The 125671-nt window shown below is 42.6% G+C and overlaps 2 protein-coding genes across 3 annotated transcripts; both read left to right on the top strand.

The window, feature by feature from the left end:
• The first annotated feature begins 5593 nt into the window (after positions 1 to 5593).
• Positions 5594 to 50584, top strand: Tmod2 (tropomodulin 2). 2 transcript variants are annotated; one of them, XM_057766753.1, is made up of 10 exons: positions 5594 to 5744; positions 17837 to 18029; positions 20777 to 20933; positions 23253 to 23375; positions 27789 to 27875; positions 29510 to 29640; positions 32463 to 32570; positions 36950 to 37093; positions 39172 to 39316; positions 42393 to 50584. In XM_057766753.1, exons 2-10 carry the CDS (start codon positions 17904 to 17906, stop codon positions 42425 to 42427), a joined length of 1056 nt encoding a protein of 351 aa, XP_057622736.1. In that variant the 5' UTR covers positions 5594 to 5744; positions 17837 to 17903; the 3' UTR covers positions 42428 to 50584. The 2 variants fall into 2 exon arrangements, with proteins under 2 accessions (XP_057622736.1, XP_057622737.1); XM_057766754.1 differs by lacking the exon at positions 5594 to 5744 and adding an exon at positions 5990 to 6332.
• A 7677-nt stretch (positions 50585 to 58261) lies between these two features.
• On the top strand, positions 58262 to 119168 carry Tmod3 (tropomodulin 3). The gene is made up of 10 exons (XM_057768701.1): positions 58262 to 58419; positions 85395 to 85564; positions 89609 to 89765; positions 103235 to 103357; positions 104559 to 104648; positions 106335 to 106465; positions 107483 to 107590; positions 110729 to 110872; positions 113395 to 113539; positions 118766 to 119168. Exons 2-10 carry the CDS (start codon positions 85439 to 85441, stop codon positions 118798 to 118800), a joined length of 1059 nt encoding a protein of 352 aa, XP_057624684.1. The 5' UTR covers positions 58262 to 58419; positions 85395 to 85438; the 3' UTR covers positions 118801 to 119168.
• Positions 119169 to 125671: the final 6503 nt, after the last annotated feature.

Genomic DNA, 125671 nt, shown 5'->3' with positions numbered 1-125671 from the left:
CATCTGATCTTCCTAGCAACAACCCCATATGGTTCATATTATGATCTCCAATCTAGAGGTGAAGAACACAAAGCTTAAAGAGGTTAAGGAATTTTGACTATGGTTAATTCACCAGTAAATACCTGGACTCAAACGCATGTCTGTCTGCTGTTAAAATTCCATATTGTTATCCATTGTGTGACAATATCCCCTCACATTCCTTTGCCTGAGGCTTGTAGTAGTTGGTTGCTTTAAGACTCTAGGAAGTAGTCTTTTAGTCTATCTAAAGAACTTTCACATTTCACATCCTAAGAAACACTTAGGATGCTTTCAGCTCCAAGTAATAGAAAAGTCACTAGCCTGCTCCCAAATAACCACACAGAAACATATTAGTAATTATAAATGCTTGGCCAATAGCTTAGGCTTGTTACTAACTATCTCTTACAACTTAAACCCATACTTTTATCTACGTACTACCACGTAGCTCAGTACCTTTTCTCAGCGCAGCAAGTCCATCTTCTTCTCCCCATGCTTTTCCTGTTCACAAGTCCTGCCTAACCTCTTTCTGCCTAGCTGTTGTCCATTTAGCTCTTTATTAAACCAATAAGAGCAACACATCTTTACAGCATACGAAAAGACTATTCCATAACACTCAAGAATAAGGATATTTATTATCTCATACAACAAGAAAGCTAGAAGTAGGATAACACCAGGACCAGTTGGTTTACTGACTCAACAACAGCACTGCAGATTCCAGTCCATTTTATCTCTTCACTTGGACATCATCAGTGTGGCTTTGTCCTTCAACTGGAACCTTGATGATTATAAAATGGCCATTCCAATTTCAAGCCACACCGCCCCATGGAACAACTTCCATCGTGAGTGATGTTATGTTTCTCTGCGCATCTCTGTTTAAGGGCATGAAGTTCCTTGACACAGGAGAAGAGACAGGAGCAATGTTTAGAGTCAGAGCAGGGGAAGAGTGTTGTAAAGTACCGTCTTCTGGGCATGGCTGTTGCTCTCATGAGCCCACTCTATAGTTGTTATTTCCTGCGAGGTCAAGCCAACAAAATCAGTGGATATTTCAGCACGTGGCACTAATTGTATCCAATGGGGAGTATTTGGGAGGAGAAGAAGGGAGTCAGAAATGGATAAACTCGTATAAAATTATCAGATAATAAATTAAAGGACAAAAAAAGAGATTTCTTCAGAACACCTTGCCTCCGGTGTCACTGGCCAGAATAAGCCATGTGTCCACTCCTAATGCCATATAATCTTGGGAGAGGGTCCGGTTTCCCTAGTCATAATAGGGTTAGGTGCGTACCTGAGATGGTATTAGGGCACCCTTCCCTGATGGGTGGATTCTACTGTAAAGAACATCAGAGAGCCAGATGGGGGAGGCACAACTTTAATCCCAGCACTTGGGGGACAGAGGCAGGTAGATCTCTGAGTTTAAGACCAACATGGTCAACAGAGTGAGTTCCAGGACAGGGGGGCTTCACAGAGAAATACTTTCAAGAAAAAAAAAAAAAGGAGGAGGAGGAATGAGAAGGAAAAGAAAAAAAATAGGAAAATAGAATGGATGTGATGGATGTGGACCAGGCAATCAACAATACTGCTACCTGCTCCCACTGGGGTATGCTGCATGTTCCTCCACAAACCATTAAAAGACTTCCTTGTAGCTACCACATTTTTATTTTCTGCTATCTGACATTTTCCACTGTGTGTCAGCTTCTCTGCATGAAGAGGCTGCACCAGAGGAGTTGCCGTCTAGCACTTCTGCTTTCATTTTCCCTCTTCACAGTGCAAACAGCAATTGAGGTCCTGGAGAACTAGCTCCATTGGTAAAGTGTTGGCTGCACAGGCATGGGGACCTGAGCTTGACCCTCAGCACCCACGTAAAATGACAGCTGTGGCAGTGAGTAACTGCAAGCCCAGGGGTGATGGCAGAAACAGGGGCTCACTGGCCAGCCCCGGCCCCTAAAGAGAGAACTGGTTCAACATCAAAAACAAAAAATGAGATAAATGGCACCTAAAGAATGACACCCAAAGTGGACCTCTGGCCTCCACATACACATTCAGATATGTGCAAGAGTACCTGCACACATGCACACACACGCGCACACACACACACACAGAGCAAGTTAAAGTTAAAAGACAAAACTAACATGGTGGTGCAGGCCTGTGCTACCAGAACATGGAAGATAGAGGCGAAATCAGGAGTTCAAGGTCACCTTCAGCTAGACGCCAAGTTGGAGGTCATTCTGAGCTATGTAAAACTTTATCTCAAAAAGAAATAATTTTTAACTATGGTCTAGAAATGCTGGCAGGTTCAAATTAAGTCATAGGTATGGCTGTTGTCCTTTCTTCTTAAAAATATATAGAACAAGGACATTACCTTTGAAGAACTACATAGACTGGAGCTGGTACTATCCTGCCATTAATTTAGTTTGTTTGTTTGCTTGCTTGGTTTTTGGTTTTGCCTCTCCCATATATAAGACTGGCCCTGAATACCTGACCCTCCTCCACCTCCCAAACACTCAAACTAAAGGTATGCTCCATCATACCCGCTGTTTGTTTTGTTTTTGTATGTTTGTTTTGTGGTTGATTTTATTTGGTTTTTTTTTGTTGTTGCTGTTGTTGTTGTTGTTGTTGTTGTTGTTGTTTGAGACAGGGTCTTATTATGTAGCCCTGAATTTCTGGGAACTCACTACGTAGATTAGGCTGGCCTTCAACTCACAGATTTTCTCCTGCCTCTGCCTCCCAAGAACTGGGATTGAAGTTGTGCACCACCACACCAGGCTGGTATTTTGCTTTTTGAAATAGCATCTCACCCAGGCTGTCTTGTAGTTTACTGTGTAGCCCAAGTCAGCTTAATTTCTCAGCAATCCGCCTACATCAGCTACCAAGTGCTAGCATTATAGAAGTGCACTACTCATCCCAGCTTCTTATTAATGTTTGCTTGTTTATTCTGAGACAGGGTCTCTGCAGCCCAGATTACCGTAAATTTACTAAGTAGCTGAGGATGACCTTGAACTTGTGATCCTCCTGCTTCTATCTCCCAAACATTGGGATTATAAGTGCTAGGTGTGCATGACCATGCCTAGCTTATTGACTGCCAATCTTAAAAGTAGGAAAGTTAAGCAAGTATCCTGCCTTCCTCATGTGTATATCCACCAACATCTACTTGCTTCTAACCCCCCTGGGACAGGCAGAGGTTGACTAGATGTTCTTTTTTCCTCAGACATCTCCAGTGTGATTGCAACATCTTCCCAGAGCTCACATATGGCTCTCTCTCGGCTTGGGCTGCCAACTATGACTACCGTGTAAGAAATCACTTCTATGACTGCTTCATTTCACAGCCTGCTTCTGAAGTAACGATCCATTCGCTTTATCGCGTGCATCCTTTTCTTTATGGGGGGACACGAGACAGCCACAGAGGAAGGCAGTCTTCGACCAGGTACCTTTGCTACTCCGACCTCCAATCTGAGCAAAGGTGCTTCATTGCCTTTAGTCTATGCCTACGTCACCTTTCTCTAGTAAAATTGTTGAGTTGATCTCTGCAGTCCCATTTTTATTTAGCAGAAGGCGATGGTTTGTAATGAATGCACAACACAGATAGGTCAAACATCCTGTCTGCTATACATTTGGCATAATAAATGCAAAAGAAAATTTGAGAACATTATTTAAGCTCATTTGGTCACACCTTCCATCTCATTTTATTCTTTTCAGCCCAGTCTTTTCATTCTGACAAGGGGTGCAGGGTTGGAACTGAGCGTGAGAACACTGGCGTCTCTCAGCAGCCATGCATACCTGTGTTCACCACCCTAGTTCCCAGGACCTTAAAAGACCAGCTCTAGTATCTGACTTGGTCCCATTGGCCTGTTTGTTTGCTTGCTTGTTTGTTTATAGTGTGTATATTACAAGTGTGAGGATGTTCTAGGAGATCAGAAAATGGCACGGGATACCCTAAAACATGCTGTGGTTGTCTCTTGTAGGTGCTGGAAACTGAACTTGTGTCCTTTGGAAGAGTAGCAATTCTGTTAAGGACTGAGCCATATCTCTAGTCACCCCTGTTTTGAAATGTACAAATGGAAATGCTGCTGTGGCCAGGGGAGATGGCGAGAAGACGTCCCTAATGACCAGCTAAGCTGGACAAGCCTGCGTCAGTTCTCCACTCTCTCCGCCGTGAATGACTCCTCTGGCTATTTCACAGGGCTGTTACAAAGCTAAGGCCAACACGGGAATCGGGAAGTGTGTTTCCACACAAATGTGAGGTTGCTGTTATTATTTTCAGCTGTAGACTTTCCTCTGCAGCCCGTTTCTTTAACCACATGGCTATTGCATACCTCATTCCAGACAGCATTCATTGGCGTTTACTCTCATCCGTCCTTTGTCTGCTGTGGATTCCATCAGCCCTGCTGCATTCATCTCTTTAGTTCATGTTCCTACACTATGTTTCTAAACACAAATTCCACCATACAGTGAAATACTGCATGGAGCAACTTGAAAAGAAAAAAAAACTCAACACGGCTGTAAAGGTCAAGTACCCTGGCAAAGGTCATGCTCAAAGTACCCAACAAGAAGTCAAAAAGAGAGAAAACAAATCTAATTAGAAAATGCCTCTATTGTGTGCGTAGTGGTACATCCCGAGCCTCAGGAAACAAAATCAGGAGGATTATGAGTTCAAGACCAGCTTAGGCTACATAATAAGACCCTGCCCACCCTGAAAAATAAATCTTTGGAAGGAACTCATATACTATGTACTTCATAATGAGGGATTCATCCCACCCCTTTCATGCTTCGGAAACAAGAAAATACTCTATGGCTCCTAAGAACCAGGTAGAGAGAAAAGGACATTCCAGCACATCTTCAGGGGAGAAAGTGAGACAAATGTGAGATCCACAGTAATAAACTCAGGGAGTTTTTAACGTCTACCCAGTGAGCCACAGGCCAATGAGACGCAGCTATCTCTTGCATTGCACTTTTTGTAGGGCTTTCCGTCCAAAAACCCTCTCTTGCAACTACGATAAAAGAATCCTCATTTGTGTATGCTCTTAGCACAGACAGACACGGATGTAGTCATTGACTCCAACATCGTATCTTTAAGCTGTAAACATTTTACAGATGAGGACCTTGAGTCTTGTGAAGCCAGCATGTAAGCATCTCCAACACTCTCAAACCAAAACTTTTATCAAGCTCCCTAAACCTCAGCTAGCTTTCCCCTCCTCTTCCCTAAGCAATTAACCCATTTAGTCCTTTCCACACCCACGCCCAGCCAGTAAATTCTAGGTCAGGCCTGCTCTGTTCCTGAGTCTGGCCCGAAGGCTGCACAGAAAGATGCTCACTTGTCCACAGTCTTGCCAAGCCTCTGCCACCCACCGCGTCAGTGATCCTGAGCATCTCCACACAGCCTACTCAGCTTCCCCAAGCCCAGGCTCCACCTGCCCCGTTGAGCGCTAGCACATATTGCTCCAGACTCTAGGGCAGGACCCTGCGAGGCCAGCGCGTTGTCGAGAGACTCAGCTGCGGCCAGGGCAGGTGTCCTGCCTCCGCGTGGCCACCGCGCACCGCAGAAACTACGCTTCCCAGGCTGCCCCGGTGCAGCCGCGCACCCCGCGCTGCGCCCGGCCCCCCGAGCCGCCTGTTGATCGCAATTCTAGCCCGGGGCCAAGGCGCCGCCCCTGCGGATCCGACCCTCGAGCTCGGGGCTCTAAGGCTGCTGCTGGGCAGCACCTTCCGCTTCGGGATGGGCGCAAGAAAGGGTGAGAAACTGGGGCGAGAGGGGCAGCCTGTCTGCAGCGCCCAAGTGCAGCTCAGGGGCTGCCGCACCCTGCGTGTCCGCGGGAGGATGCTCCATGGCGTGGCACGCAGCCAAGCGCAGCCCGCAGCAGCTTGCACCCGGGTGGCGGGTGCGTGGGGAGGCGGGGATGGCGCGGGGTGGCCCGGGACGCGTCTGGGTACCGGCTGCACCATGCCCCGCAGCCCCCTCAACACCGCACTCCACACGCAGATGCAGAGAGGGCGCGGTCTCTGGTCGCCCGGGGCTGCGGAGCTGGGGTTTTCCACGTTGGGCTTTGTTTCCCATTTTCTCCTCTCCGGTGAACGTGTAATAAGCTCCTGGAGTCTGGAGCATCTCGCGGCCTCATTTGTGCAGGAGCCTGGGAAGGGAGGACTCGGGTTAGCTTCTTTCCTGAGGTTCCCGGAGCTGTCACAGGACGCTTCAGCCATCAAAAAGCCGCCCTTTGCAGGTCCCAGAGAATATTTTTCTTATTTTTTCTGGTCAAAATCATGCTGGTTCGTGCCTTCCCGGGACTTCCTTGCCTTAACCTGTTGACCTGCAAAAAATGAAGGTCGGTTTCAAATAATAATGATAATAATAATAATAGGTTTGGGAATTTTTACTTTAAAATGTCAGAAGGTGGGAGGGGGGAGTGATGCGGCTAAAATGCAAATTACAGTGAAGAAGCCGAGAACGCCACCGCTTCTTCGGCTCCTTTTAAATATCTGATTCATCATGCGCTTAGGAAAGGAGAAAAAAAAGAACATCAGAGGAGGTATTTAAAAGCATGGTTTCTGTAGCAGCTCCACCACTGAGGAACTAAGAGACCTGGGCCAGGATCTTCGCCGCTGAGCTGTGTTCTCCATGTAAAATGGGGTATTTGGTGAAATGGTTTCTGCACCGCTTTTCTTCTTAGGCATTTGTATCAAGGGACTGAAATGACAAGAGTATTTACAGAAAGCGTGATGGAGACAGAACAGTTTTCATCAAGGAAGCCGGAAGGTTTTCAGGACTTAGTTAATCGAGGTGGTTTTGGTTTTTGTTTGTTGTTACCCGATTTACTCTATTCTTGTCAATAAATATCACAAAGGTTTCGGGGTTTATGTTCAGATAAATTGGGAAGCCACAGTGTGGTGGTTTTGTTTGCTGAAGGCAGTGGGATCAGCTGATATAGGTCGGTGGCTCCCTAGGGCTGGGCCTGAGACGTCAAATGTGCTCTGCAAGAAGGTGCGGGCAGAGACTCCAGAAAGAATATAGGGTGAGGAAAGAGAGAGTGGTACTGATGGGTTATTGTGTGAAAAATGAATGCACAATAGGAAGGCTGAGAGAGGCACTGTGCAAACACTGACCCAACTATCAACCAGTACAAAACTTTTGCGGGAAAGAAGGGTCAGAGCAGGGTTTCATATTCTTTCAGAGTGTCTTACTCAGGGAGAGCGTGTCTTTACAATGCTGGAATTAGAAAGTTTCCATCATCCCCGCGAAGGCAGTACCCCTGGTGAGTCTCCTGCACAGTTTCACCCCATGGAGTATTCATGGGTGAATGATGCAAGGGTACAGCTATCACAGATGGCTATACCAGTCACTGTGGATTGGTGTGTGTGGACTTTGACTCCTAGATGAGGAAACGGTCGCTGTCAAAGATCATTTGGGGGTCAGGACATGGCGGTGCCTTCCTTAATGCCAGCAGGTAGATGTCTGTGACTTTGAGACCAGATTGGCCTACATAGTGAGTTTCAGGCCAGCTTGGGCATCATATAGTGAGACCATGTCTCAATCTTGCATCCAAAATAAAGAAATAAGTACAGATATTTTGTAGATGTTCAAGATACCTGAATACGGACTGTATATTAGACACCATGGAATTACTGTTCTTAAGTGCAGTAATAGTTTTGTAGTATATAGGAGATTGTTCTGGTATTTTTTTATTTAAATCTTTTAAAAAATACCTTTACTTATTATTTGGCACAATATCCTTGATCCTACCCATCCGTCCTTAACCCCCAATACATCCCCTTCCCACCCTCATGCCTTTGGCAGTGGTTATGGTAATGGCAATAATGGTGGTCACCTACTAAATCCAAAGTTGAATGCTCTTGTTGGCTCATTCCGAAGGTCCTGCATTAGTGATTACAGCTGCTGTGAACTCATGAGCCCAACAGCTGGGTCATGTCTAGAAGACAGTATTTCCCTGCCCTCCTCCCCATCCACTGGTTCTCACATTCTTTCCACTCCCTCCTAAGTGATGCTCCCTGCGCTTTGAGGTGGTTGATAAAGATGTCCCATTTAGGGATGAGCACTCGATAGCCACTTCTCAATACTTTGGTCATTTAAGAGTCTCTGCATCAACTGCTGCCCACCGCTGCAGAATCTTCTCTGGCCGGAGTTGAGAGCAGCACTAAAATATGAGCATAGACATAATATATGGGCGTAGAATACAGTGTGACGGCATGTCCATTTAGCAAAGCATCAATGGGACTCTAACCTCCCAAGCCATGGCCTTTAGACCAGGCATGCATTCCCTCTCCTGTGTAGCAGGCCTCCAATTTAGTCAGAAACTGTTGGTTACCCCCATCACCTTCCTGTCACCGTTGAGCCAGTAAGCACATCTTGCCTGGCTGGTCGGTATTCAGGGTTCACTGTTTGGGTATCCATTGATGACTCTTCTCCCCCAGCAGCATCCAAAGCGCCTTCTGATGGATGCTATGAAAGTTTGGGAGTTTGGAGGTGGAGCACTGTTACATCTATCCACAGTACACACTGCAGGATGAGAGAAGGGCCTTCCGTGGCGGTAGAGCACATTCAGGAGCCTGGCCACAAGTGGTGAGAGCTAGGGAGGCAAGAAGAGCGGGGTGCAGCTGGATTTTGCTGCACTCTTTTGTAGGATTGAACTTTTTAAATAAGAAATTGGAGGGGAATTTTAAAAAATAAGCAAACACACAGAAAGGGCTGTAGAGGGCTGCATGGCTGTTGGCCGCTGTGGTGAGTCGGAGAGAAAGCTCTTAACTTCACATTCCCAAGCAAGACACAGATCCTCCCAGAGATGTTGATGGAGTCAAGGAAGAGTCACTTCTTTTGGATCTTCTTAACTACTATTGACCATTTATGCTTAAGAGAAGAATCCCCTCGCTGTAACATAAAGTGTCATCATGTCCTTGGTACCCACAGGAAATTTGTCATTGAAAACCATCCCCCCCATCAGAAGATTTGAAGTCCTTTTTATAAAATATCATAGCATTCTCATGCAACCAAATGTATGCTCCCCAGGTATTTAAAGCCTCTTTAAATTACGTATACCTAACACAGTGTAACTGTATAACTTTCCCTGCTGTTTTTATGGCGTGACCAGAAGAAGGTATACACAGTAGAGATTGCGCTAGTCATAAGCTCAGAGTCTTCCTCAGAAAGCAACCTACCACTGGCCCCTATATTCAGCCCCAATATTATTTTTTAGATAATTTGACATGCAATTGATTAAAGTAGCAGGTGTGGAACTCACCGTTATTAGTGGGGTAACTGTGCTAATAATTCCCAACCCTCAATAATTCTTACCCTAACTAGGAACTACCCTGAAAGACCTCTCCACCCTGGTCATATTGGGGATTAAAGATGCGGCCCACAAGTGCTAGGCAAGCACTCTACCACTGAGCCTTGTTTGTTTTTGTTTTCCATTTGTGGTGGTGGTGATGTTTTTTGTTTGTTTGAGATGGGGTTTGTCTGGGTAGCCCTGACTGTCCTGGAACTCACTCTGTAGACCAGGCTGGCCTCAAACTTAGAGATCTGCCTGCCTCCGCCTCCCAGTGCTGGGATTAAAGGCGTGCGCCACCACATTCAGCCTCAGTCTTCCTTAACTCATGCTTTTTTTTTTTTAATTCAGCCTTTAACTCACGCTCCCTCCAAAACCAGTTTGAATTCTTTGATATCCTGTATTTCAGTACATCCATCCTGAGAGCTATGATTGGTTATTATTTTTGCTCTTATATTTTCAGCCTTCCTGCCTGAGTATCAAGACTACCCTATCTGTCAGGTATGGTGGTACATGTGTGTAATCTCAGCACTCAGGAAACTGGTACAGGAGGATCACAGTGTCAAGGTCTGCCTGGGCTAAATAGCAAGTTCCAGGCCAGCCTCTACATAGTGAGAGCCTATTTTAACTCTGCCCCTTTCTTTACTGAGAAAAAGACAGAGAGACAGGTGGGGGGTGGGGGAGGAAGGAAGGAGGGAAGAAAAGGAAAGGAAAGGAAAGGAAAGGAAAGGAAAGGAAAGGAAAGGAAAGGAAAGGAAAGGAGGGAGGAAAGAAGGAAGGAAGGAAGGAAGGAAGGAAGGAAGGAAGGAAGGAAGGAAGGAAGGAAGGAAGGGAAAGGAAGGAGGGAAGACTAGAAGACTATCCTATTAATTATTTCTTTCATGTGTATTACCAGTTTCCCTGATTCCCTTAGTGGCAACTATGTTGGCAGAAGGTTGGTTCTAGGACTGTGAGTGGCAGGAGTTCCTGGACAAGCTCTACCAAGCCTGGACATGACAATGCCACACAATTGGGGCACAGAACTGAGGAAGAACCAAGAGGCCCCTCATCAGAGTTCTAGGAGGACTCTGGAGTCTCATGAGCATGGCTATCATGTGGGCAATGTGGATGTGAGCAGACAGCGCCCTTGTTTATAGACAGCCATTCTGAATTGCAAGGCCATTGCACACCACCTGCTTTATGGCTTACCTATCATCCTGAGTCGGTTTGTAAGCAATCCTGAATCAAGTTGCCCATACCACCCGCAGCTCATAACAAGGCATAAATCAAAACTTAGCTGACCAGTGCCAAAGAAAAGGAGACAGGTAGATCAAAGACCACAAGAGCAGGCAGAAGCCAGGAAAGCAGATGAATCAAAGGATGAAAACAGGAAACCCATGGTGTCAGGAAGTTAGAAGTCTTTCAATTCCCAATGGCAGGATGAGGGACGTACTAAAGCGGCACGAATCCAGGACTGGTGCACACACCTATACTCTAAGCACTTTGGAGATGAGGCAAGAGTTTCAGACACTTAAGGCCAGCAAGAGCTACATGAGACACTCTCCTCTCCTCTCCCCCCGATGATGATAATAATGGTGATGATGATGATGATGATGGTGATGATGATGAAGATGGTGATGATGATGAAGATGGTGATGATGATGGTAATGATGGTGATGATGATGAAGATGGTGATGATGATGATGATGATGGTGGTGGTGGTGATAATGGTGGTGATGATGATGAAGATGGTGATGATGATAATGGTGATGAAGATGATGACGATGATGATGATAATGGTGATGATGATGGTGGTGGTGATGATGACAGGACTGGAGAAATGGCTCAGCTCTACATTCTGCCCTGTGGTGATGCACTGTGTGGCTGCACTGTTCCTTGCCTGTTTTGCAGAGGTCAGGTCATCAGTTTCATGTGTGCCTGCATCATGAGGCCCTGGCCTGGCTACCTCCAAGGCTTGCTTTTAGTCTTCTGTGCTTTCAAGTCCATTGCTTTAACGTCTAAGACAATGCTACCAGGCCTTCTGTGCTTTCCAAGCTAGGAAAGAACCTTTTTCTGTGGTTTATTGTTATAAAGGGGAACTACTTGTAGGCTGAAAACATCTGACAGTTTCTGTGCTATAAGATTTGAATAGTCTCAGCTGGAAACACTGTGTGAATCTGGTCGGATCAGGCCCTTGCTTTTCTTTCAGCCTGCTCAGTCTCTGCCTGTTGAAGGAGCTGCTGGCTGCTTTCCTGCCACCCAGCTCCCGGCCGCCTGGCTAGCTTATGTCCCAAAATAACAACACACAAACTGTATTCTTTTAAACACTGCCTGGCCCATTTCTATTAATGTGTGTAGCACCTTGAGGTGCGCTTACCAGGAAGATTCTAGCCTACGTCCATCCTGGGTCGGAGCTTCACCCATCTGCCCCAGAGAAGAGGAAATGGCGTCTAAGCTCACTTCTTCTTCCTCCCAGCATTCTGTTCTGTTTACTCCACCTACCTATGTTCTAACCTATGAGGGCCAAGCAGTTTCTTTATTAATTAACCAATGACCTTCCTCCATCATCTGCCCTGCTGTAATTTTTTTTAATTATTTATTCATTTATTATGTAGACAGTGTTCTGTCTGCATGTGCATCTGCAGGCCAGAAGAGGGCACCAGATCTCATTACAGATGGTTGTGAGCCACCATGTGGTTGCTGGGGATTGAACTCAGGACCTCTGGAAGAACAGCCAGTGCTCTTAACCGCTGAGCCATCTCTCCACCCCCCCCCCTTTGCTGTAATTTTTTGCCAGTAAATTTCCCTCTCTTGTATTCTGTGTATTTCATCCTCTAATGGATATTATTTCTCAGAGAAAGATAGAGTCTCACGTAGCTCAGGTTGTTCTTCAACTCACTGTGTATATGAGTCTAGCCTCGAACTCCTGATCTTCCCGCATCCATCTCAGAATGCTGGGATTTCAGGCCTGCACCTCCATGCCTGGCTTCTTGACAGTTTAAAACAAAGGAAAAGATTTTGCTGGCCCGTCTTCAAATAGCTAGGCTTCATAATTCAGGCTACAATTACCACATCTTTATATTTGCCCAGCATTGAGAAATGAATTAAAGACAGGTGTGGTGGCCCTTGCCTTTAATCCCAGCACTCTGGAGGCAGAGGCAGGAGGATTTCTATGAGTTTGAGGATGGCCTGGTCTACAGAGTGTGTTCCAAAGGCCGGCCAAGGCTTTATGGTGAGAGCCTATCTCATCCCAACCCAGAAAAAAAAAAAGTAGAGATGAATTAAGTATGCAGGGCCAGTGTGTGCTTTGTTTGAGGGGCTTTGATGAACTGATGTTCTGTTTATTAGTTTTAGAAAATATGGTTTGAAGGTTGGAAAGATGGCTCGGTGGATAAGAAAATGTGGTTTGACTCTTGTGTAAATCTCAACTATGGTGAAATAATGAAGGTATACTAAACAAAAGAAGATTAATATCATTTACTGACTCAGGAATAAGTCAGTAGCATCAGTCTGGGGTTTGGTTTGTCTTTGTGTAGCGACGTAAAAGGCTGATTTTCCTCTTTTGCAGCATAGTTATTTTAACAAGATAGTGAAAAAAGAAACACAGAAAACCACACTCTGAACCTTCCTTCCCAAGGCTTATGTTTCTGGGTAACAGGAAGAGACACTTCCTTCGGCTCACGGCCACGCCTATTTTCCATTTTGCCGACAGACTGTGTTTGCCCACCTGAGCTCCTGGAAGCTTCAGAGGCACATGCTCCCTTCCGGTGTGTGCATTGGTATCCTGTTGCGTGTTGACTGTTTGCCATGGGACAGACACCCTGCTGGAGGCGAGTCTGTGGCAGGACTTTGTAAACTTTCCACTGCCTCATCACTCCTGGGGAGGGAAACAAATGCGAACCCAGCAGGGCCTGGGTGGGGTACAGAAGGCCAGCCGAGCCCTGGGAAATCAGGATTTGACTTCAGAAGCTATGAGAAGGCTGTGTTCTTCCCTACAGCCCACCTGGATTTGTTTTAGGGGTTTGGTTTTGTCTTGAGGTGGAACTCTTGCTATGTAGACCAGGCTGGCCTCAAACCTGTGTCAATCCTCCTGCCTCTGTCTCAAAAATAAAATAATAATAATAATAATAATAATAAATAGCTGGGTTTGGTTATATATGCCTAGTCACAACATTTAGGAGGCTGAAGAAGGATTGCAACAAGTTTGAGGCCAGCCCTAGGCTAAACAGCAAATTCCAGGCTAGCCTAGGCTATAGAGTGAGACCCTGCCTCAAACAGAAGAACAAAAACAAAAACTCAACCATAATAACAGTAACAACTAGGTTCTCCTTGAATCTTCAGGTCACTGTTACACTTTAAACAAATACAACTTTCCTGTTTTTTCCTCTGGCTCTGAGACCCCCTGGCACCTTGCTATAGAATGTGAAAATTGCTGTCAGGCACTATTGGTGGTTAAATTATTATTGGATGCTCTTTTTCCCTTGTGAATTATAGACTCAGTTAGGACTGTCTGTTTTGTCCACTGCCGTATCTCAGCAGTTTTGGGGAAGGTAGGCTTTCAGTGCATCGAGAATAAGAATGTGGTCCCTGTTTTCTGGGGGCAGGGTGATACCTGGAGAGAGAACTGTAGAGTAGCATACTTGTATGTATAATAACATACATGAAAGACAACAGATGATGAATGTTAAATGGCTGAGTCAGAGCCCACGCCTCACTGACTCTACCAGACTCATCTTCCAGTCTCAATGTAGACAAAGCAAACTGAGGGAGAAAAGCGATTCTGTGGGCTTAGGTGATCTCAGCAGGCTCCAGGAGGGGTGGGGGGGGGTGGGAAAATAACTGCAGTGGAAAGATCTCTGGACCCATGGCCACCTCACTCCTCTGAGCTCATTTCCTCCATTTGACATCAGTATTTATTGGATGTCTACTGTGGGTCAGGATCTGTGCTGGGAGCCAAGATTTTATTGGTAAATAAAAGTTAGATAGTCCCTGCCCTCACTGAGATTAGCAAGTCATTGGTGCCGGAGCCAGACTGCAGTCGAAGGAGCACGTAGGGGGAGCACAGGACCCAGATTTTGATTCAGGGTCTGATGCATTGGAAGAGGTGAAGCTCACATTGAGACTCGGGACGAGTCTGGCAGAGTCAGCGAGGGTGGACTTTGAGTTACCCATTTAACCTTCATCACTCGTTACCTTCTGAGTGCTTTGAGCAAAGGGAACATAAGTGAGCCAGGAATTGGAAGTGGTCCTGGAGGACATGAGGAAGGCAGTGAGGAAGAGGAGGATGGAACTACAGAGGCCAGAGTGTGAATTTGAACTTTATCTCGGGGCAATGAGAAGCCACTGGGGGATTTTAAAAGACTAAAAAGTTAGTTTAAAAAAACATCACTTTGACTACTGTGTCTAGAATGATCAGAAGGTCAAGGGCGATGTGGATGGAGAAGTGGACATGTTCTCCTCGTCGTCCAGTAAGGATAGGATTTGGTGATTAGTGAGTAGAAAGGAGGCAAAGGAAAACCATCAAGAATGACACCCTGAGCCGGGCGATGGTGGCGCACGCCTTTAATCCCAGCACTCGGGAGGCAGAGGCAGGCGGATCTCTGTGAGTTCGAGACCAGCCTGGTCTACAGAGCTAGTTCCAGGACAGGCTCCAAAGCCACAGAGAAACCCTGTCTCGAAACCCCCCCCCCAAAAAAAAAAAGAATGACACCCTGGTTTCTAAACAACTTCTTGAAATCCTAGAGGAGTAGCAGGTAAGAGCTATTCTGACATTTTAAGGGTCTGAAGGAAGGTTTTAAGATTCTAGTCAAGGGAGGATTTTGGTTAGATAATTCAGATCTGGTCCTCAGGAATAAAATTTAGGATACTGATACAGATTTTTATAGTTAACAGAATATAGATAACAATTAAATTTTCAAATTTAATAAAGGAAAAAATAAAATATTAAAATTTCAAAGTAAGTAAGCGCCCTTGGTAAGGGATGAGAAAATCATTTCTAAGATAAGACTTTGAAGGACAGCAGTATTTAAGGCAGAGGAAGAGGAACTGTGAAAAGAAAGCAAAGAGTGAGGGGAGAAACACAAGAGCCGGGCTGAGTGGCCAAAGGCCGCCCTCACGCTGAAGGCCTGAGGTCCTGCAGAGCTTGGGATCTTTGCCAGGCCTCAGGAACAGAGCACAAAGAGAAAGGAGCATTCCAAGCAATGGTGCCACATCTGCCAGCTTCCCGACAAGAAACAGAGGGTGGTCTCAGACGAAATTACTTGAGACTGATTCAATAAAAAGGCCCTTTGCAAGGATGTAGGAAGCTTTGGAGAAACAACAAGGGAGAAATCTGGCAAGCGTCATAACAGAGACCCTTTACCACCCCAATGGCCTGTGGGGTGGCATGGGCTTCTGAAACACCCTCTCCACACCCGCCCTCCTCCCATGCCTCTGTGTCCTCTGCTTTGCCTCTGGTTGCCTCCTGTTGGCCAAACAAAAGCCAGAAAGGACAGGAACCCAGGTGCAGCCTAAGGAGACAGTTCTCCTAGGGCACAGAGCAGAGTGGAGAGCAGAAATGGAAGGATGAACGGACTATTCTAGAACAGTTATCCTGGAGATGAGAGTGTTTGGGGAGAGTAAGTATTAGTGTCTGTATTGTTGCTGTGACAAAGAGCAAATTCAGTTGCTTAGAAATTAATGTGTTGCCGCTACAGAAGTTAGAGACCCAAATGATCTCATTGGTGTCAACTGGACGTTGCTGCTCTCTAAAGGCTGCAGGGGGAAAGTCCTAACCTTTTCCAGCTTTCAGAGGCCCAAGATTCCTCTTCTCATGGCCTTTCCTGCATCTTCAAAGTCAGAAATCACGATGTTCTGACCTTCTGTCCCTGCCATGGCCACTTGCCTTCGTCTTCCGTCGCCTTAGTACTTTGAAGTAATCTGTGCCTGCTCAGAAAGTTCAGAATGCTTTCCCTATGCTAGGTCCTTAATTCAGGGGTCAGGGACGTAGCTCGGTTGGTAAGATCCAGGTCCCTTAGCGTAGCCCGTAAAGAAGCCCCTTCACAGATGTCCCATTCTTGCCACTCCACACACAAATCCTCCTCCTAACCACCCCAACCCTGCATGAACTATCCTCTCCCATATCTCTGCTTATGCTTTCTCTATCCTAGATGGCCCTTGCGCATCCATGTCCTCCTCAGGACCTCTTCCTTCAAGGGTCAATAACATCTCTTTTTAAGGTGACTCTCAAACCTCCCCTTCCCCTACCTAGTATTTTTTTGACCTACTTCAGACATTATCGTAACACTTACCACATTCTGGCTGTTTGTGTGGCTGTCTAGCTGAGCTGTGATCTTCCTGGGGTACTTCTCTAGCCCTGCCCTCAGCAATAGCAGGTACATAGCTACACCCACTGTCTTGGAGGGGCTGACTGGGATGGAATGCAGCATTGTCTCACTAGGGAAGAGCTGAAGAATTTTCTGCAAGGGACTGAGTAAAATTTGCTTTTGATGTGAAAGTTTAAGGATGAGGCATTTCAGAGGGCTGGGGGGGCTAAGAGAGAATGTTTGGGGGATATAAAGAAAGAAAAATTAGGGAGAATGACTACAGAAACTATAACAACCAAGATAAAAAGAGAGCATGAAGCTGGGAGGAAATTGGGGTACCGGGCACTAGAAAGTGCTGGAGGGCTGTAGTAGTGGACAGATGCGATCAAAAGACATCATTTCAAGGGGGGAACTTTCAAATAATAAAAAATACTATTAAAGTACTCTCAAAGATATCATTTTATAAAAAAATAAGTTAATGAAGAAGGAAAAAGAGGAGAGAGAGAGAGAGAACTACTCTCAACTGTGGCCAGGGCTTGAGAACGTCTCTTGGTTTCATTGCACGGGACAATGTGTCCTCACACCGGTCCTCTGAACTCTTCCCTGAATGGATCCCATTCTGTGTCCTTCACAGCACTCTCTACCCTGAAAGGGCACAAGTGTGCTGCTTACAACCACCATACAATTAGTCATTGTTCTTCCCTGGTTTTCGATGGAAAGCCGGGAGAGGCCTTGTAGTAGGATGGAAAAGCACTCACTACCCTGGGAGCCAGAAGCCAGCACAAATCCCATTGCTGTCGCCTCCAGCTCAGTCACAGTCTGTAAAATCCATCGAATAGTGGTGTCTTTTTTTTTAAAAAGATGTATTTATTTATTATGTAAAGTGTTCTGCCTGCATGTATGCCTGTTGGCCAGAAGAGGGCACCAGATCTCATTACAGATGGTTGTGAGCCACCATATGGTTACTGGGAATTGAACTCAGGACCTCTGAAAGAGCAGTCAGAGCTGTTAACCTCTGAGCCACCTCCCAGCCCCCGAATGGTGGTATCTTGCAGGCTTCCTTACAGGGCTACCCTAAAGGGGAAAACATAGTTGAAATAATGCTGTATGTGAAAATACCGCGGGCTGTGCCCTGCTCTGCAATTGAAGGCAATGCTGCCTTCCAGATGAATTGTCTTTGCAGTAGAATCCATGGCCAGTGTAGCACAATCCATTACCAATCTTGCAGTTTACAGCAAGGAGATGACAGTGTTGCTCTTTTAACAGTGGTAGTGTGAAGTCCCGGGAAGCTGGCCCACTTCCAAGTGCATGAGAAAGGTGTACCTGCGAAACCATGGCGCTCCCCTTTCAGAAGGAGCTGGAGAAATACAAGAACATCGATGAGGATGAGCTTCTTGGCAAGCTCTCAGAGGAGGAGCTGAAACAGTTGGAAAATGTTCTGGACGACCTAGATCCCGAGGTTGGTGGCATGGAACTGGAGTGGTTGCTTAGTGAGAGCGTGGGAGAAAGGGGGCAGGCTCTCCTTCAGCCATCTCCAAAGTGTCTGCAGCCCCTCTGTAGAATTCTGGGCTCTTCTTTCTCCATTGCTGCTTATGCTCTTTTACAGGTTCAGGGCCAGGGTCACTACAGTGAGAAATGACAGGTGTGTTTCTCAAAAACTAGTTCATAGAGGATGAAAAGTGTTTCCCATTGGGAAAGAGCAGTCTGATTTAGTGTAGGACTAAACTGAGTATTTTCCAAGTGTCAGATCCTTTGCTGGGCCCAAGAGTCCTTGGGGAAAATGGTATTAACTCCTTTTCATAATTGGAAGGCACACGTACAAGGGTGAGTCACACAGATCCCACACTGGTAAATGTCCCAGGTGTTGTTGAAAACACCTCTGTAGTGTAGTTTCCTTTGGTTTTATTTTTTTAATCATTGTTTCAGTTTTGTGAGATAGGGTCTCATGTATTCCAGGCTGTCCTGGAATATCATATATTATAATACCTGAGGATGACCTTACACTTCTGATCTTCCTGTCTCCACCTCCCATGTGCTGGGTTACAGACATTTCAGCCTGTTAGGGCTTTAACCCAGACATTTATGAAAGTGAAGCAAATTCCCCACCAACTAAACTATAGCCCCAGACTCTTTGTTTGTTGACACTGGATCTTGTAGCCTAGGTGGGCTGCAAACTCACTGCTTAGCTGAGGATGACCTGAATCCCCCGCTGTCTTTATCTCCCAACCTCGCAAGTGTTAGAATTACAGGCATGAGCCACCACACTAGTCAAACTTGGTTTTTTGTTTGTTTGTTTGTTTTATTTATTTTGGTTTTTTGAAACAGGGTTTCTCTGTAGCTTTGGGGCCCGTCCTGGGACTAGCTCTTGTAGACCGGGTTAGCCTCGAACTCACAGAGATCCGCCTGCCTCTGCCTCCCTAGTGCTGGGATTAAAGGCGAGCACCACCACCACCCAGCCCAGACTTTTGTTTTTAAAGGCAGGTCTCACTATGTGGCCTTGTCTGGCCTGAAACTCACTGTGTAGCCCAGGTTAGTCTCAAACTCATAGAGATTTAGCCTCCTCTGCCTCTAAAGTGATGGGATTAAATATTTGTAATACTACAGCCAGCCCAGAATTAATCTTTATTTCATTTATTTATTTATTTATTCGTTCGTTCGTTCGTTCGTTCGTGTGTGTGTGTGTGTGTGTGTGTGTGTGTGTGTGTGTGTGTGTAAGATGGAGTCTCACTGTGTAGCTAAGGCTGGCCTGGAACATGGTATGTAGCCTAAACTGCCCTTCTATGTGTTGACTGTAAGCCTGCAATACCATGCCTGACTTTATATCATATTTTTCTCTTCTTGTTTTTTTGAGACAGGGTCTCCAATAGCAGGGACAGGCCTCATAATCATTATGTATGCAAGAATAATCTTGAATTTCTGATTATTCTGCCTCCACCTCCAAAGTATTGGGATTGCATGTGCTACCACAACTGGTATTATTTTGTTCAAATACACAAATAACTTGAAATTCTTTCACAGTGTGTAGATGATTATCCTCATAACACCAAGTGAATTTGGGGAGGTTTTCAAAATTTTTATCAGTTCTTAAAAAGCTCAATATCTCATTATAGTGTTTCTTTAGCAAGTATTTTCCTCAGCCCTGATGACATTATCTTAAACTTAAAATTGGAGGCATCCAAAATAGTGACTTAACTCTAAAGATGTAAGTAAATAAAGCTATTTATCTGACATCCTGCTATACCAGGTACTTTGAACATTTAATTTTTTTATTTAAGTATATTTTTATACATATAAGGAAAGAACTTGAGGCGTAATCAGAGCAGGTGGTCATAATGCCACATGTCTGTCATTCCAGCACTTGGGAGGCTGAGGAAGAATGTGCGTTTGGGTCAAGCCTGAGCAACATAGTGAGTTCTAAGTCAGCATGGGCTACAAAGTGAGATCTTGACTTAAAAATCAAAAGTAAAGCCAGGTATAGTGACATACTCCTTTAATCCCAATACTTGGGAGGTAGAGGCACATGTATTTCTGAGCATTCAAAGCTAGCCTGGTCTACATAGTGAGTTCCAGGACAGCCAGTGCTATGTGGTGAGACTTTATCGGGCAAAAAAAGAAAAAAGAGAAACAGAAAACCTAGAACAAAAGCTGAGCATGTTGATACATGTTCTTCATCCCAGCACTCAGGAAGCAGAGGCAGGAGGATCAGGAGTCAAGGCCAGCCTCAGTTCCATAGTGAGTTTGAGGCCAACCAAGGCTACATGAGACTGTGTCTCAAAAAGACAAGTAAATGAATCTTACTCGGGCAAATATCGACATACACCATAGTATTTCCTTACCTCTCAGCTACGTCTGGAGGAAACAGTTTAGAAGTGAGTGTAGTCATCAGCAGCCCTTGTGTGCATACCTGACCAAACCTAATCGTGATGGACACAGAGAGAACTTTTCCCTCCACATTCTAGAAGGCAGCTGCAGAAGGTCCAGAGGCTGCTGCTCCTGTCACTATGTCCCTTGAGCTGGTTGGGTTTCCTCCATTAGCAAAGGAGGTTGAATAACATGTCCCTAGAAACATCCTAGAGACCCCATTCCTCAGCCAGTATAAGTGCCCACCACCACCACTTTTCCACTTACAAAAAGTCCAAAAGAGTAAAGAAATAACAAACTCGGTCCAGCACGTGTCTTCCCTTCCTCTCGTATCTGTCTTGTCAGAGTGCGATGCTACCGGCCGGATTCCGACAGAAAGACCAGACCCAGAAAGCAGCCACTGGCCCATTTGACCGAGAGCACCTCCTCATGTACTTGGAGAAGGAGGCATTGGAACAGAAGGACAGGGAGGACTTTGTGCCCTTCACAGGAGAAAAGAAAGGTAAGGGCCGCAGACTGCACCTCTTGGGACAAGGTGCCCTTGACATATTATAGGGCATCAACCGAAGGAGCTGACCTGGGAAGAGGAAATAAGCCTACGGACTACACATGAGATTGCAGAACACTGTGACTGTTAGATGCAGCACCCAGAGTGAACCCTAAGGTAGATTACAGCTCATGGGTAATGACGGTGGAGCTTTATGGGTTCATTGGTTGTCACACATGCCCCCACTATAGTGTGGGATGTTAGTGGGGAGGTCAGTGGGGGGGGGGGGAGTGATATATGAGAATTTTCTGATTAATTTGGATATGAACCTAAAGCTCTTCTCAAAATTAAAGTTTATTAGTTTAAAAGAAAAAAAAAGCATGGCCGGATATGTGATGAATTAAATGACTACATGGGATGATATAATGGTTCTGAAATTAATTTTGTCAAAAAAAATTTTTCAAAGTCTCAAGACAAAGCTTTGAAAATGAGATGCATAGGCAATGGTGTGTTTCGCTCAGCTTTTTGGGTCTCAGCTGCAGGCATCTCGGCAAGGCCTTTCTGCTTTGTCTAGAGTGCTTGTAGCCCGACTCCCTAACCTCATGCTATGATGAAAAGCCCGTCTGTCATTCATTCAGCTTGCATTTGCTATCCCCAGTACAGAACTCTATAGCAGACCTTGTTCTGCCCTCAAATGCTTGTCATCTAGCATGTGACTGGGAAAGCTGTAAGGAGCAAGCCCGTGCTAGAGCCTCTCCCTCTCTTTCCTCTTCGCTCCTCTTCTCTTTCCCTCCCCTTCCCTCCATTCCCTTACTTTCCCTTCCCTGTTCACCCTTGTCCCTTCCCTCCCCACCTCTCCTGCCTAAACAGATTGTTAATTTATTCTGTTCCTGACTTCATCTCTCTCCAATGCTGGAACTTCAGGCATGCTTCCTACATAATGTCCCAACTTCCTGCTGCAACCCCAGCATGGGTCTAGCCTCCACTGCCTCTTGGCTACAGTTCTTTCCTTGCTAAGTCTCAGCCTGTGTCATTGCTCATGTTCCCAGATTTGTCCAACTCAAGGTAATTTTCTCATCAGCTCTTTTCTCTGACCCATATCCCCATTAATTTTTTAAAAACCATGAAGCTCTCAGCTTAAATGCTAGGGTCTCAGATTCCCCTGGCCCCTCTCTGTATTCACCCCTCTTGCTGACCATGGCCCCTGGGCATTGCTGTCGCAGCTCTGTGATCATGTTAATTAGTTTGCTGTGTACTTTGGCGGTTGTGTGGTCTCGGTATCAGTTTGAGAACCCGCAGTAGAGCCGGGTGACCTGGTGGAGGTACTCCTTCCTCTGAGCTCCAGTAAAGGGAGGTGGTCTTTAAGCCTGTACTCAGTGGCAAGGAAAACAGAGCACTGAGCATGCACCATCCCTGTCGCCCCTCTGTGCTGTACACGTCTGATGATACTGAGAAGGAAATTAAGAACGTAGAGCTGATCAGTGATGAATCAGGTAAACAGCCGTGGGTTGCTGTGGAGTATGAGATGTTTCTATGGTAACACATGTTGCTGTTGGACTTACCAGATGGTGACAAGCTTAAACTAAATTAAAAAAAAAAATCTTCAATAAAATCCCAGCATGTGTTAGATAATGACAGAATACTATGGGGAATGCTTTTGTCATTTCTTCTCTGAGGAGAGGAGTGGCTTTGGCTAATTACCCCCGGATCCAGGTTCATATGGAGGAGGCTTGTGACGAAGGAAGACTAGAGCTTTCTGAGTTTAAAAGGTACAACAAGGCCGCACCCTGTTGCTTGGGAGATGGCTGGTGGAGCAGTGACTCTGTCCTGCTCTGACAAAAGCACGTAAGGAATGATGGGTCTGTTTAGGCTCACTGCTCCAGAGTGCAGCCCACTGTGGCAGGGAGGGCGGGACAGCAGAAGCCCAAGACGGAGGCTCGCTTTACATCCACGGGTCGGAGTCCGAGAGATTGGACCCATCACCAATTCTCCTTTTCCAGGATCCCAGCCTATGGACTGGAGTCACCCACATTTAGGGTGGGTCTTCCCAATTAGCCCAGTCTAGAAACTCCCTCGTAAACATGCCTAGAGCCTTGCCTTCCCTAGACCCTGTCAAGTTGACGATACTATCGCCATTAGAAAGAAGCTTGATTGCTGAAACGAGTGTAGGCCCGGGGAGCGCTGTGAGGTAAGAAGCAGGACCAGGGACCTCAAATGATAAAACAGCTCAGCGATACGTGTCTTTCACGCCAACGGTGCATCTTCTGTTCAGTCTGGCGCCTTACCCATAAGGCAGCGTAGCACGGTCATCTTTGTTTTCATTCTGATTTAAAGGGAGAGTGTTTATCCCCAAAGAAAAGCCTGTAGAAGCTCCAAAAGAAGAAAAAGTGACTCTGGACCCAGAGCTGGAAGAAGCCTTGGCCAGCGCCTCTGACACTGAACTCTACGATCTTGCAGGTTAGTTCTTGGGCCGGCTGGTGATCTTCAGGCTTGCACTCACTCCCCTGGTGCAAACCTCAGAGCTGGTAGCTGGTGGGCGCTGCCCGGGTGGCAGCACCTGGTTTTATCGAGACTGGATCCTGTGTCTGAGCAAGCCATGTTTTAACCCATTCTGTTGTTCAGATGGTGCCCATCCTACAAAACTCCTGTGATAAATAGAAAGAGAACAGATATGGAATAATATTGAGAGCTTAAAAGAAATAAAATTGCAAGCTAGGTGTGGCGACCCATGCCTGAAATGGTAGCACTAGCGCTCTAAAGGCTGAGACAGGAGGATTATTGTGAGTTTGAGCCCAGCCTGGCTGACATAGAAATTAAAAATGAATGAAATAATATCCCCATATGCTTTCCCAGAAACTTCCACATTAAAATGAACTTGTGGGATTCACACATTTTATGGTCACTTTTCTTTTTGTTCAGTGTTTTTGTTTTTATGAAATAGTGTTGCTCTGTGTAGTCCTGACTGTCCTGGAACTTGCTCTATAGACCAAATTGGCCTCAAACTCAGGGATCTGCCTGCCTCTGCCTCCTGAGTGCCAGGATTAAAGGTGTGCACCACCACCTTTTGTAGCCTTTTGGTCACATTTCTGTGGTGTTCTTGGTCTCCCTCACAATTGCCATTATAAGCTGATTTGTGCCAGGAGGTCATCTAGCCTTCTAGTTTCCTTAACAAACCGAAACAAGACGATGATAACAGGGTTGTTATTTTAACTGATTTTACATGTGGATTGCCTCAGTTTACTTTCCTGTTGCTGTGGAAACATCATGACCAAGGCAACTTCTAAAGGAAAGTGTTTCCTTGAGCTTTTGGTTTCAGAAGGTGAGAGTCTGTAGTGGGGAAGCAAAGACATGTTCAGCAGGAGCAACTGAATACTCACATCTGGACCCAAAAACAGGAAGCAGAGAGTCTGCACACTGGGAATGCGTCTTTTGAAACCTCAAAGCCTACCCCAGTACACACGTTTTCTGACAAGGCCACACCTCCTAATCCTTCCTGAACAGTTCCACCAACTCAGGACCAAGTATTCAAACATAGGAGTCAGTGGTGACCGTTAGCATTCAGACTACCATGTAGACATAATAAGCTCAAATAATACAAAAAGAAATGAAAAGCAAGTCTTTCCCCAAGATTAAGTCCTTTCTCAAAACAGAACAAAAATCCAGTGTGGTGTGGATGGGTGAGCAGCATAGTTCCTTTCTAGAGTAGCATGGGCTACGGAGTGAGATTATGACTTTAAGAGAAAATGAAAAAAAAAAATAAAATAAAAAAATAAAATAAAATAAAATAAAAAAATAAAAAATAAAAAATGAAAAAAAATTAAAAAAATGAAAAAAAAAAGAGAAAATGAGAGCTAGGTGTATATTCTTAATCCCAAGGCTCAGGAAGTAGAGGCAGGAGGATGAAGAGTCAGTATGTGTGTTGCTGTTCAGAGGATGGCTTTATGGAGCAGGTTCCCTCTTTCTCCCTTATGTGGGTTCAAACTCAGGCCATCAGCTGCATTGTAGGGTGGCAAGTGCCTTAACTTGTTGAGCCCAAAGCCCTGCCTGACTCTATGTCCCCAGCATGGGGATCACAGGTGCACGCCCCACATCTGATATGCACCTGTTTCTTACAGAAGTTCTGGGCTTTTAACCCAAGTCCTTGTGCTTTCAAGTGAAGTTGCTTATCAGCTTAGCTGCTCCCCAACCCCAGAATGCTGACTCTTATTCCCCTAGAAGATGTATGTAGAAATCTCTTTCCTGTTCTGCCTTATTCTAATACGGCTGCTGTCTCCACACATTTCCATCCATCTCTGATGATATCAGTAGGTGACATCAGGTTTACGTGTCCATACATCTGTCGGAGGTCTCTGGAGCGTGTGAGTCACCCACTGAGGAAGGCATTTTGCAGTGACTGGGCATCTTGGGCCTGTGGTAACTGTGGAGAGACCCTTCCATAGTTACTGCTTTTCCCAAGGGTTGTCTCACAGGCTTTACTGGAATTGCCCAAAGAAAGAATGCAGGGTGGGACTTGAATCTCAGGAAACACCTGAGAAAGGAGAAAGAAAAAGCCATCATTCTGAAGATGCCTGAGCCTGGAATCCACGTCATAAATCCAGGGAGATAATGCAAATAGAAACAGCTTTGTTTCTCCTGACTCAGACCCGCCCCCATCAGACACTCCCTAAGAACTCAGTGGCAAGCCTTCTCTGGGGATGGAAAACATGCAGCCTCTTCTCTCGGGTGGATCTTTCTAGAAGACTGAAAACAGCCTGTGAGTGGAAGGAAGGCCCTGTGGGAGAGATAAGCAGGGAGGAAGCATTGCTTGTGCTGCTGTGGAAGGGCGATGGCTCTTCTTTTTCTCCTTTCTCCCCCTCACGGGGTGGAGCCGGGCACATTCAGAGCAAGGATTCTCCCCTTGGTGAATCCTCTCAGGAAACATGCTCACAGAAAGCCACGAGTGTGCTTTGCTCACCTACCCATTAATCAACTTAACAATCAGTTAATTTGGGGTTAATGAGGAGGCAGACTCCGTGGGCATTCAGGGACTTCCCCATCACACAGTTAGGGTGTGGCAGTCAGGATTCAAACTCTTTGTGCTCCAGCCTCCCCCCACACGTACACACACTAATTCCATGATCGTTGTTGTTCTATTCTGTTTGCAGTGCAGAGGATTGAACCCACCCAAGGCCTTGGGCATGCGAGACAGGTGCTCTACCACTGAGCTATAGCCCCAGCCCTTGTTTTTTCAGAACAGGGTCTCACTGTGTAGTTTAGGCTTTCCAGGCTGGCCTCGAATCTTGAACTCTCTATATAGCCCCACAATGACCTCCTGGAATCCTTTCGCGTCTCAAGTGTGATGTGTGTTATCACACTCCTGCCTCTAACCCCGCCCTTGCTGGCTTAACCACTGGCCCTTCTTTCTACCATGTTAACTGCCTCCGTTCGAAAGTGTAGTTTATAGTGGGTCCAGTCAGGATCTCAGGCTTGTGCCTGTGATTTCACTAGAAGGGAAATCAGTTTCAACCTGCCCAGCACCACCCTGCCCATAGTGTGGCTGCCTGAATGCCAGCCTCCCTCCCGGTGTCAGTTCCAGTGTAACACCCGGGACTGAGGACCTTCTTATGATCAGCTGACCTTTTGTTCCTGATAACCCTCCTCTTCTTTCCCGAAGGCAGAGAAAGGACAACTCCTTTTCTACTGAAAGAGGACCACAATCTTTCTGCTTTTGCATCTGGGGTCAGGGGAAGGGGCAGCATAAATCTGCACACGTTAGATCTTTAAAATCCTTAAACTTAGTCAGGCTTGTTGGTACAGTGTTGATCTCAACACTCAACACTCAGGAGGCAGAAGCAGGAGGACTACTGCCAGGGCAAGGCCAGCCTGGTCTATGTGATGAGTTCCAGGCTAGACTGGGTTACATAGTGAGACTTCAAACAAAACAGAATCTTTAGTTGAATCCCACCTTGTTTTAATTTACAGATAAGAAAACTAAATGGAGGTGGGTATGGTGGTACCTACCCATAATCCCAGCATTTGGGAACGGAGGCAGGAATATCACATTGGGTTTGAGGACAGCCTAGCCTACACGTGAGTTCCAGGTTATCCAAGGCAATAAGGCAAGAGCCTGGAAACAAAATAACAACAAAAACCAAAATTGGCAAAATATTGAGTCTTCTTAACTAAGGGAATGTTCTAATTTTATTTTGATACAACAAAACGCCCAGATCAAAAGCAGTTCAGTGAGGGGAGAAAGGATTTATTTGACTTACTTTTCCAGGGTACAGTTCATCACTGAGGGGAAGGTGAGCCCCTAGTCACACGACATCCACAGTCAGGAGCAGAGAGAACTAAACACATAGACTCCGCTGCTTCTGTGCAGCTGGCTTTCTTCTCTCTTACACGATTCAGGGCCCAGCCTGTGAAGTGGTACTGCTCACAGTGGGCTAGATCTTTCTACATCACTCATGGTCAGGACAGCCCCCGTAGACTTGACCAGCGCCAGCGTAACCGCGATAATTCCCCATTAAGACTCTTTCCAGATGACTCTAGGTTGTGTCAGATTGACAGTTAAGACTAGCCAGAATAGGAACCTAGCAATGTTTCAGTGGTTGGAAGATGTGGCTGCAGAGTGGGTTCTCGGATCCCAGAGGATCCTGCACCTTTAAACATACAGAGGCATGTAAGATGCTGATGGTCTTGGGAGATTTTAGCAGTAAGTTTATTGAAGTTATTGAATGAAGTTTATTGAATGACACACTGTGCCAGGAAAGGGAACCTGGGAGACTTTGTGCTTTATCAAGAATTGTTCCTTAAGGTGCAAGTTAACGTGTGGCCATCCTGATGTGTATTCCAAAACTTAGTGCTTGTTTTTGTTGCCTGTGTTTTCAGCTGTCCTTGGAGTCCACAATTTACTCAACAATCCGAAGTTTGATGAAGAAACGACCAATGGCAAAGGCCACAAGGGGCCTGTAAGGAGTAAGTTGATGAGGAATCTGGGAACTTTGGAAGCTTCAGCACCTCTGTCTGGTGCCTATAGGTTGTCCAGGACAGGGGGAAGGGATCCCAGTAAGTTTGAAGAGTCGACTTGGAATGCAAATAGAGTTTCATGTTCCAAAGGATATTTTAATCAGTGAGAGAAACTTGACTGCATTCCCTTTTTTATTCCAATGTATTTTTGTCTTGGTAATGGATGCTGGCCGTTGGACTCCAAATACCTACTTTCCCCAGAAAGCATGAAGGATACTCTGGCCTTTAATCCCAGTACTCAGTAGGAAGGGACAGGCAGATCTCTGAGTTTGAGGCCAGCCTGGACTACAGATTGAGTGCCAGGATAGTCAGGGCTACACACAGAGAAGCCCTGTCTTAGGGTAAGATGGGGGAGCTCTCTGTACATTAGAATATTAATCCTTTGTATGTTATATGCACTCTAAATATTTTCTGATAAATTGGTGTGTGTCCTTGTTTGGTTTTTGTTTGTTTTGCGACAGGCCTGAAATTCACTGTGCAGGCTGGCCTCAAATTCCTGATCCTGCCTCAGTTTCCCAAATTCTAGTATTACAAGCATGTCCTGGCTATATTTGGCTCAAGTAATTTATTTATTTGTCATTTATTTTTATGAATATAGGTGTTTTGTTTACACACACATACATACATACACATGCACACGTATATCCGTTGCCCAGGGAAGTCAGAAGAGGGTTTCAGATCCCTGGAACTGGACTTGCTGAAGTCTGTGAACCACCGTGCGGGTGATGGGAACTGAACTCTAGCCCTCGGCAAGAACAGCAAGTGCTCTTAACTGCTGAGCCATCTCCAGCCCCCAACAATTGCTTTTTACGTGTTTCTCGTCCTTCTTTTCCGTTCCTTGGTCTTTCCATGCCTTTCCCAAAGCTAAAGCTGCACAGTGGAGATTGGAGGAGAGCGGTGATGAGGAAGCAGAGGGGAACTAACATTTGGGAGCTGGGGATAGAGGTGTAGTTCAGTAGTAGAACATTTGCTTTGAGCTGGTCCTGGGTTCAAGTCTCAGCATCGCACAGAATTTTGAAAAAGGATTTGGGGAATGAAGAGACTCATCGTGGTGCACATTTTTGCATCTCAGAGCCCGTGGTCTGGTGAAGATGGTGTGGGGAGGTCCATGTGGTGCATCAGTAACTGCAGCGGATGCCTTGAGGGTTGAGTTTGCTCCAGGGCCTTCTGTAATGTGTCAGCCACTGAGTCCCCTCAGGGGGCTGAAAAGCATCTTCCTTGTAGACTTGCCCAGAGAAGTACCACTGTTCCTGCTCAGTAAGAATCAGCCTTCTCTCATTGATCTTGGCGTCTTAGACTCCACGTGAAAGAATGGCGCTTTCTGGCAAAGTCATTGCTAGTTTGATAGAGGGCCTTTTCCACTATCTTTTTTTTTTTTTATTTATTTATTATGTATACAACAGTCTCTCTCCACGTATACCCACACGCCAGAGGAGGGCGCCAGATCTCATTACAGATGGTTGTGAGTCATATGGTTGCTGGAATTGAACTCAGGACCTCTGGAAGAGCAGCCAGTGCTCTTAACCACTGAGCCATCTCTCCAGCCCTCCACTATCGTTTATAAATTAAAATTTGTGTTGTAGATGTCGTCAAAGGTGAAAAAGCCAAACCAGTATTTGAGGAGCCACCGAATCCCACAAATGTGGAAGCAAGTCTGCAGCAGATGAAGGCCAACGACCCCAACCTGCAAGAGGTCAACCTCAACAACATCAAGGTACATCACTGCCATTACCTCTTGGCTTCTCCTGGCATCACAGGGCTGGGGATCATCGAGTGCTCTTACAGTGCCTTTCAGTCCTTCCGAGTCACTGACTTCAGACCCCAGTCAAAAGACATGGGACTACAAGAATGATTTCTAGAACCTGCTCAAAAGAATCATAGTTCCTGGACCGATCAGCACATCGTGTCTGCTGCTGAGCAAGAACTTCAACTTTTTATTTTCAGTGCTAGGAGTCAAACCCAAGGCTTCATATGTGTGCTACAGCCACTTAGGTATCCCCAGCCCCTTTCCATAGTTTCAAATGTCAGGCATGCAAGAATCATTTAGAAGGGTCGTTGGCACAGACACTCACATGAGACCACAGTGAAGCTGCCAGTCCAGGCTAAAGTTGTCAAAGGATTCATTTGTAAGATGGCACACCCATGTGGCTGTGGGCAAGGGACCTCACTTTCCCACCACGTGGGCCTCTCCTTAGGGCTACTTGAGTGTCCTCACACAACCACATCTGATTTTCCTCAAAGAAAGTGACCCCAGAGTGAAAGAGAGCAAGAGGCTAGACTACGCTAAAGGCTCAGTAGCTAGAATCAATTGCATCTCTGTGAGTACCTACTTTCAGCTCCCTGCATATACATCAAGTGCCTTACAACCACCATAACTCCAGATGCAGGGAATCCAACACTGCTGGTTTCTGTGGGTCCGTATACTTACATGTACACACACACACACACGACTAAAATAAACATTTTTTTTTTTAAATAGCAAGAAACATGTAACAGTGTTTTCCATGACCTGGTGTCTGAAGTCACAGACAGTCTTTTCGGTAATAAGCCTTGCTGTTGCCACTCTAGATGGCAGTGTGAACCTGGGAGGGTGGGACCTAAACATGAGCCTGACTGAAGTCTCATGCAATAGCCAACTTTATTCAGAGTGTCAGACAATTTATACTCTGAGAGTTAGGAAGAGTCACCTGAGTAAAATGTACAATCTCAAGGACAAGCCACATACGGCATAAACATTAGCTTTTTCTACAGGGGCATGTAAACAAATCACAGTAGCCAGTTGTGATGAGTCACCTGGAGTAAACTCACTCCTATGCCCTCCACCTGGGAGGGGCGCAAAAGCACATTCCGAGAACCCCCCACGTTATGGAGGAGCAGAGATTACAAGGCTCTTGTCTTGTTTGCTTAGCGTTTTCTCACAGTCTAATTAGAAACCTAGTCACACAGCTGCGTTCATGGACCATGTTTGAGAGCAGCTGCTATTGAAGGGAAGGAGAGATGGGAGCGGGGAGGAGCCTGAACAAATACAGATTGCCTAAGGCTTGTTCTATTCATTCTCTTCTGTTGATTGGTTGGCTGGTTGGCTAGTTTGAGACAAGGTTTCACTGTGATGCCAAGACTAGCCTTAAACTCTTTAAACTTACTGTGTAACCCAGGCTGATCTCAAATTCTCCATCCTCCTGTCTCTACCTCCCTAAAGATGGTATTCCAGACATGTGCCACCAACCTGGCTTGTTTTGTTCATTCTTATTGGGCTGATCCCTATCATCTAATATTACTTCTAAGGATTTAGTTTTAACTGTGTATAGATGTCTGTATGTGGGTGTGTGCACGTAGTGAAGTCACCTGTGAAGGCCAGAAGGGAGCATTGGATCCCCTGGAGCTAGGATTACAGGCAGTTGTGAGCCACCCAACATGGATTCTGGGAACTGAACTCAGGTCCTCTGCAAGAACAGCAAGTGCTCTTCTTCCCCACTGACCCATCTCTCCAGCCCCAGTAATACTGTTTTTATGGAGTGTGCCTGTGTTATATCCTTGGCTATCCATCATCTCAGTAATCTTCAGTGAGACTTGGAGAGATTAAGTTGCCACAGTCACTCAGCTTGTCCATAATGCAGCCAGGTGCGTGTCTGTTGCAGCCCCTTGCTGCCTGCTGCGTACTTCCTGTGCTCTGTGATCTGTGTGCAGGCACACATCCGTATATGCGTGCGGAACACTCATAAAGTACGGTTAATAAATCTAAAAAAGGGAAAGGAAATGGATTACAAACAAATGTGGTTGCTCACAGCGTTTATCCACAGGATCCACTTCCAACATAGCATGCCCATGTTGTAGGCAAGAGGCCTCACTTTGTAGAGATGCCACCTTGTCGGAGTAGAAGCAGGGGAATTACCATGAGTTCAAGGGAGCTTTGACCACATAGTGAAATTGAGGACAGACTGAAGCCAGCCTGGGTTCCAGGAGACCCAGTTAGGATCCGTTCTGTCTTTACTGACAGAAGTTACAGTAGGAGAAAAATACTAACCAGATGTTGGCAGCATGATGTGGTAAGCCCCAAAGTGTTACGGAATTGTAGGACAGGAAAAGTTTTGAGTTGCCTAGGAGAATTCACAAACAAAAGAGGAAGTAATTCAGCCGTGTCTTCAGAGATGAGTAGACAATTAGAGGGAAAGGCAGCAGGAATTTTCGGGCCAAGGAGAAAAGCATATCTAAGGGTATGTATGCGAGAGACCTCAGTTGTTAACCTATCCTAGATGAAAAGAAAAATTCTTTTGAGTTACATTCCTGTACTGAACACTAGGAGGCGCTATTCACCCAGAATAGCTTAGCACACCTGGGTGAACGTTGAGAGAGGATATGAAATCAGCCATCTAAATAGAGGTGATAGTTAAAGTTACAGGGGTCTTGCTGACAGTGGAGCCCAGAGCACATGCTTAGCACATGTGAGACTCTGGGTCCAATCAAAAATGGAAAAACTTTTCCACTGGATGAGTGGCCGTGAGTGGTCTGTAACTAGCCCTGTCTTGTGTGCTGTAGAACATTCCAATCCCAACCCTGAAGGAATTTGCCAAGACTCTGGAGACCAACACTCATGTGAAGAAGTTCAGCCTGGCTGCAACCCGCAGCAATGACCCCGTAGCCCTTGTAAGTAAGACTTGAAACACAATGTGAAGTCATTTGCTGGAGACTCTATTTTTAGTTTTTTTTTTTTTCTTATTGTTTAAAATTAGCCAGCTTTGTGTTTAGTTGTCCTGAGAGAGGGCCTGCTATGTGGCCTGGGTTTCAACTCATTATGTATCTTGGACTGGCGTTGAATTCCCAGGAATCCTTCTGCCTCCGCTTGCCTATGCTGAGATTTTAGGCATGAAATCGCCATCTCTGGCTCTCAGAGAGTCTTTTGAACTTATTTTATCAATTGAAAGTCTTAGATCTGGTCAACTAAGTCTAACGAACTTCCAGTTCTGAGGCCCAGGCTCAGGGCCTGTGCACTGCAAGCATATTGAATTAACTGGATTCTTGTCAGCGCCGCACATTCCAAAAAAGAAACGAGACAAGCATCTTGGCATTTGGCTAAATAAATATTTAGAGTTTTTCTGTGTTGAGAAAAACCATTCTGCGACTTTTGCTTCTACAGTAGCTTTCTGTAGCAGTCATTGGATGTTATGGCCCCCAAAGCCCACTTGAGCTTGGCACCTATGAAAAAAATGTTGGAGTGTCTCTTATCTTAATCTTTATTGCATTAATTTTCCAAGCATACTATAAACATCCAAAATACTGAACCATTTTGTTTGACATTCGGTTAATTAAAATATGGGAAGGAACATAACCAAACTCCTAGCCCTTTTATGCATTCTATGCCCTTTTATGCATTTTGTGCATTCATCCAAACAGGGAAGCTTTTGCCCAAATAAATGCTGGTGTTGCCATCCCCTCACTGCTGTTCCTCTTCTCTGCTTTCCTGATCACTCAGTTGTGCATGCATTGCCTCACCCAGTCATACTGTAGAGCTCAAATATGTGCTGTTGTTAGTTCCCACTGTAACAAAAGAGAGGGTAGATTTTCCCAGGTGTAGCAAGGAATGACAGCTAAGAGTCACCGCCAGGTCTTCCTGGCTCCACTCTGCTACATTTACACAAACAGTCCTGTTGTGACGTATCGGTGACAATTTGTTATTGATAGGGATTCTGGGGGTCAGCCTGAGAGTCTATGACATCAGTCACTCAGCTCTTAAGTCAAACTAGAAAAACGAAGTTGTCCCGGCGTGGTGATGGCTCAGCAGTTACGAGTGCTTGCGGCTTTTCCAGAGGACCTGCATTGATTCAAAGTACCCACTTCAGACAACTCACAAGCCCTTGCGACTCCAGGGTATCTGGCATCCTCGGGTACCTCATGTACATGGTGCACAGACATGCTTCCAGGCCAAACACTCATGTGCATAAAATAAAAATAAATGCTAAAAAAATATATATATATATATAGAGAGAGAGAGATGTGTAGGTGTATAGATATAATTTAGAACTATACTGAGGGCTTCCATATTCATTTATTCATATTTCATCTTTAAAATCCACAGTGTAAAACATTCATAGCACATCCGTTCAAGCTAGCAATTTTTCAAAGGGTTAGTAGCTGTACTTCTTGTGGCTACATTTGCTCAGCAGAGAAGCTATGTATTCTGGTTTTTGTTAGATTTAAAAGACTTATTTTAATTTTTAATTAAATTGCGCGCGCGCGCGCGCGCGCGCGCGAGAGAGAGAGAGAGAGAGAGAGAGAGAGAGAGAGAGAAGTCCAGAGGAGGGTATCTGAACTCTTGAGCTAGAGTCAGTGGTGGCTGTAAGCAGCCTGCTGTGGGTGCTGGGAACTGAACTTGGGTCCTCACCAAGAGAAGCATGTCCTCTGAACTGCTGAGCCATCTTTCCAGCCCCAGGAAAGTATGTTTTTGTATAATCCCGTAAAGTACAGAAAGCAAATCTTTTTTTGTGACATTCACTTCTACTCTATTTATATAACATTTAAGAAATTATGTCTATGTGTTTCCTGACATTGTTATCCCATCGCATGAAATAGATGCTCATATATTTGCTGAACTGAATTGAACTTGGGTATAATAACTCCAAGTTATGTTTGGCTGTGTGTGCTCCATTTGGTTCAGTTGGAGAAAAAGTATTTTCTCAAGTTTAAGATAAAGGATAAAACAGCATGATCTTGGCTGCCTGACAGGAGGTTCTGCAAGTTTTTGTAAAGAACTAATTGCTCTGGCATTTTATTATTCTGGAACTGAAAGTTAATGCCAAAACTTGGTGTGTCCCATAAGGAAAGACTTGCCAAACTCCCCTCTCATGCTCTGATTAAAATGCACACATTTAATTTTAAGACCAAATAGTAGGCTGGGTGTGGTGGTGCAAGCCTCTAATCCAGTCATTTGGGAAGGAGAGGCAGGCAGATCTCTGAGTTCAAGGCCACCCAGGTCTACAGAATAAGTTCTAGAACAGCCAGAGCTACGCAGGGAAACCCTGTCTAGATAAATCAAAATCAAAACACACACATACACACACAAACACACACAGAGAGAGAGAGAGAGAGAGAGAGAGAGAGAGAGAGAGAGAGAGAGAGAGAGAGAGAAAGGGAGAGAGAGAGAAAGAGAGAGAGAGAGAGAGAAAGAGAGAGAGAATTGAATAAGTGTACCTTGCATTGCATAGTATATACCACACCATTCCATTAGCTCATATCCCTGGACTTCCAGTTCAAACAACTGTCAGTCCACAGGATTTTGTTCTGTCCTGGTGATTCTCAGCTCAGGAGCTGCCGTTCTCCCAGGGCACACTGGCAGCAGTGGCAGGAGATGGTTGGGGTTGTGTTGAGGACAGTACTACTGGTGTTAGGTCTCAGAACCCGGAGAGGCTGTTAACCAGCCTGCAGCTCACAGGACACCAGCCCGGATCTTAGCCTTGCCAAGGTTGAGAAACTCCATGTGGCATTCCGTCTCCGTTCTTCCCGTCCTAGCTGCCATTAAGATAATTAAAAGAGTTCAGAACTCCCTTAGTCTACTCCCTAGAAGCAATCACTGTTAGCAATTTGTTTTTCATCCTTCTACTTGTTGCCTTTATGACTTTAATTAAGTGGCTGCCAACCAGCTCTTTACTCACTGGAGGAGCAGCAGAGCAGCCCACAGCCTTAGAGGTCCTGACTCAGTTCATCTGGGTGCGGCCAAAAAGACTTCAGTGTATATTATATTTCAGTTCGTTTAGATGTTATCTATATATGCGCGTGTCTCTGCGCATCTCGTGTAAACACACATGAGTGTGGGTACCCATGGAGGGCAGAAGAGGGCATTGGATGCCTTGGAGCTGGGCTTAGAGGTGATTGTGAGCCTCTCGATGCTGGGATCTGGACACTTGTTGTCATGATTGAGTAGCAAGTGCTCTGCACCGTCTCTCCATATACATAAATTATATGTATATCTTAAATTTTTTCTTTGTACTGAAACACTTTAAACAAGTATTAAAATGTATTCATTTAGGGGCTGGAGAGATGGCTCAGAGCTTAAGAGCACTGGCTGCTCTTCCAGAGGTCCTGCGTTCAGTTCCCAGCAACCACATGGTGGTTCACAACATGTATAATGAGATCTGGTGTGCAGGCATACATGCAGGCAAAACACTGTAAGATAGATAGATAGATAGATAGATAGATAGATAGATAGATAGATAGATAGATAGATAGATAGATAGATAGATAATAAACAAATAAATAAATGTGTTCCTTTAGTGAGTATGTAGTCTCAGCTCTTGAGAGATGGACACAGGAAGATCAGCACTTTATGTCCAACCTCAATTATACAACAAGATCAAGGCCAGCCCAGACTACCTGAGTGTCTGTCTTCACACACACAGAGAGAGAGAGAGAGACAGACAGACAGACAGACAGACAGGGGAGAGCTCGGTGTTTAAGAGAATTGGCTGCTCTTCCAGAGGTTTTGTTCCCAGCACCTACATGGTGCTCTCAGCTGTCTGTAACTCCAATTTCAGGAGATGCAACACCCTCTTCTGGTCTCCACTGACTCAAGCACACACATGGTACACAGACTTACATGTACACAAAACACCCATACATACAAAAATAAACAATTAAAAATGAGAGAAAACATAGACTCACACACACCATGTGGGTGCTGGGAATCAAATCCAGGTCCTCTAGAAGAGCAGCCAGCTCCTGTAACCACTGAGGCAGGGTTTCCCTGAGTAGTCATGGCTGTCCTGGAATTTACTCTGTAGACCAGACTGGTCTCAAACTCACAGAGTTCTTTGTCTTTGCCTTCAGAGTGTGGGATTAAAGGTGTGCGCCACCACCACCTGGAGTTATGTTAATTTTTAGTTGTAGCTCTAAATTCTATTTTTTCTTGGAGATAAAAGTATGACTTAACAAAGGTTTTCTTTAAGTGCTATGAAACTAATTATGTTTATTCAGGAGAGAGATATTCATAGAGCCATCATTAGAAACCCTAACAACTGTTTCTGGATACTCAGGCTTTTGCAGATATGCTGAAAGTCAACAAGACCTTAAAAAGTCTAAACGTAGAATCCAATTTCATCACTGGAACTGGGATCCTGGCCCTGGTGGAAGCCCTGCGGGAGAATGACACCTTGACAGAGATCAAGATTGACAACCAGGTACAGAAGAGGGAGGGGGGCAAAGCTAGCTTACATCTTAGATGGGGGGGGGGCAAGGCAGGAATGAGCAAGCCCATAGGGAATGGGCTGAAGCTCAAAGCTCTGTGTGGACTTGATGGGGTCTTTGGGCTATCCAACAAATCTTAACAGCTTCTGGCCCATGGAGGGAACATATAGAGCATATATTCTCTCTCTCTCTCTCTCTCTCTCTCTCTCTCTCTCTCTCTCTCTCTCTCTCTCTCTCTGTGTGTGTGTGTGTGTGTGTGTGTGTGTGTGTATCCATCCAGAGGATAGCCTCAGCTACCTTTTCTTCAGGTGCTGACCAACATTTTTTTTTAAATATTTATTTATTATGTATACAGAGCATTCCTTCCATGTATGCCTGCAGGCCAGAAGAGGGCATCAGACCCCATTACAGATGGTTGTGAGCCACCATGTGGTTGCTGGGAATTGAACTCAGGACCTTTGGAAGAGCAGGCAATGCTCTTAACCTCTGAGCCATCTCTCCAGCCCCGCCAACATTTTTTTTTTTTTTAAAGAGAAGCTAGTATGGCTGCCTGGGAGCCCCAGGGATCCCCTTGTCTCTGCCTCCCCAGTGGTGGGATTACACATGCACACCAACACACCAGCTTCTTTAATGTACATCCTGGGGATTGAACTTGGGTCTTCATGCTGTTATGACAAACACTTTACTGACTAAGCATTCTCCCCAGCCCCAGAGCATGATCTTAAGTAAACTTCTCAGCAGCTCAGCAGACCACAGAAAGCCAGCTACCCTTGCCCTAAACTGGCCAGGCAGCAGGGGTATGCCAGCTGTCTTGTTTATTCTCTTACCCTGTGGTCTGAGCCAAAGCCCAGTGGTGCCCCAGCCTTGACGTTGCCTCTTACAGAGACTGTGCTCAGGAAGGAAGTGGGGGAGCCCTGCCCAGACACTGAGGCTTGCTCTTGTTTAGAGGCCACTGATTTCAATGATCTTTAACTTATTTTATTATTATTTTTAATGGTGTGTGTGCCAGAGACCAGAGGTCAAAGACATCTGACTCTAGGATTACAGGAGATCGAGAGTTGCCCAATGTTGGTGCTGGGGATTGAACAGCAGGTCTCCCAATGGCTGAGCCATCTCTCCAGCCTAGAACTTTAATTGATTTTGGATATGGATTCCAGGATAGTATATTCAGTATTTGAGTTGATGGCTGTCAGACTTTCCTACTACTTAAGAAACATCCCTGCTTTAATTCCATTAGTATTGAGTGACTTGGAAGCCCAAATATTAGTTTTTGCTTAGACTCACTCAGGAATTGCCTTCTCTTTATTTTTGTTTGTTTTGTATCATGTATTTGTTTTAGAGACAGTCCCGTTGGTTAGCACAGGCTAGACTTGAACTTCATGCCTCAGTCTCCTGAGTACTGTAATATAGTCTTGCACCCAGTTTATCTTCAGAATGGATTTCTTGTTTGCTGTTGGGATTTTTGTTGCTGTTGTTTTAGTTTGGGTTTTGTTCGATTGTTTTTGCTTATGTGTATGTTCATGTGCATGTGAGTGTGTAAATACATGTGTGTACACGTGAAGGCCAGAGGTTGATGTCAGGTGTCTTCTTCTTGTCACATTCCACCGTAGATTTAGTTTGTGTGACAGGGTCTCCCACTGAACCTGGAGCTCGCTGATTGGCTGGATTGGTTGACCAGTGACCTCTAGGATTTACCTATCTCTGCACCCCCAGCTATGGAATTACAGGTTCATGCCATCATGTCTGACTTTATAACATGGGTCTGGGGATCCAAATTCAGGTCCCCATGCTTGCACGGAAGCACGTTTCCCACTAAGCCAACTCCCCAGCCTGATTTCTTGTTTTTGTTGCCTTTGTTTGATTGGTTGGTTAGTTTCCTTTTTCATTTTCAAGTATCAGCCGATTGGGCTGTCTGCATTTTGTTTCTACATGGAAACTACATGGAAGGGATGTCCCTGGTGTCTTTCTCCCTTTGAACCTTTTTGTGGAGGTGGCCATGTAGTTTTCCCCTGTAACTATTTCCTTTCCCTTCCTGTTTATCCCATGTTTATGTCTGTGCATCCACATCCAGAGGCAGCAGTTGGGAACTGCTGTGGAGATGGAGATAGCCCAGATGCTGGAGGAGAACTCAAGGATCCTCAAGTTCGGGTACCAGTTTACCAAGCAAGGGCCACGGACAAGAGTGGCAGCTGCCATCACAAAAAATAATGACCTGGGTAAGGCAGATGTGATCAGTAGGAAGAGCTCTGGTAGCATCTCAGACGCCATGTCGCTGGGCTCGGTGGTCATGGTCATCCTCTGGTCTGTGGGGTGTTTAAACTTCAACACAACATTCTTTTAGAAGAGCTGTTTCTCTAGCTTAGCTCTTACCTGGTTTCTTTGTCTCTCCTCTCCTCCCTTTCCCTCCTCTTTTCTCCTCTCTCTTCCCCTCCCCTCCCCTCCTCTCCCTTCTCCTTCCTTCCCCTAGCCTCCTCTATACTCTTCTCCTCCTTCCAAGCTGATGGTACTGTGTAACTGGAGGGTTCTTTCCTGGCCCGCCAGTTCCCAAATAACCATTCAGAGGCATACATTAATTATAAAACTTTGACCAATGGCTCAGGCTTCTTACTAGATAGCTCTTACATTTAAATTTACCCATTTCTATTAATCTGTGTATTGCCACATGGCCGTGGCATCACCAGTTTGTTGGCATCTTGCTTCTCCAGTGGCTACCCTGCCTGGTTCTATTATGCCTGGCCATTGGCCAAATCAACTTTATTAACCAATGATAATAAAACATACTCACAGAAGCCACCCCACGTCAGTACTCTCTCTGTTTCAACACAGGGCATGGCAGTCCCAGGTTCTGATGGAGGAGAGTCATTTGTCTATGTGTTACTTTCATTGGTTAATAAAAAAACTGCCTTGGCCTTTGATAGGACAGAAAATTAGGTAGGTGGAGTAGACTGAACAGAATGCTGGGAGAAAGAAGCCGAGTCAGTCAGTCGCCATGATTTTCCTCTCCGAGACAGATGCAGGTTAAGCTCTTTCCTGGTAAGCTACCACCTCGTGGTGCTACACAGATCATTAGAAATGGGTTAATCGAGATGTGAGAGTTAGCCAATAAGAGGCTAGAACTAATGGGCCAGGCAGTGTTTAAAAGAATACAGTTTCTGTGTAATTATTTTGGGGTATAAGCTAGCCATGTGGGCAGCCAGAACACAGCCTGCCGCTCCATACAACAAGGTTCCTTGTGTCTGACTTCTGATGGCACGTTTTTCAATACTCGGGCTTAAATGTGGGGACATGAATACCTCTGAATTTTACATGTGAAGTACTGTCACAGATCCACAGTATGCAGGTTAAACTCTCACAGAGCTTTTCAGCAAGGCTCCTCTTTGCCTTCCTATGCCATTACACTTTGCTGGGGAGTCCACACCCTTCCTTCTGATGGAAGGAAATGGGACATTTCCTGGTCAGTCACGGTGTAGAAAATTGTGGCAGATTAGGAAGGTTTGTCTAGGGGCATCTTAACTACCTGAAGCAACATAGCAGAGGGACATCAAAGACTGGACAAGCAGACTTGAGTCCTTGTTTGAGGTTTGGGCACAGTGTACCAGACCTTGGCCAAAGGAGAAAGAAAGATGCTGACAGGACATAGGGTCATACTTACCCATGGGGTGCAGAGAGCGAGACCCATGACCCAGCAGACTTAGGAAAAGGATGGAGACAATCAGAAGACACCTAGGAAAGAAAGCATGTTAGGTCTTTATCTGAGCAATCCAGAAAACAAAAGAAAAATAGGCAAAGCGAGGCTCTGGAAGTATTGACATCAGATCCCGTGCCCAGGAACAGCCATTGTGGGTGGCAGCTTTCCTACAGCTTGGGCTACTGAACATAGAGAGTGAGAGGGAATCTCAAATAGCGTACCGGTTGGCTAAATCCAGGAAGCTTCCAGAAGCCCCTTCTATGAATGAAAAGAGTCTGCAGCTCAGGAAGTGAAAAGAGAAGGGTTGTGCAAACCAGGCATATGTCAGGTATGGTGGTGTGTGCCTGTAATTCCAGCATTCGGGAGGCTAATGAAGGAAAATCCTGGTTGAAGACCAACCTGGGCTACATGGTAAGACCATATCAGAGGAGGGAAGAAAAGGATAGAATCAGGAATTTTTTAAAAGATGTATTATTTTATGCGTATGAATGTTTAGTTTGCATGTATGTCTGTGTACCATGTATGTGTCTAGTATCCTTGGAGGTCACAAGGAGCTCCATTCTCCTGGAGCTGGGGTTTGGGCCAGTTGTGAGGAGCTATGTGGGCATTAAGAATTGAACTCAGGTCATCCAAGTAAACAAATGCCCTTAACCACCTAGTCGACTCTCCAGCCATCAAATCAGGCCATCTTGACAAAGTATCTTTGATCCCAAGTACTAGTTTAAAGGAACCTCAATCTCTAATTTTTCCTGTTGTCTAAACCATACATTTTTTGAAGACCAATATTTAGGAATTTTTTGTTTATTTGTTTATTTGAAGACAGAATCATGCTGTATAGCCCAGACTGTCCTGGAACTCCTATGTAGCCCAGGCTGGCCTCCAATTCTTGATTCTCCTGCCTCAGCCTCAATATTGTAACTGCAGGTGCACTCCACCACATCGGAGACTTAAGAGCTCTTAAACAAGAAGAGATTTAAGGAATCTCAGTTTCTCTTTACAGAAGCCTGGTCTCCCAGTCATAGTCAGAGGTCATGGGTGAGTCTATGTTCACCTGAGAACTTTGCAAGGGCCAGACAGAACTGCACAGAAGTCAAGGAGATGCCCTGTGTGTAAATCCCCATGAAAATACTTAGCAGTTCACTGCTCTGTGGTCTCTCCTGGACTGACTGCTCCATAGACAGAGACATTCCCAGCTACCACACAGACATAGCTTTATTAAAATTTAAATTCTTCCTTATACTAGATTGCTTTGCCATTCCCATTTATCTCTGTAGTTCATTCAGTATTGAAGTTTAAGATGGTTCATCCCCTTGGGTGTGTGGCATAGAGTTTTGCGGGGTAAATATCTTCTTGATCAGTGGTTCTCAACCTGGGGGTCAGAGATCCTGCATATCAGGTCCTTACATATTTGCATATTCATAAGAGTAGCAAAATCACAGTTAGGAAGTAACAGTGACATAATTTTATTGTGTTCCACAACACAGGAAACTGTATTAAAGGGTCGCAGCATTAGGAAGGTTGAGAACCACCGCTCTAGAATGATTTCACACAATATCCTTTTCTTCTATTTGTCTTTTTTAATTTTTTCTTTCTCTCTTACCTAGTTCGCAAGAAGAGAGTCGAAGGAGACCGGAGGTAAACCTCTCACATCACACAGCCATCTGAAACACGGACAAAAACTCGTCCTCTTCTTCATGGGACCACTTTATCTAAGGCTGTTCGTTTCCGTTAACCGTCTAAGTCATAATCCTAACTGTTACTCTTTCTTAGCACTACTTATTTATGTGAAAATGTGTGTAGAGGTTTGACTTACTCCTGGACACACCTGGAAGCTTGCACAAACAGGAGGACACGGATCTCAGACAGTGACAGCGCTGGAGATGATTTTAACCACTTTCACATTGTCTTGCTTTCTTACATGAACGTGTTTTTAATCATGGAAAGGGGCTTAGCATGTGTTTGTAGCTGATTGCAGTAGAGGCCTATCTCTGTTTACACACATCACTTTGAGTTAGGCTGAGTACATGGGAAGTGTGCTGCTGACCACATCAGAAGTTAGTATTGCCAATCTTTCACAAACTCTCCGTTAATTCCAGAAAACTGTCTCTGCGTGCACATGCCTGACTGATTAGGCAGCACTTTAACCTAGCATTATCAAATTAACTGTTTATTTTCCCATGAGTATGTTGATAATTCACACACTTTACCATGATTAAACATGAATTAAACATTTGTGTAGGTGGGTGGCACTAGGAATTGTACCCAGGGCCTTGTGTATGTTAGGCAAGCACTCTACCCCTGAGCTGTATCTCCAACCCAAATTATATTTAATAGAAAATTACTTATAAAGCCATTGAAAGGCTTTCCAGGTATAAAAGAAAATTTCAAAATAGCACATTCCTAAATAAAACAATATTAATGGCATCTTATGGGCTAGAGTGACAAGCTCAGCAATTAAGAGTCCTTGCTACTTTCCCAGGGGACCAGAGTACAGTTCCCAGTACCTATGTCAACTACCTAACAGTGGCCATCCATCTTCAGGGGAGTTTGATGCCTCCAGCCTCTGAGGGCATACACAAACATATGTGCATAACCCCCATATATATATACATGTGGTTAAAATAAATTTAATAGATCATGGCACCTCAATCAAAGTTTCCAATACATAAGATTGAATGAATTTGACAAAATTTAAAAGTAATTGATGCTTCATCTTCAGCATGACAAGCTCACAGGATAAATTGTGGGCATTGTGGTTAGTTATATAGATTTTGTTTCACATGAAGTTGCTTCTCTGCCTTTTGATAAAATCGGGTGCCACTTTTATCACATGACATCACTGATCCAGACATCTGCAAACATTAGGTAAAAATGAATTGTTGGCTACTCAGATTCTTTGTCTCCTCGAAGACAAAGCCTGTGCAAGCAGAAGTGAAATGTTTGCATTAATTTTTTAGTGTGATAGTTGGGCAGTGCAGTGCAAAATTAAGGTAACAATGACAGAAGTCTTTGGCCCAAATTAATCATTTCTCTTTCCTGTCGTAGATAACAGCTTGTGGCACCTCTGTGAGGTAACTGTGCTCGCTCCTCTGCTCCCTGCTGTGACCAAGTAGCTGGCAAAAGGAACGTAAGGAAGAAAGGGTTCATTGTGGTCACAGTTTTAGGGTACCATCCACCATGACAGAGAAGAATGACAGCAGGGGCATGAGGCAGCTGGTCACATCGTTTTCACAGACAGGAAGCAGAGAGAGATGCATGCTGGGACTCAGCCCACTTTCTCCTTTCTCCCAGTTTGAGACCCCAGTCTATGGGATGGCGCTGCCCACATTCAGGGTGAGTCCTCCCTCTTGGGTTAAACTTCTCTGGTCACACCCTCTGTGATTCCATGAAGATAAACTGTCACAGTGTCTCCTTTCCCTGTCCTCTACCTCCCACACAGAGCATCTCTCTTGTTTCCCTTCTCTTTATGACTCTGAGTCTTACAAAGGTGTTATCTCTTATGCTATTGACAGAGCAAAAGAAGCTGCTGTCCCTGGCAGATCTTGGGCCCATTCCTGTATCGTTTTAGTTACTGGGGGTTCCTGGGTTACTTGGTAGCAGTAAGGCAAGTTAATGGGTTAATAGCTTGAAAAGCTCTTGGAATCTATTTTGAGAAGCCTTTTAAAAACTGGACACTTAGAGGGAGAAACTGGACACTTATTTGTTCTATAAATACCCAGAGCTGAAAGCAAAAAGCCTTTGAAACATCTCATTTTTTTTACTCGTTTTTACATTTTTCAGGACACAGTAAGGAGGGTTTGCTGATATTTTTTGAGTTTATATTCCTGTCAATCTTGAAACATATTAGTGCATTCCATTTGATGGTTCTCAGTCTGATTTTTCTTTTCTGCTCACCCATTTATATAGGTTTATATAAGCTTGCTGGTTGCTCAGTTTTCAAGAAGTCTGTGAGTTATTGCTCACCATAGCACTACTGAGAATTGAGGGAAGCCAGGTGTGGCAGCACACACCACTTTTCCTAGCCCTCGGAGGATCAGTGTTGGCTACCTGCTACATGAGATCCCCAGCCCACCCTCCCCCAACCAAAGCATATTAAGTGACTTGCACTTACGGTTCAGTTGGTATGGTAAAGGCAAAACTATGTTCTTGAGATTATTTATGCGTGTCGTGCCTACATGTCATAAATACTACCCAACTCTCAGCATTAACTTCTTGGCCATGGTGAGAAGAGTCTTTGGGAATTAACAATGCGTAAGAAGCCGTCTCCTTTCTTCTCTCTAGATTGTTGACTGATAAGCAGTCATCAGTTCTACCTGGGTGAAATGTGCACAATGTATTTCAATCAGAATTTTTGCTTACCATGTTGTCAAAGGGAGGATGCTATGTTTTGGTCACAGACTTTTACAAGTAATCCTTTTCCTCTCCTTATTCACTCTCATGCCTCCATCTCGTAAGAAACTCTGACCCTGCAGAATGTTATCTGAAGCTCCACAGTTTGGAGAATGGGTTGCAGTTGTTAACACAGCCTGGCAAAAAACAAGAGAAATAAATCAGATCTGGATCACGGCTAATCCTTTTTATAAGGAGCTGTTAATATTAGTAAAGCAAGATGGTAGAACATTGTTTTTAAAATCATACTGTTTTAGCTTATAAGTTTATGAGATTTATTACTAATAACTGTTTTATCATTGTGGATTTTTAAATGGCTTGTAAAGTAACATTTCCATAAGTATTTCCATACTGAAGGTAACTACTAGAGGATAAAACATACATTTGGGGGGTATGTATCAAATCATATAATTAGTCTGAGACTTCACCTCCTAGAGTAGACATTAGTTTCATCATGATGAGATGTAATATGTGTAAATTATTTTTATATGTATATATTTTGCTAGCTAGCGTGTTGAGTATTTGCTAATGCCTGACTGACTGTTTGGAGCAAGCTCCAGTTTCCCTAAGCCTGCTCTCTTCCCTTTACAGTTATGCAGGCCCATAGTAAGTGAAAACTTGCTTGCCTGGACTTGAAGGTTCCTGTCACTGCTGTCTTGTCATGGCACATGCAGATAGATGGCTTTTAGGAGATACATTTCTCAAGTCTAGAAATAGTGACTCATTTAGTAGCACAAGTGCGTTTCTCCATCTGCCTTATGTGCGCAGCGGAAGCTCCTTCGTCCTTTTCAGCATGATCAAATTCCTTGCTTTCATCTTTGAGGGAAGTTAGTCTTCCTCCCTCCCTCTATCCCCCCCCCCGTGTGTGTGTGTTTGTGCCGTGCATGTGTGTGTCTGTGTGTGTGTGTGCATCGTCAGATATCTAACTAGGTATTTGGCTACATCTGGACAACGGATTGAAGGGGAGGCTCTCTCCCCAGCTCCACTTCCCTTCCCCTTTTAGAGCTTCTGCAGACCCAGGTTCCGTGGAGAATTCCTCTGGAGTCTGTAGCTTCTGTCACCCACCACATTTCACAGTTGTGTGGAGGATGATTCTTAGAATGTTCACTGGATTACCACCCCTTGAGATCTTCCTATATGCCTAAAGTGTGTATCATTTCATACTCATGGACATCAATTAGCCCCCTCCTTCCATCTCTGTAGGACACACTGTATATAAATAATTTTGTACATAAGGACCACCAAATACTGTAGTGAGATATTTGGCCACATGTGGACCATGGATTGATGGGACCACGCTTTCTTGCCCCTCTTAGGGTGGTGGTGGGCCCAGGTTAGAGAATCCCATGCCTGGAGGGGCAGGTGTTGCTCATCCATCTTTCAGCGCATAGCTCATCTTCCAGTAGAAGAAACCCATCTCCATGTTCAAGCTCAGAAGCTGTCACAGTGCCTGTACCCTGGAGCCAGTTTTCCTAAAGGAAGACTGGCATGCCAGATCATGAACCGCTGCTTTTCTTCCACACAGAGATGTGACCCCTGGTGGGCACCAGCATTATGGAAGCCACTGCCTTCGGAATAACTGCCACAAGACATTTCTGGTGTACAAGCTTGGACCTGGCGTGACAGTGTCAGTATGCTCAGCCAGATAGAGCCCATCAGAGTGTTTGAGCGTACCTCTTTTTTCATGGCTGAGACTGACTCTGCCCTCTCCGAAATGCTGTGCAGGAGACAGGAAGCCGAAGAATTCTGGTCTGAGAGAAGTTTACATATGCTTTAGAGTTGGGATGATAGACCTAGTGCCTTTTCAAAAAGTAGAGACTGAGTTTGCTGACTTCACAGTTCCCACGCCCCCACCCCCTCACCCCCCCACGTTCCCACCCCCCGCTGCTCGCTCCATTCTCACACATAAAGGAAGGGAATGAAAACTCTAAGTAGCAGGCTGATCCCACTGGGTAAACCACAGAGCAGCCGTTTGGAACTAACTGAACAGAGAAAAGTACCCGGAACCTCGATGTTCATGGTCCCCAATTCTAGATCCGACTGTATCTTATACTCTGGCTCAAGATCCTTACAAAGTAAAAGGGCTGAGAATGTAATATTTAAGTTAATTTAATGGCAGAACTCAATTCTGCTCACTCCTCTTAATCTCTCTCCCATTAGCTTAACAGCAATGACCAAACAATCAGTAGATAGGTGAAGGACAGGTTGCAAATTTTAAGTCTATATCCTGGGCACTAATCTAGAACAGCACATGAGTCAGAGGTTAAGCTTATTTCAGACACATTGTTGCCTTGGAGAGGGTGAAGGAGAAGGCTTGGAGTCATGGGTGGAAAAGAGCCACCTATTAACCGGGCTTGGTTGGCAGTGTCTTGTGGCAGTCATTTGGAGCACGTTGGCTCAGCTAGTTGGTATGGTGAATGGGTACCATACTAACAGATTAGGAGGCTAAATCCCAATCCCGTTACCCACACTTAGCAGGTGTATGATCATGGGCAATTCATTTAATTGCCTGCCTATTATACATTATATGGGGGATATGCACCGGAAATGGAGTCAAGTGACCTGAACACTTGACTCTACACTTTCATAGCTGGGTGACTTTGGGGAAACCACTTGGTCTCTCAAGGCTGAAGCTCCCCAGCTATTAAATGGGAATTAATATCTTCACTAACTACCTCACAGAATTGTAGTGAGAAAATATAATCAGATCATTGGATGGAAACACCATAGAAACCAGAAAGCACTGTACAAAAGTAGATCACTTTTATCAATTCACTAGTGTTTTCCACTGCCTCTGAGTCTGTTTTATTCTGACCAGTGGTTCATCTTTTGGAGTAGGGCAGATTGGGGCACGGGAATGATGTAAAGAGCTAGAATTGTTTTACTTTAAACATAGAGGTGAGAAACGTGGTTGGTGGTAGCAGTGGGGGTTACATTTCAGTGATACAAAACGATAGATCATTTTGCTGGGTCATTTGAAAGTACTTTGAAAAGGGCTGGGGAGTAACTCAGTAAGGTAATGTGCTTGCCTTGCCTTGTGTGCACCGAGTCCCAATCCGATCCCCAACACCACATAAGCTGGGCAGGGTGCCATGAGTCTGTAATCCCAGCACTCAAAAGTCAGAGGCAGGAAGATCAAAAGTTCAGATTCGTCTTTGGCTACATAGAATCTGAGACCAGCCAGGGCCACGTGAGATCCTGTCTCAAAAAAGAAAGGGCCCCTGCGGAAGTGGACACAATCCTTGGAAATACTGGCTCCCAAAGGGGAGCTCAAACAGTGACTAAGAATTTAGGCAAGAGCACTGCTGTCTTTTCTGTCATCACTAGAAGTGACAGAAGCCAAGACTCAAGGTATTGCTGGCCACCTTGAAGAGCATCTCCTTGGGCTCCAGGAATTTTCATGTCTGGCATCCGGGTGCCAGCTCTGACACGGAAGGGGAGAAAGCTCTCCAGGGCAGCAACTACCTATCACCAGCAGCTCAGCCCTGGCCAGTTATTTCTGCCAAGAAAAACCTTGAAGCCTGGCCTTATATGGATGGTGTCCCTTCAGTCCTTTTATATTTGGTACCGTCTAATAAGGTGCCTTGTACATAGTAGGTGCTTTATAAATGTCTCTTGTCTGTCATTGTCCTCCAGCCCTACAAGAGTTATATTCTGTTTACAACCATGTGATGTATATACATACATATATATCTAATCATACTGATTTGGATGCCAGCTGTATGTGACCTTAGGTAAGATTTTTCCATCTATCTTATCTTCATTTCATCTGTAAAGCGGTGTGTCCCTTTCAGATTCCAAGCATTACAACCCTGTGTTTCTGAGCCGGGCCGTGGTGGCGCTTGCCTTTAATCCCAGCACTTGAGAGGTAGAAGCAGGCGGATCTCTGTGAGTTCAAGGCCAATCTGGTCTACAAGAGCTAGTTCCAGGACAGCTAGGACTGTAACACATAGAAACCCTGTCTCGAAAAACCTATCCTGTGATTCCGAAATGAGTGGGTAATCTATCCACTGCAGCTCCTGCTTTCTCGGGGAATCTTCCACAGACAGTTGCTTGCTCCTGTTCAGCTGTGTTTGATAACTTCAGAGTCGTTCTAGAAGAGCAGCCTTGTCAGAAAGGCTACTTCAGGGCTGGGAAGTTAGCTGGGTGAGAGAGCATTTCCTGACACTACAAAATTAAAAAAAAAAAATTTAAAGTTTTGGGATGCTTCCCTCAAAAACAGAATATCTTTATATATAATATTTTTCTCCTCAGAATCAGAGAGAAAGGAGGGGAGGAAAATGTAAAGAAAGAAACTGACCAGTATGTTTTAGTAGGCTTTTATTTGATACCTGTGTATTTGCATTTCCAAGCACATATTGATTGCATACCAAGAGACAATCAAAAGTGCACTGTGTATTGAAAGAAACTGGCCCAGGATTTGAAACTTCTGTGGACATAGTCTGGATGTGAGTAGACAGAAATGGGCCAAATGGGAAAAGGAGAAGGATGGAAAGTACACTTCCTGAGTAACTTTACTTTAGTACCAAATGTTAGTCATGACAATCTTTATTCAAATTATTCTAAGCCAGATATGGTAGTGAACCTGTAATCCCAGCACTTAGAAGGTGGAGGCGGGAGGATCAGAAGTTCAAGGTCATTCTCAGCACCATAGCAAGTTCAAGACCAGCCTGGGACCCATGAGACTTTGTCTTTAAAATAAATAGGTAAATGGAATAAAAGTAATTTGTATCTTTGCTTTCTTCTTAAGAACAAAACTATGTACATGATAAAGCATATTTATATTTTAAGTAAGCCTTTATGTTAATCTTATTTCGTGGTTTTTTTTCTATAAAACAAGCAGCATTTTTCATTGCACACAAAAATGTAAAATACTTGCATGCCACCAGTCATGACTTAACAGTTCTATGCCTGTCAAGTGTGACCTTATGTGTATCGTTGCCTATATTGTGTTGAAGAGACTAAGGGACATAATACACTTGTAAACTTGTATACTATTGGTAAAACTTGTTTAGCTAAGCAAATTCTGAAAAGCCACATGGCTTTATTTTTCATTTGATGCTTTTTAATCAAATGCTAGATGATCGGTTAGTTCACTAGAAAACTAAAGACTAACTTTCTTTTTAAATGTGAAGTTAAACATCTTGTGAAAAGTGTGAGATAAAGGAAAATGTACAAATTTTAAACTACTTTTATCGTTACAAGGAACCCCATTGGCCCCCCAAAAAAGGTGTAATTTGGGGCCTTTTGGAATTAGCCACTAAGAGGTAATGTTGAGCTAAATATAAACTTTCAATTAATCAAGAGCTTTGTGCTTTCAAGGATGTCATGTATTCATTTGTGTCTGGAATGATAGTTGTAAATGGAAATGTAAAAAATAAAAGGGGGGTCAATAAACTTAACTTTAAATGTCAAAGCCTGACTCCTGGCTGCTCTTAAGAGTATCTCCTCAAAATAAATGCCTGACACTTACTTTACATTCTTACTTTACTTAAGAACATTTGCAGAAAGAACAATGGCGCCTTAATATAAGGAAGATAAAGTACACAGCCACAGTAGCCAGAGGAGAAATGGAAACATGTTGAAACCAAAAGGCACACATGTGGCTACACAGCTGAAGTTTGTTAGCATAATGGGCAGCAGGAATACAGGCAATAGCAGGTAGCTGTGCATACGTTCTGCCAGCAAGCATTAAAAATAACCAAATTTCTGAGTGAAGATTTGACCTCAAGTAGCAAAAAAAAGCCCACACTCCCTGCTTCCCTGCTGAGTTCTGGCTCAGCTTGGTGACCCCCAAATTTCATCATTTAGGCTGATGACAGTCTGAGAAGCAGAGAAGGCCTACATCTAGTTTATATTTGCTGCCGCACACCTCCATGAGGAAATGCATTGCTCTATTGTTTTGCTTTAGAATTCTCCTTTTCAGGGGCTGGGGTGTAGTTTGGTTGGTAGAGCAGAGGAAGCCTTGGGTTCCATCCCTAGAAGCCATAAAACCCCATGTAGTGGTGTGTACCTGTAAGCCTGGCATTTAGTGTAATGGCGTAAATAAAGGCAGACAGAAATTATAAGAATATATTCAGCTTTAATTCGGGAAAGACTCACAGAACCCATGGTTCCAGCGGAGAACAGGAAAGCAGAAGGGGTGGGGGAGAGCACACTAGCAATATTTATTAGTAAAAAATATATTGGCTGGGGCTACCCCTACAATTTAGGAGGTAGAGACAGAAGGATAAAGAGTTCAAGGTCATTCTTAGCTACACAGTGAGTTTGAGGTCAGTCTGAGCCACAAAGCCCTGTCCTTTTCAGTCTGTGGCATGTGAGTAGTAGAGATTACAAGCATCATACTGAGGTTACCATTGTCTAGTTTAAATTTCATGACCATTAGTATACATAGATGATAGATATAAATAATTTGTATATATAAATGTATTTATAGTACATATATTTATATGTAAATATATGTATATTTTATGTAAGTTTTTATTTTATAAAATCTATTTTATATAATAAAGTACTCAATGGTAGGATACACAGCTCTAGGGAGGCAGAGGCAAAAGAATGGTTTTAAGTTCAAGGCTACACTGATCTATATAACAAGTTCCAGGTCAACCAGCACTACATAGTGAGGCCTTGTCTTTTAAAAGGAGAGAGAGGGAGCTGCAGAGATAAGTCAATGATTAAGAGCACTGCTATTCTTCCAAAGAACCAGGGTTCTGTTCCTAGCACTTATATGGTAGCTCACAGTAATCATCTGTAACACTAGTTCCAGGAAATCTCATGCCTTCTTACTAACTTCTGCAGGGAACAAGCATGCACATGGTAGACAGAAATTTCTTTCTTGGCCACCAGTCCCAAGTAACCACACAGAGGCTTAATTACAAATGCTTAACTGATAGCTCAGGCTTATTACTAACTAGCTCTTACAACTTAACCCGTTTCTATCAATCTACTGTCAATTCTGCCACATGGCTTTTACCTCTGTCCCATTTTGTGTGTCTGACTCACTCTGCATCTAGCTGGCCACTCTGACTCCATCTTTCTTCCTCCCAGCATTCTCAGTTTGGCTGTCCTGCCTATACTTCTTGCCTGGCTACCAGCCAGTCAGTTCTTTACTAAACCAACCACAGCAACAAATCTTTACAGTATACAAAAGGATCATTCCACAGCATAGAAAGATGGCTCAGTGATTAAGACTGCTTACTGCAGATGACCCAGGTGTGGTTCCATGTGACCGCTCACAGCAGCCTTTAACTCCAATTCCAGGGGATCCAATACCTTCTTCTGGCCTCAGCATGTTCTTGTATGCATGTGGCACATACATTCATGCATTCACACACACATTACACCTAAATAAATCTGTTCTTAAAAGTTAAAAAGGACCAAAACAGTCTTGTTTTTCTTTCTTTTCTTCTTTCATTCACTTGTTCTATTTCTTTTTGCTTTCTTGAGACAAGGTCTTGATGTAGCCCAGGTTTCCTCATACTCACTATGTAGCCAAGGCTAGCCTTGAACTCCTGGTTTTCCGGCATTTACCTACCAAGTGTTCTGATACGTATGGCTTTTTATTTCTTAAAAAGATATTCATTTTGGTTGTACTATTCATTCCCTAAGAAAAGAGGCCCTCCCCCATATCTCCAAGAGTTGCATACAAGCAAGATGGAGCTGGCTCAAAAGTTGCTCTCACCTGATTGGTTCCTGCTCATTCCCCTATGCTGGGCCTGTGTTTAATTGATGTTTCTAGACAAGAGCTTTCAGATTTGACAGTTATCTCTCGTTTTTAATTGTGCTATACATTTTTCTGCTCCCCTCCCTTCTTCCCCTTTCCCCTTCTACACTCTCCAGTGGCCCCCACGCTCCCAATTTACTCAGAAGACATTGTCTTTTTCTTCTTCCTATTTATATCCATGTATGTCTCTCTTAGGGGCCCCTGTGTTGTCTAGGTTCTCTGGGGTTAACTCTTGATTGAATCCTTGACTTGGAGTTATTTGGACTCTGTAAAGGAATAATTCCATAAAGAATGCCCCCCTCCTTTCCTTTTAATTTTTGGTCTATAGTTCCAAGTTTTCACAACTATCTTGCAAACTATGTTCTTAAAAACTGATTAAACAATTGAGGGAAGCTCAAAATTCCTAAAGGAATCTTTTGATAAGGAGCAAATTGCCGCTGGTATTAGTTTGCTTATGGTGACTCAGTGTGACACAGGCCTTGTGGGTTGCTCTGGCTGGAGGCATAAAGATAACACTAATGAGGACTCACAAGGCACTGAGTAGCATTGGAGTATTATCTTATCAATCACTTTCACTTTGACCAAGCCCTGAAAGCTAGTAAGAGCTATACTCTGCCCTTCTTCAAGTGTGTGTGTGTGTGTGTGTGTGTGTGTACGTATGTGGAAGCCAAAGGACAATGTACATCACATATGTGCAAGTGCCTGTGGAGGCCAGATGAGGGTACTGAGTCCTCTGGAAGAGCAGCAAGTGTTCTTAACCACTTCTCCACTTCTCCAGGCCTCCAGCCCCATTGGTGCCTGCCCTGGGACTCACTGAGTAGGCTAGGCTGGCTGGCCAGAGAGCCCCAAGGCTGATGACTTGAGTTAAATCCCTAAAATAGTGGCAGGAGAGAGCAGCTTCTTTTCTCAGACCAGAATAAACCAGGATACTAATGTGGAAAGAATACGGAAGTGTTGTCAAGTCAGCCAGATGTGTGGTGTGTGCCGGTAATTCCAGGATCTGGGAAGTGCAAGCAGAAGGATAAAGAGTTTGAGGCCAGACTCAGCTGCATAATGAATTTGAGGCCAGCCTGAGCTACATGACACGTTCTTTCAAAAAAAATAAAAAGACACGCAAAATGGGCTAGAGGGATGGTTTCAACAGTTAAGAGTATGTATTACTCTTGCAGAGCATGGGTCATTTCCCAGCACCCACATTTGGCTGCTCCCAAGTGCCTGTATCTCTAGTTCTAGGGGATCCAAATTCTTCACCTGGCTTTACTGAGGCACCTGTACACACATGGTGAACATAAAGGCATGCATGCACACATACATATACGTCAATTAAATCAGGTTTTGTTTTGGAGGTTTTTTTTAATATTACACAAACAAACTGTCAAAGAATCCAAATTATTTACTTATTCAAAATACTGTCTCTTCTGGAATGTCTTGGAAAAGTTTCTTCATATTCTTTGAGCCAGGCCACAGTTTATCATATTTTAAAGAACTTGATGAGATCTAGAAGACGTGTCGGTCTGATCAGCAGTTAGAAGGCAGGCTAGTAATTGAGTGAGTATATGCTTCATTTCTGGATTTACATACAGCCTGTTGTTGTGGGATATTTGTACACTGTATGAAGATGTATTGCTGTGGTTGGTGTAATAAGAAGCTGACCGGCCAATAGCTAGGTAGGAAAGTATAGGCGGGACTTCCACATACACAGAGAACTCTGGGAAGAAGAAAGGCGGAGTCACCAGGCAGACATGGAGGACACAGGATGGGCAGTATGGAAATGAGGTAATGAACCTTGTGGAAGAAAGTAGATTAAAAATATGGGCTAATTTAGGCTATAAGAACTAGTTAGGAATGTAGGACCCAGCCATGATAAACTTAAAGGAGGCCTGAGTCTCAGTAGTTTACCCTGAAGCAATATCTGGTTGCAAGAAGAACTACAAACTGAGATTACCCAGGCACCACTCAGGACCGGACCATCCAAAGGAAATTCCTAACATTCCAACTATTGTAGATCGGATCACCTGCCAGCACACACTCACCAGGACACCCCTAGACAAATGTCAGCCAGATGTCAGCCAATCAGGGGTCCGAATCCTTAGAAATTCCTCATTCCCACCATTACTACTATAAAAACCCAACTCTAACTGAGCTCGGAGCTCTCCAATCATTCCAATGTGTTGGACACAGGGAGAGTCAGAATTTGCAAACTTGTGTAGAATAAAGGCTCTTTGCTTTTACATACAGGACTCGGTTTCCTTGTTGGTTCTTGGGGGACTTCGGGGATCTGGGCATAGCAAGGAAGAAGCCTAAGCTAGGCGGAGCTTTTATACTTCATAATAAGTCTCCCATGTCGTTATTTGCATGCTGGTGTCTTGACAAGAAAGTAGTCTTGACGAGAGAAACCATTTGACGTTATGCAAATTAAATTTCTGAATTCTTTGTTTTTATTTTCATGTTTAAAACGTGAGGATATTAATTTCCTCTTTGTAGAGTTGTTGCAAAGTTCAACAAGATATTACAAATAATGGCACAATTCTTGTTATGTATTAGATATTCAATAATCGAACCTGAGCACTGTAGGAAATGTCTTTCAGAAACCAGCTCCTGGATATTTTAATTTACAGATTTCCCTTAGCCAGGTACGGTGGTGCAGGCCTGTGTTCCTGGTAGAAAAGATTGCTTTAAGTCTGAGGCCAGCCTGATCAAATAGTAAGTTTCAGGGCAGCCAGATTACATAGCAAGGCCTTGTCTCAAATGAACAAACAAAGGAAAAAAAGAAAGGGAGAGAGGGAGGAAGAGAGGGGGGAGGGAGGAAAGAAGGGGGGAGGGCAGGAGAGACAGAGAGGTTTTCCAAATCATCAGTGATGTTCAGTGGGTGCCTGTTGCACAAAATTCCAGAGTGTTTACTTAACCAAGGGTACTCCCCACCCTGAGAGGAAGAAGTAGGTGCCAGGAGAAGGTTAACCATTGGGTGAGTCCCTGTTCTGGGTGTAGTTGGAATGTACCTCAAGCACGCACTCCAGTCCTCTTCCGGGCTGCGTTTTTGTTTTTTTGTTGGGGGGGGGTGGGTGGGGTTTCGAGACAGGGTTCCTCCTTGTAGCCTTAGCTATCCTGGAACTCACTCTGTAGATCAGGCTGGTCTCAAACTTGTAAAGATCCATCTGCCTCTGTTTCCCAAGTGTTGAGATTAAAGGTGAGTATCCACTGCCTGGTTCCAGGCTGCATTTTTAGAAGGTTATCAAGACAGAACATTATTCCTGTCTATGCTGTTAAACTCACTAGGGATCTTCTCCTCAGAGCCCAGCACAAGAGACAGCCATTACACAGGACATCAAAAAGTCCTCTGAGGTGTTTCCACTTTCTTCATCTTCCCCTCCCTAAACTGCCTACTTTATTTCCCTCCTTTGACCAGCTGCTTCTGTCATTTGCTCTCACATCAGCCCAGTCTCACTGACTGATGTAGAACATGAAGTTGGGATGGGAGGATGAGATGGAGCAAAGATTGACCAGGACAATGAGGCAATTGCTACCTAACAGGCAGTTAGAAACAGCGTTTGTTTAAAAGCACTGACTCCTCACTTGGACCCATAAGGTAACTAAATGTAGGATAAAGCCTAGCATCTCTGCTTTCATTTTGTGGCTACCTTCCTGGTTTGGGGTTGCCTAGTTACCTCTGCATGTAGGCATGTTCATCATTCAAGGAATGCCTACCCAGAAACCTATGATATCTCATTTCCCTACAAGAATAAAGGCATAAAAAATAAAGTGAATGAGACATCGCATTGTCAGCTTTTACAATTACTCCCCTGTAGCCAGTCTTTCTTTGGATAGCCAGCTCCCAAATAATAACATGGGAGACTTCTTATTGGCCTTAGCTTAGACTTGTTACCAACTTGCTCTTATAACTTAAATTAACCTATTTATATTAATCTATGTTCTGTCATGTGCCTCATTACTTCCTCATACTTTATGTCTGACACCCTCCCACCCCCACCCTGTGTCTCACTGGCAAATTCCCAACCTCTAAGATTCTTCTCCCCAGTTCCTCTCCCTGCTGGGAAGTCCTGCCTATCCATTCCTGCCATTTGGCCATTCAGTTCTTTTCTTTTTTCAAGATTTATTTACTATGTATACAGTGTTCTGTCTGCATGTATTCCTGCATGCCAGAAGAGAGTACCTGATCTCATTATAGATGGTTGTGAACCACCATGTAGTTGCTGGGAATTGAACTCAGGGCCTCTGGGAGAGCAGCCAGTGAACCGTCTCTCCAGCTCCTCAGCTCTTTATTAAACCAATTAGAAGGTGTCTTGTCAGAGACACAGCTTCACAGTGTACAAAAAGATTATCCCACAACACTCCCTATAGGCACCTAAGGTCACCTGGATTCCATCAACATCAGAACATCCCAGGTCAGAACAGCTCCCAGATGAGGGCATCCCATCCTTAGGGAGGCTGTACCATGGACCATCTTCTGGAATGATATTGTACCCTCTTTGGACCACCTTGCAGAACCAAACTGAAACAATGACCAGTCAGGACACATCATGACTAGGATTGCTCAGTTATACATACTTCTTGCTCCCTGCCCCACTTCCTCCTCTGCTTAAACCTAAAGCCCATACGGGCTTATCGACCCTTTATCTGTTCCTTTCCTGAATGTGGCCATTAATGGAATCTAGCTCAGCTTTTTATTTTTACTCCTTTCTTTGTGTTAGGGGCACCATACGATGGGGTGCCTTATGACCTTTTCTGCCCTGAGTTGGCCAAAAATACATAATACATAATACATACATACATACATACATACACACACATACATACTCATGTAGCCCAGACTAGCCTTGAACTCAGTATGTAGCTGGCTGAAGGTTATGTTAAACTTCTGATTCCCTTCCTTCTGCATCAAGTGCAGGCATGTACCATCATACCCAGCTTATGCATGCTCGGGACCAAATCTAGGGCTTTGTATGTGGTTGAGTAAGCACTCTACTAACTGAGCTACATCCCCAGTCCCTTAGCTTTTATCTGTCTTCCTCTGATATCATGTCCTCGCATTAGTAACCAAGGGTATAAAGACGCTTTAGCTCCGTATGTCTTTTTACAAAAGGACCGCCATGCAAGAAGAAAACCTATTACCAAAAAAGCCTCTAGATAGTCTTTCTAGATTCCAGAGGGTCGCAGTTCTCTGGAATACAGAAGCAGAGAACATTTTTCTCAGCCTACTCCTGGTTTCTATATACTGTTATAAAACCCTTCCCATTGTAAAGGGCCAGGTCCATGTGGAGCCGCGCCCTTCTCCCTCGAACTACAACTCCCAGCATGCAGTCTGCCCCCAAGAACACGCATGCGCAAGGGCGGGGACGGGGGACCCAGCAACACAGACAGCGCGGTCGGGTTTTGGGGGCAGCCGGCGGGAGGGTTCGGCAACTCCCTGAAGCTGAGGCGTAGCGGAGCGTGGCCGCAGAGAAGAGCAATTTAAACCTTGCGGACTCTGCCGGGAGTCGGCGGCCGGACGCCAGCAGGTGAGTTCAGCACGGTGCTTTCCAGGAAGTCCGTCGGCGGGCGGCAGCGGGTCTCTTCGGCCTGGGCAGTCGTGGAGGGAGCGGCTGTGCTTCCCGCCGCAGGGGTGCGGCGCCTTCCCCGCGGGCCTCGCTTGGAAGCCGAGGGTGCCGGGCTGTTCCGGGACAGCAAGGTGTGCCGGGTGTCGCCCGCGGCCAGACACGCAGGCTCCGAGCTGTCGGTGAGTCACAGCGGCCGGTCGGCTGGGGTTCGGGGCCCGTCACCTAGTGTTCGGAACCGACCGGCTGGGGTTCGGGGCCATCACCTCGAGTTCGGGACCGGCCGGCTGGGGTTCGGGGCTCCTCACCTCGAGTTCGGATCTCCTCACCTCGAGTTCGGGACCGACCGGCTGGGGTTCGGGGCCCGTCACCTAGTGTTCGGGGCAGGCAGGCTGGAGTTCGGGGCCTGTCTCCTAGTGTTCGGGACTGGCCGGCTGGAGTTCGGGGCCCGTCACTTCGAGTTCGGGACCGGCCGGCTGGGGTTCGGGGCCCGTCACATCGAGTTCGGGACCGGCCGGCTGGGGTTCGGGGCCCGTCACTTCGAGTTAGGGACCGGCTGGCTGGGGTTCGGGACCCGTCACCTAGTGTTCGGGACCGGCCGGCTGGAGCTGGGGGGCTGTCCCCTCGAGTTCGGAATGGTCTACCTGGGGTTCGGCACTGGCCATCTGGGTTTGGGACTGGCTGATGCTCTGGACCCGGCGTGGGCTGGGGAAGTCGTCTGGGAAGTGCCTCACCCCGCAGCCCTTCTACCCCAGCCGTCTTCTTGCTGCCCTGGCTGTTGGTTGAGACGGAACCCACAGAACTTGGGACACACCCTTTTCGTGATTGAAATCTGGCCGTCTTACATTGACCATTTTGATCTGTCAGCTCTGCTCTGCCTTAGAATCAATTTCTGGCTCCTGTGCAGCACAGCTGGGGCCGGCTGTGAAGCTGATGCGGGTTTGTTTTGAGGACGTGACTGGGTCGTTATTTTTGTGCTTACAGAAGTTGATGAGTTTCCTCTGCAAGCCTGCATTCTGATTACAAACAGAAATGGGAAACAGCCCCAGTTTTTACTTTCCTTTTCTTCTCATCTCTTTCCCCTCCCTTTTCTGTTTTCTCATCTTCTCATTCATGTTTATTTAAGAATCTCCTTTACCCTTTTCCGCATCCCCCCACCCCCCCGTTCTGTTTCTAGCTCCCTTTCCCCCATGTATTCATTCATGTTTAGCTAAGAATCGAATTTCCAACTTGCCCTCTGCCTCTCTTAAAACCCACAGCCATCTATTTGGTAATGAACACGGCAGTAAAACTTATCCCAGGAGGTCATACTTAAACAGGAAATGAGCGTGCGGAGATCTGTTAGCTGTGTGCAGTCTTCTTTGGTTTCTGACATTTTTTGTGCAGCTCTTTCTTTTTATGAGAATCCTTCAGAATAGTTTCTTGGTAGATTAAATTGGTTAATCAATCGACCCGCTGGTATTTTAGAAAAATAGATCTACCCAGATTCCTTTTTATTAGTTGCCTCTTCTTAGTGCTTTCACATTCCCCCCCTTTTTTATTAATATTTATTGAGCTCTACATTTTTCCCTGCTCCCCTCCCTGCCTCTCCTCCCCCCTTAACCCCCTCCCAAGGTCCCCATGCTCCCAAGCTGTCACACTTTATATATAAACACACACACATTCCTTTTTGGTGTTTTGAGCCATTCTCACTATGTAGCTCAGGCTGCTCCTTAGCCCCTTCTTTTCCTGTCTCATTTTCTCAGTACTGGAATTACAGATGGGGCCATCAAGTCTAGCTAACTCTAAATGTCTTTAAGAACCCACAGTTAGGGCCTGGACAGACAGCTCAGAGGTTAAGAAGACATGTTGATCTTCCAAAGGCCTGGGTTTAGTTTCCAGCACCCCCACATCAGTCTACAGCCATCTGTGACTCCAGTTACATCTGGTATCCTCTTCTGGTCTCCACAAGCACTGTACACATGGTGCACATACAGACAAGCTCACACACATAAGTAGAATTCTTAGAAAGAGCCCACAGTTACAGTTAGAATCCCATCTCTGGCTCCACAGTGTGCATCCCGTTATATTCCAGATCTTAGAACTACCTTGCCTTGCATCTCCCAACATTTCCAGTCTTTTTTTAGAATGAGATTGATGGTGGCCAGGTAACCCCACGATTATCCTAGCCTTCTATGGTGTGTGTATGTGGGTAGTGTGCAATTGGGTCAAAGCATGTTCATCTATATTCACACAAGTGTGGACCTACATGTGGAAGCCTGGAAGTTAATGTCATGTCTTCCTGCATCATATCTGCTGAACCATATCCCTAACCCCTCCTTTAATAATTATTTAAAAAATTAATCCATCTGGGAAACCTTGGCTAAGTGTATAACATTCCAACCCCTGTCCTTGACAAGAATAAACAAAAGTGAGTTCTTGAGGCTATTACTGCTCTATAGCTGAGTTTTCTTTCATCTTAGTGGTCGATCATTAAGCTATATTTTGCCTGACATTAAATACTTAGAGGTCAGATCCCATCACAATTCTTGGTGTTCAGTGTAATCACAGTTTTTTTGTTTTTTTTTGTTTTGTTTTGTTTTGTTTTTTTCAGACTGATGATGTAGTTCAATAATTGAATGTTTGCCTAGAGAGTGTAATGACCTAGGTTTGGTCCCAGCACCACAAAATCCAAAAGACAATTTTCAACTCCCATCTACTGACTTATTTAAAGAATAGGTCAGTACAACAGAAAGGACCTAAGGGCCTACATCATTTAGGGCCAGTACTCTTATCACTTAGCATGTGTAAATTGCCATACCTGTTCAATTTGAAGTGAAGTCTGAAATTTGCATATCTTAAAATGGTAGAAATCACACTTTGAAAACTAAAATGGTAAGATAATTCCAAAGATATTTCAACGTGCTTCTGATGATTCTTTTAAGAAAGTGGCTAATAATTGTGATATCGAGAGAGAGAGAGAGAGAGAGAGAGAGAGAGAGGAGAGAGAGAGAGAGAGAGAGTCTAATTTTCAATTAAAAAGATTTTTCTTTCTGACAGAGTCTCACATAGCCTCGGCAAGCCTCCAATTTACAATGTAGCCAGAGCTAGCCTTGATCTCGTGATCTTTCTGCCTCCACATCTTGAGAGCTGGAATTACAGGTAGGTGCCACATGCTGGCTGTTTCTTCCTTCCTTTTTTGTTGTGCTCTTAGCTTTCTTCCTCTTCTCTCCCATCCTCAGTTGTTTGCATTCACATTTTCAGTAACTGACTGATTCAGCAAGGATGTATTTTACTCTGTCCTGGACACTGTCTTGGGCTCCTGATGAGTGTAAGATATGATTCCTATTTGGGTGCTTTTTGTAGGGTATAAGAACACGTGGTAGTTGTATGTCGGGTGTTTTCCAGTTGTACAGGTAGGGAACAAATAGTCAGTCTGTTTTCCACATGCTAGTCATCTGTGCTCCCAGGTTGTCCCTTCCTGTCATGTTGGAGTGTGACATATCTACGTAGAGTACGTGTAATTTTGTCCATTTATTTGGAGCTTGAGATGAGCTGCACACAGGAAAATCAGCTAGATCTAAGCAGTGTTATCAGCAGGGCCGTGTCTGCAGGTATATAATGTGTAACCAGGTTAGAAATCAACAGAGGGAGGGAAAAAGATGAAAGAGGTAGAGATAGTTGGAGTAAGTGGGTTTTAATAGTGTTCTGTGTCAGTGTGTACTCTGCTGTTGTTGTTTAGACTTGGCAGTCATGAAATCCCTGCCTTTCTTCCACAGTGCTAGCATGTGCCACCTCCAAGGAAATTTTGCTTTGTTTTGTTTGTGATGGTTTTACTCTGTAGCGCAGTTTGACCTGGATCTCAGTACTTGTTTTGTTTGTGATGGGTTTTACTCTGTAGCGCAGTCTGACCTGGATCTCAATGCATGGGTTATTTGCTCACTCACAGCAGCCTTCTCCACTCAGCCTCCCTGAGTGCTGGAGTTGCCAGTGTCAGCTACCACACCTAGCTCGGGTTTCCTGATTAAAAGAGTCCAGGAGGGCATTATTGTGTAGGCTATAACTGTAGCTAAAGCAGTGTGTCACTCTTGCTCATTGACCTGCCTTGTTGACATTTGAATTACATTTGCTCTTCATGGTTTTATTTGTCAAAGCCTTTAAAATCCTAAGTGTAAATTCATACTAAAAGGAAAACAATATAGGAAGCAGAAATGTTATTTAATTGTGATGGTCCATTAGCCTGTTAGATATTAAAATTGTAGGGTCAAATTATGTTTGCTGATTATTAAAAAACAATTAAATCTGAATATATATATATATATATATTCATATGACTGTGCATCTGTGTGGAAGCCCCTTTTTGGGGGACAGGGTCTCTCTATATAGCACAGCCTGTCTTGGAACTTACTATATAGACCAGGCTGGCCTCAAAGTCACATTGATTCTCCTGCTTCTGCCCCTCAAGTGCTGGGATTAAGGTTATGCACAACCGCACCAGGTTCTATCTTATTTTTATTTCTTATTTTTTTGCTTGTTTGTTTATTCTTGAGGTAGGGTTTTTCACTGAACTTGGAGCTTCCTGAGCTCAAGTCAGTAAGGATGACTAGTTGACCACTGAGCCCCAGGGATCTTCCTGTCTTCTCTTCCCCGACTGTGAGATTCCAAATGCACACTGCCTGACTTATATATGGGTGCTGGGGATCAAACACAGGTCTTCATGCTTGCATGGTGTGTACTTTACAGCTGAGTCACCTCCACAGACCTCTGTCCGTTTGTTTTGATACTTAATGGTAATGAAGGAATAGAGGTCTGAATAATCCAGAGTGGTAAATAGTTGGAAGTGCATGCATTACAGTACTCTAGAATTACTTTTAGAACAAAATTGTTAGCCCATATCTTGAAAACAGAATTTTTACATTTATTTATTTAGTGTGTGAATAGGCACCCATGAGCCATGATGCGTGTGTCATAGGACAGCCTGTGAGAGTCCGTTCTCTCCAACATGATGTGGCTCCTCGGAATTTAACTTGGGTCATCAAGCTTGACGGCAAATACCTTTACCTGCTAAGCCGTCTTGGTGGTTCTGTCATTAACCTATATCTTGAAGTGCTGCTCTTTTTTATGATTAGTGTTTCTTACATCCGGACCAAGGAATTTGGACTTACCCTTAAGGTGGTAAAGGTAGTCTGGTTTCTCTACAGGGTCTCATTTACCCCAGGCTGGCCTCAAACTCACTATGTTGAAAGAATGACCTGAAAGTCTTCCTGCCTCTACCTCCCTCCCAGTGCTGGGATTACAGACATAGACCACCACACCTAGCAGGATATCCCTTGATGTTGGAGTTATAGGTGACTAGGGGTGCTCGTCGTGGAAATTGGGAACTGAGCTTAGGTCCTCTGCAAGAGCAGTATGCACTCTTAACTACTGAGCCGTCTCTCAACAACTCTTTTCTGTCCTATTTGAAACAGTGTCTCCCTACGTAGCCCTGGATGACCTTAAATTTTTTTTTTTTAAACATTTATTTGGCTTTTTTTTGGGGGGGGGGCGGTGTTCAAGACAGGGTTTCTCTGTGTTGCTTTGGAGCCAATCCTGGAACTAGCTCTTGTAGTCCAGGCTGGCCTTGAACTCACAGAGATCCGCCTGCCTCTGTCTCCCGAGTGCTGGGATTAAAGGTGTGCGCCACCACTGCCTGGTTTAACATTTATTTGCTTGTGTGTCCCTCAGCATACTCGTGCAAGTCAAAGGATGACTTAATTTTCAGGAGTCTGTTTTCTTCTTCTGCCATGTGAGTCCCGGGGATCAAATTCAGGTCATCAGGCAGCAAATACCTTTACCCCAAACTACCTTTCAGGCCACATGTACCGATTTTTTTTATCAGTCCTTTTTCTCTTCACTCTAGTCTCCCTATCCTTCTCCTGGCCCCTGTCCTTGCTACCTAGTTAGCCTAGGCTTTGAGCTTTGCTTACTCTGCTTCCCCCGCCACACCCCTTCTAGCTGAATCTGCCTCTTCTGACCACCCACAGTTATCTTGGAACTTCTGCAGCACTAATTGTCAGGAGCTCGGATTTAGGCTGCTGACTATGTATTTCCTTGGTTTTTAAAAGTAGCTCTATGCCGTGTTTCAATTAGATGGTATTCATCGGTCTCTTAGATCTCAGGGAACACAAACCCACTTAAGCTTGCCTGCTGTGGAGTTGGGGGTGGGGTTGTAGTGGATTATTATTATAAGGCTGCTGAGCTCCCAGAAATGAACTACAGCTAGGACTCAGATCTTAGAGAGATGCCCACCCCTGTGCCAGCCTTCTGAATCTGTGGCTTTCTTGGGTTCTCTTTGGCTCTTTTCTGTGCCTCCTCCCCACTCTAGGATATTACTTTCTTTTAATAGTGGAAATTATATTCAGTCTGTGGCAAAGAAAAAGACTTATACAAATGATTATGCTATGGTAAGCTAAGTGTTGATAAAAATATGAACAAAGTAGTGATATTTCTCTACGATGTTCCTGTGTGTGTAGATAATATGTGCAGCTTAGGATTTTGTACCCAACCCCTTTCTCTCTCTCTCTCTCTCTCTCTCTCTCTCTCTCTCTCTCTCTCTCTCTCTCTCTCTCTCTCTCTCTCGTTTGTTTGTTGTTGTTTATTTTTCCAGACGAGGTTTCTCTGAGTCTTGACTGTCCTGTGTCCTGGAACTAACTCTGTAAACAAGGCTGGCCCTTAGGGTTTCTCTGTATAACCTGCCTTGGAACTTACTTTATAGACCAGACTGACCTCAAATTCACAGAGCTCCCTGCCTCTGCCTCCCGAGTGCTGGGAAAGGTGTGCACTACCACGCCGGTTTTATTTCTTCTATTTTTAACATTTATCTTTGTCATCCAATTCTGCTAGTAATTGCAAGTGTTAGACGGTTTAGAATATAGTAACATCTCAATTACTTACATGAACTAGTTACTTAAAAATAAACTTTAAAAATAATAGTGACTTTATTAGCTAGCTTTTTGTTTGTTTTTGGTTTTTTTTATTTTTTTATTTTTAGCTAGCTTTTTTATTAAGTATTTGGGTCTATATTAGGTACTGTTTAAAGTGATTTATGTGTATTAATTCATTTAGTTAACATACCAACCTTGTATGTAGTTCAGTACCTTCTAAAAGTCATAAAGCTTACAATTGATATTTTCCTCCTAAGACGGGCTCAGTGTGTTACTTAGGCTGGCCTAGAAGTCCTAGGATTAAGTCATTCTCCTGAGTAGCACAAGGTACCACATATGTGAAATCCTTTTTTAAAATTGTGTTACGTCTCTTTTTTTCTTCAGTAAATACCTATTATATGCTTCTTCTGATCTTATTAATTGGAATATGGATTTTTATCTATATATCTTATCTATTTTTGGTTTTTCACGATAGAGTTTCTCTGTGTAGCCCTGGATGTCCTGGAACTCACTCAGTAGACCAGGCTGACCTCAAACTCAGAGATCCGCCTGCCTCGGCCTCCCAAGTCCTGGGATTAAAGGTGTGCGCCACTACTGCTACCACCACCACGCAACAGGTTTGATTTTTGGTTTTGGTTTTTTTTGTTGTTGTTGTTGTTGTTGAGATTTTCTCTTTATTTTTCAACATGTGTTTATGTGTGCATTTGAATGCAGTGCCCTTGGTGTCTGGAGGTTGTTGGATCCCCTAGGACTGATAGGAGGTTGGGAATTGTCCAACATGGGTGCTGAGAATCAAGCTCAGGTCATCTACAAGAGTAGCTTGTGCTCTTAACTACTGAACCGTCACTCCAGCCCCTTGGCATAGTATTTTAATGTTCTGTTTTGCATAATATTTTTACTGTAGTATGCATTTACCTTCTGGGGTTTTAAGGTTTTTGTAAATATATTCAATTCCTTTGCCCTTTCCATTTTACTTTGTTTTTCCTTCTCTTTTATACCCGACTGTGGCTTGTTCTCAGTCACATTGATTTAGCTAGCTTCTGTTAATGTGAAGTATTAGTGACATGAAAACCATGATTGAAATCGAATGTTTTGTAGATGTAGTTAGAGATTATGGGAAAATAGGGAGTCTAAGGCCTTGTTCAAATCTTACATTCACTGAGAAGTATATGCTCTTAAGCAGGCTCTTTTTTTTTTCTGAGCCTCAGTTTATTTTTAGCAAATTTCATAGGATATTAGTATTATGCAGTATTATTAGATAAGATATTGCTGTGTATTGCATTTTATATTATGTACTACTCTTCTTGTGTCAGTGTTAAAGAAATTTGCATATAAAATGTATGCAAATGAAATGTAGTCCCCTTTTTCTTCATTGTTTTGAAGTCTGGCACATGGTCCCATATCAATCTGAGAGGCTCAAATAAAGAAATGAACCTTCGGTTGGTAAGATGGTGTACACACATCATGTACGTGTATACACACACTAATAACAAATACAGTTCGAAAGTGTTTTCCCATGATATAATTAAAATACAGCCAGTTTCACTCTCCCTCTTAAAAATAATAGTCACAGCCGGGCGGTGGTGGCGCACGCCTTTAATCCCAGCACTCGGGAGGCAGAGGCAGGCGGATCTCTGTGAGTTCGAGACCAGCCTGGTCTAGAGAGCTAGTTCCAGGACAGGCTCCAAAGCCACAGAGAAACCCTGTCTCGAAAAAACCAAAAAAAAAAAAAAAAAAAAAAAAAATAGTCACAGCTGTGGTAGTTTTAGGTGTACCTTGAGCTTCTGTCTGGGCCCTAACTAAGCCCTCGAACCTTGTTTCCCTTCCCATTGGCCTTTTATTTCTGTGTGGGCCTCTTGAGTTAGGAAAAATGTCCTTTAACCTCCTCCTGAAGAACCTTGCCAGAGCAGACCTCCTGCCATATTTCTTGGCCTAAAGCCACAATTTCTGAGACTTCCCTTCTTTCGTCAGTTCTGCTTTCTTCAGCTCTCACCAGACCTCAATATCGATTTGTTTTTCTTTCCACCTCCACTCCCTCCCACTTCTTCCCAGAAACTGCCTCCACTAACTCTATGCTCCTCATTATTTTAGTCATTTCACACGGTTCTACTTTGTTATATGTGACTGTTTTTTAAGTTATCTGAACCAATGTATAAAAACATAAAAGGTATACATATCATGATATTGTGGTAGGTGTATATACTTACATGTATTACTTAATGTCCAAATAAGGTTAAATTCATCTCCTCAGACATTTATCATTTTCTAATGGCTAACACTGTCAAAATCTCTTCTTTTGCCATTTGAAAATGTGTTACGCTTTTTAATCTGTGGTTATACCATTTTGCCACAGCACATCGACTCCTTCATCTTATGTAACTGTAACTTAATGCCTGTTGATCAACTTTTCTCTATCCTCTCCCCCGACTATAATTTTCAAGACTATATTATAGTGAGGTTTTTGTTTGTTTTTGTTTTATTTTGCTTTTGAGAAAGGGTTTCCCTGGGTAGCCCTGGCTGTCCTGAGACTTGTTCTATAGACCAGGCTGGTCTTGAACTCTGAGATTCTCCTCTTTTCCTCTAAATGTTGGGATTAAACAAATATACCACCACTTTATATTAAGTTTCTATTAAGTTTTAAGTTTTGTGGGTTTGTTTTGTTTTGTTTTTCATGACAAAGTTTTTCTGTATGACAGTTCTGGCTGCCCTAGAACTTCCTTTGTAGACCAGGTTGGCCTCGAACTCAGAGATCCACTTGCCTCTAACTCCCTAGTCCTGGGATTAAAGGCATGTGCCACCACTGCCCAGTGTGCAGTAAGTTTTTTAATCACTTAGAATGAGCTCTTCTATTTTAATGTCACAAGAAATTTTCCCTTTGAGCTAGAGATTTTGTGTTTTTGTCTTGAAACTTCCAGTATACACCTGTAAATACCACATCTTACTGAACCCACTTACTCGAGCTTAGGCACTGAATTCTTTTCTTTAATGCCATAAGGCATCAAGGTATAGTATATAAATTCTAGTCTTATGCCGTTTATAACATGTATAATAACTGCCTCTGTGCCTGGGAAGATGGCCCAGAGTGTAAAAGCACTTACACCAAACCTGGCAATCTGAGCTCAGTTCCTGACATCTACACGGTGGAAGAAGAGAACTGACTGCTAAAAGTTGTCCTCTGAGCGCCAACAAATGTTCTGTGTCATGTGTACATTCACACCTAATAAAGACTGCTTCCACTTCTTAACCTGAAAATTAATTTGCGATAACAAAGCTTCCTGTGTACCCAGACTCTAAAATTAAAGTAATAATCATTGGTGTTCCCTAAAAGTCAAAAGTATGCCCTATGTCTGAGGTATTTCTACCAGCTGAGGCCCAAGGCACTTGAATGACGCCAAATAGTGCTCAGGATTGTTGATTTTCAAGGAGACAAGAGACCAGGTGGTTGGGAGAGGCAGAAAAGGCCTCGGAAAGACCAGATTTGAGCTGCACTTAAATTGTGAGGCCTTAGGATGGAATGGAGAAATCTGGTGATGGGTTGGGGGCTTGTTGCAGAGATGCGCAACCTCTCTGGGAAACAGGGTGTCGGTGAACTTGGAAGATGCTTGAGGAAGCCAGGCTAGTGATCCTTAGTTCAAGGAGGTGGAATGTCACCAAAATCACCTGACACCAGAACGTTCTTAAGAGCAGGGGTGTGGCGGGGAAAAAGAGTGCGTCTGTGGCTGGGCTGCAGGAAGCAGAGAATTGGAGCAGAGCCAGCCTGCTTGCAGCCTGGGAAGGAGCTTTGTGAGGCTGCCTCCCACTGCGCAGATCCTGGACCCTTGCCGAGGAAGGGGCAAGGGCTGGAGATAAGGATGCTAGTGTGTTGTTGTTGCTTGTTTTTCAATTAATTTCTAGAGATGTGGAGCTTTAGAGGTTGTTTCTTTGGTATTTCCTTAGGGAAAAAAATCCCCAAACTGGCCTGAGTCCCAGTTTAATACTCTCATGACTAGGAAGCTTGGGAGATTACGTGATCACGCACATTTGTATAAGATTTTGCTATTGCTTTTATAGGTTATGAAGTATTTTCTGCTCAAGAATTATTGTGTGTGTGTGTGTTCTCATTTCTTCGTTTTGTAATTCTGAGGAGTGAACCTACTGCCTCACTAATGCTAAACATGCAAGCTATGCCTAAACTCCAAGTCTCTTTCCAGGCCTATTGGGTAGGTCAGGGTTCTTGTTCTGTTCTTTCCATTAGCACTTTTTATTATTATCTGAGTGTGATGTGTACAGTTCAGAATCAGAGACAATATTTGTTTCTTCATGTGCAGAATTAAAATGCAAAAGATAGCCTTACAAATGAATGAGAGAACATGATACAAAGTTGAGAAGGTACCCCTGGGTGTGGAGTGAACACTGGGTACTGTCCTTGTTATACTAGCTTTCCAGTTTCTCTCCTGTTCTTGTAGAACTTTCCAGAGTTATTCTAAATTCATTTATTTTTAAAAGCTCAGTATTTAGAGTTGGAAGGACCAGAAGGGCTTCTAGTGACCCTTTATGGTTTCTCTCAGTATGAATGCGATGGCTCGTGCCTGTAATCCCACCCAGCGCTGGGGAGATGAAGGCAGAAGGATCAGGAGTTCAAGGCCATCCTAGTTATGTTGGAATTTCTGGGGACAGATGTTAATAAATAATAAATCTTTCCTAGAATATGACCTGAAATTAAATTTGAGCTTTGATGATACCTGTTTCCCAGAGGTCCCTTTCTCTTTTTTGGATTTTTTCGAGACAGGGTTTCTCCGTAGCTTTTTGGTTCCTGTCCTGGAACTAGCTCTTATAGACCAGGCTGGCCTCGGAACTCACAGAGATCCGCCTGCCTCTTGCCTCCCGAGTGCTGGGATTAAAGGCGTGAGCCACCACCGCCCGGCCAGAGGTCCCTTTCTTAAATCCCAATTTCCTTTCTCGCCACTGCATCCTTTCTTGAGACAGAGTCTCACTCTATAGTTCTGGCTCTTTGAAACTGGATATATAGCTGTGGCTATTCTTCAGACTGGTAACAATTCTCCTGCCTCTGCCTTCCCAGTATTGGGATTGCAGGTATGTGCAACCACCACTCCCAGTCTTTTTTCCCCATAGGAGAAAAAGGGTTAGGTAGCCACAATAGATGGTAAATGAATTCCTCTTTAGACCGAATAGGAAGAAAACAGGTTTATTGAGCATGTTACAAACAGGTTTATCAAGTACGCTGCAAGGAGTAGCAGGCTGGGCAGTAACAAATGTACTGCCTGCAACTTGAATTATCTTAGTAAGAGGTCGTGGCTGAGTGTGGGGGCTCACTCCTCACAGCTGTAATCCCAGGGCTTAAGAAGCTGAACTCAAGAGTCACTTTTGTGAAATTTTTGTGTCTACCTAGCATGAGTCAGCTTTCATGGTTTTCCTTTCTGCTTGTATATTATTCATCTTGGCTCTGATAAGGGCAAGTCAGTATTATGTTTTCTTTTTTTAAGGTTTAGTTAAATGGTGTTGAAGATCATGCTTTAAATCTAGAAAGATGTGAGGCCCTGAAATCTGGGGACATGAACCAATCTTAGAACCTGGGCTCAGTAATAAAAAGGTCTTCGCAGTGTTTGCCATGAACATGGGAGGACAGATTGCCAGACCAGTGCCACCTCTTGACTGTTGTCTGGTGCAGAAAAACTGAGAGGTGATGATTGACTTGTTCAGAGTCACAGAGCCGGTTATGGCCATAGATGATTGGCTGAGCCTAGTTCAAGAGCAGAAGTTGGTAGGCCCTTTCTTTCTTTTCTTTTTAGATTGTTATTCTCTCTCTCTCTCTCTCTCTCTCTCTCTCTCTCTCTCTCTCTCTCTCTCTCTCTCTGTGTGTGTGTGTGTGTGTGTGTCAGGGTGGCTTAACATTCTGGTCATGTTCATCTATTTTCTTACAATTAATACAGGTAATAGTATGCATACCTATAGTCTCAGAATTTAGGAGGTGGAGGCAGGCCATGTGAGACCTTGTCTCAAAAAGCAAAAATTAAAACAAAACAAAAAACAGACCAACAAGACTGCCCACCAGGTGTTGTGGTACATGCCTGTAATCTGAGAATTTGGGAGACAGAGACAGGAGAGAATCACTGTAAGCTGAGGGCTAGCCTGGTCTACGTAGCTAATTGTAGGTCAGCCAGAGCCACATAATGAAGCTTTTTTTCTTTGCTCCCTCAAAAGACAATGTGTGTTTGTTTTACAATCACTGACTGGGAAACTTTATGGTTTTTGTTTTGGCTTGAGACAGTGCCTTATACAGCCCAAGCTGACCTTAAAATGCTAAGATTACTGGTATGCACCACCACACCCAGCTTTATTTGGGAAATCATCATATAAAAATACCCAAAGAATATTTTTATAGCCATATCTTGTGGATTTATTTTAGTTTTTATCAATTTCTGAAAGTATTTTCTGCCATGATTTACCAAAAACCTTATCTGATTAAATTGTCTAAAATTTATGGGACATCTTTCCTTCTGAATATTCAGATGCCTTACTAACTGTTAACCAGCCTCCAAGTATTGCTGATCACAGTTGTACACTCACTCAAGCACCTTTTGTTGAAGACAGTTTTTCTTGGTACAGTTTTCACGTAAGGGAAAACTGTTTTGTGAACAGGTTTTCATATAAGCAGTGACACACTTCTTAATCTTTACTGTGGCATAATTGTTGACAAAGTGTTGCTAGGAGATGGGGTTTTGCTTACCTGTGGGGGAGGAGGAGAAGCAGAATCAAATTTGCTTTGCTGCTTGATCAAACTTGGCTGGTCACCACTTTTGTGAATTCAGAGATGGCAACAGTGTGTCAAAAAAAGGAAGAAAGAAAGAAAGAAAGAAAGAAAGAAAGAAAGAAAGAAAGAAAGAAAGAAAGAAAGAAAGAAAGAGAGAAAAAAGGAAGATGACTATTCTGGCAGTGCTTAACTCACCCTTAAGGAACAGTTGAATATGGAAGTCTGAGTCTTGTTTGTGCCTTATCTCGGAGCCTTGTGACCTTTTAAAGTCTAGTTTGAGAAACATTTCTGACGTGGGGAGAGAGAAGACTCTGTTCTGTGTAATTTCTACAAGACCTTTCCTCTCATTCCCACAGCCCTTTCCTGTCCGTGACCTGCTAGTCCAGTTCTCCTCCCATAACACACGAAACGGGGTAGGCCTTTAATAAATAAGTGAAGTTAAAAAAATGAGAGGATTTAACAATTCAGGCTCCATCCCAAAATAAAGAAAAAAAAATTTTAAGTCCAAGAAACTCAGAAGGAATAGAGCTGAGCTAACATACTACTTCTGTTCACTATATGAAAGTCAGCTTACTCTCTGTGTGATTTCTTATAGATCTAGCCTAGTTTTAGAATTTTTTGTAAGTAGTTCGATGCCTATTAACTTGGTAGATTAAGAACATTCTTCCAAAAGAATGAGTTAATCATAGCTGTACTTCCTTTGAGAGAAATGGGAATACACACAAATAAACCCTTAGATTGATAAACCCGTAGATTACTCCACTATGCGTTTGGAATAGGTTCACCGTTTTATTGATGGCTGAGCATTGTTTTGTTTTATTCATAGGGTAACTGGTAGAGGCTTATAAAGTTAACCAGGGGTAAGAAAAGTATGAACATTGGGCGCTGATACTGAGCATGCTAAGGGTGTGCCTGTTTTGGCTTCATCTTTGGTTCTCAGGGTGGCTTCCTGTCTCACCTTGTTTCTCATCTGTTGTCATTACTCCACCAAGAAAATGGGAGGGGTCACTGGAAGGTGGGAGCTGGTTTGCATCAGTGAGCCAGGATAGGAAGTATGTTACTCACATGGGAGCCCCAGAGTCTCTCAGGTTCAAATTGAAGCTGCTTTTGAAGTGGTGTGAGTAACCTGTTAAAATGCTTTCTTATAATAGTCACTGTAATAATCTGGCAGCTTTCTGCTATAAGGTTGACCTCTGTAACCCGCGTCTAATTAAATCTCTGTGTTCTGGCCTAAACAAGTTTGCTGGGCTAACTAGTAACTTCAGACTTTCCTTATGCTTCTGCGATCTACAGACTTCAATTTTAACAACTCAACTGGACGGGAACAGTGGGAAAATGTACTGGGCTATGTTTTTAATTTTTTTCTAAGATTTTGTTTGTTTTAGTTTGTATATATGTTGGGGAAGGTACACACATGCATGTGAGGTCAGAAGACAACTTTCAGCTGATTTTCTTCTACCATGTGCGTTCAGGGAATCAAACTCAATGGTCAGGTTTGGGGGCATATGCCTTTACCAGCTCACCCATCTTGCAGGCTCCCTTTTTACTTTTTAAATGCCTTCCTATTTTAAAATGATGTGGGAAGTTCCAGGCCAGCCAGGGTATACATAGTAATACCTGCTCAAACAAACAGAAGTCCCTACAGATTGGGTGTGTTCATTTTTATTTAATCTCAGCCCTTGTGAGGCAGAGGCAGGCAGATCTCTGTGAGTTCAAGACTAGACTGAACTACATAGCAAGTTCTAAGCCAGCTTGGGATACATAGTGTCAAAAATAAAATAATGAAGGAAATATACCCAAAAATTACTGTCATGTAAAGTTAAAAGGTTAATATTTTAATAATCTTGATAACTGTGTATTAAGTGACTTTGGGAGTATTAGTTACAACTTTGGAGTTAATTATATTTGCTGCATTTTAGTTCTTACTGTGTGTCTTGCTTTATTCTAGGTGTTAAGGATAACAAAGTCTTTGCCCGACCATAGTTAGAGTTCAGTGATAGAATAGCCAATGAAGCAGCAAATATACTATACAATGTAAATATATATTATATAGTACACAATGTAAATATGTAATTAAGTTATGCAATGCCTGAAATACAGAAAAAAAAAACAGTAAGGGACCTGTGAGGGTTGCTGTTTTGTAAGAAGTAATCAAGAACAATTTTCAACAATCAGCTGACATTTAAACAAAGACCTAAGAAAGAGAACAAGTCATTTAGCTGCCTGAGTAGAGTATTAAAGGTAAAGGAGCAGTTAGGTACAAAGACATTGGGGAAGAAGTGCACCTGGTTTGCTGGAGGAAGGGCAATAAGATCAGAATTGCTGGAGCTTTTTGAGTTAAGAGGTGAATTGTTGGGGGTGAGTGAGGGCTTGGGGTAATCTTTTGAGTCCTGTAAACCACTGTAAGATCATTTGGCTTTTCTTTTTATGAAATTTAATATGGTTAGATATCATAAGCAGTATAAATTAATGCTGTTAGTTATGTTCATACAAAAACATGTACATGAATCTTCAAAGTTACTTTATTTATATAGTCAAGATGTGGGATTGGGTGTTAGAGGTATGGTTTTGTGATAGGGTACTTGGATAGCATGCACAAGGCCTCATGTTTGATTTCCAGAACTCACACACACACACACACACACAAAATAAATAAATAAATAAATAAATAAATAAATAAAGAAAGCAGTCATTCCAGATGACTATCAACAGCTGAATATTAATGGTACATATACAATATTACTATGAACTATAGTGGAGAACAAAGTACTAATGAAGTAACTTGGATGAATTCCTGGGGATTTATATTTGATGATAAAAGCTAGTTTCAAAGATATTTATGATCCAACTTCTTTTTATTATTTTTATTGTTTTGAAACAATATGTAACCCTGGATACTCTAGAACTATGTAGACTAAGCTGGCCCTAAGTGTGTAGAAATCATCTAATTTCTGCTTCTGGAATGCTGGGATTACAAGCAAGAGCCACCACAACCAAAATTTTAGAAACTGATCAGATCACCAGTGCTGGGTGTAGGAGAGGTTGGTGGGTGTGACTGTAAAAGGGCAGCGTGAAGAATCCTGTGTGTGGAAACTGCATCTTGACAGTGCTGGGAAATGCATGGGTTTGTGCTGGTGAAAAACTAGACTATAACAAACACATACAGAGGACTGCATGTAAAACTGGGGAAACAGAGTAAGATTAATTGAATGTGTCAAGGCCAATGTCTTCCTTGTGATTCTGTGGTTTTGCAAAATGTTACTAAGCAAAATGGACAGTTGTGAAAGAAATCCCTCTATTATTTATTTCCACTGTGTGTGATTCTGCGGTTATCTCAGTAAAGGCTTTATGCCCCACAAATATAAACCATTATAATTCATTAGTTTACAATTAAAAAGTCTTCAGTTGGACTGAGAAGATGGCTTAGTGGATTAAGTCTGAGTTAGAATCTTCAGAACTCATGTAAAATCAGGCGTGGTAGCACATATCTGTAATCTCAGCTCTATTTCACTAAGATGGGAGACCCGAAGCTCATGAACCAGCTGGTTTCATCCATGGCATCAAAAGAGAGACCATGACTCAAACAATGACTAATAGCTGAGATTGTCCTCTGAGCACCATACATGTGCCCCCATACACACACACACACACACAGAGAGAGAGAGAGACAGAGAGAGAGAGAGAGAGAGAGAGAGAGAGAGAGAGAGAGAGAGAGAGAGAGAGAGAGAGAGAATGTATGCACACATGCACAAACAAAAGAGGAAAACCCTTCCATTTAAAAAAGAAAATAGCTGATATTTTATAGAAGACAGACTAAGGCATTAGAGTAGGACCTGGCTCCTTAGGAAGCTACTGCCATAGTGCAGACATGAGATAGTATCTGAGACCATCTTGCACATAGTGTAAGATGACTGTTGGGTTCAGATGTGGAATGTGAGAAAATTCAAAGTTAATATCAAGATTTTTTGCCAAAACAACTAAGAGAATGAAGCTGCTATTTATCGATGGCAAGACTGTATATAGTAGGGATTAGATGTATGGGTTCTTGTATATTTATTTATTTATTTTGTTGTTTTTTGTTTGGTTGTTTGGTTGGTTTGGGTTTATTTGTTTGTTTGTTTTTTGAGACAGAGTTTCTCTGTATAACAGCTCTGGCTGTCCTGGAACTCGCTCTGTAGATTAGACTGGCCTCAAACTCACAGATCTCCACCCACCTCTGCATTCTTAGTGCTGGGATTAAAGGCATGTGCCACCACCAGCTAGCAGGTTCTTATATATTTCTATTTAGAATTGCTATTAGTCACTCAGGTAGAGATTTTACATAGGTAGTTATTTTTTAGGTATGGAGTTCAGAAGAGAGGTCTAGATTAGAGATAAAATTCAGAAGTGGTCAGTGCATGAAATTAGGAAAGAAGGAAGGTCACTGTCTGTAGTTTGTCCAAACCTGTTGGAGAAATACAAATCTGCATAGAGGTTTAACCAGAGAACAGCATGATCATATGTGTGCAGAGAGAACAGATAGAAGAATCTGGAAATTCTACACCTACGCTGTAGAAATGATGATGAAATGGGGATTAATGCTTGTATATCTGAATCGTGTAACTCCACAGTTGGTTTGTAGCATAATCTGTGTTCAGACCTTCCTCTACAAAAATAGAAACTCGGAGAAAATAGTAGAGACTGTTTAGGGACAGTAATGTTTTTCACACTTAAATAATTTAAATTGTTGTTTGTTTGTGGAAGAGATACGTGTGCTATGGTAGAGGTCAAAGAACAGCTTGCTGAAATCAATTATCACCTTTCTCCAGTGGGTCCTGGGGATCAAACTCAGGTCATCAGGCTCAGTGGCAATTGTCTTTACTCACTGAGCCATCATCTCAACCCAGACTTACATAATGTATAAACTCTCTTTAAAGAGAAAAAAATGTATCTTAGTGTTCATTGATGATTTTTACTAAACCTGAGGTGTTATTGATGACAACATTAGAGGCTAAACAGGAGGATCATTTGAGTTCAAGGCCAACTTGGGCTATATGATGATTGCCTATTGTAAACAAAAGAAAACAACCCCACACACAACAGAACTGTTTATTGATGGGATCTGGTCACAGGGGACACAGTAACCGAACAGTTTATTTACAGAAGCAAGAGTGTGGGTATACAGGTACAAATAAATTAGATTGTGGTTGTATGAGAATGGAGCCTCAGAAAATTTCTAGGGGTGTTGTTATGTTCAGTGAGGCCTTGAAGGATGTATAGGGCTTCAGTTGAGGGAACAGATGTGGTTAAAGGATGTATCTCATATGGAGAAGGGGAACATAAGCAAGGATGTAGGGGATCTCGAGTTTCTGTCCTGTTTAGAGCCATGGGTATTGTGATAGGGAACAGCTGGAATTAATACTGGAAAATTAGCTATAACCAGTTTGTAAACTGTATTTTGTACTGAGGTATTTGCACTTCTCTCAAAGAGTTGGCAACTTTTTTTTTTCTGTGAAGGGCCAATAGTAAATGTTTTAGCCTCTGTAAGCCATTATAATTATTCCACTCTCCCACTGCGGCACATGAACAGGGATAGATGATAAATCCATGGATAATGTAACTGTTCCAGTTTACATTTATAAAAACAGGCAAAAGGCCAAATTCAAAATTAGTGTTGTAGAGCACAAGAACTTATTCTTATTTAGTTGTGTCTTAGTACCTGTTACATCCTCCTGAGTATAACCTTTCTAGCCTGTGCAAACAGTATTTGACTTTCTGTGTTTTGCTTATTGCACTAAATACAATGTCCTTTAAGCATGTTGCTGCACATGTCCAGCATATTGGTTTTTCCTCATCATCATTTGGAATTTGTTCTCTTTTCCAATAAAGTGTCCTCAGAGGACAAGCAAGAGATAGCATTGTCATCCTCAGAACAGCAGCAAAGGGAAGCAGCTTCAGAGCAGTTCTGACCCCGCTGTCCTGGGACAGCGTACAGTATCCATACAGCACAGCACAGCATACAGTGCTCCTCAGTAAAGGAGAGTTGGGGAAAATGGGCTATCACAGTGCATAATCTAAGAGTGGGAACACAGGATAAGAGACACAGTTCCCCTGTGAGTTTTGAGCAAGGTTAAGTAGCATGAACACAAGTTGTTAACACTTTGCTGTAATAGAACTGAAATTTCTAGAAAAATTGACTCTATTAACTGGAAGTTCTTTCTTGGCAAAAGTTCTGCCATCTGAATCTCAAGGAAATGGCTTCTCCATTGTTTTGAAAAGGAAAAATAAATAAGCTGAAGTAAAAGCCATAGACACATGTTTCCCTGTGATACATTAAAAAGTAGGAAGTGTTAACACAGCTACAGACCCTGTGATGATAGGAATAGCCTTCCTAATTGGTACACTGGTGACCATCCACTATCTGATTGGATCTAAGGGCACTCCATGGGGTAGATGGAACTGAGACTGACACAGCTTTGGTGGCTAAGAATCTGAGATAGATAGGTCATGGGACTAAGGGAAAACCAAATACTATTGTTTTGCTAAAGGAACACAGCAATAAGATGACCTCTAACTGACATTCTATTATACCTCTATATCTTAGTTAGGGTTACTATTGCTGTGATGAAACACCATGACCAAAAGTAACTTGGAGAGGATAGGATTTTATTTGACTTATACTTCTACATCAGTGTTCATTGCTGGAAAAGGAAGTCAGTATAGGAACTTAAGCAGGACAATATTGAGGTATAGAAGAGTTCCACACTAGCCCAGAATGGAGTATAACAAAGGTTTATTTATTAGGGGGTAAATTCACAGTCTCTGCATCCTCAGGGAACTGGAATTGAATCCAGCAGCCACCCCTCCACCCTGCACGCTTTTACATCTGCATTTATAGTACATGAGACCATGCTGAAAGTGGGCCAGTATCTTAGGCTATTGGCTGAAGGAGTTCCCACAGCACCTTCCCCCTTTGTCTAAGAGAGTTCTAAGCCTAATATAAAACTATATACAAATATCAAGTATAAAAATTAGAATGACAACCAACATGAACATCAAGCAAGAAACATATGCTAAATGTTTCAATAGTAATCCTATCCTAAGGAGTCTAAATCTTATATTAGAAATGGCTTAGCTAAGTCATAAGAGGAAAGTATCTATGACTATCTAGTCTTTAACCCTATGAAAGACCTGAGAAGGAAAATAATATTACTTGAATAAATAGGACGTACAATCAAGCAACCTCCAGAAGGTGCAAGAAATGACAGAGACAACTGGCTACCTGGGTAATCACCCAAAGTTTCATTTGCAACGTTGGGTGCCATTTGTAAGCAGAGACTACTCATTTGTTTTCCAACTGCTCAGACCTGAATAATCATACAGAAACTACAACACTGTTTGGCCAATGATTCTAGTGTATTTCTAGCTAGCTCTTAACGTCTTAAATTAACCCATTTCTATCAGTCTGTGTATTGCCATGAGACCATGGCCTACCTGTAAGGTTCCTAAGCATGTCCTTCCTTCTCCTTTGACAGCTACATGGTGTCTCCCTGACTCTCTCTATATATCTCTGTTTGGATTTCCTGCCTGACTTTATTCTGCCCTTTAGGCCAAAGCAACTTTATTCATCAACCAGTAAAGCAACACATATACAGAAGGACATCCCACATCAGGACAAGAAAATGGAGGCAGGAGTTTATGGAGGCTGTAGAGGCGGGCCACTTACTGGCTTGCTCAGCCTGCTTTTTATAGAACCTAGTCCCACCAGTCCAGGGTTGGCACCATCCACAGTGGGCTGGGCCTTCCTCCATTAATCACCAATAAAGAAAATGTCCTACAACTGCATCTTAGGGAGGTATTTTTCTCAATTGAGGATCCCTCCTTTCAGATGACTCTAGCCTTTGCCAAGTTGACATAAAACTAGCCAGCACATCATTGGTCAGTGTCTTGCTCAGCCATCATCAGAGAAAGTTCTTCTTACAGTAGATGGGAACTAATATAGAGATCCACAGCTGGTCCACGTGCAGAGGGTGAGAGGCTTTGGAACACTCAGTCCTAAATATCTTCATTAAATCCTTCCCCTCGGGGCTGAGGGAGCTATGCAGAAGAGGAGGCGGAAAAGTTGTAAGAGCCAGAGGGGGTGGATGACACCAAGGAAACAGTGTCTTCTAGACACAACAGGACTGACTCATGTATGAACTCACAGAGACTGCGGCAGCATGCTCAGGTTCCACAGCCTGGATGCCAGAGCTAAGAGGGAGAAGTGGTTAGAAGCTCTCGTTCCTAATAAGAAGCTGTCTCCAAATTGACAACCACTTGCAAAGGAAAAAAACAGTTTTCTACAATGGAGTTTCACTGGGTACACAAACCACACTTGAGGGTAGACTCTGGGCCAAGGAGTAGAAGACCAACACAAAATGAACTCAGTGGCGGTTTTTTGTAGGGTTTTTATTGTTTTTTTCTTTTTTTGTTTTATCTCAGGTTGCTTTGTTTGGGTATTTTTGTTTGTTTTGTTTCAATATTACTGGTCATTTGCTTGTATGCATTAGTTTCTGATTTTGTGTTTTTATGGGTTTTGTGTGTGAGAGTGTTTCTTGTGTTTTTTCCTCTTTTTTGTTTTTTTTGGTTTGGTTTGGTTTGGTTTTTGGTTTTGATTTGTTCCCACCACCACCCCCATAAGACGGGGGGTGTCTCTGTGTAGCCCTGGCTGTCCTGGAACTAGTTCTGTAGACCAAGGCCTTGCCTGCTTCTGCTTCCTGAGTGCTGGGATTAAAAGCGTGCGCCACCATTGCCCTACTGCTTTTTCCTCTTCATTATCATCTTTCTAGTTTGTTTGCTTTTTTATTTGCTCATTTGTTTTCTAAAGAGAGGAAGCCAGTGTGGAGTTGGATGGGTGGAGAAGAACTGGAATGAGATGGGGGATGGAAAATTGATCAAAATATAGAAAACGAAAGTCATTAAATTTAACTTGGTAACAAAGATTAATATCTAGCTAAATTAAAGACTTCTTTAAAAAAAAATTAGGCCACTAGACTAGGGAGGTGGCTGAGAAGGTAAAGTGCCTGCCCCATCACGGCATGAAGATCTGAGTTCAGATTCCTAGAACACACAGAAAAAGGTGGGATTGGGGCGAGTGCCTGTAAATATCCTCCTACACCCACTGCTTGGCAATGGAAAGACAGATGTATCCCTGAAGCTCATTGGCCAGCCAGTGTAGGTGGATTATTGAACTTCAGTAGGGTCCAGGTTTTGTTTTGTTTTGAGACTGTCCCATAAATAAAAAGATGGAAACATACCCCACATGAACCTTTGGCCTTGACATGCATGTGCATGCATACCTACAAATGGGTATGCATCCATACTAACAAGCCCAGATACCACACACAGGAAAGGTGATGTGTTTTGTAAAAATGAGCAATAGGTTATCCAAAGAAATAGGAATGCCTTTGGTAAATGAACATGTAAAACAATGCATAACCTTGTCATAATTTAACAAAATGTACATTAAAGCCATAGTGAAATACCATTTCACATATTCCAGAATGCCAAAAATTAAAGTTCTGATCATACTAAACATAAACAAAGAAGAGGAACAACATGAATTGTCATGTATGGAATCTTTTAGAAATGTAAATTGGCATAGTCACTTTGAACATAGTTTAATATTACCTAATAAAGTTGAGTGAGTATAAGTGTCTTAGTTAGGGTTTCTATTGTGAAGAGACACCATGACCATGGCAACTCTTATAAAAGAAAACATTTAATTGCGGGGCTTACAGTTCAGAGGTTCGGTCCCTTATCATCATGGTGGGACATGGTGGTGTGCAGGCAGACATGGTGCTGGAGAAGGAACTGAGAATTCTACATTACCTGCAGGCATTGGGAAGTGGTCTGTCACACTGAACATGGCTTGAGCATGTATGAGACCTCCACAGTGACACACTTTCTCCAACAAGATCACACCTACTCCAATAAGGACACACCTCCTAATACTGCCACTCCTTTGGGTGGCCATTTTTTTTCAAACTACTACAATAAGCAAGCATTCCCTTTCCCCAGCAATTTCATTCCTAGATTTGAGCCAAAGAGGAATTGTACATCTGTACCAGGAAATAAGTAGATTATTTATCATAACAAAGAAATAGAGGGAGAAGCTGCTAGGAGCTTAGATGTTCAGAGGAAGGAATAGTTTGTTGACATGAGATTGAAATAAGTATAACTCTAAGCATCAACCCCAAACAGTGGTAAATGAAAAAAAGAAAGTCAATCCTAAGAGGACTTATTTATATAAGGTGTAATATAAAGGAAAACCAAAAACTGCTAAGGATTTATACATGTAAATTCTAGGGAGCAAAAAAATCATTGATAATTCAGTATACTAACTATCTCCTTTGGAGGAGAGATACATCTAAGGTGACTGAGGTACTGGGAATGTCTCAGTTCTCAGTGTGTTTGTGGGTGTTCATTTTATTTTATTTTTTTTTTGGTCAGGATTACCTTCTTTTTAATTGATTTTATTGAACTATATATTTTTCTCCTCTCTCCTCCCTTTTTTCCCCTTCCCCTTCAACCTTCTCCCATGATGCTCATACTCCTAATTTACTCAGGAAATCTTGTCTTTTTCTACTTTTCATGTAGATTAGATCCATGTATGTCTCCCCTAGGGTCCTCTTTGTTGTCTAGGTGCTCTGGGATTGTGAGTTGTTGGCTGGTTTTCTTTGTCTAATGTCTAAAAGCCACTTATGAGTGAATACATATTATATTTGTCTTTCTGGGTCTATTTTATAGATCCATCCACTTGCTTGCAGATTTCAAGATGTCATTATTTTTTTCCACTGTGTAGTACTCCGTTGTGTAAATGTACCACATTTTCTTTATCCATTCTTCAGTCAAGGGGTATTTAGGTTGTCCAAGTTTTGGCTACGACAAATAATGCTGCTATGAACATAATTGATCACATGTCCTTGTGGCATGATTGAGCATCCTTTAGGTATATACCCAAAAGAGGTATTGCTGGGTCTTGAGAAAGGTTGTTTCCTAATTTTCTGAGAAATCGCCATACTGATTTCCAAAGTAGTTTGCACTCCCACCAGCAAGGGAGGAGTGTTCCCTTTACCCCACATCCTCTCCAGTATAAACTGTCATCTGTGTTTTTGATATTGGCCATTCTTACAGGTATAAGATGGAATCTCAGAGTTGTTTTGATATGCTTTTCTCTGATGACTAAGGATGTTGAGCATTTTCTTAAGTGTCTTTCAGCCATTTTAGATTCCTCTGTTGAGAGTTCTCTGTTTAGGTCTGTACTCCATTTTTTTTATTAGATTATTTGTTCTTTTGGTGACCAATTTCTTGAGTTCTTTGTATATTTTGGAGATCAGACCTCTGTTTGATGTGGGTTTGGTGAAGATCTTTTCCCATTCTGTAGGCTGTCGTTTTATTTTGTTGACTGGGTCCTTTGCTTTACAGAAGCTTTTCAGTTTCAGGAGGTTATATAACAGTTTTGAGTATATATTCAAAGGATACTCAATCGTGCACACAAGGACATGTACTCAACTATATTCATAACAGCGTTGTTTGTCATAGCCAGAATCTGGAAAGAACCTAAATGCCCCTCGACTGAAGAATGGATAAGGAAAATGTACATTTATACAGTGGAGTACTACATAGCAGAAAAAAATAATGACATCTTGAAACTTGCAGGCAAATGGATGGATCTATAAAACATCATTTTGAGTGAGGTAACCCAGACCCAGAAAGACAATTATCACATGTACTCACTCATAAGTAGTTTTTAAATTTATTTATTGATTTATTATGTATACAACATTCCTTCCATGTGTGCCTGCAGGTCAGAAGAGGGCACCAGATCTCATTATAGATGGCTGTGAGCCACCATGTTGTTGCTGGGAATTGAACTCAGGACCTCTGGAAGAGCAGCTAGTGCTCTTAACCGCTGAGCCATCTCTCCAGCCCCCATAAGTGGTTTTAAAACATAAAGCAAATAAAACCAGCCTACAAATCACAATCCTAGAGAACCTAGACAACAATGAGGACCCTAAGAGAGGAGTACATGTATCTAATCTACATGGGAAGTAGAAAAAGACAAGATCTCTTGAGTAAATTGGGAGCATGAAGACCATGGGAAAGGGTTGAATGGGAGGGGAGAGGCAAGCAGGGGAACAGAGAAAAATGTAGAGTTCAATAAAAATCAATTTTTGAAAAAAGAATTTGTTGGTTTGTTTATTTTTTCGAGAAAGGGTTTCTCTGTAGCTTTGGAGCCTGTCCTGGAACTAGCTCTTGTAGACCAGGCTGACCTTGAACTCAGAGATTCACCTGCCCCTGCCTCCCGAGTGCTGGGATTAAAGAAGTACTCAGGAGGACAATGCAGAAGACTCATCTTGATTTCAAGGCTAGCTTGTTCTATGTAGTGAGTTCCTGGTTAGCCTGGGCTGTATTGTGAGACCTTGTCTTAAAAAAATAAAAAAGAAAGGAGGGAGGGAGGGAGGGAGGGAGGGAGGGAGGGAGGGAGAGAGAGAGAGAGAGAGAGAGAGAGAGAGAGAGAGAGAGAGAGAGAGAAGAAAGTCTTAAAGAAACAGTCTAATAATAACAAAATAATATTTTCCTTTTAAAATGTTTTAAGAAGATTCCTTTGTTTTTATTTTCTGTGTGCCTGTGAGTATCTGCATTATGTATGTGTATCACATGTGTGCCAGTACCCTTGGAGACCAGAAGAGAGTACCAGGACCTCTGGAGCACAGGCAGTTTTGAGCCACCTCATGTGGATGCTGGGAACTGAGCACAAACCCACTACAGGAAGTATTCTTAACTGCTGAGCCATCCTTTCCAGCTCCTAAAATAATCTTTTTGAAAACACATTTAAAATAAAAAATTTCCCAGAAACAAGAGACTACTCCTTCCCGTTAGGTACATGTTGCTATTTTCTTATGTTGATGTTGTGTCCCGCTGCTCTCCTAAACAGTTTGTTAAGACAAATGTTATTCGTTAGGATAATTTGATATCACTGATAGAAATTATTTCTGGCAAAAATTATTTCCTATTGCCACTGAAATTCGGTTATCAGAAATTGTAGTTCTATTAAGTAATTATTTTATTGATTTTCATACTTCCCATTTCCATTGATTATTTTTCTACAGAAACAAACTAGTGAAGGCATGAATTATCTGAAGGGAAAAGTAGTGATGATATGATGAAGAACGTATGACGATGGACATGGCATTTCCCTTTCCCCAACAATAGATGCAACTAGATAAAACTTACATTTAAATGGTTGTTTCTTCCCTCCACAGCTATAAGAAGTAGACCAATCACGTGACTTCCTACAGTGCGAGCCATGGCACTACCGTTCCGGAAGGACTTAGGGGAGTATAAGGACCTGGATGAAGATGAGCTCCTTGGCAATCTGTCAGAAACAGAGCTGAAACAGCTTGAAACTGTCCTGGATGATCTCGACCCCGAGGTTGGTGCTAGCCGGAGAAGAGAGATACAATAGCTTTTCAGACTGCCAGCGTGCTTTCTCGTGGCTCGCCCCGTACCCTTCACCCACCTTCTGTCCAAATGAACTGGCATTTTTCTTCTTCAGGTCTCCACATCTCCCTCCATGTCGTATGACACAGACATTCTAAACTATCATTAAACATTTACACAATTTTTTTTCTCTACTACAAACTCGCCTCTGTGCAATTGAAAGTAGTAATAGCTAATGAGCTCTTTAGTCTATAATAATCTGTTTCTCTTCAGAGTTTCTGTACAAGGCTGGTGCTAGTATACTGTGCCTCTAAAATTTTCTTAATGGTTTAAACCTAATTATAATGGTTCTTGAGAAATGTTGACCAAGTGGTATAAATTTTTTAGCATTGGAAAGTGTAGATCTGAACACAGATGTTTCTTAACAATGTTCTTATCTGCCTGATAAGAACATCATCCTACAACCATCCTAGGTTGCAAATATTATACATTAAAGTGTACTTAATATCCCTAGCCAACTAACATCATAACTTTGTCTAGCCTTTCTTAAATGTGCTCAGAACACTTAAATAAGCCTACATTTGGACAAAATCATCTAATGTAAAGCCTAATTTTTAATAAAGTATTGAATACATCATGTAAGTTGTATGCTATACTGAAAATGAAAATTGAAATCATTTTGTGGGTGCACTTCTATACCATCTTAGAGTTGAACCGTTATTAAGTCAGAGACATTGTAGATGTACACTTGTCTGTATTTGCCAAGTGGTTGTTACTTGTCTTATATGCTACACAAAGCTAATGTGGAATCCTTTACCTTTGAAGTGTGATTCAAGGAGGAGCGGGTAGCAGGAAGAACCACAAGGTAGTGGTTATTTGCCACACTTTACCTACCTTATTTCTTAAAAGGCAGTGGTTTTATATGCCCTTTAATAATTGAGGTATATGAGCTTTATGGGAGAGGAGAGGTACTGGATATTAGGGCCTAAAGCATCCTAAAATGTGCTTTATAAAATTGTTCTTGTTGCTAAGTGGTGTGTCCATACCATAGGGCAAGTCCTTTGACCATAATTACTGTTACAAGGAAAACTTCTCATACCTAAGTCTGAGGGATTACTCAGGAGAACAGAGCTGTCAGCAATATATTTGGCAGTTAGTCAATGAAACCAATTTAAATCAAATAGTTTAAGAACTAGAAAGCATGTAATAGGCTGTATAGCCTGGCGTTTTCAGCTGGGCCAATGACTTTTGTGCGGGCCTGTCCTGTGTATTACAAAATGTTTAACAGCCCCTTGCCTCAGGAGCGATCTCCTTTGGGGAACAGTCTTCAGGCTGTGAATATCTAGGGAGAAAAAACTATGGTGGACATTTTTGCACATCCTGTCTATATCTACACGTGACCCAGAAGGGAAGGTTTCGCCATTTCCTTCTGAGCCCCACTCCCAAGAAGAAGGGCTCACCATTTTCCCTGAGTCTAAGACTATGGGGTCCTTGACATGACCATGGCTATGTCAACAACCCACATTCACTCAAGACTTCCCTCACTTAGGACTTCCTCCGCTCCCTACACTAGGGTGTGTGCTCTATACTAAGCTTCATTCCCCAGCTCTGAAACCATTATTCAGTTTGGGGGACAACCTGTAGTTCCTGGTTAGTATGCTACTCTCAGGAAATGCAAGAGTGAACAAACCCAATGTAATTTTTGCCCCCAGGATGCAGGCTAGTAGGAATGGGGAAAACAAGACTTGAATCAGATAATAAAACTGTGTTAAAAGTATGATGGGTACCACAGACAGTAATTTATGAATGAGACATAAGGAAAAATGTTTCTTGGTGGCATATACTGAAGTCTTAGGAATGGTGACTGGAAAGGATGGGCAGAACCTTCAGGGGAAGTGATCTCCATGCTTCACATATTTGAGGTCATGATTGAAGGAAATGTATGACAAGAACAAGGAAAGAAATAATCCAGTGTATCAAGAGTGGGGGTGTCAGCTGAACCTAGGCTGACGGGTTGAGGGTTGTGAAGGAAGGATGTGACCGGGCACCTGATGCCCTGAGGCCAGTTACATTAGAGTGAGCTTGCACCCAAGTCGTGGCACTGGAGATGGGAAAGTGATGACTGCCATCTTTAGGAACTTGCAGGCTGAGTGGGTTCTTTGTCGTTCTTCTCAGATTTCAACATCCAAAGGTAAAAATCTCATGTTTGTTCTTTATAGTTCCACAGACAGTTTTTTCATTGTAAATACACACAATATTCAGGTTAGGAACAGATCTTTGAGGTTCACCCTTGTAGATCAGCTTTCTAAGTAATGAGTATCACTATATTACAGATTTTATGAAAACTGTTGTGGAGTTCAGGAAATGGTCCAAGTGTAAACATGTTATTTTTAGTTACAAAGTAATCACTTCCTATTCTTCTCCATAGGAAAATCACCTTTTGAAAATGTATACTAACTGTGAGGTTGAATATCAGCATTAGTAATAGATGTTGCCTTCTCTGGCTGCCTCAATTGTAGAGCAAGGTATACTCAGCAGTATGAAGCAAGACAGGATCTCTTATAGCCCAGAATGGCCTGACTTGACCTTCTGATCCTCCTGTCTCTCCCACCAAGTTCTGAGAGTACAGACATGCAACCCCATACCTGGTTGATGCTGACCTTTGACAAGCAGGATGATGCTCGCTTTGTCTTGTCTCTCTGTTATTCCTGGCCTTAATACAAATTCAACTTCAACCATTCCTCCCCTTTCTACTTCTAGTCAACCCATGTGCTCAAGGCTGTGCTACGTGGGCAGCAGAGGATTCAGGGTGCCATTAGGCATGCATAGCAATGACAGTAATTGTAACTAGCATACACTAACGCTCCTGTCTACATATGGACACATACACAATGAAATGTGCTAGATTTTAATCAACTAAACAGTCTTGATGTTGGACTGTGTATGTTTTTTATCTGGATAAGAGCTCTGTGATCAAATGGAAGTCATTAGAAGGAATAACACATAGTACTTTGCAGTTCTTTTGTGATAGAATTAGTTTATGTACATATTTACTAGTCATTTATTAAGAATTAAGAAAATTATCTTTGCTGTTGTTTGGACATTGACCCTTCTATTGTCCTGCTTCAGCTCCCCAAGAGCTAGAACATAGGCATGTGCTACTAGGCCAAGCTAGGAAAGCTTTTTCCTTAATAGTCCTTGGAGAAAAATAAAAATACTAACTCAAGTATAAATGTCAACATAAATTTAAAAACCATCCCTGTAAAAATAATAATTCATGAATACTTAAAAATTAAAGGGTGAAGTTAGGCAAAATGACCCCTTTCTATAATCCCAGTACTTGGAAGGATGCAGCAAGAAAGATCATGGCAGGTTTGTGGCCAGCATGAAACACACTGTGAATTCCAAGCCAATCATGGTGATATATCAAGAGCTTGTTTCAAAAAAACAACATGCTAATGGGTGTTTCCTCCCAGTGGGATATGATCTGAAGAAAATATGTACTTGTCTATTTTTAATAGTAATGTAAGTGAATTCTACCTACTTAAAAAAAAATTTGACTTGCCAGGCAGTAGTGGCACATGCATTTTGAGAGGAAGAGGCAGGCAGATCTTGTGAGTTCAAGGTCAGTGTGGCCTATAGAGCGAGTTCCAGAACAGCCAGGACTACAGAAAAACCCTGTCTCAAGGAAAAAAAAAATTGCTTGTGGGCCAGTCAGATGGGGCAGCAATATAGGCAGTTACCAGTGAGTCTGACAATCTATGTAGATTCCAGTGGAAAGAGGGGACCAACTCCCAAAAGTTGTCCTCTGATCTCTATATACATGCCATAGCACATACACTCCCCCACACCCAAAATCAATAGATCCACTTTAAATAAAAAATTTTTGTGATGCATCTCACACAACTATCCCAAAGTCTTGCAAGGAGGTGTTCGATGCCTACCTATGTCATGCTAGTTTCTTGATCTTTCTTACATGGGTGTTGACGTTCTTGGTGGTTTGCGATTGTAATGGCTGACTTATTCTCTTTGGCAGAATGCCCTTCTGCCTGCAGGGTTTCGGCAAAAGAACCAAACATCAAAGTCTGCCACAGGGCCCTTCGACAGAGAACGTCTCCTTTCTTATCTAGAGAAGGAAGCATTGGAGCATAAAGACCGGGAAGACTATGTGCCCTACACTGGAGAGAAGAAAGGTGAGTCTGGGATCATATGTTGTCATTCAGCAGCTTTGGGTTCTTTTTATAATGGATACCCAGGGAGAAAATTGTTTTTAGATGTACATAATCAGCAGCCTTTAAAGATACATACTGTCAGCCTTAAAAATTGCTGGGTGGTTTAGACACATTTTTATCAGTTTATCCAGTGAGATTTTAGTCTTAATTATTCATTAGTGAGGTTTTATTACAAAGAGACTTTGTATAACATTACTTCACACTACAAGTTGTTGAAGTAAATTTAAAACCTCTAATTTATTGCAGTGTAAGCTATGACAAAAAAATATTCTTCCCTAACTTGCCAAAGTCTTTAGAGTAAAATTCCATAAAATAATTCATGCTTTTTAAAAGATACCCTTCCTTAGATGTCTTCCTTAATACATCATATTTTGTTTGTTAATGTTTCCTATGGTAACTTTGAGGAAATTTTTCTAGTCTTAACTCTTTCATATTGTAGCATATAATTTATTCATGCCCTTATTATTCATCTTCCTTAATCAGTTAGCAAGAACAACCAATACATGAAGATGTGGCTTAGATTAAACTTTACTTTTCAGCGTGAAAAGTTTACCAGCTAAAGTTACAGCTCAAGAAGTAGTGGCTAACATAAATAACTTAGAAGTGGGGTATACATGAAGAAACAGGAAGTAGGGACTAAGGACAGGTAGTAGACTTTCACTTTAAAGTCCAACTAGATAGGAAGTTCTGCAAGATGACTTAGCTTGTATGCAGGTTATATCATAGAAGTTACTAAAGGCTGGAGAGATGGTTCAGTGGTTAAGACCGCTTCCTGCTGTTCCAGAGGACCTGTATTCAGTTCCCAGTACCCATGTTGTACAACTGAGAACTTCCTGTAGCTCTAGCTCCAAAGACTCCACCGCCCTCTTCTGGCCTTTGAGGGGAACTGCACTCACTTGTACATACCACTCCCCCCAAATACATAATTAAAAATAAATATTTTTAAAGTAAAATTAGAGTACATAAAACAAGAACCAAATGTATGAGCATATAAGGTATAATTATGTACATTAAGTAGATTGCTTGATATAGTAAAAGCAGTTTGTTTTTTAATTTGAGGGTTTCTTTTTTAAAATATGTATATGTGCTTGTATCTGTGTATGTTTTATGCACCCATGTATAAGGGTTCCTGTGAGACCAGGAGAGGGAGTTATATAGCTACATTTGTGAGCCACCCTATATGGGTGCTGAGACTTGGGTCCTTTGGAAGAACAGGAAGTGCTTCTAACCATTGAACCATCTCCAGCACCAAATTTGTTTTTTTCCTTATTGCTGTGTTCTCTCATCTATGATCTGTCTATATGTGTGGATATATGTGTGTAGGTGGGTGGCATGTCCATGTAGAGGTGAGAGAACAACCTGAGGGAGTGGGTTTTTTCTTTCTGCTTTGTGGATTCCAGTAATTGAACTCAGATCATTACACTTGGTGGAAAGCATCACTGAACCATCTCTCTGGCCAGTGAAAGCTATTCTTAAAATTATACAGCATCCTTGTAAGACAACATGTAGGGAAGAATTGTGGTAGTGGGTTTTTTGTTCTTTGGGTTTGTTTGGTTGGTTGGTTTTGGGTTTTTTATTGTTGTTGTTTTGGTTTTTCGAGACAAGATTTCTCTGTAGCTTTGGAGCCAGTCCTGGAAACTAGCTCTTGTAGACCAGGCTGGCCTCGAACTCACAGAGATTTGCCTTCCTCTGCCTCCTGAGTTCTGGGATTAAAGGTGTGTGCCACCACTGCCCGGCTTTGTTCTTTGTTTTTTGTATTTTGTTTTTTAAGGTAGTGTCTTGCTAGTCTAGACTGGCCTGGAACTAGCTGAGGCTGACCTATCCCACGTGTAATCCTCCTGCTTCAGCCTCCCAGAGTGCTGGGATTACAGGTGTGAGCCACCATATCTCACTGGGAGTTGTTTAAGTACGTTCTTTTTTTGCAGTGCCAGAGATTAAGCCAGTGGTTCTCAACTTTCCTAATGCTGTGACCCTTTAATACATGTTATGGTGACCCCAACCATAAAATTATTTTTGTTGCAACTTCATAACTGTGATATTACTACTGTTATGAATAATAATGTAAATATGTTTTCTGATGGTCTTTTTTTTCTGTTCCCAGCTCCCCCTCAGACAGAGTTTCTCTGTGTAACAGGCTTAGCTGTCCTGGCATTAGCTCTTGTAGACCAGGCTGGCCTCAAATTTACAGAGATCTGCCCTCCTCTGCTTCACAAGTGCTGGGATTAAAAGCATGTGCCACCACCGCCCAGCCTCTGATGGTTTTAGGCAACCCCTGTGAAAAGGTTATTTGACCCCAAAGGGTCACAGCCCACATGTTGAGAACCTCTGAATTAAGCCCAAGAGTGTCTGCACGATAAACAAGAATATTCCGCCACTGAGCTACACCCCCAACCCTTTAAGTACATTTTTTTGTAGGTAGACCTACAGTATGCATTTATATATCTGCATCTAACTCTAACAAGCTTCTTTAGGAATACTAGGATTATATTAAGTAATCTTAACAGATTAATACAAATAACTTCTTTATGATTCTGAATGTTTAAAAATTAAAATTGTAAGTGTATATTTCTTTTACTTATAGATATTACATTAAAGTATGAAAAAAGCTTTTTGCCTCTTTAAACATTTGCAGAATAGTGATGAGGATATAGCTTAGTTAGTAGAAGCTTGCCTGTCATGTCAGAAACCCTGGGTTCAGTCCCCAACACTGCATAAACTGGGTGTGGTGCTGTGATCTGTAATCCTGACACTGGGGAAGTAGAAGCAAGAGAATCAGGTATGAGGCCAGCCTGGGCTACATCAGACTGTCTCTCCACACACACACACACACACACACACACACACACACACACACAAAGATAAAATTGCAGAATGGGTAGCTGGACATAGACAAGGATGAAGGAGAGTATTTATTTGTCTAGCTCTTTCTAAAAGTTATGAACATGCACAGTGCTGACTTTGGCTAAGTGACTAAGTATTTCCCATCACACTTCTACATGTCATCAATAGTCTGTCTCAGAATTAAGTAAGGCATGGAGCTGTCCTGTGAGTTTGTGCCCAGTCTTTAATATTCCTGTCTTTCATGTTTCTTTGTTGTGTGAATCCTTCTCTGTTTTGCTCATGCCATGCTTCACTCTTATCTGGACTGTTTTTTCCTATGTCCATTATTTCCGTGCCATGATTGTAGTCTCCTTGTTGCAGATGGATATTTTCCATTGGATTGTTTGAACTCTGACTCATCAAGGATGGGCCCCTCCCATCCTTGGGGAACACTCTTATTCTCCCTGTTAGTCCTTGAAGTAGAGCCTCTATGCTTCATTGTTCTCATTTTTTATTCCAACTCTGAGAATGTAATATTCTTGGGTTTCTTCCCAAGAATACCGTACACTCCACTCTTTTTTGTTTCCTACAAGTGTCTTAAATGGATGTCTTATTAAATAATTTCAACTCACGTGTCTTAAATGGATGTCTTATTAAATAATTTCAACTCACGTGGCAGTCGCCTCCATTTTCCAGAAATCTTGTTGTAGTCTCCATTATTCTAAAAGAGACTTCCCACATCGTGTTGAGTATATGACTTCTTTGGGAGACCTTTTGACTCTTGAGTAAGTCAGAAAGATGTAGTTAGATGTCTTTATAGCAGCTCTATGTATAGGTTTTGGTGTCTGAAGTATCAAAGACTTAAACTCCCATTTTATTTGTTTTGTTTCATTTGGAGGTAGGACTGTATCATTTCATACTTGTTCCAGAGATTAACTTTCCTGGCATAGTCATTGTTTATATTTTGCTACAGTGTAAAAAATTAATTTCAGTTTTAAAATTCCAGTCTGGATTTTGTTTAACAAGAAAATTAAAGTTAGTCAGGTAGAGAGCACTTGCATTCAGATGTACATTGCCACAAGCACACACTCTCTCTCACACACACACACGTAATTAAAAATAAAATAGTATCCATAATCTTATTAATAAGATTATGTTAAAGAAAATTCCTGTGCCATAAAAATCTTCCCATTTAAGTAATTCAGTAATGTTGATCATATTCATAGAACTGTTCAACAATCCCCCACAGTCTTTAATCTAGAACAATTTTTAGTCTTCATCATGCCCCAAAGAAACCTTGTATTCATGTAATCAGTCACTCTACCACATTCCCATTCTACTCCACAGCCATAGGCAACCACTAACTTACTTTCTGGCTTGTAAATTTGTTTGTTCTGGACACCACCCATCAGTAGATTATACAATATGACCTGATGAATGCCTTCTTTCACTTAGCATGTACACTCTACAACAGATCTACATTCCCAATCCTCCATTCCTTTTAATAGTAGAATCATATTCTATTATATTTTGTTCTCTGGGATTGGGTTTCTGAATTTTAGTTGTAGATATGATGCAATGAATATTGTGTACAAATGATTGTTTTTGTTGCTTTTGGTTTTTTGCTTTTTAAGATATGTGCTGTGGCCCAGACTGAGCCCATACTCCTTGGAATCCTCCTATCTTAGTCTTCAAGTATGAGCCATTATACCCAGCTTTCTGGTTTGTTTTGAATTAATACTTGTGATGGGGGAGGGGTATCCAACTTCATGGGTTTTTGCATGTGATTGTCTAGTTATCTACTGATCTTTCTCAATTGAATTAATTGTCTTTGTGTCCTTATAGATAAATCAATTGCCCAAGTATAAAAGTTTACTTAAAGATCTATTTCATTGATCTAAATATCTTTTCTTCTACACAATACTAACTTAATTATAGTAGGCGCATATTAAGTCTTCAAATGATCACGTGTAAGTTCTCTGATGTTGTTGCTTTTCAAGGTGGCATGGCTGTTCTGACTTATTTAGATTTCTGTATGGCTATTCTGGCTTATATATTTTTCCGTATGAGTCAGATCAGCCTGTTACTTCTTGTAAAGTGACCATTTAGGATTTTGAAAAGGACTGAAGTCAAAAAGTAAATTTAGAAAAGCCCACAGATTTTATATTACAGAGTAAATCCCAATTTATACTTTCTTATAAAGTTAATTTCTTAATATTTGTTAGCGTTAAAGTACTCGTGAAGAAAATATGAAGTAATTACTTTTTTGTCGTTGAGTAGGAGCTCTCTTTTCTATTTTTTGCCTTTTTTTTTCTTCTGGTACCAGCAATCCAACCCTGACTTCATATGTCAGGCAAATCAGCACTGCTGAGCTAAGTCCTCAGCCGCTCTTTCCTCCCAACTCCTTTCATTGAAAATGGATTCTCCTCTCATATATCCTGATTATAGGTTCCCTCTTTCTACTCCCAGTTCCTTCCCGTCTCTCCTCCCCTCCGGGTACACACCCTTTCTGTCTCTCATTAAAAAAGAACAGGATGAAGTAATTATTTTTATTATTAGCACATTTCTACATATGGAGTTATTGTCATGAAGAGAATGCCAGGACAGTTACCAGTCCATGTCAGGAGTTATTTAAAAATAACTTTTGGTCTGTGCACTCCACTTTTTAATATCCTAGTATGACTGCAGCAGCTGAACTTATTTAGAAATAAGACATTGGAAGGAAATGTGAATTCATCACAAATCATTATCCCCTGAAGACTGTTGTTATCTTTAGTGCCTTTAAAAGTGTATAGCCATATCTCTGTATATATCAAAATTAATAAAACGAGTTTGGTTCCGAAGAATAAAGATAAAAAAATCTGTGTTAGAATTTTCATAGGTCTTCAGAAATTTTGTTTTGCCTTGTTTTTTCTATTAAGACTTTCTTTGTGCTTTTAAGCATTAACAAAAACTTTTGGGTAGGGAAAATCAGATATGAATAATACCTCTTAAGAAACGTGGGTGAGGATTACAAAAACAAACATCTGAGATGTTTACAGTGCTTTAGATTCCTTCGGTTCCTCTAAGACAGGGACAACTATTTGATAGTCTGGGTAGTTTTCTTTCTCATTTTCTTTTCTATTTTTAATTTTTAAGGCAAGGTCTTAAAAATATTTTTTTAAGTCCAGGCTGCCCTCAAACTTAGTATATATTAGACCTGAGGATGATCTTGAACTTCTGCCTCTATCTCCTACATAAGGCCACACCAGCTTTTCTTTTTTAATTGGCAAAAATAGAAATTATATATATATGTGTGTAATATGCAACAAAACTTTGCATATATGGACACAATATAGAATGGCAAAATCAAGATATTTGATATATGTATTATCTCACATACTTTTTGTTTGTTTGTTTTGATTTTCCGAGACAAGGTTTCTCTGTAGCTTTGGGGCCTGTCCTGGAACTAGCTCTTATAGACCAGACTGGCCTTGAACTCATAGAGATCCGCCCGCCTCTGCAGCCCCCCCCCACACCCATGCTGGGATTAAGCCTCACATACTTTTTAATTTTCTTATGACAAATAACTCATGCGGTTTTGTTCAGTCAGTGAATGCCATAATCCAGTGGTTCTCAGCCTTGCCTGCTGTATGTTGGAATGTAGATGCTCCCAGGAGCATGTCAGACCAACTAATAAACTAATAAACCAAAGAACTCAGATACTAGAATTTCTCAAAACTTGTTGTGAAGTCTAGTGTGCATTCACTGTTTGGAAACAGCTATAAACAGCAGGGAATTCGGGCACATTTGAGCCCAGAAAAATGTAATGGCAGTAGAAGTCATTCCTGCTAAACCATATGTGCTCCCTACCCATTTTTGTGCTGGAGGTCAAGCCTGGAGCCTGTGCATGTTAAGCACATGCTGTACCACTGAGCCATACTCCCTGCCTCCCTGTATACACCATTGTCATTGTAACAGTAATCACTGTGAGAATTTTAGGACACAATTATTTGGATTTGCCTTTAATTATGAACAAATAATGGAAAATTACCTAAAAGGCTAGAGCTGGGTCAGGGGTTAAGAGCACTTGCTGTTTTTACACAGGACACAGGTTTGGTTCCCACAACACACACAGGGACTCACAGCTACAAATTCTGTTCCAGGAGGTTCAGCACCCTCTTCTGGCCTCTGTGGGTACCAAACATGCACATATAAATGTGTGAAGAAACATTCATGCACATAAAACAAAAATAAATAGTAAAAAAAAATTACCTAATCACTAGAATCCCAAAGTTTTGTGCTAAGGTCAATTATGCATACTGCCATATAACTTGGCATTTTTGTTGTGGGGGGAAGGTCTCCTACCAGAAATAATTAAAATTTTAAGCTCCCAACTTATTGGAAGAAGGACTAGCTTAAGAATTTGGGAACTTTTATTTCAGGGCTGGAGAAATGACTCTGATTAAGAGTACTAGCCTCTCTCTTCTAGAGGACCCACATGACCGTTTACAGCCATCTATAACTCCAGTTCCAGTGGATCTGATGCCCTCTTCTGGCCTCTGTGGGCACCAGGCATTCATGTGGTGCATAGACATGTACACGCAAAACACTCATGTTTGTAAAATAAAATTGTTCCTAGTTATTTTACCTTTGAACAAGCATGTTTCAATTCTGCTTTATAAAACGAGACTATTTGGACTAAAAAGCTGCTTGCTAAGTAGTTATTTAGCAAGCTGGATTGACTACTGTGTTCTAGGCAAGAATACAGAGACAACCAGAACATAGACTGTCCTTGAAAAGCTCAAGAGAGGGAGGTACACACTGTGTACCTGGGACCTTGCTCAGGGAATGTGGAGGAATTAGAACATGGACATGTACCTTATTAGCTCAGCACAAGACAGACACTGCTGCTGTTTGGGACCACCCGCAGATGCTTACTCTCCACCTTCACAGCTGAAGCATGGGACCAAGTGCTGCTCAGTGGGGCCATGGAAGTCTGCTATAAAAGTTGTTATTTGAGGAAATGCCTTCCTTCCCTCCATCTTACCTTAGCTCACCTCACATTATTTTATGTGGACATGATTCCTGGTGCTGCAAAAGAGACTGTGAAGCCCAAAGACAGGACTCAGTGAAGGGAATGACCAAAAAAGGAAAATGGAGACATCTAGATCCTTGCCCTAGCCCTTTGAAACCAACCGAAGCTAATGAGTTCTTGTTTGGTTTGGTTTGTTTTTTTTTTTTTTTTTTTTTTTTTTTGAGTCAGGGTTTCTCTACTGGCTTTCCTGAAAATCGCTTTTTTAGATCATACTGGTCTTGAACTCAGATCTGTCTGCTCCCAACACTACTGAATTCATATTATTTTCATTCTGTCTGCTTTAAGTCTGGCCTGAGTCAGCAATGTCAGCATTCCCTGGGAGGTTGACAAGCACCTTAGTTATTTTTCAGTTTCTGTGATAAGACCCACACGACCAAGGCAACTGATAGAAGAAAGCATTTACTTGGAAAAAACGGTTTCAGAGGGTAAGTCTGTGATCATCTTGGCAGGGAGGATGGCAGCAGGCATGCCTTAAAGCAGTAGCTGAGAGCTAACTGGATATAGCACAAACTTTTGAAACCCCAAAGATCGCTCCTAGCGAAACAACTCCTACAACAAGGCCGCAGCTCCTAATCCTTATTAAACAGTTCTTACCGCTGCCGACCAGTTGTTCAACAGTGAGCCTGGGGGGCCTTTCTCATTCAAACCACCACAACTAGGAACTCCCGAGCCCAGGCCACACTTCAGAGCCCAGTGCTGCTGCCCCTTTATCACACTCTCCCTCCGTGACTGGGATGCACATTTTGAGCTGTATTGACATGTATATTCTTTTTTCTTTTTCTTTTCTAGTTTTTCAAGACAGGGTTTCTCTATGTAACAGCCCTGACTGTCCTGGAGCTCACTCTATAGACCAGGCTGGCCTCTGCCTCCCAAGTACATGTGTATTTATAAAACAAGCAAACAAAGCCTCTATTCTGATTAGCTTGTTGGTGGGATATTGTATGAGATGAAAAATCCTGCCAGGATGCTTCCTAGTGCTAGTCGTTTGATTGGGTTAATTAATAAAGGGTTGTTCTCATTAATAATGATTGTGAAAACATCACATGGCTAAAGAGTCCACTCAGCCCCTTGATCAGACCACAGCTCTCTCTATCTCGGTGAACTTCTGTCGATATAAAATGGCCATTCTGAAGCGCTGGAGCTTTTTGCTTAGTCTTTTACACTATCAGTTACAGTTTTAAAATTTATTTAACCAGGTGGTAGTGGTGCATGCCTTTAATCCCAGCACTCAAGAGGTAGAGGCAGGTCTATGAGAGTTCAAGGCCATCCTGGTCTACGAAGTGAGACAGCTAATGAAACAGCTAGGGCTGTTACACAGAGAAACCCTGTCTCGAAAAACAAAACAAACAAAAAAATTATTTGTCCATCACAAAGAAAACAGTGGAATCTAGAAAGCATTAGCTTCATATCCTCTTTTATGACTCTTGTGTCCTTTTATTTGCATTCCTAGTGTTTTCCTTTCTTGGTCTCCTTTCTAAACTTTAGAATACACCCGGACTTAACCCTGTTTACATATATATGTTATAGGTAAAGATCCATACATGAGGGAGAACATTTAGCTCTTTTCTTTCCGAGTTTACCTCACTTAATATACTTTCCAAGTCCATTTTGCTGAAAATTTTATGATTTCATTTACCTGATGACTACAGATGTTGAACATTTTCTAAAATAGTTATTGGCCATTCATATTTCTTCTTCTGAGAATTGTTTGCTAACACATTTTATTAGCCCTTTTGTTAATTGGCAGTTTTATTTGTGTTTAATTTCTATATTCCTTTGTATATTCTGGATATTACCCCCAGGAAAAGATTTTCTTTCATTCTGTGTGCTGTGATCTCTGAGGATAGCTTTTTTGCTGTGCAGAAAGCTTTTAATCTCACAAAGTCTTACCTGTTGGTATTGAGACTAGTTCCTGTGCTATTGAGGGTCTGTTCAGAAAGCTCTTCTGTCCCCTGGTGTTTGGAAGAGGATTCCCTGTGTCTCCCTATAACTGGTTGAGGTTTCAAATTAAGGTATTCATTCCATTTCTGATTGATTTTTGCACAACAAGAAAGATACTGGATCTACTTCCGTTCTTCTGCAGGTTTTGCCAGCACCTTTTGTTACAGGATTAGCCTATCTTTTTCTGCTACATATTTTTGGCTGCCTTTGTCAAAGATCAGGTGTCCACAGCTTTGTCAGTTTATATCCAGTTGTCTGTTTTTGTCATTACCAGGCTGCCTTTGTCAGTGCAGCTTCTGTAGTACAATACGAGGTTTGGCGATACCTCCAGCTTTGTTCCTACACTTTAGGATTGCTTTGGCTACCTGTGGTCTTGATTCCATGTGAATTCTTAAAAGGTTTTTTCCATAGATCTGTGAAATGGCATCCGAATTTTCATAGGTATTGAGTTAAATCTGTAGGTTTGTTTTGGTAGTAACACCATTTTCACAATTCTGGAAATCCAGGAGCATGGACAATCCTCTTTTATCTAATATCTTCGTTGATTTACTTTTTCCATGTTTTGAGGTTTTCTGTACTCCTTTTTTTTTTTTTTTTTTGGTTTTTCGAGACAGGGTTTCTCTGTAGCTTTGGAGCCTGTCCTGGAACTCCCTTTGTAGACCAGGCTGGCCTCGAACTCACAGAGATCCGCCTGCCTCTGCCTCCCAAGTGCTGGGATTAAAGGCATGCGCCACCACCGCCCGGCTCTTGAGGTTTTCTGGTAGAAGTTTCATATCTTTGGTTAGGTTTATGTCAGCAGAGAAAGGAACTCAATATAAATGTGATACTTTCCCTAATTTCTTTCTCTGAGAGTTCTTTTTTGATGTTTGTATATAGATATAAAGGTTACTTGTTTCTTATATTGATTGTATATCCTGCAACTATATTTTTTTATTAGATCTAAAAGTTTTCTAGTATATCGGGTGCTGGTGGTGCACACCTTTAATCCCAGGTAGAAGCAGGCAGATCTTTGAGTTCAAGGTCTACAGAGCAACTAGGACAACCAGGGCCACACAGAGAAACTCTGTGATGGAAAACTGAGGCACAGACACACACATACACACACACAGACACAGATACACACACACACACACAGAGAGAGAGAGAGAGAGAGAGAGAGAGAGAGAGAGAGAGATTGCATATGATCTTTTAAGTACAGACAGAATTATATAGTCTGTAAATGATAGTTGATCTCTATTTTTATCCCTTTTATGTCTTCCTCTTGTATAATTGCTATAGCTAAGACTTCAAGCTCTGTGTCTCAACTAGATGCTCTATGTATGTCATTAGCATATCGTCACTATTGTAGCTAAGATTTAAAGCCCTGTATTTCAGCCAGGTACTCTGTGGTGCGCATGTGGTTAACATATCCTCACTCATACAAAGCCATCTGGATTCACCCAGTGATAGGTTCTGAATCAGAACATCTCTGACTTTGAATTCAGATATAGGAAGTTATAAATAAAAACTGTTTTTCTCACTGCCTTAGTCTTTCTGTCATTTTAACTAAAGACCTTAGCAAAGCAACTTTGTTCCTTTTAGAGGGAGAATTTAGGGCTGGATGTGGTAGCATACACATTTAGTTTCTGCACTTGTGAGACAGAGGCAGACACGGGAGGATCTCTATGAGTTCAGTGCCAGCCAGGGCTATACAGTAAGACCAATTGTTTAAAAGTTTATATTTGATCGCTGCCTGGGATGTGTCAGTACATGGCCAACCAGCTCCTTTATTTTTTGGCTAAGGTCAATCAGAACACCACAATGAGAGCATGTTGTGTCACTGCCAGCCCAGAAGGGGCTAGAAATGAGGTTATCTCCCCAGGCCACACTTCAGTAACTTGCTTGTAACTACCACTACCCACCACCCCACACTCCAGGGCCGCCATGTTATGATTCACCTAGGGATTAAGTCACAGTCGCTCTGATGGATTACCAGAGTGAAACAGGACATCTGCCCATGGACTCTTGAATTCTTCAGTCAAGCCATCACAACCAAAATAAACAATAAACCATAACTGGCTAATCTCTGCCATACTGCTTAGCCCAGTATCAAACTAGATGTGTCTACTGAGCACCTGAAATATGGCTAAAGTTTTATAATTGCCACTTGTGGCTAGTGGCTGTGGCATTGGGTGCAGTGCAGCAATAAAGATAGAGTCTGTTTAGTATGGAGATGATACTTCAAGAATAGAAGTGGACAGGAAATTCCCCAAGGCTTGCCTGCAAACTAGGAGAGACTGAGGGAGGGCAGCAGAGCTACGGCTCTCTCCAGATCACTCTCCCCCTCACTGGGCAGAAGGTAGACAAGGTAAGTGAAGATCAAATTGGCTCCAAGGTACAAAAAGCCAAAAGTGAAAGCTTGTAGTCAGGGCTATATTGGGGGAGGGGGAAGTCTCTCACAGTTCTCAGAAAAGTAGGCAGCTCCTCCAAAATCTCAGGGTCCAACTCTCAGACCTTGACAAGAAACTCCTTAAAACAGTCAGCACTCATGAGGTAGATGGCAGGTAGATCTCTAAGTTGAAGGCCTGCCTGGTCTGTATAATGAGTTCCAGGGTAACCAGGGTTACAAAGAGAGACCCTGTCACAAAGCAAAATAAGTCAATAATAATAATACAAATAAATCTTTAATTATGCTCAAAATAACCAAAGACTCTTACAGAAACGTAAACAGCAGCATATATGAGGTAAAGAGATGGGGAGCTTTTTTTAGCAGAGACATGAAATAACTTTCTTTTGATTTTTTTTTTTTTTGAGACAGGATCTCAGATAGCTTAGGGTAACTTTGAACTCGTGATCCTCTTGCTTCTACTTCACAGCTTGTTAATGTTCTTGCTTCAGAAAAGCAGTTGTCAAGTTTTAGAACATAGAGAAATTTCCTTAAAATTAGAACTCGAATTTCTGGAATCATAATTGTCTGTGCTATTCCTTAAGTGACTGTAATAGTTTGTAGTTTAACAATAAGAAATTGGATCCTGTTTTTATTTTTAAGTTTTATAGATTTTCTAGGGTTTCGGTGCATGTGTGTGTCGTGCGCATGTGTGTCTTATGCACATGTGTGTATGCACGCAGGTGGTTGATTGGTTTGGGTTTTGTTTTGTTTTCCCATGCCAGATTACCCTGGAGCCTATGCCCATGCTGGCTTCTGGTCCTCCTTCCATAGTTTCCCAAGTGCTCTGAATACTCAACTAGCTTCATTTAAATATTGGTTCAGAATTGCTCCTTGAAAGAACTGAGCCTTTGTGCACTCAGGAGTCGTAGGTGAGGGGATTATGAGGTCCAGGCCAGTCTCAGCCACATGGTGAAATTCTGTCTCAGAATAAAACAACAAAAAAAAAAGAGCTGTTTTATTTTCAGAGATAGGGAGATTTTTCAGTAGTTCTTCCTTTCTGGTGTTTATATTGCTGTTGATGTTAGTTTTGACCTGACTGTCCATTTCAGTCGCACATGTATTACCTAATGCTTGACGGGCAAAGGTAATGAATTAATAGAAATGAGTAAGAGCAGTAGACATGAATAACAAAACGTGTGTGTGTCTGTGTTTTTTTTTTTTCAGGGAAAATTTTTATCCCCAAACAGAAACCTGTGCAGACTTTTACAGAAGATAACATATCTCTTGATCCAGAGTTAGAAGAAGCTTTGACAAGTGCCTCTGATACGGAACTGTGTGACCTTGCAGGTGAGGTATCTCCTCAAATAAGCAGAGTTTAAGTGAGGGTAGTGTGGGGAGAGCCATGCAGGGTGCACCTGTGTGAATTATACAAACACTTTGTACTTTACACAGTAAACTTGATGGTAGGATTCTTTTAAGTACTCTCTATGGTGGAATTTTATGTTGATAAAATTTATTTGATAATTTTTCCTATGTTGCTATTTTAAATTCTTCCTAACAACAAAAGCCATATCACCAGCTGGTGAACCTGTTCTGTCTGAACACTAGAAACAGACTTCATGGTCTACTTCTGCCCTGTTTGTTTCATGGAGAGGGAGTAGAAATCAGAAGCTGTATTTATGTCCCCAACTTGTCAGAATGACATGTAGGAAGAGAACTCTAAGAACCGATATGTTTGAAAGTGGAGTGAAGGCTCTTGGGAAGGACCCCAGAAAGGGGCAGAGTGAGGTGTGATGTCACAGCAAGAGAAGGTGGTATTTTTCTTGAGGGACAAAGGACTGGTGGGTTTGTAAATGGTACTTTCATCAGAAGATGCTACATTACCTTCAATGAAAGAACGATACTTTTAGTATAGTCAAATGCAGACCATGCCCACCTTGGATGCTGTATGGTGTTTTGTTCCTAGAGATCTGGATAGTGACCAGCAAGGAGATCTTTTCCATTTCCTCTTTTAGCCACCAGGGGGAGCTAAGCATAGCTTTCCTTTTAAGGTCAGCCTGGCTCATGTTGTTGTCTAAATCTAAAGATGCCGGGAAGTAACAAGGGGATTGATGAAAGTGAGGAGCATTGTCAGTGATTTCTGACTGCACCAACCCCACCCTCTTGTGTAAAGTCCATTTTCAGTTTAATAGAAAAATGTCTGGAGAATGTTCAAAATAATAATAAATATTTTTGTTTGCAAACTGGGTACTGGACACACATCTATAGTCATAGCTACTTGGAAGGCTTGAGGCAGGAGGACTGCTTCTGCCCAGGAGTTAGAGGCCTGCCTGAGCAACACAACAGGGCTCCGTCTAAATACTGTAAAAACGAAAATGTTGAGTAAATTAAGAGTATGGGAAGGGGACCATGGGAAAGGGTAGAAGGGGAGGGGAGAAAACGGGAGGGGAGCAGAGAAAAATATACAGCTCAATAAAAGTAATTTTTTTTAAAAAATGAAAAAGTTTAGAGCAGGTAGGAGTAGAAACTAACTCTGTTCTCTCTGCAGCTATCCTTGGGATGCACAATCTGATTACAAACACTCAGTTCTGTGATGTGGTGGGAAGCAGTAATGGTGTCGACCAAGAACATTTTTCAAGTGAGTAGTTAACATGCCTTGAGAGTTCCAATCCTTTGTCACGTATGTTTTGCCTCTTCCATGTATTAACTTCGGTATTTATTATGCCAAAGATCCTGTGTGTATGTGTGTGTGTGCCTATGTGTGTGCGTGTGCCTATGTGTGTGTCTATGTGTGGATTTTGACTTGGTGAATATTGTGGGGAGTTGGCAAGTGCTTAAACCAAATTGGTCCCTCATTTTTGGAAACTGTTAAGACTGATCATTGAACTATGTGTGCTATGGTGCTACACACCCTTGATCTCAGCACTAGAGAGTCTGAAGCAAGAGGATTCCAAGTTCTAGACAGCCTTGGTTACATGACAGAACTGTGTCTCAGCATGAGAGGGAGGGAAATGAAGAGATGAGCTGGTTCAGGAATCTGCCTGGTCCATTCACTTATAGTTCCCCAGGAACCTTTCATAGAGCTGAGGCATCCCATGGAACAGATACTGTTTTCCCTTTCATAGAACTGCGGCATCCCATGGAACAGATACTGTTTTAAAAGTCAAAACTTACTTTGTTACTTTTTAAAAATATAACCCAAATGTAGGGGTTTTCTCTTTCTTTTTTTTTACACTTTGGGGGCCCACCACTCAGATCCCAAATAAATACAGGGAGACTTATTCTTACTTATGAATGCCCGGGCTTAACTTGACTTGTTTCAAGCCAGCTTTTTTCTAACTTAAATTATCCCATTTCTCTTTAACTATGTTTTGCCTCTGGGATTTTTACCTTGCTGGTTTTCTTTTTTCTTTTTCTTTTGGTTTTTCGAGATACAGTTTCTCTGTAACAGTCCTGGCTATCCTGGAACTCACTTTTGTAGACCAGGCTGGCCTCGAACTCACTGAGATCTGCCTGCCTCTGCCTCCCGAGTGCTGGGATTAAAGACGAGCTCCACCACTGCCCAACTTTTTTTTTTTTTTTTTTTTTAATTTTGGCCCTTTTTAATGCTATATATCTTTCTTTCCTTCTTGTTCTGTGGCTGCCTGTGTAGTGGGGCGGCTGCTTCTGGTGTCCTCTTCCCCTTTTCCTTTTCTCGCTCCTCGCTCTTCTTTCAAGCCTAGATTTCTCCTATTTATCTCTCTGCCTGGCAGCCCTGCCTATCCCTCCCCTGCCTAGCTATTGGCCATTCAGCTCTTCATTAGACCAGGCAGGTATTTTATACAAAGTAACACAGCTTTACAGGGTCAAACAAATGCAACATAAAAAGAATGCAGCACATCATTGCATCATTAAACATGTTCCACAGCATAAACAAATATAACACATCTTAAACTAATATTCCATAACACCCAATGCCATTATTAGATGCTGGACTCATACCTAGTCTATGTTTTATAAAACTGAGAGCTCACTCAAGTTTTCATTCATTGATGAAGTACTCTGCTCACCTCCCATGGCCCACTAGATGAAAGGCAACTGCCTTATTAAATTTAACTGGGAGCAAGCCTACTCTTCCCTTGTCATCTATTCAGTAACATTTTATTTGGTGACGTGAGTAACTACCAACATATAAGGGATATTTTAGCGGTTGTGCAGAAGGGACTTTCAGATTGGATGTGTTGAATGTATGGCCTGGGGGGTGGGGATAGACGACCAAGTGAATGTGTCTCCTCTCAGTTCCAGTCATCTCAGTCAACCCTTGCTCTTCCTTCCGTTCCCATAGATGTGGTAAAAGGGGAAAAGATTCTTCCAGTGTTTGATGAGCCACCAAATCCAACCAATGTTGAAGAGAGTTTAAAGAGAATTAAGGAAAATGATGCCCGTCTTGTTGAAGTTAATTTGAATAATATTAAAGTAAGTATGTTAAGAATGCAATGTACATATGTATCAGAATCAACACATGATGTTTGCTTTGGGTCAACCAAACCCAGGTCAGTAATGTGGTAATTCTGATGTAACTTCTGCTTTAAGGTTTAGTGTACTAACAGTATATGAACATAGATTCCTTCAAAGCTTATACATTCAAGTATTATAGAAAATATTTTGTTATTTACTTTTTAAAGAGTTTATCATATAAGAATATGACCCTACACATCATCCATAAGTTACTCTAATTTTTAAAGTGCTACCCTCTTTTGAACTTTAGCCTTTGGTTTTTTATTTTAATTGGGTTTATTAAGGTATTTTTAATATAGTTAAGTAAGATTCTTTTAATGTGCGGTCCCAGGATGTAAAACTAAAAAATACCACTGTCAGGTTCTAAAACAAACAAACAAACAAAAAACGCCCGACTGACTAACTGATATAAAGCCTGCCTGTAATGTTGGAAGTTTGTCAGGCCCCTTTACTATCCTCTGCCCACGCATGCCACTTAGAGCTATTCCTTTTGCCTTCTCCAGCCTTGTAGATGGAATCCACCTTGCAGCATTTGAGTCTTCCTTTTGACAGTGCGTGTGAGACCCGCCCATGTTGTGCAGGTTTGGGTTTTTTTCTCGTAGGATATGCCACAGTCAGTTATTGACATGGGTCGCTTCCAGTTTGGTTATGTGGAAAGTGGCTGCACACATTTACATGTGAGGCCTTTGAAAAATACAGGTTTTTGTTTCTCATGACCAATGCCTAGAAATTGGCTTTCTAGGGTCTGTTTTTTGTTTTTTCAAATTATTATTGCTGTTTGTTTGCTCGCTTGCTTGCTTTGAGATAGGGTGTCTCTATGTAGTCCTGGCTATCCTAGAACTTGCTTTGTAGACTAGGCTATTTGTTTACATACTTTTTGAGTATGTTTTAGAGCAAACAGTAAGTATAAGTGTGTTTGATTGATGGATTAAACTTCCTGATAACTGAAATGTTGATGGCGTTTTGTCTTTCAAGAATATCCCAATTCCAACTCTAAAAGATTTTGCAAAGACTTTGGAAACCAACACACATGTGAAACATTTCAGTCTTGCGGCCACCAGGAGCAATGACCCCGTGGCTGTTGTAAGTATGCTGAGATTGACGAAGTTAATAATTCCCAACTGATGTCTGCAAACCTGTGTTATAGTAAGGTTAAATCAATCTGTTTTGTGAGACAGGATCTCTCATAGCCCAGGCTGGCCGTGAATTTCATGTGTAGTGGAAGATGATCTTGAACTCCCCAGTTTCTCCTACCTCTACTTTCCAAGTGCTGGGATTATAGGCCTGTACCACTGCACCCTTTTAAACTGTGACTTATTCTTACATTTATCTAGTTATTTAGGTATGTGCATGTTTGTGTATGTATGTGTATACATGTATCACAGTATGTGTGTGGAGGGCAGAGGACAATTTGCAGAAATTGTGGGTCCCAGGGATGGAATTCAAGTTGTCAGACTTCATAGCCAGTGCCCTCCCACTGAGCTATCTCATTGGCCCAAACTGTGATGTGTGTGTTTGTGCGTGTGGCATTTTACCTCACTATTCGGCATTACATTATATACCCTTTTGTATTTTTAAATTTTTATCATTTATATATTTTTTCCTCTTTTGGGACTGGAAAGAGGTAGATTCCCAAAATAGCAACTCACTGGATAACCTAAGCTGGCATTAAATCTTACTGCCGTGGCCTCCTCAATTCTTTAAGCATAAAGGGTGTTTGGAAATATGACTAAATGGTAAAGTACTGGCCTGTTGCATGTAAGTCCCTGTCTTCAATTTCCAGGACCACAAAAAAAGAGAAAGAATTAACTTGATTTTGATTTTTCAGTTAAATATATATGTTAGAAATCTCTTTGTGTCAGCATACAGAGGTCTGCTATAGCCTTAACATCTGTACAGGGTCCCACTTAGGGATATGTGATTTGGGGTTTAATCAAATGCTTCCTCTGGAGATGAGTATGTGGTGTTTGTCCTTTTAAAACCAATTCTGAATGTGTGAGTTGAACCAGTCTTGCATTCCTTGAGAAAGTCACATCGATTGTCCTAAGAACCTTTCCTTCACTTGGCTTTGCAGCAACCACTCCTTTTGGTTCTCCTCCAACTTCACTAGTTCCCGGTTTCCACACACATTCTTCCTCTGAACATTGGAGTGGTCCAGGGACTTTTCGCCTTCACTGCCTGGGCAAGCTCATCATTTCAGTGCTGTAGGTCGCTTACACTTGCTGGTGACTCCAGTGTCATCGTCCCCTTTGTACTCTGTCCTTAACTCTACACTGACACCCTGCTACCTACTTAGTAGCTGTACCTGAGTACCTAATGGATTTCTCCTATAGAGACTTGGACTGAACTCCTGACCCCTATCCCATGCCTGCTTTTCTCAGTCTTTATTACTAAATGGCAGTGTCAGTCATTTCTCCAGTAGACAGGAAACAGATGACAAACAATCGCTCTTAACCTCTCTTTCTTTCAGCCTTAAAGCGTATATTCAGTAGTCCTGTCTTCAAAATATTTTTAGAGTCCAGGATAGTTGTGCTGGCTCACACAGGTCTAATATTCAAAAGGCAGAGACAGGAGGATCACCATAAGTTTGAGTCCACCCTGGTTTACATAGCAAGCTCCAGGTCATTCTGGGCCACCTGATGAGAGAGAGAGAGAGAGAGAGAGAGAGAGAGAGAGAGAGAGAGAGAGAGAGAAACATGGGAACATGGGGCTGGTGAGATAGATCAGCAAGTAAAGTCACATGCTACACAGGCCTGACAACTCTACTTCAATCCTCAGAACCATGTAAAGGCAGAAAGAGAAAACTGACCCCACAAAGCTGTCTCCCGACCTTTGCATCACACCATAGTGCATATGCATCCATGCACATTGTAAACGCACACGTAGACACAGTCCTATTTGTTTAATGGGCTAGATCTTGATGTGATGGTGCACACATTTAATTCCAGCAGTCTGGAGGTAGAAGCAAGCCAATCTCTGTGAGTTCCAGGCCAGACAATGCTACATTGTGAAACCTGTCTTGTCTCAAAGGGGGACCAGGAGGGTTAGAGATTGGCACAGTGCTTACTCAGCGTGCACAAAGTCCTGGGTTTATCACCAACACTGCACAGACTAAATGTTGTAGAACATACCTATAATCCCAGCATTCAGGAATTAGAGCCAGAAAGATCAGAAGTTCAAGGCTGCCAGACAGTGATGGCACACACCTTTAATCCTAGCACTCAGGAGGCAGAGGCAGGCGGATCTCAGTGAGTTTGAGGCCAGCCTGGTCTACAAAGAGTTCCAGAACAGTCAGTACTGTTACACAGAGAAACTCTGTCCTGAAAAAAACATAAAAACAAAAAAAGTTCAAGGCCATCCTCAACTCCATAGAGAGTTTATGGCCATCTTAGGATGCGTGAGAGCCTGTCATAAAAAGAGGGAAAGGAAAATAATCTCAGAATTCAAACATTTCTCACATTTTGTTACTCCCGCCCTGATCCAAGTGGTCTTCTCTTTTCTGGAGTATTGCAGTTGCCGTCTTCGTGAGCCACCTCTTTCTTACCCATTCTCAAACCATAAGAGATATTAATGAATTAGTTCCATACAGAAACTGAGAGGACATGTGAGAGGAGATGGGGAGTAGAGAATGAATGAACCTGAAATAGGAGTTAGGAATGTCAGCACCAGGGAATTACGTGTGACCAAATAATCTAAAGATTGTATATGGTGGGGCTGGAGAGATGACTCAGAGGTTAAGAGCACTGACTTTTCTTCCACAGGTCCTGAGTTCAATTCCCAGCAACCACATGGTGGTTCACAACCATCTCTAGTGGGATCTGATTCCCTGTTCTTCTGGCATGAAACATACATGAACATATACATAAAATAAATAATCTTTTTGTTTGTTTTTCTGTACTTTTGGAGCCTCTCCTAGAACTAGCTCTTGTAGACCAGGCTGGCTCGAATTCACCATAGCTTTGCCTGCCTCTGCCTCCCAAGAGCTGGGATTAAAGGCATACGCCACCACTTCCTGGCTAAAATAAATAATCTTTTTTTAAAAAATTATATATGGTAATGTACATGGGATAAGTAAATACATGTGAGATTGAACAGTAGTGTAACAAGCTAAAAAATGTAACGAGAAACTTAAGTTCAATTTATGAATTTACTTATGTCATGTGCAGTGAAAAATAGGTGCTATCAGATTTTAATCTCCAAATATTTCCTCTTAATCTCTAGGCATTTGCAGACATGCTGAAAGTGAACAAAACTTTGAAGAGTTTAAATATGGAGTCCAACTTCATCACAGGCACTGGGGTTTTAGCACTGATTGATGCTTTGAGAGACAATGAGACCCTGACAGAGCTCAAGATCGACAATCAGGTTGGTGTTCTACAGTAGCAATTCGGAAGAAACTGCAGCCCCCACTGCCAGGGGGACTTGCAAGAAGGGCTGTAACCCTCTCGGAAAGATGGTGGCAGAAAGGGGGTGATGCGACATTTGGGAATCCAGAATATTAATGTTTAACAGGCGAATACTCAGCAAGTCTCTTTAAGTCAATTTAAGGAATTAAATAGGTGGCTGATTTGAACTGGAAAGTCCTTTACATATGACTTAGTCCACTCTTCCCCTTTCTTTGAGAGAGTCACAGATGCACTGTGTCTATAGTGTGTTACGGTACCAAATACAGAGAATATGAATAGAGTTGTTTGCATGAAAGAAGAAGAGATGCCTTCTCTCTTCAAGTGGGTAAGAGCACTTGATGTGATTTCAAGAGGAACTGAGTTCAGTCTACAGCACCTGTTGTAAAAAAAAATAACTGGCCACATCTGTGTGGAACACCTCCAGCTGTGAGGGTCAGCGAAAAGCAGGCCCCAGGAGCTTGATAGTCAAAACAGCCAGTGTCAGGTCCAATAAGAGAAATGTCCCAGTACCCAGGTTGCTGTGAAGGCGCCATCTTCATCAGACAAATACAATGCTAATACCTTCATGGGTGTGGGGCCACCTATTCCTAGACATATTTTTGTTTATGTTTTTATATTTTATGGTCACATGCATGCATACGTTTGCATGTGGAGACCAGAGGTATTGGATTCCCTGGAGCTGGAGTAACAAATGGTTGTGAGCCACCTGATGTGAATGCTGGGACCCAAACCTGGGTCCTCTGGAAGAGCAGCAAGTCTTCTTAGCTGCTAAACTACTCACCAGTCGTCCCCTAGACAAACTTTGTAAGTGGGGAAAATATACATATTAGAACTATTTCTACCCAGAGCAACTGTTAATTTTTTATTTGAAAATTAGCTATAAGGACTGAGGAGATGGCTCAATGGGGAAGTGCCTGCTGTGTCATCTTGTGGACCTGAGTTTGGATCCCCAGCACCCACAAAGAAGCAGGGTGTGGCAGTGTGCATCTTCAACCCCATCTTTACAGAAGCAAAACCAGGCAGATCCTACAGGCTTACTGACCAGCCAGCCTAGCCAAAACAACGAGCTTCCAGCTCAGTGAGAAACCCTGTCTCAAAAAATAAGGTAGAGAATGAGAGAGAAAAACAGTGCCCACTGCTGGCTGCCGCCACACATATGCACAGGCAAACACATGCCCATACACACAAATGCCCATACACACAGAACTCGTTATTTAAAAAGATACTTGGCAAATGATTTCCTGAGTCCTTCACAATAAATAAGTTTTGTAGACTGTAAGATAGAAAAGAGATTTGGTTACATCTGAAAATTAAACCAAGATGCTTCTTAATCCATGGTCTCAAATTTTTAATAAAAATATAACTCAGTAACCTAGCATAAAGTCCTGGAAGGTCCATCCATGTCACAGTACATGTCAAAACTCTAGTCTGTACATGGCTAAATTATATTCTGTCACATTTTAGAGTTTCTACTTTTGAGCTATTAAAATAATGCTACAGCGCTAGAGAGATGGCTCAACAGTTAAGAGCCCTTGTTGCTCTTGGAGAGGACCTGGATCCAATTCCCAGCATCCAAATGGTGGCTCACAGTCATCTCAAACTCCAGTTCCAGAGAATCTGATGCCAATTCTGGTCTTCATGGCACCAGGCATGCACATGGTGCACATACATACATACATCCAGAAAAAGACACAACTCATGTGCATGATATTTTTAAAAATTTAAGAAAAATAATTCTTAGACATGAATATGAATATTCATATCTAAGTGTTTTATGAACATACATGTTTATTTCTTTGGGCCTATACCTAGGAGTAGAACCACTGGCTAATAAGATAATTTCAAGCCATTACCAAGAGCCCGCTTTGCTACATTCTTGAAAACTACTTAAACAAACAGACGGGTCTCACCGTGTTGCCCAGACTGTTCTTGATCTAAGATCAAGCATTTCTCCCACCTCAACCTGCCCAGGACCTGGGATATAGGTGCACACTACCATGCCTGCTGTTTGTTCATCTTCTTGATGGTAGTTTGTTGGTTTGATCGTGTTGGAGCCAAGGTTGAGATAGTCTCACCTAGCCCAGGCTAACCTCAAACCTCTCTGATAGAAGATGACCTTAAAGGCCTGCATTCAACAGCTAGTACTGGGGTCACAGGTGAATGCAGTGCTGGGGATTGAACCCAGAGCTTCATGGATGCTAGGCAAGCACCAGCTGAGCGATTTCCTCGGCCTTTCTGTCTTCTTCATTATACCCATCCTGTGGGTGTGAGGTGGCACAGTATCTGCACTTTTTTTATTTCTATAGAGCTTTTGGTGTCTGTTGAATTTTTAAAGATGTCTTTCTTATATATGTTGTAGAAATTGCGTGAAAACTTAAGAGATCATCAGAATCAGCATGGGACTAAGTCTTAAATTTTATTTACGTAAAAAATGTTTTTATCTGGTTTATTAATGCTATTCTTTGTTTTTGATCCTTCCAGAGACAGCAGTTGGGCACAGCTGTAGAATTAGAAATGGCTAAGATGCTTGAAGAAAATACGAATATCCTTAAATTTGGGTATCAGTTTACACAGCAGGGACCCCGAACCAGGGCAGCCAATGCTATAACGAAAAACAACGACTTAGGTAAGATGTATGCAATACTGAGTCAAGTTTCTGAAGTACAACGCCAAGCTATTTTTAGAGCTAAACTAACATAGAAAAATAACCTGTCCTTAGTGTCCAATGCTGCCTAGTCCTTTACACGGTGAGTCGGAGCTGTGCCAGGTTGTAGTGGTCTTCATGTTTGTTACCACTTCTGTGACAAGCATGTAATAGCTTTAAGCGAAACCTACCATGACAGGTGTTTGGTTCGTGTTGACAGTTACTCCTTGTGCTTTGAAACAAAGAGTTTGGCACCACCAGAAAGTATTTTGCCTATTTATCAAGCAGAATTAGACAGAAATTCAGTTTTATATTATGATATACAGGATAAGTACAGTTTGACTCCCTAGCCTCTCTGATGCGTGCAGTGCTCTCCTGCACTCGCCTGCCTCAGTGATCCGTTCTCCTCTGCTCCTTTTCCTGCTGAGTCTCGTGGTCTCGGATGGAAATGAACTCTCTAGTCCTGAATGAGTTAATAAATACTGTGCTCGTAATTTTGTTTCTCTGTATTGCCAGAAAGTGACTTCCTTTTCAGTTATGCTATTTACGCTAAACTGCTTTACAAGATTCATTGTATAGGCAAGAAGTAAAATTAAGTCCTCTCAACAGCGGGGACATTTCTGAGCAACTACTTCTTTTAAGCTTCAGCCAGATTTCCTTTACTCTAGCTACACGAGCAGTGCTGTTTAATTCCCTTTATGACAGTTGCCCACAGGATATTTTAGATGTAGATTTCAGTCAGTTGTCTTAGTGTTGGTTCCCATCATTTATTCTCCTCCAAGTGTTTTGACTTTGCTGCTTAGAGAAATGTTTTTAAGTCTGGACTGACTTTGTTAATAGCTAGATAACTTTCAAAACCTGGATTCTTGGCTTCCCTCCCCTAGAGAGTCAGATTTAGGACAGGGTGAACTTGGCGCTGGGACCCTCACAAAGTGTCTAGTCCTGCTGTAGGCAGCTCGTACTCACTGAAATCCTAGTTTGGTTTTCAGGAGACATTTCGGTTTCTGAGTCTGGCATTAATGCATATCGTGAACACATGTGCCATATGTATTTTACATGTCGTGAACACATGTGCCATATGCATTTTCTACTTAACATTTGTCACACTTTGAAAATTGTTGGGGAATATTATGGTAAGATGTGTGACTTCTGTTATGCTGCATTTGTTTAACTCTGTGAAGCTGTGATTCTTTGCCTGTCTAAAACCCCTGACAGTCCTAATAGAACTGAATGACCAGTAAGGAGGCAGGAGAAAGGATAGGCAGGGCTGGCAGGCAGAGAGGATAAATAGGAGAACTCTGGAGAGAGAACAAGGACACCAGGGGCCGGCCAGCCACAGAGTAAGAGTGAAAGATGTAGAGAAGAAAAGGAAAAGCCCAGAGGCAAAGGTAGATGGGAGATTTAAGTTGAGAAAAGCTGGCTAGAAACAAGCCAGCGTGAGGCTAGGCATTCATAAGAAAGAATAAGACTCCATGTCCGTGGTTTATTTGGGAGCTGGATGATGGGTCCCCAAAAAGAGCCAAAAGAGTAAAAAAAATAAATAAACAACAAGTTGTAGTTCATTTAAAGTGTCTGTCTCCAGATAATTTTTTTTTCTGAGCAAGGTCTTGCCATTATAGCTCAGGCTGGCCTCAAATTCCTGGTGATCCTACTGCCGCCTCTACCTGTGGAGAGTTTTGGATGATAGGCATGAGCCAGCATGGTAGGCAGACAAGATGGCTTACTGGGTAAAGTGGTTGCCTCTGAAGCTTGACAACCTGGGTTTGATCCCTAGAACCTATGTGACAATGGAAAAGGAGACCCGTGTCACACAGTTGTTTTCTGACCACACACACACACACACACACACCATAGCACATATGCACACATGCATTCACACATCATACACAAGCATAGTAAATAAACATTTAAAAACAAAATAGTCTGTTTTCAAACATTATAAGTTTTTTACCATAGGGACATGTTGTTGACAGGAGTTATGTTCAAAAATCATGTCTAACCCATAGCTGGTATTTGTAAAAAAGTATTTAGGGACTGGGATACAGCTCAGGGATAGAGGGCTTGCCTAGCATGTCCAAGGTCCTGGGTTTGGTCTCTAACAAAACCAAAATGAGGAGGGGGGAATAAGGCTGTAAATTTATCTTTATTCAGTTATAGTTTTCTGGTAACTGTATCATCTTAAACTAAACCAGACAAATCTTCCATTTTCCTCTCCTGAAACTACCTTAAATCCCAAAATGCCACCAACATATATTACCCAAGTAATCTCTGTCATGGATAGATGACACCCACAGGAATTGTGTAATTGCAGCCCATAAACATAATAGTAGGGAAGTCCCTTTTCGTTAGGTCCCTGGAGTTATGTTCTTGTCACGCCAGCTGTGACAGATGCTGTGCCCAGGCCTACAGAGAAGAAGAGTGTTAGAGTGCATGTGGATGAGTGGGCAGATACGGGTGTCCTGGGCTGCCTTATGTGGACTCCAGCTCACAGCTGGATAAATGGATAAAGAGGCCATTTGGAAGAAGGTGCAGTCTGTCATAAAGCAGAATTGAGAAGCCCACACTTCTGCTAGGAATTTCCTAGACTGCCCTCATGCTGTCCCATTCTGATGCAAACTAGAGTTACAGACACGGGTCACACATGTAAAGTGACAAAAGGACATTCCTGGAAGGGGCTGGTTTATGTTGGAGGCATTTGGGAGCTCGTATAGCTATATGATTAACACAACATTTTAAAAGAAAGCATTGTTTTAGAGACTGAGAGTGAGGTTAGTTAAGACTTATTAACAAAAATTGGACCAGGTAGATAACAAGGACACCAGGTGACAAACCGGCACTCTGTCCTTGGCTCTCTGCCTTGTTGTGCACACAGCAGCTGCCTCAGATCTGCTCCTTGCTTCATTTTCTCTCAATGCACTCTGCTCTCTGCCCGACACAGGGATCCTGGCAGCCTGACCTGACACAGTCTACTAGGCAAATAACTCGCCTTCAGCTTGCAGACGGGCCTGTATCCGATCTCTGTCCCATTTTTATAATACCTTCTCATTGTCTTCTTACTCTCAGCTGTCCACTGAAATACTTCTGCCTACTCGTCATCTCTCCAGCTAAGAAAGAAGTGTCACAGCTCTAACAGAAGAGGTTGTATGGTACACATATAGCAGTCACGTCCACACTGAGCTGTTATCTGTACACTAGCTAACTGCATAAGCAGCTTTCTATGGCGTTTTGTTTGCTGTGCTCTGTCCTGTAGATCCTGTCTGTAACACCTTTAACATTTTTTTAGCATGCATTTTAACATCTGAATTGGTTTGCCAAAACCAGCCAATTGCTTGCTGTTCCCTTTTTTGGCATATATTTGTATTTATTTATGGTCTCCTTGGCTTTTTCTTCCCTTTATTTTTCAGTAGACACTTGACGCTTGTTCCTCATTACTATAGGTTAGATCAGTCAGGAAAACGTGAGTAGGTAAGTATAGTTCATAAAGACTGTAGCCTTTGCTTTGATTTTCTGACTCTACTCAACCAATGACTGGACAGTCCTTATACACACCAGTAAATGTCTGGTCCCAGCAGCCAGTAGTCAGAATAGCATGGGAATAGCCATTATTCCCTCTTGACTAGCTCCTCTGGCAGCTGATTCAGACTGAAAAGAGGCAGTGCCTTGTGACTGGCTTCCAGAGGGGAAGTGGGAATCAATAATCAGAGTCTGAGTGCAAAGTAGCAAAACCAGTAGCGTAGGAGTACAGAGCCTCATGGTAGCAGGTTGGCTTTTCCTCACTAGAAGCATGGCTGACCATGTCTCAGCATGTATTCTTTTTTTTTTTTTTTTTTTTTTTGGTTTTTCGAGACAGGGTTTCTCTGTAGCTTTGGAGCCTGTCCTGGAACTCCCTTTGTAGACCAGGCTGGCCTCGAACTCACAGAGATCCGCCTGCCTCTGCCTCCCGGTGCTGGGATTAAAGGCATGCGCCACCACCGCCCAGCCCTCAGCATGTATTCTTGCAGTGGCAGACGGAGAGGAGCACTAAGCACTTGCCATGTTCTCAACACTGCTCTGTGCAGCACCTTGTCACATGGCTGTCACGTCAAATACCATTATTCTCCTGTTACAGAGGAAAGCTGACACTCAGAGAGGCTGGGCGTCACAGCACACACTCCACAGGAGTGGTAGAGCTGTGCTGATGTCCCCTTGCCAACGCTGCAACCTGCTACTCTGTCCTTTGGAATAGTGGTCAGCCATAGTGTCGAGTACTGACGTGGTGGCTCTTGGTAATGCCCTGGGTGACTGATAGTCAAAAGAACAAGATAGCTGAAGCCCTTACTTGTACCAGTGAGCTCAGAATGATTTCATGTCAGCAGTCCATGAAAAGACTGAGCATTGTCAGGCATATGGATCTTGTTTGCTCCATCATCTGAACTGGTTAGCTGGCCACTTTCTGAAGCCAACATTTAGAGTGCCCAGAAGGGAAATTTATAAAGAGAAGGGAAATTTGGAAAAAGTTGTCAGTTAGTACCTTTAGAAATGATGAAAGTATTTCTAGACTCCTTCAGTGTAAGGAAATATGTTGTATCTAATCAGGGGATCATTCAAAATACTTTTAATAAAACTTTTTAGATTTTATTTTGTGTGTTGGTGTTTTGCCTGCATGTATGTCTTTGTACCATGTGTGTGCCCAGTACCTAGTGGAGGCTAGAAGTAGATGTCAGATCCTCTGGAACTGGAGTTACAGACAGCTGTGAACTGCCATGTGGGTGTTGGGAATCGAACCTAGGCCTCTGGAAAAGCATTTAGCCATTTCTCCAGGCCCCTAATATAACTTCTTAACCACGGCTTGCCAATGTCATTGTAAATGTTACTGTATTAACAGATCATTTTTCTAAACGTAGACATCCTTTGTTTTTCTAGAATCAAATGACTTGAAACTTGAGTGCTGAACACTCCCTGACTACTGTACTAAATACTGTGTTTTAGGTCCTACCCTGCTGTTACGTAAGCACCTACATCCTAAGACACGTAGCTCTTGTTTAGATGATTTTCATCAAGCAAATGACAGTGGCAGATGGCCGAGCCTTCTTTGTTAATGGTCATATGAATCAGAAGTACTCAATTCATTTTTATGAGACATTAACTGCTATGGAGAAACTTGTTACAAGCAAGTTAGCATTTTGTAAACGCACAGGGATTTATAACAGGCTTTCTTTTTCCCCACAGTGCGCAAGAGGCGAATTGAAGGAGACCACCAGTAAGAATGCCAAGGAAGCCTGCAGATCACCAGAGGCTCCTGTTGGGACAGCAGATGTAAAAACTTCCTGGGTAGAAGGGAAAAGACTGGAAATCTTTTTTTTTAACTATATGCATTATTTTCCTAGCTTAAGGTATTATATTTGATTTGTAAAATCAGTGATGGGTAGAATTATATTTGTAGCCTTTCTACTGAAATCATTTTAATTTAGCTTAATTGAATGGCTTATAATTTTTAGATAAAAATTTAGAAGTCATGTATATAAGAATAATTTTGAACACCTTGAGGACCAATCTTTTTAAATCAAAAAGGGACATTGCTGACTCAGTGTTGCTCCTTACACATAAAGGATAAGGCACATGGCAGTTTCCTTTTTTTAAAAAAAATCCATGAATTTGGCAAGAGTTTGCTTTTTCCTTATTAGGGAAATAAATTTTCAGAATTTTAAAAGATGGCTCAGCATCTGATTTATCTCCGTAAGCCAGCGCAGGCCTCCAGGAGACAGACTGGTCCTCCTCTGGGAGATAGAATGGGTCACTGTGTTGCAGGCTTCTGGTCTTGTCCACTGAGCCTCAGCTACACTGGGGTTTTTGTTTGTTTGTCTGTCTGTTTGTTAATACTCCGTAATACTGCCCCACTGCCTGCCTTGTTTAGAAGTATAGTTATATCTAAGATTATTACAGTATTTCATCTTGTGGGCATTAAATTTTTGGAAAAGCTAATAGTTAAAGAGCATCAAAGTAGAGGTTATTTTCTTCGCCATAAAAGGCTCTTGGGCAATACTCAGTTACTTAAAGTAAAAGAAAAAAGAAAGGTGCTGTTAGATATAGGAGGGAGTTCAAGCCCAAGAAACTAGCAACATGGCCATTAAGCTGGTGAGCACTGTCAGTTAGAAAGTAAGACATGAGCTAGCTATGGTGACTCGCTCCTATAATCCTAGCACTCAGGAAGCTGAAAAAGGAATAGTTCCAGATGTTCAAAGCCAGCCTGGACTACATAGGAAATTCCAGGTTAGTTTGGACTACAGATGTGAGAACCCAGGTCAAGAAAAGAAAAACCTGTACTGTGTGGTAAAACATTCCATACATGATTTGCGTAGGTGCAATGCAGCATTGCATGTATAGAGTTAATCCTCACTCCACAGTGTTCCAGCCAATCGCAAAAACTGCCATTCTTCAGAAATTCAACTTTAGCAGATGCTTCCTTTCATCTTGTACTTTTAAAAATCCATATGGTTAAAAAAAATTTCCTATAGCATAGATTATGTTTATCACCCCGGCATAGAGTGAAGACTTGAGAGCACACTGCAGACTGGGGTTGGCAAGGCTGCACACTGATGCCCTGTCCCAGAGCAGCTCCTACAGAGGGGGTAGCAGAGGCATTCACGGCCACAGGCAACAGAGGAAAAGGTCCAGTATGAATAAGTTGACTTTGCTTATATCATTCCAGTTCTGTTCTATAGTACGTTATATAACTGAAGAAAATACTTCTTTATAAGTAACTTAAGTCTGAACTCATTTGATTAAATAGATATGTCTTAAGAATTATAATGGAGGCCAGGCATGGTGACGCACGCCTTTAATCCCAGCACTCGGGAGGAAAATGCAGGTGGATCTCTGAGAGTTCCAGGATAGCCAGAGCTGTTACACAGAGAAACCCTCTCTTGAAAGAAAAAAAAAATTCTAGGAAAACAGTGTTTACCTTGATCTTTAAAAGTCTGGCACCTCTTGACTTTTTAGTAACTCAGTATTTTTAAATTCCTCTGAGATTTTTATGACATAGTAATAAATTAGGACTTTGCAACAGTTTTAATTTTAAGCCAGAGATTTTCTAAGCCCTTGAGTTTTATGTCAAGTTAAATGGTTATCTAAGAATAACATTCATGTTTTTAAATTGCTCTTTTAAAAAGCTTTAAATTGCCCATTTCATAAAACTGTGTATTCATTTTTGTATTGTTACAATTTTCATTATGTCTACATCAAAGTGTATACATTAAATTCAATGTTACTGGCTAATATTAATACCTTGAACGTAGATTTTGGTGCTATACACTTATTATAGCTGAAACCTACTGGAGTTTAAAGAATAAGTAAAATACATTTTCTAAAGGTGCCTGTCATTTCAAAGACCAAATAAACATTTTGTATTGAACATATAAGCAGATGTTGGTGATTCCAAGGAGAGTGTCATGGTCATTAAGTTACATATTATCCCTGGTCACATTAGCCACACACTTATACAAGGGGCACACTCCTGAAAAGGTGATGTAAGTAGAACCTTAAAAATTGTTTCCAACTGATGATCCCTTCATGTGTTTTCCTTTAAAGGTGATATAATAAAATTATAAAAGAAACTGTCTTAATAAAGTATTAGTTGTAAATATCTTATGTTTAACCCTTATTGCCACTAAAAGACATTATTAAGCTTCATAAAACCTGTGGTTCCCAGGGCTGTCTCAGTTTTTCTGTACAAAGTCAGGAGCCACTCTTCCCACTGTTACCCAGCAGCTGAATCACGGTTCAGCTGCAGTGACAGCCACTGCCGCCCTGAAGCCGTGTCTGGCTGTGTCCTCCAGCCCTGCTCCGCTCTGAACAGTATCAACTGAAGACATGCCACCCAAGAGAAGTGAAGCTGTGAGCATTCGAGAGAGAACTGCTGCTGATGCTGCCAGGCACAGGTGTGAGCTCTGGGGTCTGAGCATCTGTCTGTTGACCTGTCTTCTCCATCACTTCTCACAGATCACTACATTTCTAGATCATCCTCCCTCTTCACACTTAGAGCTGCTACCAAACTAAGAAAGTAAGGCTTCATGTCCTGTTGACTTTTCTGCACTGTAATCTGATTCCATTAATCTTTCCTTATAAAAATTAAACATAGGGGCTGGAGAGATGGCTCAGTCATTAAGAGCATTGGCTGCTCTTTCAGAGGTCCCAGGTTCAGTTCCCAGCACCCACATCAGGCAGCCCACAATCTCCTGTCACTCCAGCTCCAGAGATTATACCCTCTTTTGGCCTCTATGGGCCCCTGCACACATGTGATACACATACAGACAAGCAGGCACACACACAGAAAATAAAAATATGCAGATTTATAGTAAATATAACATTTCATTTAAATTTCACTTTTCAGTCTGTCATTTAGAAGGGCTAACCTTGAGATCAGCTAGAAAAAAAAGACACTTCTGAGTAAACTACATTAATCATTGCCACATATTACTTTTATGTTTTTGCTTTGTCGTGTATTTTAGAAAGCCTTAGCTAACGGGTAAAGAGTTGGACCTGGGATACCCGTTTCAAAGGCCAGGTGAAAATAGACTGCAGCACTAAATACACTTGCTCTGTTGTTCTGTTGCTAACCCATGCAAGTTCACACCTTTAGGGCACCCTCACCTTAGAGGTGCCATTGCTTTTTCTACATTGTCGGTGCTTTGATACAGAGAAAATCCCATAAAAACTTTCAGATACTGTAATTTATATATCCAGATAAGCTTAAGAATGAATTCTCGGTACTTCTTTTTAAAAATGTGTGTGTGCGCAGACACATGTGTACACATGCCATGGCACACATGGAGGTTAGGGGACAACCTATGAAGTCTGTCCTCTCCTCCTGGAAAGCAAAACTAGCACCTTTACCCTCCATACCTGCTCGCTGGCCCCACGGTTTTTAAAGCTGGGTTTGTATATTTACAACCTGTAATCCAGAAAGCCCAATTACAATTTTCACAAGGGCACAAAGGACACAATATCTAAGAGTTTTCTTCCTTTCTCCTTGTTTTCATTGCAGTAGCTAAACTATATATACTTTCAACTGAATAAACAAAATGAAAAGAACCCAATGCAGAGTTCTTATACAACTCCTAATAATTCAGCTATCTCAACTTTGGTTACTAAGAAAATACAGTTGAGGCCATGTAGTATCAAAGCAGCTGGTTGTGCAGGTTGAGCCACTCTGTGCACTTACAGAATGCCTGAGTTGTCCTAAAGATCTCCAACCCCAAATGCCAATGCCAGAGTCAGAATCAGTCTGGCTTCCTGCTCTTCAGCCTCCAGCCTGCACTCTCTAGTGCCTACTGTTTGCTTCTCCATCTGCAGCCCTGATGCAGCACTGATGGCTGCTGAGGCAGACTGGTATGCATTCTGTTCACCTGGATCTGCTCACCATCCTCACTGTATCTTCGCTACTGTTCCACAAATGAGATCCGTGCTTGAGTTTATTTCCTGAAGTATTCATCTGTCTTAGGGCTTCTAGGTCACGATGATTTTGTTTTCTTTTTTGGATTTTTGAGACAGAGTTTCTCTGTGTAGCTTGGGAGCCTGTCCTGGAACTAGCTCTTGTAGACCAGGGTGGCCTCGAACTCACAGAGATCCGCCTGTCTCTGCCTCCCGAGTGCTCGGAATAAAGGCAAGCGCCAGCACCGTCCAGCGTCATAGAAACTCTTATAAGGGACAACTTTGAATTGGGGCTGGCTTAGTTCAGAGGTTTAGTCCATTATCATGGAGCAAAGCATGGTGCATGCCAGCAGGCATGGTGCTGAAGAAGGAGCTGAGAGTTCTATATCCTATTGCCAGACAGCGGGAAGAGAGAGACACTGAGCCTTGAGCTTCTGAAACCTCAGAGCACACCCCAATGACACTTCCTTTAACAAGGGCCACACCCTAGTGGCCAAGCATTCAAATATACGAACTTATGGGGTCATTGCTACTCAAAGCACCACATCATTCAACAGCCATCTCCATCTCAGAGAACACAGCTCCCCTGCCACCAAAGTCGAGTCCATTGCGGCCCAGAGACTGTCTTCTGTCCTCAGTACACAACAGAAGTATCCTGGTGGAAGGCAGAGCTGCTCCACCTGCCGAGAGCCTGGTTTCTCCAGATTGGATTTGGGGAAAACTGTAGCCCTCAAGACTGTCTTGCTGGGTGGTGGTGGCGCACGCCTTTAATCCCAGCACTCGGGAGGCAGAGGCAGGTGGATCTCTGTGAGTTCGAGACCAGCCTGGTCTACAGAGCTAGTTCCAGGACAGGCTCCAAAGCCACAGAGAAACCCTGTCTCGAAAAACCAAAAAAAAAAAAAAAAAAAAAAAAAAAAAAAAAAAAACTGTCTTCTCCAGTGATTAAAGGTGAGAGCAAACTGAGGGCACCGAGAACAGGACCCTTCATTATTGTGTATCTCTGAATGTCTGAGTTTGGCTTGGCACTGTAGACACCCCCCTTCCTCCCTGGTTATCCAGCAATGTTCATTTTTAAAGGGCCTGATATTGGGGTGTACATTTAGCCTTTCATCGGTTGCCACATGAGGACACTGCAGTCTTGTGCTCTTGAGGGTGTAATGTTCCAGACACTGCCTTGGAGGCCGACTGAAGCATCAGGAGACAGGTTTCTCTTTCCCCTCAGCAAGAATCATTGTTTTCCTTCTCTCATGGCTAGTAAATACTATTCTTGAAGCAGGATGAAATTTCAAGTTCTGAAGCTAAAAAGCCAAGGCCTGAGTGCCAGCAGATTGAGATCTGGTTTGCAAATGGCCTCCTAACTGAATGTCTGTGATGTCTGTGGCAGAACAAGAAGCAGCAAGTTCCCTCTAGGTGTTTCTCAATTGGTGTGTGTAGCAATTTTTAACAGTTTATTTCATCTCGGCTTAAAAAGAATATGACGGTGAGGTTTCTCTTGGTTTTTGTTTAGTTTTTAGGGCAGGTTCTCACTGCCTAGGCTGGCCTCCAGACCGGGAGCTCAATGAGTCTCAGCCTCAGCCTCCTGAGTAGCTGGGACTACAGACATTCATGGCTTTGCAAAGCTGAGCAATACATTTAATTAGTAGTCCCAAGATTTTAGATTTCCGTGCTTAGCCTGAGGCAGTAGAGTCCTGCTAAGCTAAAGGCCCCCCCCCCAAAAAAAAGCAAGCTTACTGATTCCTATCTGTTAGGGACTCAATCTTTGTATCCTCCTCAGTCCTCATGCTGAAGATGGGCCTTTGGAAGGCAGAGGGAGAAAAAGTATGCATGCACACACATAAAGCCCTTGTGAATTCACATCCCCACTTTATTTCTGTTCCAGCCTTGTAGATAAACCACATTTGGTTTGTTTTTGTTTGAAGCCTGAATAAGGCCTTTATGGCAGTAAATGTTTCTCTGTTCTTTGAAATGGGGCATTCAGTAAGGTTTTTCTAACACTAACATACCAAAACACTAAATGCTTTGTAAGTAGAAAAGCAATGAATTTTCTGACATTTCACAAGTATTATCCACCCAGTTTATACAAAGTAAAGTTTCTTTTGAAGACTAGACTATAGGCCTTCAAAACATACTGTATACTAAAACAAATAACTTTATTAAAGTTCATCCTGTATTCGGACTTTACGTACGAAGATGCCACTGAGGCCCACTGCTATGATAATCTGATTAATAAACCCTTTTAAGATATAAAGCTTATTTATTCCCAAGCTACTCTTTCCTGCCTATTACAGACTCTATTTTTATCCTCCTCAAATTCCTGTACTGAAGTCCTACCATGCAGTAGTGGTGGGACTTGGAGATGGGCCTTTGGAAGGCAATAAGGGTATATAAGGTCCCCAAAGTGGGACTCTCATCCTGGATTAGTGGCTGTTTAAGAAGAGATAGAAGACTCACTACCATGTGAGGGCCAGCAGGAAGGAGCTAGCTGTCTGCAGGCTCTCACGAGGACTGAGCCTTGATGCTAGGAATATGAGGGATGAAGCCTGTGGGAGCCAACCAGTCTGTAGCCTGCACTGCCATGTGTTTCCCTGTTGAACCGTACAAAGTGGTCAGCAGTTGGCCCTCTTTGCATCAGTGCTCAGCTGTGTCTGCCATAATACGTTCCACTGACTGTGGGGATGGGATGGGAGGGTGACTGGTACCCCGTGT

The sequence above is a fragment of the Chionomys nivalis genome, chromosome 4, assembly GCF_950005125.1.
Source record: "Chionomys nivalis chromosome 4, mChiNiv1.1, whole genome shotgun sequence".
NCBI classification, from domain to species: Eukaryota; Metazoa; Chordata; class Mammalia; order Rodentia; family Cricetidae; genus Chionomys; species Chionomys nivalis.
This window is presented reverse-complemented; position numbering and strand designations above follow the sequence as displayed.

Coding starts and splice junctions, on each gene's coding strand:
- Tmod3 (XM_057768701.1), top strand. CDS start 85,439: ATGGCACTACCGTTCCGGAAGGACTTAGGGGAGTATAAGGACCTGGAT. Junction 103,358..104,558: donor GGAACTGTGTGACCTTGCAG/GTGAGGTATCTC, acceptor TTCTCTCTGCAG/CTATCCTTGGGATGCACAAT. Junction 113,540..118,765: donor AACGAAAAACAACGACTTAG/GTAAGATGTATG, acceptor TTTTCCCCACAG/TGCGCAAGAGGCGAATTGAA.
- Tmod2 (XM_057766753.1), top strand. CDS start 17,904: ATGGCGCTCCCCTTTCAGAAGGAGCTGGAGAAATACAAGAACATCGAT. Junction 23,376..27,788: donor TGAACTCTACGATCTTGCAG/GTTAGTTCTTGG, acceptor CTGTGTTTTCAG/CTGTCCTTGGAGTCCACAAT. Junction 32,571..36,949: donor GCAATGACCCCGTAGCCCTT/GTAAGTAAGACT, acceptor CTGGATACTCAG/GCTTTTGCAGATATGCTGAA.